The sequence below is a fragment of the Styela clava genome, chromosome 9, assembly GCF_964204865.1.
Source record: "Styela clava chromosome 9, kaStyClav1.hap1.2, whole genome shotgun sequence".
Classification (NCBI taxonomy): Eukaryota; Metazoa; Chordata; class Ascidiacea; order Stolidobranchia; family Styelidae; genus Styela; species Styela clava.
The window spans coordinates 22,283,138-22,427,316 of NC_135258.1; the positions used below are offsets into that span (position 1 = coordinate 22,283,138).

A 144,179-nucleotide genomic window follows, 5' to 3' on the forward strand; every position below is an offset into this window, starting at 1 on the left:
AAGCAAAACGGAAACGAATAACGCGACTTGCGACTGACAGGAGCGAGGTCTGGACGTTTTTGTTTTTTTTGCCGTCCAAAATGGCGGCGTAGACAAAGTCACGTGATTCGTGCAAGTCCTCTATTCACGATGAACCACACCGCCGTGCCATGTCCATCAGTTCGATTAGGTCACAATGCGTATGGCGGGAAATATGAAATGGCGCAAAAGAAAAGGGGACAAGCGCTGTTCCTCTTTCTGGTATTCACTGTCTTGAGGGTCAATTTAGGGTCTAGTGAAATAAACGCATAAACTCCTCATACTGTTACCTGTTTATATAACGCCAAACAAAATGTAGCATTCGATGATTTTAGCAAATCATTCAGTCTGTCAGTGGGAACAAATTTTGGTCAGTCAGTGTCAGTGGATGATGAATGCACATAGCGACTGTCAGGCTGTACAGACATACTGACTATATCGGGCAATATGTCAATAAACCTTGGTAAAAGAAATACAGAAAAATTTTACTATTGCTTTTTTTAGAAATTGAAATAATGGATGAACAATTATTAAAATTATTTGATACTGATAATTTTGAAGAATTGTCTCAAAAATTGAGAGAAATCACGATTGAGCAATTGAAAGAATTCCTGGATGATCACATACTACGTCATAAAAATGGAAGTGAAGAGTCTACAAAGATACTAAGAGCAATTTTTAAAGGTTTTTTTGATTTTATTGGAACTAAATCCCTAATTTTTTTTTGATATTGTTGCTTGATATTCATGTTCTGAGTCTTCAATTTTGCATCTGTATTTCAATTTCCCGAAAGCCCATTTTGTGCTAGTGTCATAGAAACTCGTCATACTGTCATAAAATTTTTTGTTTGAAATTCAGAAAACAGCCATATAATTGTTATATCTTGATTGCAATTCAGGGCTGTGGAGACTGTTTCTAACTATCGAGTTATTCAAAGTGACTATAAAATTTTTACTTGACCCTAGGTTTTTTGACTCCAGTACTAGATCCAAACTTTAAAAACCAAATTTTGATAACAAAAACTTAGGCATATGCGATTGCAAGCCCTAAATAATTGTCTGTTTAGAATGTTCAACTTGATGATTTTTGAGGTACTGTCGGAAATTTTGACCTCAATCAATTAAAAATATGAAAGCACGAGTCCCCCCCCCCCTAGATAATTCTGTAATTTAAAATTTAGAAGGTTGCTTCAACTTCTGACTCCATGAGCATTGAACTTCAGCGTCACAATGCACAGCTCTGTTTCATTCTCAACCAATATTGTTTCATAGGTTGTAACTCTGAGAAGAATCACCTATCACTTCATACTATTGCTGTCTTCACACATTGCCTAAAATTTTTATCGAGCCCAGATGTTTCACAGAATACAGGAACCGATATTCTTGGCATTATATTGTTTGAGGTCTGTCATTTATTAACTGTTTCTCTTGTAGTTTTGATGTATCCAAAGCTTTATAATATTGAATCATGTAGTTTCTATTTAGTTTAGTTTCACTTAGTCTATTACAATGTGAAATGTTTTAGTTTTCTGCTTCGGCCTATCAAAGGCATGAACACTTCAAATTTCTCATTATTGAAATAGACCAGTGTTTAATAGCTCAGCATAACTGCTATGGAATTTGAGCTTATTTTATAAAAGTAAAATTTTACTTTAGATTGATAAATTAACAACAGGAGGTTTGGTTGATGCAAGTAAGATGATTATTGAAATGATAAGAAATGGAAATACTGGTCATGGAAGAGCGATACAAGTATTACCCAAAGTAAGAGACATTTTTATTTGGATTTGTATATTATACTTTCAAGTACTAGTATATTGTTTGTATGTTCATTGAATAACAAACTGTATAAATGAAAGATTCGTGAAACCTGGCAGTCTGACACTCACACTATTCTGAGACATGTGCCTGATAAATATGAATAATTTAAATCATTATCAATATAAACAAAGCAATACAATAATCGCACACAATTCATTCAGACACATGTATACTTGCATTGCATACCAATCTTATTCTGCCTGAACTGTACACAGTAAATACATATATTGGGATAAGATTCAATTAAATATTTATTTCCTCCTGATATTGGAGTTAAAAGTATTTGTATAAATAGGAATTGTAATTGACAGAAGTTGAGAAGGATATTACCTTACTGTTAAAAGTCTGCAACAGAGACATCATATATTTGTAATTTCTCATTTCAAGAAGAGTATGCTATAAAATTTAGGTGCAAGTTTCATAAATTTTCTGAATTCTACCATTAATCTATTCTTCGTTCAGCTGCTCACTTGTATTGAACAAAAAAATGAAGTCTACATAGGGGCAGATCAAGGAAGCATGTCTGGGAGTGAATATAAGAAGCATCTCATTAACAACCTGTGTTCTGGAAAATGGTCGAGTAGAAGTATTATTCACTTGGCAAATATTTTCAAGTGAGTACATTTTGGTAACATGGAGTAAGTTGGATCAGGAGTGGACAAAATTTTTTTTGCTAGTGCTGCACTCATCTTTCTTACGGAGGGCCATATTATATAGTACTTAGTACTTAACTTCACAGCAATTCCATAAATTAGGTAGAAATTTGGCAAAAATTAAAACTTGGCTAATTGGGATATTAAACTGCAGAAAGTATAAGACTTATCTTGAAGTTTTCAAAATCGCATGAGAAGGTACACAGATAAAGACTCAAAATCATTGTTTCTTCATCAACGAAATAAATGATGATTTTCTATCTAATTTTCATTAGTTTTGTATCATAATCTCTCATGCTATTTATGTTACCTTAAAATGTATTTGGTCAATCAAAGTAGGTGTTAATGAATTCTACTTCTGATATTCTGGTCTCAATACAAATATTGCGCTATGCACTATTGGCAACACAGGGCTTAACAGAGCTGATGGGAATTTGCTGTGTGTCCCCACTAGCTAAACTTAAAAATCAGTATGTGAAATATCCTAAATTGGAGTGTTTTAGAGCAATGCATTAGATGGCAAAGTAAAAAACATCTAATGATACAAATTCATTTGACAAAGCAGAGTAATAGTGACTGATGAGACAGATTTAAAAATAACAATGGAGTTGGGAATTAAATCTAAATACAACTATTTCCCAGAACCGGGAGAGGGAGGGTGAGCACAAAATCTTTGGCATAGTGGTAGTGTGCCCACCCCCGGGTTAGATGCTTTTGAACAAAACAATGCACTGTAAATAAATGGTGCCATAAATTGTTTTTTGAATAAATAGTGACCTCGTGCAGATTTCACACTGAATTCCGAGTGAAAATATTCTTAAATATCCATTTGTATTGAATCTGAATTATTAAATTAAGACTTGTAGGCCATTAACAATCAATTACCGTAATCTTTTTAATGAGGTCAGTTATTATTTATATTAATGTTATTGTGGTTGATTTTGAAACCTATCAGCAGCTTCTAATTCATATTTCAGAGATGTTTCAATGTCAATCGATGAAATGAGATTTTTTCTTCAAAAGATGCTACGCCAACTGGAACGACTTGAAATACAAGAAATACCACCACTAGTCCATCAAATATTGCCTTTGAGTGGCAAAACGAATCATGACATTGTCCTCCAAGGAATATTTCATGTTTTTTTGAAATTAGATAAAAAATCTTTGGAAGAGCAACGAAAATCTACAGGTCTGTTCGTCAGCTGTTTTTCTTATTTCATTGGTCTATGTGTCTTGTTGTCAATGTGAATTGAAGAATAAATTTTCATATAAATATGAAGCATATATATGTACAGATCTAGCCATTGTGATGCGACATTGCATTAGGGCAGTGATTCTCAAACTACGGTTTGAGAGCCGCATGCGGCTCTCAACAACCTTTCCTGCGGCTCTTGGTAATGCCTTGGAAATTAATTCTTTTTCAAAGAAAATTTTCAATTGAAAACTAATCATTGACTTGAAATTAAAATGTGGAAGTGTATTAGTCAGTTGAATGGATTCCCCCGTGTTTATTTGCTTAGCGTTGACTAATCTATACAAGATGCAATAGTGACGCAACTGTAAGCATTTTCGCGGCCACTCCGACACTTTTCACTTGGAAAGATTTTAAACATGACTGTAATCATTATTGGCTTGTTTTCGGGGATTTTCAGTTTTTGTCGCATTTCTGAATATTATGTATAAATCAAATAACTCAATGATTTTATTAATTTGTAGAGCATTTTAATTTTGTTCCAGTAATCAAAAATAGTCCCGAAATATTTGGCGATCATCCTAAGCAGCTACTGCACATTGCATCCTCCACGATTACGACCCGCTTTGACAAATTATTAGAAATCAAAGCCAAATTAAATGGCTATCAGTCTAGGGTGGACAAAATCGAATTTTTTTTCGAATCGAATAATTTGATATTTATTAAAATGATAATTGAGTTTCTCGTGCTTTTCTATGGTGTTCGTGTTATTTTAGCATTAGATAGATAAACCTAGTGAACTTACGATTGTGTGAATCCTGAATGTTGATTTAAAATAGCGATTAAATAAATTGGCAATAAAGGCATTTCTAGGCCTTTGTGCCTAATAGAGGGTCAGACGCTAATTATACCTAATTCCTTCAAGTTTTAACATTTTTTTTTCATCAAAGCAACACCCCGATGGTTATTATATCTAAAATACTTACTGAGTAACGCTCAATATTCTTTACGGAATTTGCAAATTCAGCACTTCACCTAATGATTTTGATTATGTCATGCCTTGATGCTTAATTATTACTGCCCAAATGCTTCAAAATTTAACAATTGTAATCATTTTCAATGATAATAGACGCAACAAGTCATGAACGAAACAGTGTGCATTGTTACAACAAAATTCTCGATTGATGTTACGTTCTAACTTTTGGCTTAACGGCCATGCATGATCGAGTAAAATGTTTACATATTCGGAACATTACTTGGCTAAGGACGGAAGGAATCACTAAAGAGCTAATACAAAGTGCTTTAAAGGGAGTAGGACGTGGCATTTCTTATCTGGTTACAACGTAATGAATGTATTTCATACAAGTAACTCATACCAATATTTAGAAAAACTTTTGGTCATTTTTAAATCCATGCTATTTATATAACTAGAGTTTTTTAACGACCTAAAATCATTTTAAAATTTGATTTTAATCAACTTTATGTTCGGTAATGCAAGAAATGGCTAATGACATGTCACCAAGCATGCGGAGTTTAAAATCTGGGAAATTTATTTTAAATACCTAATCTGGTTTGACGTTTCTAAATTTACATAACGGTCGTTACGTTTTTTTGCAAAATATGGAATTGAAACATTACGTTAGGTGCAAAGATAAACATATAGCACCATAACGCAATAAAACGACTTTTCAAATTTGTCTTTTTTTCTGATAGCGAGCGCTGTTGACAAAGCTCGCACAATTCACGATTGAGTTGGAGACGCGCGAGTTCGGTGTCCAAGCAGAGCGGCGCCGGTCACGTGGTACCGGATATTCGAATACATATAAAAATGTCATTCAAATATTTTATAATACAAATATTTTGCCCAGCCTTAGTTGTTACGTGTGTTGTTGTTAAGACGACTAAGTATTTTAAATACGCGCTTAAGGTTTGTTGTTATTTTACCTTGCGTTGTTTGTGTGCGGCTCTTCATAACTTTGAAGTTTGAAATGCGGCTCTGGGACTAAAAAAGTTTGATAACCACTGCATTAGGGAGTGCCTGTCGATTGACATTGACTTATCCAAATTATCATTTAGCTAAAGTATTGATGCTTATCTTGTTTGTTAAAACTAAAGCAATTTTTTCCAGGTGATAGCTGGGATGAAATGTTTGAGATAGAAGAGAATGTGGAATATTCAGAAAACAATGGTCACGCAACAATCGAAACATCTGCAAGGAATCTTAAGATAGTGGAAGGCACAGTTATACTTCATTTAACAAACATGGCAAGATGGGATCAAACATTGGGAAAAGTTTTCATAAAAATGTTGAAGGTAACTGCTAGGGGTAGGGAAAATCGAATATTTTTAACGAATATCCAGAACGTCGATTGGTACTCCCTTTCGAAAGGTGAAAAATCGGCCATAAAGCGTTTTTTTACTGGTTAATTTCGTGATAATTGCTGATTGTTTTTGTCACCGCGATCGTTCCGGTGGCGATATATATACAAGTAACTTATACCAGCTTTGGAAAAAAAACTTGACTTGTCATTTACAAATCGATGCTACTTATATTACTCGAATTTTCTGACGACCTGAAATTGCCTTTTTAGCCATGTATCATGTATGGTCTATCGAAAAGGTCATTTCAACTTTTAATGTCTCATTATCAATTTTATGTTCCGGTCATGCATGAAATGACTCACAACGTGTCATCAGACATATGGAGTTCTGGAAAATTTATTGTAAACCCTCATCTGGTTCGAGGTTTCTGAATAACGGAACTTCATCGATAAGTTTTTTTTGCAAAATAGGGAATTGAAAAGATACGTTAGATACGTTAGGCGCAAAATTAAAGCAAATAACACCATACCGCAAAATCAACGATTGCTTAAATTTGTTGCTTTTGTCTGATAGCGAGCGCTGTCGGTGAATTCTCATGCAATTCACGATCACACGAGGTCCGTGTTCAAGCAAAGCGGCGCAGGTCACATGGTACCGGATATTCGAATAATAAAATGCCATTTTAATATTCGATTCGTTATTACTTATTAGAATATTTTACCCAGCCCTAGTAACTGCTTAGTGCTGAAGGATTTTTACATCTTCCAAGTGATGTTGATTATCAGTTATGCTCACATCGTGATTACCTTGCACAATATTATTATTAGATTTGCATATATATATACATTATCTTGTGTAGAATGTCTCTGCTTCAGTTTATCTGTTACTTTAATTGCTACTCATTCAATATTATTATTTTCTTTTTTTTGTATAAATTCAGATGGTGAAAGACTCATTAGCAGAAAAATCTTTATCAGTTTTTTTCCTGGCAGTTGCACTTAGCCTGTCCCAAATCAAGATTTTTAGAGAACAAATCTTAGAACAGCTCAAAGTCATTATTTTCAGGTTTGTTATTTATAACCATGGGTTTATGACAAACATTTTATTAAGCTAATAACTAACTAACTTTGAACATGCTTAGAATTTGCAATAGCTTCGATACAATGCATGTGAACTGCTTTCAAATATCTTTAAAAATGTGTTGGATAAATATTTACTTGGATATACATTTCATTTAGGCATATAACTAAATTTCTGTCATTTTATCTCAATCTTCCTCATGTCTCTTTCAGATGTTTTTCTCATGAGCACAGGCATGCTAATAGTAATTGGTTGAAACAGAGGTTGTTGAGCGTTCCAGATGTAAAAAAGTCACTCCAATCTGTGGTAAGTAGTGACTGACAATGTAGGAGATTTTGTTGCTGCTTAGATTTTGATCGTTTCCTAGAACTCTTATGTAGCTTTCACTGCTTGAATAGATAAAAAAAAATGAAGCTACTACTTGATTAAGTATAGTTTTTTAAAGGATACTGAGATTAAAACCACAGCAGCAATCAGGGGCGGACACCCGCCCCTGGCAGGGTCTTTGGAAGAGCAACGAAAATCTACAGGTCTGTTCGTCAGCTGTTTTTCTTATTTCATTGGTCTATGTGTCTTGTTGTCAATGTGAATTGAAGAATAAATTTTCATATAAATATGAAGCATATATATGTACAGATCTAGCCATTGTGATGCGACATTGCATTAGGGCAGTGATTCCCCTGGCAAGGCAGAAACAACATGTATTAAAATTTTTTGCGAAATTATTGGGGGGGGGGGGGGGCGAAGGGGGGCGGTCGCCCCCCCCCCCCAATAATTTCGCAAAAAATTTTAATACATGTTGTTTCTGCCTTACAAAATTATCATTTTCGAAAAGTGCGATAGTCAAGCGCAATTAAACGGTTATTTGTTACCGATATTATAACTGTTTTCTTACAATAATGTGGACCAGAGCGCTTTAGGAGCACCTCACATTTTCGTGAAACATGCGCGCCCGCACGGGTAATACTCAGTCTTCAAACACACCGCCGATCACGCGCCACGGTTTTGCACAACTAATTAATTTATTTTTGTACAATTTAATATGGTTTACTCATTGTCAAAATCTTTCAATAGTGTTATTGTTGGCACTTGCGAGAGAAGTGAAAGAGGCAAACTGTTTTTCATTACAACAGTTAATTATTACCGCTAAAAAATTTAACTAGATCTAAAGTTGTTATAAACAAATTTTCACCGCTGGACGTATCTTTTCACGGTATGATTTTCGTGCAAGGCCCAGCATAATTTGCGGGTAAAGATCAAAGAATTTACTATGTTGAAACGCCTATTCGAGTTTTCTGACCACAGAAACTATCTAAAAAAGATACCCCCCACCCCTTCTGAATTTTTTTGAAAACTGAAAAACTCGCCAATAACACGTGCAATTGCTTTTTGCTAAAATCGCCGATTGTTTTCATTATTGAGACCTATTATTTAGGTCGTAAACGCCTTTACGTTGGCGTTTATCCTCTTTAAATCACAAATTTTCCACAAATTGGTGACACGATGACTATGATAATTATTTTATTTTCGTACAAGCACGGACTTATGAACCCGGCGAGAATTCTAATAAGTATCCATAAGTTGAAAAGCGGAAATATAAAATACTAAAAATGAAACTGTAAACAATATAAGTTTTGTTGAGGCCCGCGACAGTCTAAAAACGCTTTTCTAGGCATCGAAAATCGCAAATTTCGTGTGTCTGCGGCACAAGTTATGTTTACTTGACCTTTAAAAACATTTCGTCACTAAAATCGAAACACGGTCAATTGTGAGCGGGATTTTCCTTTTTATCCATTACTTTCAAATTGGCGTCGAAAATTTTCGTGTTAACATTAAACAAAGCTGAGAACGCGACTTTTCCCCGGTTTGTGATGATATATAAGATAAATAGATAATTAAAGTATATTCGATCAGTCGTTGTATTTATTTATGTATTTTTATTATACTGCAATAACTTTTACTACGTGAGAATTGACAGAAAATTTACGGATTTTCGAAAGGTTTTATCTTTAAAAATAATCGGAGTGACAACATTGCGATTGAGGGGAGCCAGTGTTACAAGTACATCTCAAATTTATCGAATTCGCAAAATAGCAAAAATACGGATCAAAACAATATATAAACGGGCAGTTTACCACACATTTTTATGTCCTCGGATTGCCGTGATGTTTTAGAGTGGCTCTTGTTTTGTCGACTCAACCGCAGTTTAAATTAAAGACAATTAAATTAATAAATCAAGACATTTTGAATATGCCCGTATCGGTCTTATTTTCATTGTATGAAGTAAAATTGTACTATATGGGGTTTTATATCAGATATCGAGATTTTTGTAACGGCGATAACGAGTTCGGAAGATTGCAAAAATATGTATCAAAATAAAATACATCAGGCAGCTTATCTTATATTTTTATGTCCACATATCGCCGTGGTACTTTAGTTTAGTATTTTTTTTTATTTTGACGTAAGAAGTCGCAGCCGCAATTACGTTGCACACAATTAAATTAATATATAAGGACATTTTAGAATCTCGTGGCTGTCATGGATTGAATATTTTACGCGACAGAAAAATCATTATACGCTTGAATAGGCGGCTCTTTTAACGAGCGCGTAATCGCGGTGCTTGTTGCAGACGACAATGGGAAGTTCCGACTTTGACCCCCCCCACACCTTTTTTTTAAAATCCTGGCTGCGCGCCTGAACTTGTGCCTGTTCATTTTCGTATTAAATTATATATAAAAACCCTGCAAAGTCATTGCGTGAATCCTGAATGTTATTTCGAGTTCAAATGATGATTCAATAAATTGGCAATAATGACAATTCTACTAGTCAAATAATAATTCCTTGGTAAAATTTAGGAAAAAAATTCGCACAATAGCTTGTTACCTTGTTTAGCATTTCTAATTTTTTGAAACGGTGTCAGTGCGCTTTATGCAGAACTAGGAATTGAAACAATAACCCAATACGACTCCTCAAATTTGTTATTTTCTGTTTGTTAGCAAGAGCCGTGGGCTAATTCTCGCGGAATTCAAGAAATAGGTTCAGGGACGCGCAAGTTCCGTGTCTAAGCGAAGCATCCTAGGTACTCGATATATGAGTAGCAAAATGACATTCTAATACTTAGAGAATGACATCGACAGGTTATTGTTACGTGACGATACACGGCGCGGTGTTTTTTCGGTAGGCGATCCAAGTTCGCCCCCCCCAAAATTATAGTTCGCCCCCCCAAAATTATGGAAAGTGTCCGCCCCTGGCAGCAATATAAATCTGTCATAAAAGGTAAGCCAAAACTGAATATTGTATTGTGCTACCAGGGAAGGCATGGCGCAAAAATAATCACTAAGAGCAGTGCTTGGGGCTTGTCACATTTCAATGGTTAATTTTAGTCATTATTCTGATGTTGTTGAACAAGATAAAAACGGGGGTTAATCAACGAGCAAAGATAATGGCCAGTTGGCATGAAAGATTAAAATTAGTTGTAACAGACTTTTTTCAGTGTTTACTGTCTATGCTACTTTATTGGCAGTTGAAAATTTAGTCTTTAGATTTTCTGCTTTATTTATCTCGTTAATGAAATAACTCCCCCATCACTTCTCCCCATCTAGGCATCCCATTGCAGAACTATCAAATCTTTTGCCATCGAAGGTATAGAACATCGGTAATTAGTTTTTTTTATCCTAGTATGACCGCACTCTCAGACCCAAATGTACAAGTTATTATGTGATCATCATTAAAGCAGAAAATCTCATGCATCAAGACAAGTGTGGGACGAGCAGAAAACATGTTGAACAATTTTTAATTTCAAAGCAATCATTTTTGTACTCACTCGGCTTATGCAAGTCCTTGCAATAAACTCAAAATAATGTTTTAGAATCCTCATACTGTTTATCGTTGTTTTCACAGTTGGATTCATGTAAACACAGCTGGGAGCAGGTTGTAACAGGAATTGTTCGCTTAGGATTATGTCTTTTGGATGCTTATGGACCAAAATCAGGCAAGTTGAAAATCAGTGATTTGGTTTTATTAATTCATATTTCCTATTTTAATCCAATATGGGCAATATTCGATACTTTGGAACACAGCCTTGTATACTCTGGATTCTGGAATATCTTGCCTACCAAAAGTGGTTAAATCGGACATGAGTGATAAAGCCAACTCAAAATAATTTGATGAGCAATAGAATAATGAACATGTTACCTATTTTCAATGTGCATGCATAACCTGGGATGTAATAGTTATATGCAATATCTCGATATATATCAACCCCAACGTTATAGTAACATGAGTACATGACACTTACATTAGGCACTGGCCCCATGTTTTTTGTTGTGATTTTGTTGTGACTGTATTTGCTGTCAACACATTCCGACAACAAAATCGTAGCCTGGTTTGGCTGATATTTAATGGCGCTGTCACTTGACACTTTCGAATCGAATCTTTCCGAATCTGAAACTTTTCTTTTGTTTAGTTTTTTATTGAATGATCAGGTTTGCCCAAAGTTTCAACATGACAAGCCCAAATCTAAGGTAAAAAAAAATAGCCAATGGAATACTGACACACAAACATGCTAGTTAGCAAAGATGCCAAAGTATTTCACTAAATGGGTCACACTCACACATCCATCACACATAGCTAAAAAAATTAATCAATCTGTTATTTGGTTGTCATGGTTGGGATTAATTACTTCTTAACAATTTTTAATGATGATTGAAAAATTGGTTCTATGAAACTGATTGAAATTTTGAATTTAGGAGCATTTGGAAGAATTATTGAAGGTATACCGGCAAGAGAAGATACTCCTCAACAAAACTGTTGTGATCTTGGAGCTTATCTACTTGCAAATGTATTTAAATCTCATCCTGTTGTTCGTACTGAGATAATTGAACAATTACTCAATCGTGTTATTACAAAGATGTCGTCTCCAATCAATCATTATATCGGTATATATTTAATATTTTTATCATTTAATTGAAAACAGTTTCCAGACGATATTTGGGAGTGGTGGATGGATCACTAAATCCTATATACAAATATCATCAGAGATGTATACATGCAAACAGTTCTATGTAAAATTTGTCATTGTGTAGATAAATGAATTATTTTTTATTTTATTATGACTGTCAGTTGACAGTTGTATTGGGTTCAATTCAAAGGTGGTAATAGTAGGTAAGGAGGTTTGTTATAGAGTCCATTTGGCTATGCAGAATATTTGTTATTGTTTCTTGAGTATTTATCCTATCTGTATCAAATTTTATTGTATGCAGATTAAGACATGCTTCATGCCTCTGAATAAAGTTCGAACAAAAGCACTTTTCAAAAAAGTTAAACAAATTTTTTCTTTAGATGTATTGAAAGGCATCTGCAAGCATTATTCCAGCATAGTTTTAGAAAGCAAACAAAAGTTGAGAGAATTTTTCGAACGTATTAGCTTGTTGTCACCACAAAATGCAGCTTGTGTCTTACATTCAATATTGCCACTTATTCGAATCAATTCTCATCTCAAAGATTCATTGATTTTAGTGCTGAGGAAAGCATTATTCTCCTGGTAAATTCAATTCTAACTATTTTAAAAATTTTATCAAATCATTTAATTTATATTGTTTTGCGAATAATTGAAATTTTATATCAATGATATTCAATAAAAAAATTAGTCGAGTGGCATTAAACGAGGATCACCTCAATTCACAATTAAATGTTTTTGCTTGAATAATCAGTCAATATTAGTATTAATAACCTCAGTACTACCCAGTGGCAAATTGACCAGAAACTTCGTTAATCTGAGGAAAATAATATAAGAAATAAACTAACTCCTTCTTGATGGAATAAGAAGTATATTTTGTCATTGATTGCTAAATTACAATAGTAATTTGATATATAGCTTACCTATTACCTATATATTTATATAGCTTTTCTTTACCATAAGCCTATAAGACTTTTACCACTTCTTCGCAGCCAGATTAACGGCCGAATTATTGCATGTGATAGTTTCCTATTATTGTTGCAAGATTTTCGGGTTGAAGGATTTGTATCGTTGAGTCAAGCTTCAAGTCAATCATCACAGTCTATGTTTTCAATAAGTTCTGTGAGTATGTAGGATGATATTAAAAATTTTGTTTAAATTACTAATATTGCCTACAAGAGCTGATTCCTGTAAACTATGGCCACAGTTGATTACTAACAGACAAGTTATGTTATTGGTTAACATTTTTTGAAAAATCGTTTTTCTATATTTTTACAGCAAATTCATGTTGATGTTCACAACTCTTCAACGGATGTGCCAGTCAACCAAAGCTCCAACCACGAGTCTTTATGCTTGGAAGTTCTTTCAACATTGAGAAGATGTCTTACCCAGCAATCCCCAGTGCGAGCTACTTTATACAAAGGCTTATGGAATGTTATTTTATACAATCCACACCTTGCCAGACCGATATTGGAGAAGTTAATAACTCATTTTAAGTAAGATGGTTTGTATGGTTTTTGTTTCGTTTGAAAATTACAAATTTGTTTGCTTTTTGTTTTCAGTTTTTTATTGCACTGTTTGTATGTACTATACATCTCATGATATTCAACCAGTGGCATATATAAGGCTATGTATGGATGTTTTTTTTGTACAATTTGACAAATCTACTTCACAATCGCAAGGCTTCATCATGGATGTAGTTTTATTAGTTTTGGGCTATTTTAATTTATTTTAAGTCGGTCACATTTTGAACAACTCTCAATGGAGTTCTTTTCAAATTCTGGAATTTTCCATGCTTCTATGCTTCTCATATTTGCAAATAATTAGGTAGATTCTTTGGATTATACTAATATGGGGCTGGCATTTGAATATTCGAATAGAATAGTAAATTAATCAAATCGTACGGAATACAATTTTGAATTGACGCTATCTGGGTCCACCTAAATGTCTTCTGGGGCCACAAAAATACATTTCAATTGCTGCGGGCCATACATCATACACCAGGGGTCGCAACCTTTTGTCGCTCGCGGGCCAAAATAAGGGTTGCAAGTCATTGGTGGGTCGCACATATTTTTAGAAAGTTGAAAATCAAACGGATGATACTTTTTATAATTAAAAATGAAGCAGTGATACATCTCGAATAGAATATCGATTTATTTCCTCATTGCAATGCATCTTTGGCGCCATTGAACTCTTTGCACTTAGCCTCAACTTTTCTGCGTTTTGTTGCCATTTGTCTAATTAGGATTAAATTATAGGCTCATTAAATGAGTAATTGTGAATTTTATACTTGTTAGATTATAACATAATTTAGTCCACACATGTCTCACAATGAATTGTGTAACGTGAAAAATGTAATCGGCAAAACAGCTGTTTTGTTACTAAAGCGTCGCGGGCCGGATTATGTTACCCGTAGGGCCGTAGGTTGCCGACCCTTATCATACACAATGAGTTACAATTTAATTTTGTGGAATGTGAAGAATAATGAGTGGTTTCAAGGAGTAATACGATATAAACATGAAAGTTTTCTCTTCGTCATTCCAGACATACCAGAACCCTTGTTTTTGTAGCATCAAGCGTATAACATGCTTTGGTTGCAAGATTTTGGTGGTATATTGCGTCATAATGGTATGATACAAAAGAATGTTTGTTTTATCTGAGATACAATCAGATTTACTCTTAAATTCTATTGTAAAAGGCGGGCTAAAGTTTGGTGACAAATCTTCTAGCGTGCCGCACTAATTTTGCTGATGGGATATTTTTGATTAAATTCTGATATATTATGACTATTCTCTTCGTAATGAGTTATTGATGAAACATGTTTCATATTGTGTGTGAATGTGTCTGGACCATTACAATAAAAATGTCACATGCGAATATGTCATTGTATTAATTCAAATATCTCATTCGAAATTTGGTTAAATAAAGATATTCGATTCGGTTCTGAAATCATCAGCTATTCGAAAATGCCCAGCCCTATATTGAGGAAATTTTATAGGTGAAAAATATCTCTATTTTTAGAGGAATTAGATTACATAATTTTCTTTTCATTACAATTGATGTTTTGTTCCTATGTAGTCTATACCATGAAGAACATGCTGGAGTCATTCCTCCAATCAAACCCAAAATATGCATCACTGTTCAGAATGGTGAACCAACTTTACTTGAACCCTTATCCTTGCTGCTGTCATCAATGTTCTTGTGCATGAAGAAGGTAAAAGTAGTCACTAAATTTTGTACTGATTTTATAGCAAGGGTCTCAACCATACACCTCATTATGTATTCAGAAATTTGCAAATACCCATGAAACAAATGGCCTTATTTATGCATTTCGACAGTCTACTAATAGCTAGCAAAGGCACACTGAGAATGCTCAAATGATGATTTGTATAAACATCAATGTTGGTTCAGTTTCCAAATGAAATTATCCTATGTTTTATTTTGAGCTATAAAAGTATTTTAAAGTGGAAGATACTGGAATTACAGTTTTCAAGTATATACAATTAAAAACGACGTATCCAACTGAAGATTCCAGGCCCTCCCATCAATAGCAGTTCTGTACATCTAACAAATTGTTTAGCAGCTGACCAACAAAATTATAAATTCCAGTTCAATGATCTACGTTTTTGATATTCTACATTCAACTAAATATTCATTATCGTATATTGTCATGGCAAATTTTTCTAAAAAAAAATAATATTACTGTCAATAATGTAATGACTGGGCAGTGTGGGCATTGTGCTAAGCGTTAGAGAGATGCTTGTCACCGCACCTCTGATTACCCTGCGTGGGTTCGCAGATTCAAATCTCATGCGGGGATAGATATGTGCAAGAAGAGCTCCTCGTTGTCGTAGGGTGATTCACCTAACTTCTGTTTGGCTATGGCATCTGCTAACAAAGAACAAACAACGACTAACTATTCATGTACACGACATTGACTTGTAACCGAACGAGAGGCATTGTTTGCTATATGATTAAGCTGTCTTATCGGCTTTACTCTATGTAAACCCTATTCTAAATAATCTCAGGGCCAAGAACGTCAAGGCTTAGGAGGCGAATATGACAAAGATGAAATAATAGATCAAAATATTTTGATAACTGTTAATGAATTATTTGAATCAATCACAACAAGAATGGTCAAATCTGAGATGGAGGATTTTGAATTGGTAAACATTAACATTTTCTAATTTTGTTTTGAGAATAGACTGCTATCTAGTGGCAGTTTTGCAACCATTATGCTGCATGTTAGGCAGCACATAGTAGTGGACATGATTATTCAAAAATAAACTAAATAATTACATAAACGTAATATGATGGCATGCCTTTAACCATGTATAGTTAACATGGTATGTATAGTACAATTTCCCTGATAGTTCGAGAGACAATTTTCTATTTCACTGAATACCCTACCTCTTATTATATTCTTTCCACTCTAAGGTTGCCTTGACATACATCATGGCGTATCATTAAACACTACTGGAAATTCACTAAAGTAAATTTACCTAAGATTAAGAATTTTTGATTTTTTTTTAAATTTTGATATTCTTACACTTCTATATTTTAAGGATAAATCTGCCGATTTTTCCAATTCCACCAGTGTGGGAAAAAACAATTATATTCTGGGAAATTTAGTGATGGGATGTTATCAATCATTATTTGAATATTCTTTTCTGCAGGATGATTTAAAGTGAGGTTACTCTTAACTATATATTGTTGGTATTTTTCCATAAGTTAACAATTGATAGTTTTCATAAATTTGAGCATTTTAAATGTTATTATTGAATATAGAGTATCTTGGAGTAATGGAGTATTCATCACATGCTCATACCCATCAATGTTATTTACAATTTATCTGTTCGCTTGTACATATATTTTGGAATCATATTGTACTGCTATTATATGGGATGTTATTTATTGATTCAAGCTTCAGTTGCACTTACCATCAACCAACATTTAATGGCACGTAATGTATCACCATAATTGTATGTTTTCAGTAGTTTTTGGTGTTTCGGTTGTCATACATAACTTTGTTCAGAGGCGAGTCTTATTTAATTCTTTGTATAACATGCTTTGATGTACCGGTAAATACTTATGAAAATGTTGAAAAATCTTCAGAACAATGGATTTTAATAATTCGAATTCAAATTCCTGCTATTTTTGTCATTTTCATCAAGTTTTAATTTTTTACAGTGAAAAAAGTGCAAATACCATATTACAACTACATGTACGTTATAAGAAAATAAAAGATGTCATCAACAGTGGTCGTAAAGATTCAAATAAATCCTCTGCATCTAGCTTTTCAGCTAGTCCTGTATTTATTAAAAGTCTTATTGATGGTAATAGTTTTTGGTGTGTGACTGTTCAATTATCAAATTATGAATTCAATTATCTGATGATATAATTTTTGGTTATATTTTTAATCCATATCAATTTTTGTGTTGTTGTTTTTCATGCATTCACTCTTCATTTTACTCGGTTCCGATTTTAATATTGTTAAACAAATGGTGTAAATATTGTGTTATTTATTATGGACATTGCTATGTCATTAGAACAAGTATAATCTGTTGTTTTGCTGGGTTTCGTTTCTGAATTTAAAATTTTCAATACAGTAAAAATATATTTAAAACTTGTTATATTTTACATTATTTGATTAACTCCTCTGTTTTTTTTTTCAAAGTGTTTAATCTCCATTTCTGAACTTGATCGAGATATCATTGCAATTTCAGGTTTATTTTGTGATGAATCAACAGACCGAGAAGTAGGATTGAACATATTGAGAATGGATGATGATTTTGTCAAATATGCTGCGGAAACTGCAATATCAGCTGTTGTTGATGCCAAAGAACACGGTCTTGTAAAAGGAATTGGAGGTTTGTACAATACAACCTTAGTGAAACATGATCCAACTAGCTAATAATGAACTACCGGTATATTCTGAGCTGGGACTGCTGTGAGCTGCATTAAAACCAATAGACCAGGCAAAAGATCAGATCAAAAGTCTGATGCGATTAGTAGAAAATTCAACCCAGACAGAAAATATTTGAATGAAACCAACATATTGGATGCAATAAACAGTTTTTATAGCAGAAGACAACAAAGTCAATTCTGTTTTTAATAGATTGATAGTTGCATGGCTTGTTCACTGGTCCAATTATGTGAGCATTACATGCCAAGTCTAACCAAAAGTTAGCCAAGTGCAGTATTTGTAGACAATCGTAGCATCATTCTTATGTTCGATGTGATAGTAGTTGAATGGAGATACAAGCGAACATGAGTAGAATTGCAATCAAGTAGATAGAAATCTGTTGAATGGTAAACCACGTGCATATTCTTACTGTAACCAGATTTCTAACCAGAAGGTTTTCAGTTGCTACATGCTATTCTTCTTTTTTGTTTAAGAGATTTCCCATAAAAACCAATAGAAAGTTTTTGCCTATTTTGAAGGCAATGACAAGAATCTGCTTCTTGAGATGTGTATGACAGTCGGACGAGCATGTTTAAAAAAGTTCATGGAACTCAGAAACGATCCTACAGCATCTGCAATATGCCATTCTTGCCTTGATGCCTTTTTTCACTCACTACAATATATATATACCAGGTACCAAGTGATTGACATTTGAAGATTAGAAACTTTGTTAATGTTAATGTCCAGTAAACACAACACATTATTATAGGCATTAACCATTAGGCATTCACTATTATGTTCTTTCTGCTTTGACTTTTTGTAATCCAACATTTTTTTTCAATTCACCCCAATACTGATGTGATTTTATCAATAATTCAAATCCAACATAACAACAATAGCCTTGGTCTTGTATAGCGACCCTAAAAGTCAACCCTGATGTATATATGGCAGCCCAATATGACCTCTACGGATGACACCATTCAGGAGGCTGTTGGTATCATAGAGGCATCACCACTCCTAAGTGTTGCCTAAAATTTTCATTTTTAGAAAAAGAAAAAGGTTGGAAGAATTTTTGATGTCAGTATCCATGGATCGTGATGCTGAAGGAACAGCAGTTAGTGCCAATGCTCAAGTTAGATTAGTTCGAAGGTAATGTATTTTTCCGCTTCGTATATATGGTATTACTGAACTATATTATTGTTTTATTTTGGGTCGAACAAATGAAGTAGTCTGTAATTCTATGGATCTTTAAAGGAGAATCTCAATTATTATTTACTTTCATAAATGTTGGTCGTATACAGGAATGGCCATAACCGGAAACTGAACTATTCTGAGTACATCTTAAAAAATATTTTATATTATTCAGTTTATCATGCAGATATAAATAATAGACAAGATTTGTGAATTCTAGATTCTGTACAGGAATAAAAAAAAAATAACAGTATATATATAACGGTGACCGTACATTTGAACCCATGCGTATATCCACGGGTTCAATCTATATGCGGGTGCTAAAACCCATGGGTTAGGGTTAGTATGGGTTTAACTATCCGTGAAACAAAAAAAACTCCATAGGTGCAATAGCATACAGGTGCAATTGTCATGGGTTCAAATGTACGTGGGTTCAAATGTAATGGAACCATATATAACAGTACTTAGCGATTGTAGTATCTGGGGCAAACAAAGAACAAAATATTTTTCACAGTTTATACCATCACACATTATCACAGTTAAATGTGGACGGAGGCTGTGGTAATGTGTGAGGGTATAAACTGAATTTGTATACTATTCTTATGAACACTAAAAGCGATATTTAGTGGATGGGAATTCAATTTGGATATCTCTGTTTGTAGACATAATTTTTCACAGGTAGCATATGAATGGATCATTATATTTATCAAATGTCATATGACTCGAAACTAATTTTTATTTCATTTTTTTTTATTTAGATTTCAAAGAATTATAATTGCTTATCTCTCTGAAGATGTAGCTCTTTCTTCAGCTCATCGCAAAATTCTTCCTCTTCTTGCATCTGTCGTGGATTTTTTATCCTCTACATCTTTCTATGATTTCACAAATAATGTTGTCAAGGAAAATCCCATTCATTCCTCCACACCATATCCCAATGATATAACTCAAACTAATAAATGGATCGGAAAATTGTGTCAAGAACAGATTATAGGTAAGCAAGATGAGAATTGTAAATGTCTTTATTTGAATATGTAGCAATCCTGTAATTCTTTGATATTTGTAATCTTCCGTAAAAAGTAAGTTATATTAGAAATCAACTAAAACTACTTTTCATGTATCACTGTAAATATATTTTGTAACAGAGTAAGAGCATGTATACCGTTATCATATCATCATATCATTGAAGGTTACTTCATCAGATTCTTCTTTAGTTAATATTATCCATGAAAAAATTAAGAAGGTAAAAAGTTATTCTATATCAACTTTTTGCATGGGCTGCCTCGGACCACCATCAAGGCATCAATAATTATTTCAGTTTTCAAATTTGATTGAAGCTTTTTCCTTGTTACTTTGTCATACTTTGTTTTTAGATGATGCTGCTGTCACAAAGTCACTTATCAGCCTTCACTTGCATCTTTGCACAATATGTGGCCCATGTACCGGTGATGGTAGAGCAGTACAAGGTTCAGAGGGTGCAATCCATGACATTGCTGAAGATGTCCGTGTTGTTGCTGGTGATATCGAAAACACCGAAGAGGAAGTATGTTTACAAGTTTATTTCTGTATATACATTTGATAAAACTTGCATTTTCATTTATTATTAACATACATTTTTAGGATAGTACGATGGTTGAGGAGAGGAAGAGAGGATCTCATTACCAAATCATTGATGAGTGCAATGTCATCATCTTAGTGGTAATGTTGATTTATTAATCTGATTACGACTGTAATGTTTGTTTGCTTGATCCCAAATGTATGTTGCAAGTATAGGTATATTAATATAGTATGACAAGTTTGCAACAATCTCTTCAACTTGTTTAGTTTTTTTTTCCTATAATTTTCATTCTTATGTACTTAAAAAGAGATTTAATTTACAGAATTCGTTTGAATGTATAATGTATACACAATAACTGTATATGCTATTTTGCAACTTATAAAACCTAGAATCTCAATTATATTTGTGATTGTAGTTTATGTTTGATAGTGCCTGATAGAGAAGTTACACACAAAGCAAAGTGTTTTAGCTCTTAGGATGTCGTCTTGGGATAAACCAGCCAGACTTCCCTGCTATTGTATTTGTATGTATTATGATGTGAAAGAAGCTTTATTGTGTTATATTTAGCCAATTTTGGTGAGTCATATGGATTCCACTGTGGAAGAAACAGAATGGCTGTTGCAGAGGTTGAAAGGTCTAATTGCTGCTAATTTAACCGATGAAAAGTTTGAAGATTCTACCGTAGTTTCAGAAATTGTTACAGATTTTGATAAAAAACGAACAAACATTGAAAGTATGGCATTTTTGAAATGATGCTAAAATTTAATGTATAAAATTAGCCGCAGCTAGGTAATATTGAAATGGCGTCTTCAAGTTAAAAATATGTTATTTAAAAATAATAATTCAACTAAATTAATGAGAGATGAAATTTACTCCAGTATCTCCCATGATATTGTCTTTTATGGTTAGACATCCTCTGGGTTGTTTTTCAATCTTTTCTGTTTCTGCGCACTGAATGTCATACCATCAAAACCTAACTGTGGAATTTACCATTTGTATTGTTGATATCACCATTCATCGGTTATCCTTATTTTTACCAGGTAGCATTTGCTCCAGGCTTGGAATTATTTTAAATTCTTATCGCGAACTTATATTATCATCTCTACCACTTGGACAACCCGCTGAATGCACGTTTCATGGTCTATCCAAACTTTATAATCTATTGACTCATCTTGCCAAATATGTAAGTTCACTTTTTATATCATTCTCTTCACTTGTATTGCATAATGGCTGTGTAGCTGGGAAAATTCACACTCCACACTCCATTAAAAAAAAAGCCCCCAACTCTGGGGGCCCACTACGAGATTGAGATGAATATTTCCTCATGAAAAAGCCCCATTTTGACAACAGAAGTTGTTGTGTATGCTTGCTTTCTTCCTGTTTAGGAAGATCAGTCAATCTGATGCTCTTGAGTTTCTGTTGGTAATTTTTGTCCTTATTATCACTATTCCTGATCCAAAAATTGTAATTGTGTTCAACGCCCCCAACAGCCTTTGTTACAATAGCGAGAGAAGTTTTATAATACTTCAGTAGTAAATAAAAATTCCAAACTTTGACTCCACAGGGTTGTGGTATAATATCTGCCATGTCGGTCTCAATGAAAATCGGAATCAATCAGTACAATTTTCTTATTTGACTTCATAACATCTCTCATCCTGAACCGTTTGTTTAGTGTTTTCAAAAATTTTAACTTTTTCTCTTAGTAAGAATTCTGAAAAATATGGTAAAGTAGACTAACTATCTTTTATTTTTTGTTTCAGTACACTTGGTTATTATCACAAAATGTTATAAAATCTCTCCCACCTTGTTTCGAAAAACTAGTGAAACTGATTGGCACAGAAGTCACAAGATTTATATATCCTTTCATAAATTATATTGAAAGTATGCAAACAAATAGAACATCACAAGATGCTAAGAAAAGAAAGAGAAAGGATAACAATAAAGACTCGACAAGAACTGCAGCAAATAAGGTTCTTTTTGTTTACATAATGTATTGATGAGATTATTTTTATCTAAAGGTTAATGTTTCATTTGTTTTCAATTGGGTGACAAAAGTCTGTTTGGGCAAGAGGTGTAGGCCTACATATGGTTTGTTTCTGCTAAATTTTGTTGTTCTTATTCTTGACATATTTTAGTTAGTTGATTGTCCCCCGACCATTTAGCAAACTCAGACCTTACCACTGATGCCAGACCTTCTCATCCATGCATTTGAGCATATCTCTCTTGTATTACTACATTTTGTTTGTTATCAATATTATATTTCTCTGCTAGAAGTTAAATAACATTTTGCGACGTCACTATATGCATTATGGAATGATTGATTCAAAAGTAAATTGTATGTTATACAGATGAAAGTATTACGAGAAACAAGGTTCATTCCTTCACTCATTTATTCTGTTGAAAATTTGGAGCGTTTTCTGATATCTTTGGGAAAAAAATGCAAAATGGATTTGTTACGAGAACACAAACTTCCGACATCTCGCGATTTTCGTATCAAAAGTTCAGTTATCAAAGAAACTCTTGCAAGGAGAGAAGAGGAGGTAACTCAGGAAACGCAAGAGGTGAGACGTGAGAGGATGAATTTATGAAAATTACCCAATATGTTCAGCCACGGGGTGTTTTCAATATCTTATGCATGAACTGTTTGATCACAATAGGATTTGGAATCTACCAATCAAAAGAACATTACAAATGCCTATGTGAATTCTAACTTTTGTAGCCTAGTTAGCTTGTCATATGACTTGCAGTCGAATCTATTCTACTAACCACAGTTTCACTAGACTGCGAGATGGTTGTCGTAAGCGTATTAGTTACGTTGCCATAGGCTTACCAAAGTAAATCAAGGAGGCCAAGAATATGCTCAAAGTGTGCACTGCTTGTATTAATGGAATGGTGAGCAGGGGGCCCTCCTAAGTACTAAAAGCCTACGGAGGGGCCACGATCTATGAAAGGCTGGAAACCACTGCTCCATATTCTTTTCTGAACCTCTATTATGTTGTGGGTAATTTTGTTTTCAGGAAATATCTACAAATAGTTCAGATGAAGGAGATTCTGCCAGGAAAAAGCCAAGATCTGTTGACAAGTAATATACAATTGGCTTCAAGAAAAAGGCACACTTTATTTATGAAATCTGTTTTACTCATTTATATATATTGTACAAAATGTTGTTCTGTGGCAAATAAAATTCTTGTTTGTTCTTTCTGGGAGTGAGTTGACCTGGAGAATGGGGGGTATTGGTCACCTGTTTGTAAGTCGGACTAATCTCGATTGTTATGGAAACCAATCAGTATAATTGTGATGACAATGCATCTAATAACAACTTGGGTATGTTGCATGATACTTTAAATTAAGTACCAAGAAAATACATCTCATCTATGCAAATATCGGTTATGGTACAGTTTTTAGGGGTGCTTTAAATGATTATAATAGGGAGAAATTTGCAACAGAGGCTATGGTGAAATAGCAATTTGCAGAAGAGAATAGTGAATCTGAATAGTGCTTTGTAAGTCAGACTAATCTCGATTGTTATGGAAACCAATCAGTATAATTGTGATGACAATGCATCTAATAACAACTTGGGTATGTTGCATGATACTTTAAATTAAGTACCAAGAAAATACATCTCATCTATGCAAATATCGGTTATGGTACAGTTTTTAGGGGTGCTTTAAATGATTATAATAGGGAGAAATTTGCAACAGAGGCTATGGTGAAATAGCAATTTGCAGAAGTGAATAGTGAATCCGCACATCTGTGTTTTAGGCCAATATGGTCTTGTGCATACATCCCGTCTTCAGTATTTATAAGTACTTACTCTTTTATATTGCTTTTACGAGACGAATAAACATACATACATACAATTGCGGAGAAAAATTTGCTGACTAAATGAATTTCGCCATAACTGATCAGCCGAGACCCTTTTTGTAAGTATTGAACCAGCTGGAGTAAATAAGGCAATTGTTGATTTAAAGTAAAAGGTCAAGGAATAGAATGTTGAATGTTTTCAGCTCAATATGAATCGAATAAAGGTGAACTACAGCAGTGTGAACGCAGGCTGAATAAGGAGATACATGACATACAGGGGGATAACGGGATGCTATTTTCATATTCATCTTGGCTCGGCGGTGTGGCGCATCGTGTTAAGCATTAGGAATACGCTCACCTATAATTACCAGGTTCTAATCACATGCGGGGTGATTATGTGCGAGAGGATTGATGGACCTCTCGCCGCCGCAGGATGGTTAACGCAACTTCTGGTTATGGCTTCCTCCACCATCGAGTCCAACAAACAACTGGCTAATTAATCCCATACCCGACATCATGAACTGGTAACCGGACGAGAGGCCGCGGTTTGCCATATGATTAAGCCGTTTTATCGGCTTTCCTCTCCCCCAGGACAAATATGTAAATCCTATCCCATCTTGGAGATTTACGGATATCAATCATTTTCGTCCGATAAAAATAGAACCGAAATTACTGATATATTCAGCTCCAAATTAATTAATTCAACACCCAAGTGAATTTAATTGTTTTCATTACATGTTGAATAATTGATAGTTCTTATGGAAAAACTATTGATCAAATACCACAGTAAATTTTCCCGTCATGGAAAAATACGAGCATTTGAAAAAATGACTGGGTAACTAATCCGATAGCCTGTGGTTCATCATACGATTAATCCGTCTTATCATCAACTTTAATATATATATATATATAGTTTCCACATTTAGCTATTTTACCATGTATGTATGAGCCAGGGCGGAATTTAAAGGACGAAAGGCAACTAGCTATGTCGTTTGTGAGGCCCATGGAATATATGATAATGTCATAATAAGCATTTTTGCAGTTGCGTATAATGATGACGTCATAAATCTACTCCGCGTGTCCTTACCACAGTAGGGGAAAGGTGGCCACAGTGGAAAATAAGCTTTCACGCCCATACTATATATATCTGGAATCAGGTCCGCGGTTACCGGACAGCAAGCGTGCAGAGCGACGCAAGCAATGAGATAAAATTGATTTTAAGAGGTACAAACTAAAATTTTGCCATCTCTGTCTTTTTATTTTTTCTACCTTAGGCCTTCCAAGAGGACAAATCACTGTCTGGTATTTTTAGCTTCAGTCCACTATAAAATAATCATAACGTTGGCGAGTGGATGTGCCTTCCTAATCTCAACGTGGGACGGTCTGAAAATATTTTTTCCTATGGGGAACAATGGACCATGGCGAGAGAGTGGGACATGCTCCACTATAGGCACAATTTGACAGTGTTTGATCCATTAAGTGCTTAGAGGCCTATAGATGCGTGTTTTGTGTAACATTAAAGAGCTTTTGGCCCATAGCCCAATATGGAATATATATATTCTAGATTCAAAAATATTTGTCGGAGTAATTCAGATTCGAGAAAGTAAATATTTTGCATTTAGCCGGAATTATAAATTCTACTTGTTATTATAAGAATATTGGTTTTGTTTTAGTGGAGGCAGTGAACAATTAAGTGCTTGAAAAAAATCACACCATCGTTATTTGTTCATTTTGAACAGCACTCAAAACCCGCATTTGATGTATATGGCTTTTCTAACAAAGAACTGTCGTCATCGTTGAAAATGAAAGATTCAGAATTCATTTTTAACTGGTTGAAATTAGGCATAATCCAAAAGTAAAACAATGAATCTATTTCATTTATTTATTTCATCTTAAATATTCAACGGGTAAGTCTACAAGGCGGTATTTTCAGATACGAATGTCTCCAAAGTGGTTTTATGTTGCCAATGCAAAAAATTTGTTTAGGAAATTTTTTGAAAAAAGATCTGAAATACATTGGTTGAACATTGATTTCAAAAATATTAAATTTCCAAATTTGCTTTCCACAGTTCTTTGATGATGATGCTGATTCTTCGCGAATTTTCAAGGCATACTTCGTTGAATTTACTTCGCCATTGTACCACAGGGTGTGTCCAACAGTGGGACATTTGACTAACGTTTTTCAAACCTTTTTGGTAGTAGTGTGTGTTGCACTAAGGAATTTCTTAGTTGCTGAATAAAAACTACAGTTACCCCTCTATGCATTAGTCCCACAATGTCAAATGCTAGTGCAAATTATCTAGCTCAAAAAATGCAAAAGAAAAAAGCGGCGTTGAGCGGAGCAACCTCCAACTGAACTTCTTCAGAAGTCAATAAACACACAATAGATTGTAATGGCAAATGTCCGCATTGCAGAGTTGTATAGGCTAATTGAAAGGGTCCCAATACAGATATATTAAAATATAGAGTTGAAATCCAACTCAGTAATGTAACAGAGGGAACTCTCAACTCTTTTACGAAGACCGAAGGCATTGATCGATCGGTACACAGAGACACTATACATGAACGTTTGTTTATAATTCATCATCAATAGGCCAAAATGCCTTATTTTCATTGAATTAAACATTCTAATAATACAAAGGGGGTCAAAAACATTAAAACCTATAATACGTTAAATACCATTAAAATCCGTATTCCACCTTCGTTCCAACGCTAATCACCCAAGTACATTTGATAATAAGTTGAGAACGATTTTCAAATATAATATATGAACACAAAGACCAAAGCGAAGCAGTGGGGGAAGGTGGGGCCCCGTGGGACATGGGGCACAGTGGAAAAATTAGCTCTCGCAATCATACTATAACCGGAATCAGGTCTGCGGTTCGATGTTTGAATCCGCCGTTCGGTGTGTTACAACGTCCCCGCAAACGGAGAACGGACGTGTGAAGCGACGCAAGTTATGGGATGGAATTGGTTTTGGGGGGGGGGGGGTTGAAACTAAAATTTTACCATTTAAGTTTTTTCGTTTTTCTACTTTAGCCTTTCCAACATGACAAACCACCGTCTGGTATTTTTCAACTTTAGTCCACTGTAAAATATTTATGCCGTTGGCGTGCCTTCCTAATCTCGACGTGGGACAGTCTAAAAATATTTGTGTCCAATGGGGAACAATGGACCGGGGTTCAGTGGGACATGATCCACCGGGCACTATTCGACAGTATTTGGTCCACTAGCTGCTTAGAAGCCTAGAAATACGCTATGTTTTGTGTAATATCAGGGTACTTTTTGGCCCATGGCACAATATGGAATATATATATTCTAGATTCGAAAATATTTTTCAGATACAGATTAGAAAAAGTAAATTATTTGCCTTTGGCCGGGATTAGTAATTTTACTTGTTAATATATAAATGCTGGTTTCATTTTAAAAATCACACCATCGTTTTTTTTAATGTGCCGCAGGGCCTGTCCGAATGTGGCCCCTCTCTTTATTCGCCCCGCAAAATGAAATGAATGTGCAGAATATAGGGCTCAAAATATGCAAAAGAAAAAAAGTGTCCCAACCCTCCCCACTTTCCACTAGTTCACCTTACACTTTTTAAAAAGCTTCCGGCGTTTGGGTAGCAAGAGAAGAGAACGAGGGAAGTCGAAGAATCGCTACAGATCATTTGTATTAATTTTCAAGAAGTCATCAGACAAAACTTCGTGAAAGTGAGAGTGAAAAACGAATTAGAAAGTTTCAAAATAAATAAAGAGTAATAACCCTCTAGCTATTTTCCGCACGGCAACAAAAACAAGAAAAATACCAACAATAACAAGAGATTATGCTTAAATATATGGACACAAGTTTCAAAATGAAACCGGTAAATGAAATGGACTCAGACATTTGGTATTTTCGGCACCTACACTTGTGTTATTACTAAAATCTTTTAGGAATCGTTCCCATAGCGGACTGAAATTCCAGGGATTGACGAACCGTGTGTGATATATACGGAAAGGATAAAGAATTTTTCTATACTATTAAACTCAAAAACCCGACAACCACATGGAATCGATATAAACGATTGAAAATCAAAGAGAAATATAAATTCGACTCGGAAAGATAACATCGCCAATTGATAGTTTTTGCAATTCTTACAAAATAGATTTGACGCAAAGATTTGCTAGGGATATCAATTCACCAATGACAAACATACTGACTGTGACACGAAATATTTCCATATATATAGCCTATATAAAAAAAAAGATGAGAAATGTATGGTTACCACAGGCAGGAAACATTTGTTCACTTCAAGTGGGACTATTATACAATAAATATAACAAAAGAAATAGGAATAATGGAGAGCCTTGTGCAAAGAGTAGGATACTTTGTTCAGCACTGCTGTATGGCATTTATTTTTACCATGTGCGATCATTGTCAACTTGTCTCTTGTCAACAAATTGGTTTACTGTTTGCATGTTCTAGTCTAGTTTATATAATTCAGAAACATTATGCCGGGAAGAGTGAAAAAAGATCATTGCGTGAATGCACTTTATCGGAAATTGTTTCACGATCAATAGAAAGGTGTTGTGTCAGGTTCCATTACATTTGAACCCACGTACATTTGAACCCATGGCAATTGCACCTGTATGCTATTGCACCTAAGGAATTTTTTTTTGTTTTTCGGATAGTTGAACCCACACTAACCCTAACCCATGGGTTTTAGCACCCGCATATAGATTGAACCCGTGGATATACACATGGGTTCAAATGTACGTGGGTTCAAATGTACGGTCACCGTTGTGTCAACGATGATGTATAGTTTATTCGTCGCGGTTATATTGGGTGTCTATAAAGTCTCTTTCAAATTTAAAAAAAATTATTACAAAGTGAAATGATGAGATATCGCAACGAGGGTTGTTTTATGTTAATCGGTATTACATAAAGTTTTTGTTGCCACTAAAAATTATTGTTTCAGATAAACTTTTCTAATTAAAATGGCTCTTGTGTAATGATTGAATTAAATGAACCGAACCCCATAAATGACTCCTCAAGAAAATGCGCACTGTGTATCCTGGTTCATTGAGACATAATCATTCAGACCCAGCGAAACTGCAGACGTACGTATGAAAGAGATCACCATCACGTCCTTCAATTCGTATGTGGAACGAGAAATTTATGAGACAGCGACAGTGTTCGATACAAAGAGGCGACCAAGAACATCTGAAGAAAACATTGATCGTGTAAGGCAAGCCTTTCAACGTTCTGCTATGAAACTACCACGAACAATGAACAGTGCACACGATTTTAAGATTGTATCCTTACAAAGTGCAAATGTGGCACGCACTTAACCCAAACGACATGCCAAGACGAAAAGAATTTGCAGTGAACACGCTGCAACAAACTTCTGAGGATGTAGTATTCCCCAAGCGAGTCTGTTTCAGTAATGCGACAACTTTTTATGTCTCAGGAAAGTTCAACATACACAAGTAATAATTTGGGTGTTGGAAAACCACCATGCGAGTAGAGAACTTCAGCGAGATAGTCCAAAAAAGTCCAAAAACGAATGTTGTTTGGTGTGGAATCATGTGCAATCGAATCACTGGGTCATTCTTTTTAACGAGGCATTAATAACTGTAATCTGCAACCATTGATGAGGCCATGCTACAACGAACATGGCAGAAATTGAGTACCTTTCAGATGTGCGTCGTGCAACTAATGGTGCCCATAACAAAGCGTATTAGATAGGGTAATATTATTTTAAAATTGTGTCAAAAAAGACTTTATAAAATAGTGATTAACATAAAAACAATCCGCATCTCGTATATAATAACGTTTTAAATAATAAATTGTACCTCATGAATACCCGTATTTCATCTCTGCAAGTTCTTCATCAACTTTTATAAACCCTTCCGCATTAAAATGTTTGAGACGTAGAATTCCCTTAACGCATGAAATTTAATAGACTTCATAAATGTCTCTTTTAGGATAGGATTTACACATCCCGGGGAGGAGCAAGGTGATTAGACGGTTCAATCATATTGCGTACAACGGCATCTCGTCTGGTTACCTGTCCATCGGGTTTGAGATTAGTGTGCCAGTTATATTTTTTATTCAGATGCATGGACTTGATGGTGGAGGAAGCCATAACCGACCAGCCAGTGGCGTAGCATCCACCCCCGCGGTCGCGGGAGGGCGCACAGCGCAAAGGGGCCCAAGCGATTAAATTTAGAAATTTAAGCCGCAAAACCAAAAGCTGCATTGCAAAACCAGTAATGCACATCTTAACGTTGATGTTAGTTCTGCTCGAATCGTTTTGTTACGTAACAATGCCAGGGAGTCGTCGATTTTCGGCGTCTTGTGGTTTGATCGCACCGGCCAATTACGAGGGCTGTCAGAATGATGTCGAAAGCAAAACCTCTCAGTGGTGCGCAGAAACGCAGAAAAAGAGCAGAAGAGGAAGCACGTATGAAAAAAATTAAAGTGACCAAGATAAACGGCAAACTTTAGGTTACCAATATTTAATATACCAATACTTTTAATAGCGACATGTTATGCTTTTTGACAAAATAAAAAAAAGCGTTGTTTTAGCTTATGTCCGAGAGTTTTTAGGGTCATTTCCACGAAATATTTTTGCGGGGGGGCCCACGAGAGTCTTGCTACGCCACTGCGACCAGCGGTTACGTGAACCAACCTACAGCAGCGTAGTCCAGCAATTCCCCCGGGATTCGAACTTGAGGTTCGGTGACAAGAGTAGTTTACATCTACATCATATACAATAACGCCAAGCACAATGCGCCACGCCGCTGTGCCTGCATAAACACTGACCAAACGAATTTGGCTAACTCTTCCAATGCACTCCCGTTAAACTTTTTGTTGAGAATAGGTAGTTGTTATCCGAGGCGACGAAGCTCATGTATTTTGTCTCCTCTTCATAAGCCGTTCATTTGTTAGTCAAGATTGAAAATTACTCAGGTAATTAATTACTTTATGTAAGAGATAATCAGAATTTTCCTTGCCACGAGGTGGACGCTCGTTGCGCTTTGCGTATTAGGTAGGATGCTGTGCGATTAGGGCTGTCCAAGCGAACCAAATATTCGAAATCGAATCGCAAATTATTCGAATCGTTTTTCGGCTAATTTTCGAATTGGTAAAATTAGGTAAATAAAGCGGGAACCACCTTTGCAGGACGTTTTTCATCGGACAAGCGGCGGCGCTTCGAGTTTGAACCACTCTCGCTCCCGGGTTAATTGGTTTCCCGATATTTCTCTCGCCTTTATTTTGTGATAAACGTGTCATTCCTAATGCCCGCCCGGTGGCACGTGATTAGCCATTTCATGCATGGTCATCATAACTTAAAAGTTATAATCGGTAATGAGTTTTGAGAGAGAACAAGGAGAAAAGGGCAATTTAGAAACAATAGTTCTATAGATAGAATCAATTTAAAGCTGTTGAGTTAGTTATCATAAAAACATGGTACATGCAACTTAAAGCTGAAACAGGTGTTTTGGGATCCTTATGATGACAATACTGTATTATCCATCTATATACCAAGACAAATAATTGCACTCTTGAATTTTGGTGGCTGTCGTGCACTAACAATATTATAGTTATCAAATAATATTGTCATCAAACTAGCTTCGAATTTGTTAGATGCAATTTTGAATTTGAGCAACAGTTTTATCTATATTAATGGTTGTTATTATTTTGCTGAAAATTACACAAAAAACATGAGACTAGTGAATAGGATTAGAATAGCATCTACAGGCTTTACATGTCCTATTAAAACGGAATCCATTAGAATTGAGATTGCAATTTTTGAATTGTGCAATTTTCACACCTAACACTCAACAGTTTTCGAGTCCCAAATTTTGGAGTCCTCCTATTTTTTTGACCAGTTTACACAAGCGTGTGCTCTCCTTTCATAAATCTGAAAACATTGTATTGCAAAATACCAGCAGTATTAAGATGTAATTGCACATACGTTACCACAATATCGAAGGGCAGGCGTTTATTGTATAATAGAGACAGATTTAGGTTCGCGCAATAATATTCGATTATTCGGTTCGGTTCGGCAAAAATATTCGATTCGAATAAAAAAAAATCATTCGATTTTGGTTAAAAGCGGCATTACAAAATACTAAAAATAAAAGGAAAACACCATCAGTTTTGTTTTAGGATGGCCCGCGACAGATTAAGACGCTTTTTTGGACATTGCAAATTGCAAAGTTTCGTGTTCTACAACTACCGAGGAGACCTGATGGACTTTTTCCAGAATTATAATGATATATAAGGTGAAGTATATTGAATTAAATTTTATTGCGTTGGATTTTATCGCAGACAGGATTTCCTTATAGTGATATCCCCAAAATAATGAGTGGCAGCATTGCAGTAGACAGTAGAGGAACAAGAGTAAGTGTAGCAGAGCAGGAACAGCTCAGATTTGACTACATACGATTCAAAACAAGTTACAATCGGACAATTTACCACATTTTCATGTCCACGGATTGCTGTGGTATTTTGTAGTGATGGCAAAATGATGTATCAAAGTTAATAAAAACAAATATTATCGAGCAGTTTATCTTACATTATTATACACCTAGATTGTTTTTTTTAGATTTAGCTTTTCGAATAAAAAAATTTGGACCTTCGAGAGTATGTGCACCAAGATGGCGCACAACCTGAACATAGTATGTGTACCAGGTTAGGGTTCAGGTTGTGCGCTATCTTGGTGCACATACTTCGGGCGCGAAAAATTTGGATTGCGTATTCACTGGTCGCCAATGATTGATGCTTTTATTTGGACGGAGGTGGGTGCAATCGCGAGTTATGTTGGACACAATTAAATTGAAATAGGAAGACAGTTGTCATGTTTGGGTAGTGCGTCATTTTGAGCTATTTTAACGAACGTGCAAACGCGGAGAAGCCGATTTTCCTGTCCGTCTTATTGGAGGGCTATATGCAAAAAAACTTTTGTGTAGGCTTAAAAACGGGCATCTTTTTATTTGCTGGGTAGACTTATTCGCTGGGAAATACGGTATATAAATAATAACTCTCAGTGGATTTACAAGTTACAGTACAAAAACAAAAAAGGAATATCATAAAATCGACTTGAAGGTGTTACAGCCTAAACGCCACAACTCAGAAAGCAGCTGGAGCCATCATGATTTTGAACCGGCTCTCCAGCCCTGGGAGTAACTATTCAAATCAACCATATTTAAATTCCTGAACCTGCCAAATAATTGTTATCAATTAATTTCTAAATTCAAATGCATCAAACATACATCTGGCATTCCATGTGTTCACTATGGAACATGACCCAATTTAACATATATTCCATATTAGCAAACACTTTTCCGAATATGTTGAGAATATTGAATTATTCGATTTAGCTCAACCTGAATATGAATGAACTAAACTCGGCTATCAAGAAATTCCACTCCATGTTATTCAAGTCATATTTTTGTTGCAGTATGTCAATAAAAAGCAAACTAAAAATAAACTATAGGTTGCGGTACACAAATGGCAAATTCAATGCCAAAAAAATTTAGGTATTTAAACAATGCAGGTTACATCTTGGCACTATGCTAATAAGGAATGTTAGAAAAAAACACCAGATGGCAATCACATAATGGTGATGCTTCATAACACACATGTAGCTTCCTATTGCAAACATATTCCGTCTGGCACATAAGGAAGTTGGAAATTAATACTTTCAAAGTCAGAGTCATAATGTCAAAATTCAAAAGTGGCAAAATTTTTAGTTTGGAGCCTAATTTCTCTGCCTCCACAGCCCTAGAAAATACATTAGTGTTGAAACAGTGTTGCAAGCATAAAAGCAGTACAAATACAAGACATAAAATGGTGAAACTATAAAATCAAGAAAAGGCCATTTTCACCCAAGTCTTCAACATGATTAGATAGTGATATTAGTATCATTATCTTCAAACACTTCATCGATGGCAGAAGAAGACGATGTCGTTTTACCTTTGGTTGGACATAATAAAGTATTTGATATGGTTACATCAGCAACCACTTTACGTAGGATGTCCCGCTTCTCCCTGTGAAATCTTAGATCAACACCAACTTCTCGGCAATGACGAATAGACTCTTCTGCAGCACTGAGCTCAGCTTTTACAACACCAGGCAATTTCAACTCCCTCGATTTCCAATCACGCACCATACCATCACGCAATCGATCATCCATGCTGGAGCCTGCATAACGAGCTATTACCTCTTCCCTGCTGCACTGCCTTCTCTTCATCTCTTTCAAGTTTCCATTCCAATGAAGAAGTTGAAATATAATCATCATTTCCTGAAACATCAGGAGACTTTTACCATTACTGGTGAGAAGCATGGATTTAAAAGCATCTAAACATGATTGAAACTTTTTGCCAGATTCAGATTTTCCTGATGCTACACTTGTGAGAATCTTTTCAATCAAATCAGAGTTTATTTGTCGAGAAGGATGCTCATTAAAGACTGAATTCATTAACGCAACTTTGGCAGCTTTTTGTCTAGCAGATTTTTCATTTTGAGAAATTGTTGATGATCCATAGCAACTTCCACCAGGCAAAGTTACATAGCACACAAATCGATTTGTTCCATTCATAATCTCGGTCTCCATCTCATATGATATCTGAGCACTTGTGCTTTTACTCATATTTTTAGACCATTTCATGTCCCAGAACTCTTGTAATGCTTCTGATGCCACCACAGTGCCATTGGCAGAATGTTTAGCAAAGCTTTTTAATACTGCATTGACCGTCTCTGCTAAAACCACACTAGCAGGAGTCTGTGGTCGCCTGTTATCTAAAGACATGTTATCTGAGAAAACAAGAAACAACATTGAGGGTCGAAATATTAAATTTGACATTTCGAATATGAAATGTTATTATAAATAGGCTTAATTTGCATTACAGCTCATTCATAAAACACATCTAATAATAGATCAAGAATGGTATTATTGGCTAATAATTCCACAACCAACATCAACCAGTCATCTTACAATTTGCAAGAGATATGGATAATCACAAATGATGATGTTGTTGTTTGACTTGCTAAATAAATGACAATCACACTTTTATACCTGTAAATACTGAAATATGAAAATAGGCGAGTTATCCGCCTCCTTGTAAGAGTTATCTCATTAATAATAAAACTTAGAAATGAAATAATTATTTTTTAAAAAGGAAATTTTTTCTCCATCGGCACAAATTTGGAAGCTTTATTGGGACATTAGTTCTATTTTTCCCATTCAGATGTTCCGGCAGGTTGGGTACCGGTAGCTCATAGAAATTCATCTTTACCAAATGGATTTTTCCAACCACAGGCTGACAGGATGGCCTAAATTATGACTTACAAATACATGTCAATTTATAAGACATTTCATGCATTTGGACATAGGCCTACTGGTAGTTAAGGTTGTTGGTTTTGCGCTGAATAAATCTAAGAAAAAAAATACCTGTACAGGTACGGTACCAACCAAAATCACAACTGACACCGACATACTGCTGTACTGCAGTGCCGTACGTACGGTACCGGTATTGCAGTATTGGAAGGCAGAATGAGCGTGAGGCAAAAAGTCAACAACAGTCTGACACTGACAGTACAGCAGTAGGCTACTCTCCCTGTTTTCGCTGCTTCAAGACAGGCTGACAGCAAGAGCTAACGTTAGTTCTGTAGTTTTGATTGATTCTGGTAGTTTGAATTTCACAAAATTATTTTGCAGCATAGAATACATTACCAGAATACCAGTACGTAAGGACCGTATCCTAGGCCTAGTACGGTAGTCTAGTTCCTGAATCGACTTTACCGGTACTCTGTGGAAATTGATGGTCAACGCCAACGATCTGACGGTAGAACACCATACTGCCATGCCCATACCTGCATACGGTACCTACCTGACGACCATAGGTACCGTACCGGTACCGGGACCGTACCTTACAGCCTTACCCACGGACGTTCACGAGTTCTGAAGTTGCCTGCCCTCCACGAAGGAGCAGTTATCAACCCTATATAGCCTACACTGGAATATTTTACTTTGAAAAAATATCCCCTTGTTCATTTCTACCAAAACCTGAAAACCGAAATATCCAAACAAAGCGAATAACGGAATGCAGTTCACAGCGCACGGAAAAACATCACCTACTACGTCAGAGCAGCAAAAGAAAAAGTGTAAACATTGCCCGGACGTCATCTGTGGTGTGCGGAGACAAAAATTATTTACCCTCGTTCAAAACAAACTCTTCTCAAACATTTCGGCCTACGACAGGGGTGGGCGAGGTTTTTTTACCATAAGAGCGGCATGCAGCAAGTCAGATAATATGTGGGAGCCTCATAAATTTTAAAATTATTATTATCAGAGTTCATTGAAAAATATTTGGCATGGTAAATGTTACGTTGGTACTAATTTGGGAGATGTGCCTCGGTGTAGTGCGACACGAAACTGGCGACTGGGCTATTACTCGCTTCGTGTTGCTGGGATCCAAGACTGCGATAGCATCAGCAATATTTTTTTCAAATCACAGTCAGAATATGGGTTTTTATCACGGGCAGTATTCCATGATATAACAAAACTAACTTAAGTAGTCGCATTGGATTCCTTGCCAAAAGATATCATAAATTTCTTACATGCGGGTATAATTATATGCGGAAGGATAGCTGGATTCCTTGCTGCCATAAGGTGGTTCACATAACCGCTGGTTGGTTGCGGCTTCTTCCACCATCAAGTCCATGTATCTGAAAACAAATAACTGGCTAACTAATCCCATACTCGATATTTTTGCGGCCCGTCTCATAAAGTTTGTAAGCAGACTTTTAAAATGTTTACTATGTTATATATATAGGCTTAAGTATGCTTCGTGTTTTTGGTGTGATTATTGCTGCCATCTGTCTACATCCAAATGCCGGTTTTTATTATTACGTCGCCTATGTGTCAAGTCTTGCGCATTGGTGGACATCGACGCTAGTTTTTATTTTATTTTAGCAGAACTGTGCGTTCTGTTCGACGAACTCGAAAGATAGGCTATTGTGCGATCATTGGGGACGAACGCCGAGCGCAAATATAGGAATGAATTTGACGCCTACATTTGCAAATTAATTTCATTCTGATTGCTTTCTTTCGTCAGATTTGATCGGTATTATTACTAACTCAAAATAAAAAGTCAACAATATCTTTGGTAATGGCTCCGGGACTCGTTGTTCTTTTGTGTTTGTATTTTTGTTATTTTTGCGTTAAATACGATTTCGGAAATGTCGTCACTGTGTATCCGTCCATGATAAAATTGGCTCAATGGCATTGCTACATATTAAAATTAGTTTATTTATTCATCCAAAAATTTTTGCAATGTTACTTCATTAAATAGGTAAGTTGTGTTGATGTTTCAAATTTATGAAACGACCCACTAAAACTTAATATTCTCGCGACATCGGCGCTCAATAGGATCGTTTAAACATTGAGACAGTATCATAGTCCCTGAAAATGAATGAATAAAAACACTATAACGCAAATGTAACACACAATTTTGAAGTCTTTGTTTGTGAGTAAAAACTGTATGTAGATTCTCGCGTGGTCGCCAGAAAGCCGCAAGTTTGTTGTGTAATGATTGATTTTTTGATTCGGCGGCCAGCGAGTGTCATGCCCAAGCCCCGTGTTACCATATATTCGAAGAGTAAACTGCTATTCTAATATTTTGCCAGCCATACTCAGTAACCAGTAAATTATTATTACATTCATTGATTTTATGTACATTATGTCGAAATCAGGACTTAGCTGGTCTTAAAGTTTGAAACGTTTGCGGCCCGCAACGAATTTGGTCATGTGAACTGGCTCGCGAGACGAAAAAGGTCGGGCAGGCCTGGTTTACGACCTATGCTTTTTATTTTATTTTGCACACCCCAAGTCGATATCAGAAAAAAAGACTCGAGTAGACAATTTGCTGCATATTTGTGCGATCAAGTCAAGCTCCCAGATACTTGGATATTACTTATTACACGTGAAGTTGCCAGATGAATGAGAAAGCACACTGATCAAAGCACAGTTTTAACCAAAGATCGGGCCCTTCGACCAGATCAAAATATCGTGATGGTTCTAAGCTAAGGTTCTACCGGATAAGACGAGTCTATACGAAACCACAGAAATAAACACAGATCCATCAGTCTTCGACCAAACACCGAGCTCAGTCCTCTTCTCAGAGACTTAAATTCTAAGACGCTGTACACGTAAAAGCAGATGCACGATAATTCTGAACAATAGGAATAATAAAGTGTAAGCTATGTATAACTACGTTGAATTTTGATGGGAAACGTGTAATACTATTTAACAACGTTTGATTATAGCAAGGTATTGTGTGTGTGTATTTAAGTTGATATTCGTTCATTAATGCGTTTGATGATCACTCTGAATTACTTTATAATTGTCAGGTCCCTTTCCTATGTCACTAAGCATCATTTATTTATACGTCTATCATTTGGTAACTGTGCTCTACGATTGAATGGCAGGTAGACCCCACATATTTCCATATTTACACTTGCTTGCTTTTTGTGCTGCATTGAGGTTGCTTGTTCAAAAACCACCTTTTATCGAGTTTCATTACTTCCGTTAAAATATATACTATAAATGGGTTTTATTCCCTTCTTATATTTTGTATTATTCGGAATAACTGTGTTGCAGCATTTGCTGGTAACAAACAAATTGCAAATTATATACTGAAGTTTTAGCAGTCATGTAACATTTATGATTTGGGAAAATAAAAGTTTCGCTGTTGAGATATTACATGGCTTCACCTTGACATGACTAAAAATTAGGCAGGCCTTAGATCTAAATTGTATGATTTGAATAAATCTTGAATAAACCATAAAACGAGAATATCGGTCAGAGACCGAAGACTTATCGATCATAAGTTAAGGGATACCCCCAAAACAGCCCTCTTACTCCATAGTGACACCTTGTGTCCCATCACTAATTAATTGATAACTCGCTAATTATACGACATAATTCGTCCAGAATTAATAGGCTTCTGGTACGAGATATGATGAATGCACATGCAAAATCTGCAGCAGATCCAATCTCGCTCTCGTGAGATATCGCGTGCATCTAATAGACAGACAGACAGACAGACAAATATCTATCAACATACTTACCGATTAAAATCGATAAGTAACAATTCAGGTACAATTACATAATCAAACTGCAGTTGCCGGTAAATGAGTGAATTCAATTCATTATTGGACAATTGACGTGTTTAGCACTGCTCACAGTAATAGAACTAGAGTCTTTTATATGTTTATAGTACAGAAAGATTTTCATCATCTGGTGTGACAGGATATGGTTTTGATTTATTCTGGGAAAGTGTGAAGATAAAGATTCATGCGTCCAGTCTCAACGTGAATCGAAATACCAATTGATTCGAGTCACAACTGTAGCTTAAAATGCTATCGGTGCACACTGCACAGTAGTCTTCATTATCAAAAATCTAGTGATTTCGCTGACCACTAGATCACGGAACTGCCACATCGTGCGTCATTTATTATTTTGATGATTTCGTCACACAAAACTTCGAATTGAAAACGAATTTAATGAAATCCCCAAAACATTTTTCGAATAATTAGTCTAGTTCTAGCGCCAACAACAATCTTTAGCCAAAAATCAATTGGTCCAATACTTAAAGAGTAAAACGATTTTTCCAAAACAAAAATGCAATACCAAGGGGAATACTAAAAAGAGCAACAACAACCTCTAACGAAACAATTCACAGATACTTTTCTTGTCCAATTAGTCAATTTCAGTGGTCATTATTAATTGCAGACCAAATTATGATTATTTTACATAATTAGTTGGAGATAGTTAGCAAACCTACAAGCATTGATAGTCGAAGTTAACATGATAATTGAAGACGAAAAATAGGCGAACATTTTGAATTCTGGGTCGTCTGACCAACTCGTAAATTTTATTAAACACCTATGTCTCTAACTAAGGGAAAATTTGAATATGCTTTTAAATTTTTTTACCGTTCTTCTGTATGCAAAGAATGCCAGATAGAGGTCATAAGGAGAGCGAAGAGTTTGATGCTGGAAAATCGTGCGAGGAGATGATCACAGCTATGGAGATTCAGAAAAAAAATCAGAATTTGCGCCAAAGCGGCAGGTTGCAATCGATTGTGATTGACAAATCCGATGTCAATGCTGGACGAGAAAATATATCGATTTGTCTTCGGACGGTGGGTCATGATGAGGAGAAGTCACTAGAACGTTTTTAGGAGCTTGTGCGTCTGTAGGAAGGTGCGGATGCATCAACAGTTGTAGATAAGACTTTGCCAAATATTGCCGACTACCTACTTAATTTAGTTATGGTACATTACATAAAAACGATTTCTACCGCCAAGTAGGCCTACGTAATCGATAAGACACTTCAAACAATATTTCCAGTGGCGAACAAAAAAGAAAGTTCTTTGCGAGCCTTTTATGGCTGCTTCCACTCAAACAAGAATTCCTTTGCGCCTTGCGAATACGAAGGCGTCAACACCACGAACAACTGAAAGCCTCTCACAGACACCAGTTTTCCGCAAAACATCTGTTAAAAATTACTGAAGTATACTATCTATGCCAGGGGTCGGGAACCCATGGCTCGCGAGCCATATATGGCTCTTTTGGTGACGGCATATGGCTCCCAGAAAAATCTATTATTCTAAGATTAAGCTTACTATTGTTACTAGACTTCAAACTATTTTATGGCCAAATTTGGCAAAAAGTTTCCCTATACGTTTGACAACGCGGGCCCAGCGCATGTCTACGTTATTTAAGAGAATTGCCAGACAGGCATTGTGACAAAACATGGGGATTCTGGAACATATATTGTGACATCACAAAGCGATAGAGTTTTAAAATACTACGGAGATGTCTAGTCTAAACGAAAAAGGGTGATGAGTATCGTAGATTTCAACTTGGGCTGCATGTGAGCAACCGTTCAAGGCCCGCAGCGACAACATGCAGCATCAGAAGTCACGTTAAATGTATATTGACATTGTATGTGTTGATTTTTGAGTAAAAATTTCAGGCCTGATTAAGTGAAGAAATGCTATATGGCTCGCACGGTAATGCAATTGAAAATATGTATATTTTAGGGCTCTCTTGACCAAAAAGGTTCCCGACCCCTGATCTATGCTGACGTTTTTACGCAGACAATGTGGGCGTATCTGATGAAACACAATGGTATTTCGTTAGTTTAGCAACCAATCTTGAGTTTCAGTGTGGCCGTGTATTCGGTTTAAATCAGCGTTTTATTGTTCAATATTGGTTCTGGTATTCGCGAGTTAGCAGAAAGAGATAACAGTATTTTTTCAAAGTTATACCCTGGGGTCAACACTAAGATCATTAATTGCAATTAAAAGATAATTTTGGGATGCAGGGTAAGTTAGGACTATAAAATAAGCAAATTAGCATAGTAGTCTAACTGCTGGTTGAATAGTCATACGTCATAGTAATAATCAATAGTCGTACAAGCTGAAATAAAGTTACTTTGGAGTATACTTCGCCCAATTGAATTATCTGGAGACTCAGAACATAGGGTACGTATATACTTTATATCTTGTATGATTTCAATCTGTATATAATTTTATGCCAATATGGTATGTGCTGATTATGTTCATTGTTTTGGCACATAACCTTCCTGCTTTAATTTCATGTATCATCTTGTTGTCGTTTTTCAAAAAATTGGACAGTTTCTAAGTTGGATTTCATCGTGGCACCAAGCTGAGGGATGGACAAGAAGCCGGGGCATTTTGTCCTAAATGTCCTAAACATTTTAGTTTAGGACAGGACTTGATTATTAGGCGCGTCGTCCAAGGTCTTCGATAAAAGCGATAAAAAGCCTTCTTCATCAGCTTCCCGAAGGTTACAAAATAGCTTAAAAAAAAGATAAACTCACATTTTTTATCATTCTTTACTTCTCTGTATATCTTGTTGATCTTCTCTTTCTCCGTCATAAGGGATTTGGGTAACTTTTTCAAAATCCGCATTTGTCGGAAATGCGGGAAGATGAGCTGTCTATTCAGTGCATCGCTTGTTATCTAGATTCTGAAATAAAAACAGATTATATGTTTTGTCCCACACATTATGACGTCATATAGATAGAACATATTTACAAACTGATAAAGGATAAAATAAAGAAAAAAAGGTAATTAGAGAGACAGCGATACTTGCGTTTGATAAATGCCTGTACAAATTAGAAGTTTTCACGCTCGTAGAATATCTGCTGCAAAACCAAATAGCTTATGATAATTCACCTCGAAAAACTTTGTGTTAGCCAGCTTCGGGCGAGTTTGTATGAAGAAAACAACGAGAAGGGTCTATTTAATAAGGGGGCCATTAGGTGATCTAGCAAATCCTTCAAGTCGATAATTATTATCAAAGAAGTATATTTAAAGAAATTTGCTAAATATCTCAGATAATAGGACGTATTGACGACGTTCTAATACTTTTAAACAAATGCAAAATTCTACAGCTTACTTCTTTACATGTATATGTCAATTATAAATTGGGACAGCGTAAAGTGACACAAAAGATAATTCGAGAATATAATCTAATCTCTGTGAATTATAAATGATGATGCAATTATTAATGGTGAATTATATAAGATGCATTCAATAAGCAAACCATGCAAAAGATATTTTAATAAAAAGATAAGATTGTTAATCTTCTGTGACGGATGCTAACCTATTATCAAATGAAAAAAAGCTTTTATAACCTCATAGCCCATAAGTTATGGATAACCTACATCAATTGACCGAAGTTAATTAATTAATCAGTGTTTGAAAATATCCTAATTTTTAGTTCTTGAGTCTGTAGGACTGATCGAAAAAACGTAGAGTGTACAAAATTCTTGTAGTCTATCGCGAAGTGACTGGAATAACAGGTATTGAAACTCATCATAACTTCAAAATAACATGGTTTGTGTTGCAAAAATCTCAAGTTATAGGCTGCCCTATACTTGATCCTATAACTGTCGAAGATATTGTAAAAAGCAGAACAGAAGTTCCGTAATGTGTACTTAAAAATGATTGAATGAAAATATTTATATGAAATACGATAAATAAATGATTTTGTTTATTGTTTCAGCCGATAACCCTCCCGATTCCCATTCAAGTAACATCTTGTTGACTGTTTTTCAAGAAATTACACCGATTCTGGGTTTAATGCGATCGGGACAGCAACTCATGTTACGAAATTCTGGGAATAAATCGTTTTGATTTGGGACATGACTTATTTCCTGGGGCGCGTTTTTAAAGGTCTACAACCACTGATTTGCGATTGAGCTGATCAGCTATTACATTCGGCAGTAACAGTCACTGACTCTGAAGACTTGTATGCTCCCTTAGACATGGATTCTCCCAATCTGATTAACGCCACTCGTTTAATACTACTCCTATCTCTACTTAGTGACGCATTTTAATAGAATTGAATTAAAAAAAATACGTTTGACTAATATTGGGATGTTATTCCCAGTGCAATAGTCCACCACAGAGACTATTCTTGTAAGATCGTTTGGAATTATTCTGATTTTAGCGTAGAATTGCAATCCAATAAGAAAGTTTATCATACATTTAATGTAAGTTGGCGAGAATCATTTCGTATTTGGTAGTGGAATGGTGCAGTTCAAATAGGATTTCTATGAATGGTTAGCAGTTAGTTAGCCATTGTCAAGTGGTATTTTGGTATGTATTAAACTTTCATATATATAACAATATGCTAAATTTATATCTTAATAAAGTTGTTTAGCGATGTTCATAATTCACTTATATATATTGGGTTAGCGGTGATCTGAAATATTAAGTACTGAGTTTTCTTATTGTTTTCGGCAAAAAAAAAAATCTTAATAAATCTGTTCATTATGTTCTATGACGTTATAAGCTTGTGCACATTACTCGCTGTTTACAAACTCGAAGTACGTTGAGGAACGGATAGGTTTTGGGGGTGAGAAAAATACTTTCAAGTTTGTGATAGAAGCCTGGATTACTGCTTTCGTCAGCGTTTGTTGTAGGCTGGCCTCGTAGCCTTTGGTTCGAACAAAAACAACTTCCCAGGAATAAATGAATTCTGCACAGTGACGCGATTGAGTAGATAACACCAAATAACCGTAATGTGTTTGAAATAAAATCGAAATATTTTAAATATGCACTAGTTTAAACGAATTGATGACTTCGCATATTATAAGAAAGTCAATGGTAAAATTTTTTGCAATAAACTAGAAATGAAAATTTCTGATTTTAAAATAGTCTGAAAAAAAACATATCTAAGATATTGCACTTGAAGGATATATATGCTAACCTACAGATATGTATTCAAGAATTGAGCGATTCTAAAACAAACGAAACATTACTATTGTTGTGTGAAAGCGATAAATTTCTCCCTTATCAGCGTACAGGAAGTTGCGGCCTAAATGAAAAAGCTGAACTCACATCTTTTATTATAAGTTTGTTCTCTGTATATCTTATTGGTTCTCCTCTCCTCCTTGTAGTAGTTTAGGTTTGTAGACTCCACACTTGTGAGGTAATGCGATAGACTAGCGGTCGCTAGTTTGGATATTGCTTGTTATCTAGATGGAAAATAACAAAATTTATTCGTTCTGTCTTGTTCATTATGTCGTCATAATGAACCAATGTTGTAGCAATTTCAGATGATTGAATACGATAATAAATGAAAGGGAAGTTTAGTCGATTTTGCAAAACATTCAAATACATTTTTACGAAGACAAATTTCCACAGCTCACTCCACCACATCGGGGCTGCCAATGTTGGTGTATCATAGCTAGAAATAGATATTTTGTTCACAGTTCAGATGTAAAATTTGGAGTCTAGAATCTAGATCTGACAAGGGCAAATTACGGCCCGCGGGCCAAATCCGGCCCGGCTGATGCTGCCACAACCAAACTAAAACCAAATTTTAATGCTTATCTAAAAAATTGCCCAAGGAATTTGTTGAGATTGCGATTAAATTTAGTTTTGACACGAGACTTATTGTTTTCCACTTTTAATTTTGTAAATTTGTAATTATTTTTCATAAAATGTAACCTTTTACGTCAAACTTACATGATTCGCCAGTCTAAATGACCAAAATTTTTGGCCCGTTGTCCGAAACCTTGCCCACCCCTGATCCAGATGATAGCTATAAGGGATAGATTTTTTCAACGTTCTAGATATTATCCAGTGGCAAACAATAGGTACAATAGTTAAACGTTAGAATTAGATGTAAGGTTGATAAAACTTAAATCATATACCAACCCACAAAAACGTGCTTAAAACAAAAATGATCCAAAAGCGTGTTTAGGTTATCAAAAGTATGCTATCTGATATAAAATCCAAGGGAATTTTATCACAAACTGAAGAGAGCAATATAAAGCATTGGTGCCAAAGTTTTCTTATCTTCAGTATATCTTCATAACAGGACGATTCAGAGACTACCTGGAAATTTGGAAGTTTTAAAAAGCGTATCATTGTTTTCTGTCAGTAACATACGACATACGCTTATGTATGAAAAGTGTTCCCTCCAAGAAAATGTTACATTGAGCAAATGTTTGTTTTACTGAGCCTTTATATTTTACAGAGTCCTATCACAATGAACAGCAAACTACACGTGAGACATGGTACTGACATTCTAGCCAGTGGTTCTCAAGCTAGCCCTTGAGAGAATATCAAGAGTGTTTTATAATTGTTGTTGTCGCTAGAAGGCTATTAGTTTTACTTATTTAAAAAAAATATGTGTGCACTATAGAATTCGTTTTTTACTTCAAATTTCTGTGTGATGACGAAAAAACTGTTTTGATATCATATTCATGAATTTATCCTTGGCTAGGAGATAGATTCCTAATTTGTACATTAACGACTAAAATGACATACCGTCCGGAGTCAAATTCAATAATCGAAAAAAGTTTCTAAAACAACAAGTTGTCTCATTTTATAATATGTGTGTGTGTCACTACTTAAGCTTCATACAAAACAAAACTAGGCAATTTGTCAGCCTTAATGTTTGCACCTAGGTCCTAGGGGATCGGTTGACGTCGCTGGCAGATTTATAAAAATGTTACACCTTGTCAGAGTCAATTTATTTTTTCAATCAGTAATGAAATTTTTTCAATGCAATGTACTCAATCAAAAATTTTTGGTATATCGTCAGTATCTTTGTTACATCTACGTCATCAGTAATCGTCTTTGTCCGTATGTACGTCATAATATTCGTCAATATCTTCGTTACATCTACGCCATCATATTCGTCAGTATCTTCGTTGCATCTACGGCATCAGTGATCGTCATCGTATTTGTCAGTATCTTCGTTACATCTCAGTCATTATGTTCGTCGTCAATCGTCATCAGTAATTGTCATCATATTCGTCAGCATATTCGCCATCATATTCGTCACTATCTTCGTCTTCACATTCGTTTTTTTGGTATATCGTCAGTATCTTCGTTCCATCTACGTCATCAGTAATCGCCATCGTCTTTGTCCGTATGTACGTCATAATATTCGTCAGTATCTTCATTGCATCTACGAGATCAGTAATCGTCATCGTATTTGTCAGTATCTTCGTCAAAATATTCGTCAGTATCTTCGTTACACCTACGTCATCACTAATCGTCCTCGTATTTGTCAGTATCTACGTCATATTATTCGTCAGTATCTTCGTTACATCTACGTCATCATATTCGTCAGTATCTTCGTTACAATTACGTCATCAGTAATCGTCCTCTTATTTGTCAGTATCTACGTCATAATATTCGTCAGTATTTTCGTTACATCTACGTCATCAGTAGTCGTCATCGTGTTTGTCAGTGTCTGCGTCATAATATTCGTCAGTAACTTCGTTACATCTCAGACATTATGTTTGTCGTCATCAGTAATCGCCATCATATTCGTCAGTATCTTCGTCATCATATTCGTCGGAATCTTCGTCATCATATTCGTTAGTATATTCGTCACCATATTCGTCTGAATCTTCGTCATAATATTTGTCAGTATCTTCGTCATCATATACGTCAGTATCGTCGTCATCATATTCGCCAGTATCTTCGTCATCATATACGTCACAGTATCTTCGTCATCATATTCGTCAGTATCTTCGTCATCAGTAATCGTTAAACTTGGAAATGAGAATTGTAAATGAGCAATTCCCCAATGTCCTCCGCGAACTCGTATACTTTTTCCGGCTGTTATTGTAGTAAAATATTTTCCATTATGTGACTTTTCTCCTACGTAGTCCACTTCTATTTCTTTTATATGTCCCCGCCTTTGCAGCTCCTATGTAACGAAAATAAAATTCAAAGTTCATAATATTTTTTTTTTTTTAAATAAAACTATAAGAGCAAACTATGCTGGCGTTGCAGGTATAGGAAATCACAAAATTACTCAAAGGGACTAGGATAGTAATGTCAATGATTCATAAATGATTCAGTTGTTGACGACTAAGCCGTATAACAGCGTTTTTATTGTCTTCGTTTAATAAACAGTGACACGAGCGATTCAGTAAAATAAATCTGGCATCATAAAGTAGAAATAGAGAAAGCTATTCTCGTGTTCGGATACCAATTGTACTACAAAGATTGGAAAGTCTGGAGGACCATAATTTATTCACGATGCATAAACGATGACACCCGGTATGTTAGTCGTTGATAACACCACACCACACACAATATCGGATAACTCACAAATTTACTTACTTTCATAACGTACAGTCTCCTGTTGTTTCGACACCAAAATTTACCAGCAAAACTGTAAACCTTCATTCTAGGAAAATCATGAACTCACGATACTCTTTTGACAACGTCATTAATCGCTTCTTCGATGCCTATGCCATTTTTGAAGTTCGAACTTATTGAATCTTGAGTGAACCGCAGGTTATCAGGACTGAAGCTAAATATCATTTTTGAAAAATCGGTTTAACAAATATAAAGGTATATAAATGAAAAGCAATTCGCCTCCGCGCATGAGCAAAATGAAACCTAAGTTTTACCCTCTGTCTTATTATAAAGACTCACTTTTTTTTTATTTCACCTTAAGGGAAACATGGTAATTCCCCATAATCTGCCCGTGTTCTCAACCATAAAATTAGTTACCTAGCTTCATCCGCACGGAACGAACTATACCAGAACCATGTTCCAGAACATCCTGCCGTTAAATTTATGTTTCATTTTAGTAAGTGAATAACGAGCTGAATCAAAGTACAAAAGATTGAATTTGCAATATACTGTACCAAATACATGAAACTTTTGTCTCGAAAACACCCCTTGACCTTGACCGCCACACCCTCCTCCGGTATCGTCATCGTAGCGAATAAATAAAATGAACAGCGACGGCAAATAAAAGAGAGTGTACATAATGACGATATTTATGTTTGATGATCCGAAGATTTGGATTTAAGAATTTTTATCACGACATTTCCAAGACACTGAATAGGAGTTCGCTTCATATAATTCTATCATTTATTATAAAGAATTTCAATTAAGAAATTTTATCTGAAAAAAAAATTCTAGTGTCAATAGAAACTTTGTAAAATACTATTTAACATAAAACAACCCTCATTGCGATATCCATCATTTCACTTTGTAAGAATTTTTTGAAATTGTGGAGAGACTTTAGGGCAGGGCTACTCAACTAGTTTTATTGGAGATCCGCATACAAAACTTCAAAAAAATTTGGGTTCGGTCTTTTCAGATTTTGGCATCCTTAAACATGCACTTCCTCGGCCGACTAATGATTATTAGCTAATCAGGATTGTTTATTATGGCGTTATAGTTCTTTTCATATATATTTAAATCCATAAAAGTTATTTTAGGGAAGGAAACTTAAAAAGTGGGGCTAATGATCCAAAATAAAGAATAAGGCGCGGTCCGAAACGAATACCCGGAAGGTCCGGATTCGGACCGCGGTCCGCCAGTTGAGTAGCCCTGCTTTAGGGCACCCTTGTATCTAGCGTTTAATCTGTACGAAATCGACTTTCGACGCTTTGCCTTGAAAAGACGGATACCTCTATTTTTAAAATTTACTGAAGAAATATTTGAAGAAGTGAAACAAAATATAAGCATACTCAATAATATCACATGGAACTGAATCATACCTCAAGTAGTGGTTCCCAACCGTGGGCCCGCGGCCCTCCAAGGGGGTCACAGAACAGTTGGAGTGGACCACCATCCTAGGTGCAAAACAGATTTTACTTTCATCGCTAGATCAAGTTTTTTCACAGAGTATTTTCCTTTTGTTGAGCGTGAATTTGAAAATAATGGGATTTGGAATCTACGAATCAAAGTAACACTATGAATACCACTGGAATGATAAATAGGGGGCCATGAGTGCTGAAAACCTCCGCGAGGGGGCCACTGGATATAAACGGTTGGGGACCACTGTCTTAAAATGTCAATCTAAGAATTACAGGTAGGTAGGTAATTATGTCAATGTTACGTCATAAAAAACCTTACTGAGATAATTATAAAAAGATATTAATTAAACTTCGTCCTACGACAAAGACCTATTCCAATTTGGGACTCCTTTATCAAAAAAAGTTGATATTTTTTGCATTACATCGGCATTTTTTGCATTAGTTTTTTAAGGAGTGCAAACAAAAATACTGTTTTGATATCATATTCATGAATTCATCTCACAAAAACAAAAAAATGTGAGCATAACGCCACTGCATTTAAAATCAATATTCCCTCCGTCCCCACTTACTTATATCAATTGCGTTTTCTACACTTGTTCAAATCAAGACGAAAGCAAGGAACAATCTTGATGTGCATGATCACATGGTATACATCGGTAAGGTATTTGTATTGCGTACGCGAGGAGTGACAGCTAATTTAAATGTTATAAAATATGATTCGGAGCCACGCCTTCAAACATAATGATGCAAATGCGCGAGAATGAGATTATACTTCGCAAATGATCTGGTATTACTGTTCAATGGCACCTTAGAGGAACCTCGCACACCACTAGCCCTAGAAGCATTATTGGCAGGGCATAAAGTCATGTACAAAACATTATTAATCTTGTAAAGTCAAAAATTGGAACAGTACAGGAATAGATGTTTTAGAAAGACGCAGCCCTGCCTTGGCTTGCAATCGATCATTATCGACAAATCCAAAGTCAATGCTGGACGAGAAACGCTAGCGATTTGTCTTTAAACAGTGGTCATGATGGGAAGTCGCTGGAACGTTTTTACGAGCTTGTGCGTCTCAAGGATGGTGCGTACGCAACTACAATTGCAGATAAGACTTTGCCAACTCTTGCATCCATTGCCAAAACCTCGGGGGTTGCCATAAGCGATGACGGAGCATCCGCGATGAGCGGATATTATAGCGAAGCCGCAGTGCAAGTACAGGAAAAGCACCCTTCGTTGTTCTATGCATATTGTATCGTCTACGACTCTACGGACTTAATTTAGTTATGATACATTGCATCAAAACGGTTTCTACCGCCAAGTACGTGATTGATAAGACGCTTCAAACAATCTTTTAGTGGCAAGCAACAGAGAGATCTTATAGAAAGTGCAAAAAATTATCCTGGTAAGCCACTTATGGCTGCTTCTACTTTAACGGAAATTCACTGGTCTTGCAAATAGGAAAGCGTCAACCCCACGAAATACCTGAGGGGTGTGTTCCGCGAAACATAGGGTGATAATAACGACATATATATGTTATCTATGATGACGTTAGACGTAATTACGCAGACAATGTGGGCGTATCTAACGAATCTTCGAGAAAGCGCAAGGAAGAAAGTATTTTTCTAATCCTTCTATGGCTGCATCTACCTTAACGGAAATTCACTGGTCTTGCAAATAGAAAGGCGTCAACACCACGGAACACCTGAAGGAGGAACACCAGTGTTCCGCAGAACATCGGTTGACAATCACTGATAATACTGATAATTGATAATCACTGACGTATGTTACTGTGATGACGTTTGACGTTTTTACGCAGACAATATGAGCGTATCTAACAGTTCTTCGAGAAAGCGCAAGAAAGTAAGTATCCTCTTGAGACTCATATGGCTGCATCTAACTCAACGAAAATTCACTGGTTTTGCAAATGGGAAGGCGTCCACACCACGGAACACCTGCATGCCTTTCATGAAACACCAGTGTCCCGCGGAACATCGCTTGACAATCACTGACATATGTTATCTATGATGACGGTTAACGTTTTGACGCAGACAATGTGGGCTTATGTGACGGATCAAAGTGGTATTTCGATAGTTTAGCAGTCAATCTTGATAATTGACAAATTAGAAACGTGCTGATTAGACGACTTGGTTCAGTCTGGCTTAGTATTTGATGCAAATAAGTGTTTCGTATTCAATAATAGTTGTAGTATTCGTGAGTTAGCAGAAATAAATAAGTATATGAATGAAAGTTATAACTTGAGGTCAACAATAATGTTCCCAATTGCAATTAAAAAATAATTTTAGGCTGCAGGTTAAGACTGTATAATAAGCAAATTAGCATAGTAGGCTAACTGCTGGTTCAATAATTTAGTCATACAAGCTGAATTATAGTTACTTTGAAGTATATTTCGAATGATTGTATTAGCTGTAGAATCAGAAAATCGAGTATGTGTATAATTTATATCTTGTTTGCCCCCCCCCCCCCCCTCCCCCATACACACACACCTTCCATCCCCCACACCCTAACCCTAACTTTGTTTTGTTATTCCTGTACAAAAAGTTAAGTCGCCGCTATCATAACAGTCGCTGTTTAATATAATACAATTCTAATACTAACATACTAACATAAATTCTAACGACATTCTAATACTTTACAGGAAATGCAAAATTGCACAGTTCAAATAATTTATATCAAATTTAAATTAAGACAGCGTAAATTGACACAAAAAGATAATTCAAAAATATATAGTCTAATCTCTGTGAAGTAAAAAAAACTGATGCAATTAATAGCCAAACCATGCAAACGATATTTGAATAGCAAAATAAGTTTGATAACCTTCTGTACTGTGTGCTAACTCCATAACAAATATTAAAAAAGAGCTTTTATAAGACTATGGCCCATAATTCATGAATAATCTACATCAATTAGTGTGAGTTAACTGATCAGTGTTTGAAAATATCGTAATTTTTAGTTCTTGAGTCTGTAGGACTTACCAAAACACGAAGAGCGTACAAAGTTGTCGTAGTAAATCGAGAAGTGACTTGAATTACAATTTTCGAAACTCACCATAACTTCGAAATGACATGATTTGTGTTACAAACTTATCAAATTATAGGCTGCTCTATACTTGATCCTATGACTATCGGAGACATTGTGAAAAACAAAACCGAAATTCCGTAATGTGTACTTAAAAATGATTGAATGGAAATATGTAAATGAAAAATGATATATAAATGATTAAGTTTATTGTTTCAGGAGATAACTCTACCGATTCCTATTTAAGTATCATCATGTTGAATGTTCATCAAGAAATTACACCGATTCTAATTTTAATGCCATTTGGGACAGAAACTCATGGTACGAAATTTTGGGAATAAATCTTTTAGGTTTCGGACATAACTTATTTCTTGGACGTGTTTTCAAAGGTCTACAACCACTGATTTGCGATTGAGTTGATCAGCCATTACATTAGGCAACAACAGTTACTGACTGACTCTGATGATTTGACTGCTCTCTTCGACATGGATTCTATGAATCTGACTAACGCCACTCGTTCAATAATACTGTTATCCCTGCTTAGTGACGCATTTTAGTGGAATTTAATTAAATAATTACTTTGACCAATATTGGGATGTTGTTCTAGGTGCAATAGTCCATCACTGGGACCTTGCAAGGTTGCCTGGAATGATATTGATTTTAATGTAGAAACGCAATCCAATATGAAAGTTTACCATACATTTGCTGTGAGTTGGCTAGAATAACTTCGTATTGGGTAGTGGAATGGCCCAGCTCAAATAGGATTTCTATGAATCGTTAGCAGTTAACCATTGTCAAATGTTTTTTTTAGTAATCTATTGAACTTTTATATAATAAAATGCTATAGGCTGGCCTCGTAGCCTTTGGTTCGAAAAAAAAAAACTTCCCAGGACTAAATTATCTCTGCACAGTAGCGCGATTGAATAGATACTACCATATAACCGTAATATGTTTGGAATCAATCAAAATAATTTAAATATGCACTAGTTTAAATGAATATTAATAACTTCGTACATAAGTTCGTCGCTAAGTCGTAACATAATATACGATAAAGGAAATCAATGGTGACAAAATTTGCAATAAAATACGAATAAAAATTCCTGATTTCAAAATAGTCTGAAATAAAACATATCTAAGATATTGCACTTGAACGATATATATGCTAATCTACAGATATGAGTTTGTATTCAAGTATTGAGTGATTCTAAAACAAACGAAACATTATTATCGTTGTGTGATCGCTACTTTGTATATCGCTGTTTATCTTGAATAAAAATAAAATTTATTCGTTCTGACTTGTTCACTATGTCGTCATACAGAACCAATAGTGTAGCAAATTCAGGTGATTGAAAACGATAATAAATGAGAGGGAAGATTAGTCGATTTCACAAACCATTCAAATATAGTTTTTCAAAGTCTAATATTCACAGCTTACTACCCTACATTGGGGCTGTCGCTGGAGGTGTATTATAGCTAGATCTAGATATTTTGTTCACAATCTAGTAAAATTTGGAATCTAAAATCTAGATCTCACATGGCAAATTACGGCTCGCGCGTCATAGCAACATACGACATACATTCTGTCAGCTGTCATACAACACCACTAACCAAAGAAGCATTATTGGCAGGACAAAAAGTGAGTTACGAAGCATTCATCTTGTAAAGTAAAAAATTGGAAAAATACGGGAATAGATTATATAGTCAGGCTAAAAACGAAGCCATGCTTTATACTCAAAAATTTCTTCGACTATCTTCGACTTGATACGTATCCGAGAATCTAGCTAAACGGTGGCTCTTTCGTGTGTATCGCTAGTTATTTGGAATGGAATAAAACACAGATTATATGCTTTATTTCACTCCAATGCCAATGTATTGGCAGTTGCAGTTGAATATATAAAATAAAATAAAAAATAAAAAAAAGAAAGGGAATATAATTGTACTCGCAGATAGTATATTCTACCCTTACCAAAATTTCAGTATATATACGGGAAAATTGGAGTCTGCATTTGCATTTGGCGGATTGTTTTCGTGATCGAAGCCTGTGGAAACTAACCGTGGACTGGAGAAGCACGATAGCAGTGCAGATCATATGCTGTTGGCTACCTCTAGAGCAGTGTTTCCCAACGTCACACGTCGATAGATACCTGAGTGGTGTTTCTCGTGAGTTCGAACAACGAGGAATAAATTTTCTTTCTGGTAAGTGCTAGGTGTGAAAATGGACAATACAAAATACTAAAAATAAAACCGAGAACACCGTAAGCTTTGTTTTATGATGGTCCGCCACCGATTGAAAACGCTTTTTCAGACATTGCAAATCGCAAAAATTTCGGGTGCTACCATAGTATACGTACCCGGGCATTTTCCCTTAGGATTCTTTGCTTTATTGCCTCCACGTTGGTACGCACACGACTGAAGCGCCGTAAGTGTTCTACGAACAGCTCAGATTTGTCGATTTCACGAAAATATCAATCAAAACAAAATATAATCGGGTACTTTACCACGCATTTTTGTGTCCACGGTTTATCATGATATTTTCTGAGTAGTATTGCTTTTATTTCGTCAACACAACCGCAGATTAAAATGATCACAATTAAAATAACAATAATAAAGCAAGGCGATGAATATGTATTTTTTATTAACTAATATACTTTAAATATATTTTTAATAAGTACTAAATCAAGTTGTATATTCTGGAAATTTATAGCGGGTGGTAAGATTTTTCTAACGGCGATAACAAATTCGCAAGATCGCAAAAAATATGTATCAAAACTGAATATAATTGGGCAAAATACTCTCACACTATTATGTTCGCAGATTGCCGTGGTAGAATCAGAAATTTTCACGCTCGCAAAATATCTGCAGCAAGACCAAATAGCTTATAATATTTTACCACAAAAAACTTTGCGTTCGCCTGCTTCAGGCGAGTTTGTATGAAGAATATAAAAAAAGTATCTGTTTGAAGAAGGAGCCATTAGGTGATCAAGCAAATATTTCTGGTCGATCATCCTTACCACAGAAGTCTAATTGAAGAAATTTGCCGAATATTTAAGATAAAAGAATGTACTAAGGACATTCTAATACTTATGTGGAAATACAAATTCCACAGCTCAATCAATATCAATTATAAATTGAGACAACGTAAAGTGACACCAAAAGATAATTCAAGAATATAATCTAATCTCTGAAGTATAAAAAACTTATGCAATTAATAAGCAAACCATATTTAAATAACAAGATAAGTTTGATAACCTTCTGTGTACTGTGTGCTAACCTTATAACGAATATAGAAAAAAGGCTTTTATAAGCCTATGGCCCATAATTCATGAATAATCTACATCAATTGGCGGAGTTAACCGATCAGTGTTCGAAAACATCGTAATTTTTAGTTCTCGAGTCTGCAGGACTTACCAAAACACGAAGAGCGTACATAGTTCTCGTGGTAAATCGAGAAGTGACTTGAATAACAATTTTTGAAACTCACCATAACTTCGAAATGACATGATTTGTGTTACAAAATTCTCAAATTATAGGCTGCTCTATACTTGATCCTATGACTATCGAGGACATTGTGAAAAACAAAACCGAAGTTCCGTAATGTGTACTTAAAAGTGATTGAATTGAAATATATACATGAAAAATGATACCTAAAAGATTAGGTTTATTGTTTCAGGAGATGACCCTCCCAATTCTTATTCAAGTATCATCGTGTGGACTGTTCATCACGAAATTACACCGATTCTAATTTAAATGCCACTGGGACAGCAATTCATGGTACGGAATTCTGGAAATAAATCGTTTAAGCGTGGGACATGACTTATATCTTGGGCGTGTTTTCAAAGATCAACAACCACTGATTTGCGTTTGAGTTGATCAGCCATTACATTAGGCAGCAACAGTCACTGAGTGACTCTGATGATTTGACTGCTCTCTTCGACATGGATTCTCTGAATCTGACTAACGCCACTCGTTCGATAATACTGTTATCCCTGCTTAGTGACGCATTTTAGTGGAATTGAATTAGAAAAATACGTTTGACTAATAGTGGGATGTTGTTCCAGGTGCAATAGTCTATCACTGAGACCTTGCAAGGTTGCTTGGAATGATTTTGATTGTAATGTAGAAACGCAATCCAATACGAAAGTTTACCATACATTTGCTGTGAGTTGGCGAGAATGAATTAATAACTTCGTACATAAGTTCGTCGCTAAGTCGTAACATAATATATGATAAAGAAAATCAATGGTGACAAAATTTGCAATAAAATACGAAGGAAAATTCCTGATTTCAAAATAGTCTGAAATAAAACATATCTAAGATATTGCACTTGAAGGATATATATGCTAACCTACAGATATGAGTTTGTATTCAAGTATTGAGTGATGCTAAAACAAACGAAACATTACTATCGTTGTGTGGAAGCAATAAATTACTCCCTTATCAGCGTACAGGAGGTTACGGCCTGAATAAAATAGCTAAACTCACGTCTTTTATTGTAAGTTTGTTCTCTGTATAGTGTATATCTTGTTGGCCTGCTTCTCCTCTTTGTAGGAATTTAGGTTCTTAGACTTCACACTTGTGAGGTAATGCGAAGACGAGCGGTCACTAGTTTGGATATCGCTGTTTATCTAGAATGAAAATAAAATTTATTCGTTCTGACTTGTTCATTATGTCGTCATACAGAACCAATAGTGTAGCAAATTCAGGTGATTAAAAACGATAATAAATGAGAGGGAAGTTTAGTCGATTTTACTAACCATTCAATCATATTTTTTCAAAGTCAAATTTTCACATCTTACTACCCTACATTGGTGCTGTCGCTGGAGGTGTATTATAGCTAGATCTAGATATTTTGTTCACAATCTAGTAAAATTTGGAATCTAAAATCTAGATCTCACATGGCAAATTACGGCCCGCGCGCCATAGCAACATACGACATACATTCTGTCAGCTGTCATACAACACCACTAACCTAAGAAGCATTATTGGCAGGACAAAAAGTAAGTTACGAAGCATTCATCTTGTAAAGTCAAAAATTAGAAAAATACGGGAATAGATTATATAGTCAGGCTAAAAACGGAGCCATGCCTTACACTCAAAAATTGGTACAGCTTTCGTTGTCTTCATACGTATCCGAGAATCTAGCTAAACGGTGGCTCTTTCGTGTGTATCGCTAGTTATTTGGAATGGAATAAAACACAGATTATTTTCAATTTTATGATTATTCTGTGTTTTATTTCACTCCAATGCCATATATTAGCAGTTACAGTTGGATATATAAAATAAAAAAAACCAAAGAGAGAGAGAGGGAATATAATTGTACTCGCAGATAATATATTCTACCCTTACCAAAATGTCAGTATATATACAGGAAAATTGGAGTCTGCATTTGCATTTGGTGGATTGTTTTCGTGATCGAAGCCTGTGGAAACTAACCGTGGACTGGAGAAGCACGATAGCAGTGCAGATCATATGCTTTTGGTTACCTCTAGAGCAGTGTTTCCCAGCCCGACTCCGCGGTCTCAAATGAGTCCGCGGAGCCTTGAATGAGTCCGCAACGAGCCAGAAATTTACTGCGGGTCGCAAACGTTTTTGTGAAACTTAACTATCAGCCAAGTTACGATTTACGTTAGAATTTACCTAAAACATAAAAAGTTTATTGCCCTAACATTAATCAGTTAATAATTACTGGTTACTGAGACTGAGTATATATTCAAATATTCGCGCAGGACACTAATCAAACGATTGGATTTCACAACTCACTTGCGGATTTTCGACGAAAACACGAGTCGGCACACGCGTCGATAGATACCTAAGTGGTGTTTCTCGTGAGTTCGAACAACGAGGAATAAATTTTCTTTCTGGTAAGTGGTAGGTGTCAACCCCAATTTTCCAAATTTAAAACCGAGAACACCGTAAGCTTTGTTTTATGATGGTCCGCCACTGATTGAAAACGCTTTTCCAGACATTGCTAATCGCGAAAATTTCGGGTGCTACCATAGTATACGTACCCGGGCATTTTCCCTTAGGATTCTTTGCTTTATTGCCTCTACGTTGGTACGTACACGACTGAAGCGCCGTAAGTGTTCTATGAACAGCTCAGATTTGTCGATTTCACGAAAATATCAATCAAAACAAAATATAATCGGGTACTTTACCGCGCATTTTTGTATCCACGGATTATTATGATACTTTCTGAGTAGTATTGTTTTTATTTCGTCAACACAACCGCAGATTAAAATGATCACAATTAAATAAATAATAATATAGCAAGGCGATGAATATGTATTTTTTATTCACTGATATACTTTAAATATATTTTTAATAAGTACTAAATCAAGTTGTACTTTCTGGAAATTTATAGCGGATGGTAAGATTTTTCTAACGGCGATAACAAATTCGCAAGATCGCAAAAAATATGTATCGAAACTGAATATAATCGGGCAAAATATTCTCACACTATTATGTTCGCAGATTGCCGTGGTAGAATCAGAAATTTTCACGCTCGCAAAATATCTGCAGCAAGACCAATTAGCTTATAATATTTTACCACGAAAAACTTTGCGTTCGCCTGCTTCAGGCGAGTTTGTATGAAGAATATAGAAAAAGTATCTGTTTGAAGCAGAAGCCATCAGGTGATCTAGCAAATAGTTCTAGTCGATCATCTTTACCACAGAATTCTAATTGAAGACATTTGCCGAATATTTAAGATAATAGAATGTACTAGGGACATTCTAATACTTAATTGGAAATACAAAATTCCACAGCTCAATCAATATCAATTATAAATTGAGACAACGTAAAGTGACACAAAAAGATAATTCAAGAATATAATCTAATCTCTGAAGTATAAAAAACTGATGCAATTAATAAGCAAACCATATTTAAATAACAAGATAAGTTTGATAACCTTCTGTGTACTGCGTGCTAACCTTATAACGAATATTAAAAAAAGCTTTTATAAGCCTATGGCCCATAATTCATGAATAATCTACATCAATTGGCGGGAGTTAACTGATCAGTGTTCGAAAACATCGTAATTTTTAGTTCTTGAGTCTGTAGGACTTACCAAAACACGAAAAGCGTTCAAAGTTCTCGTAGTAAATTGAGAAGTGACTTGAATACCAATTTTTGAAACTCACCATAACTTCGAAATGACATGATTTGTGTTACAAAATTCTCAAATTATAGGCTGCCCTATACTTGATCCTATGACTATCGAAGATATTGTGAAAAACAGAACCGCAGTTCCGTAATGTGTACTTAAAAATGAATGATGGAAATATATAAATGAAAAATGATATATAAATGATTAAGTTTATTGTTTCAGGAGATAACTCTACCGATTCCTATTCAAGTATCATCTTGTTGACTGTTTATCAACAAATTATACCGATTCTAATTTTAATGCCATTGGGACAGAAGCTCATGGTACGAAATTCTGGGAATAAATCGTTTTGATTTGGAACATAACTTATTTCTTGAACGTGTTTTCAGAGGTCTACAACCACTGATTTGCGATTGAGTTGATCAGCCATTACATTAGCCAACAACAGTCACTGACTCTGATAATTTGACTGCTCTCTTCGACATGGATTCTATCAATCTGACTTACGCCACTCGTTCCATAATACTGTTATCCCTGCTTAGTGACGCATTTTAGTGAAATTGAATTTAAAAAATACGTTTGACTAATAATACTGGGATGTTGTTCGAGGTGCAATAGTCTATCCCTGAGACCTTGCAAGGTTGCCTGGAATGATATTGATTTTAATGTAGAAACGCAATCCAATACGAAAGTTTACCATACATTTACTGCAGTAGGTTGGCGAGAATAATTTCGTATTGGGTAGTGGAATGGCGCAGCTCAAATAGTATTTATATGAATGGTTAGCAGTTAGCCATTGCCAAATATTTTTTTGGTAATGTATTGAGCTTTTATATAATAAAATGCTATATTGAATTCTTATCTTAATAAAATTGTTCTACGATGTTCATAATATACTCAGATTTATTATATTTTTGGCAACAAAATCCTATTAACTTTTTTTATTATTTTATATTTTGTTATAAGTTCGGCACATTATACGCTGTTTACAAACTCGAAGTACTTTGAGCAACGGATAGGTTTTAGGAGAGAAATATACTTTCAAGTTTGCGATAGAAGCCTGGACTACTGTTTTTGTTAGCGTTTGATGTAGGCTGCCCTCGGTTGCCCATTGGTTCGAACAAAAACAACTTCCCATGATTAAATTATTTCTGCACAGATTAACGCAATTGAGTAGATACTACCATATAACCGTAATGTGTTTAAAATGAATAAAAATAATTCAAATATGCACTTATTTAAACGAATTAATTTCTTCGTACATAAGTTTGTCATTCGTCGCTAAGTTGTAACATAATATAAAATAATGGAAATCAATGGTGAAAAAACTTGCAATAAAATAAGAATGAAAATTTCTGATTTCAAAATAGTCTGGAACAAAACAATTATATCTAAGATATTGCACTTGAACGATATATATGCTAACCTACATATATGAGTTTGTATTGAAGTGTTGAGTGATTCTAAAACAAAAGCTAAACTCACATCTTTTATTGTAAGTTTGTTCTCTGTATATCTTGCCTTCTTCTCCTCCTTGTAGGAATTTGAGTTTTTAGACTCCACACTTGGGAGGCAATGAGGTAAACGAACGGTCGTTAGTTTGGATATCGCTTGTTATCTAGAATAAAAATAAAAAATTTATTCGCTTTGTCTTGTTTATTATGTCGTCATAGAGAACCAATGTTGTAGCAATTTCATATGATTGAAACTATAATAGATTAGATGGAAATATTGTCGCTTTTACTAAACATTCAAATACATTTTTATTAAGGCAAATTTCCACAGCTTACTACCTTACAGTGGGCTGCCACTGTAGGTGTATTATAGCTAGATCTATCTAGTTCAGTGTTTCCCAACCCGAGTCCGCGGTCTCAAATGAGTCCGCGGAGCGTTTGAATGAGTCCGCAGCGAGCCAGAAATTCACTGTGGACTGCAAACATTTTTGCGAAACTTAATTATCAGCCAAGTTACGATTAAATTTAGAATTGACATAAAACATGAAATGCAAGTTTATTCACATAACAATATTCGAGACAATAATTACTGGTTAATGAGTAGGACTGACTGGACATATATTCGAATACTCAACTATCAGAATAGCAATTTACTATTCGAAAATTTGGTAACAGGTGGACGCGTCGCCTGATCAAACGATTGGATTTCAAAACTCACTTGCGGATTTCCACACGAGTCTGCACACGCTTTGATAGATACCTTAGTGGTGTTTCTCGCGAGTTCGAACAACGAGGAATAAATTTTTTTTCTGGTAGGTTTCAATGGCAGCAATTCAAATTTTCTAAATTGAAAAGCGGCAATACAAAATACTAAAAATAAAACAGAGAACACCATCACCACCAAGTTTAGTTTTATTATGGTCCGCGACCGATGAAAAACGCGTTTTTAGACATCGCAAATCGCAAAATTTTGGGTGCTACCCAGTGGTGGGATTCAAATTTATTGTCAGGTGGTTTCATTACAAAAGTCATATTTTTCGTTCGGTTCTGTTACATGTTTTTTTTTCTGGTAAGGCTAACCGGTTCGCTGATCTCATAAAATTCCGTGAGACGGTTCTATAGAACCGGTGCGAATCGGCTGAATCCCACCACTGGTGCTACCGTAGTATACGTATCAGAGCATTTTCTTTTAGGATTCCTTGCTTTACCTCCTCCACATTGGTACGTACAGTACTGGAGCGCCATAAGTGTTGTACGAACAGCTCAGATTTGTCGAATTCACAAAAATACAAATCAAAACAAAATATAATCGGGCACTACCACGCGTTGCTTTTATTTCGTCAACACAACTGCAGATTAAAATCATCACAATTAAATTAATAGTGAAGCAAGGCGATCAATTTGTGTTTTTAATTTACTAATATATATACTTTGAATATATTTTTAATGAGTGCTAAATCAAGTTGTACTTTCTGGAACTTTATAGCAGATAGTAGGATTTTTCTATCGGCGATAATAAATTCGCAAGATTGCAAAAAATATGTATCAAAACTAAATATAATCGGGCAATATTATTCTCACATTTTTATGTTCGCAGATTGCCGTGGCATTTTGAAAAGGTAATTCTTTCATCCTGTCGTAAGTTGATGCAATCGTGAGTTACCATGAACACAATTAAATTAAAATAGAAAGATATTTTAAATTGTCGTCGTTGTCATGGATTGAATATTGTGCGACGGAAACGGCCATTATACACTAAAAATGTCGGCTCATTTAACGAACACGTAATTGCTTTAATTGCTCCTTCACACAGAGTACGGTTGCAATAAACGCACCTTGAGTCCGCAAAGGTTTTCGCTGGTGAGAAAATAGTCCGCGACCAAAAAAGGTTGGGAAACGCTGATTTAGTTATTCTATTCACAGTCTAGATGCAAAATTTGGAATCTGGAATCTAGATCTGACATTGGCAAATTACGGTTCGCGGGCTAAATCTGTCCCGCCTGATGCTGCCACAACCAAAAAAAAATTTTGATGTTTTATCTAATAAATAGCTCAAGAAAATTTTTGAGAATGGGACTAAATTCAGTTTTGACACGACGTTTATTGTTCTCTGCTTTTGATTTTGTAAACCATTAAATATTCATCATAAAATGTAACTTCTTACGTTACACTTGTATGGTCCGCCAGTCTGAATGGGCAAAATTTTTGGCCCCTTGTCCAAATTCTTGCCACCACCAGGGGTGATGATAGCTATAAGTTTTATATTTTTTCAACGTTCTAGAATCTCTAGATATTATCCAGTGGCAAACAATAAGTACGATAGTTGAACATTAGAATTAGATGTAAGCTTGATAAAACTTAAATCATATGTCAAACGCATAAAACAAACATGACCTCAAAGCATATTTAGCATGAATATGCTTTGGGATCATGTTATGATATCCAAGCGATTTTTATCAAAAACTGAAGAGAGCATTATAAAGCATTGGTGCCAAAGTTTTCCTTTGTTTTCTGTCAGCAACATACGACATACATTCTGTCAGCTGTCATACAACTCTAACTAACCCAAGAAGAATTATTGGCAGGACAAAAATTCAACTTCAAAACATTAATGAAGTCAACATTTGGAATAATACTGGAATGGATGTTTTGTATCTCTAGGTATTTAAAATAAAAAAAAACACAGATTATATGTTTTTTCAATCATCATGGCGCCATATAGAACCAAGCAATGTATTGGTAGTTGCAGTTGGATATAGGCAATAGGAACACTAAATAGAGAGAGAAAGAATATAATTGTACTCGCAGATAGTACGCCTTTATGTTTGCCAAAGTTTCAGTACTTCTACTGAAAAATCGGAGTCTGCATTTGCCTCTGGCGGATGGTCTTTGTGGCCGAAGGCTATGGAAACTAACCATGGACCGAGAAGCAGGATAGCAGAGTGGATCCTAGGCCATGGCTACTCAACTATTTTCGTCGAAGATCCGCATACAAAACTTCAAAAATATTTTGGTCCGGTCTTCCCAGAAATTATATTTCGCATTCTTACACACGCACTTCCTCGGCCGACTAATGATTATTAGCTAATCAAGATTGTTTATTATGGCGTTATAGTTCTTTTCATATATATTTAAATCTATAAAAATGATTTTATAGAAGGAAACTTCAAAAGTGCGGCTAATGATCCAAAATAAAGAATTAGGCGCGGTCCGAATCGAATACCCGAAAGGTCCGGATTCGGACCGCGGTCCGCCAGTTGAGTAGCCCTGTCCTAGGCTGTTGTCTATGCCATGATAAAACTATGAAGACCACAGGAAGAGGAAGGTTACAAGCATAATATGCTATGCTATGTAAGTTTCCGTCGTCTTCCTAAACAAAGAATATTCAAAAATGCTTCTAGAATTTCAGCGATTATGTTGTATACATGAAGTGGCGTATAGGGGCCATGATGACATCGAAGATTCCGATAAAGCTGAAAAATTGTGCGAGGAGGGGTCTGAGCTATAGCTGAATAAGTTCAGGAAACAAATTAGAATTTGCGTTAAAGTGTCAGGTTATAATCGATCACGATCGATAAATCCAAAGTCACTGATGGACGAGTAAAGCTAGCGATTTGTCTTCGGACGGTGGGTCACGGTGGGAAGTCGCTACATGGAACGTTTCTACGAGCTGGTGCGCCTCAAGAGAAGTGCGGATGCATCTACAATTGCAGATGAGACTTTGCAAACTATTTCATCCATCGCCGAAATCTCGGCGGTTTCCATAGGCGCTGACACGCTGACGGAGCACCGGTAATGAACGGATATTAACGCGGACCCGCAAACAAATACAGGGAAAGCATCCTCCCTTGTTGCACGCAACTTTGTGCCGGCCACGGACTTATTTTAGTTATGGTACATTACATCAAAACGGTCACTGCCGGCCAGTACGTAATCGATAAGACGATTCAAACAAATTTTTAGTGGAAACAACGGAGATATCTTTTATATATTGCGCAAAACGAAAGTACCCTGGTGGGCCTCTCATGACTACATATATGCTTTAACGGCAATTAACGGTCATGCAAATAGGAAAGCCTTAACCCCACGAAATACACGAACGCATGGCACGGAACATCAGTGTTACGCGAAATATCTGTTGATAATCACTGACATATGTTATTTGCGATGACGTTTGACGTTTTCACGCAGACAATGTGGGCGTATCTAGCGGATCTTGGAGAAGCGCAAGAAAGAAAGTATTCTTGTGAGACTCTCATGGTTGCATCTACCTGAACGTAAATTTACTGGTCTGGCAAATAGAAAGGCATCAAGACCAAGAAATACCTGAATGCCTATCACGGAACACCAGTGCTCCGCGGAACATCGCTTAACAATCGCTGACATACATTATTTATGGAGATATTTGTCGTGTTAGGCAGCCAATGTGGTCGTATCTGACGGAACAAGGGGTATGTCCATAGTTTTGCAAGCAATCTCGATAATTGCTAAATTGGAAGCGCGCTGATCAGACGACTTGGTTCAGTCTGGCTTAGTATTTGTTGTAAATCAGTGTTTTTGTGTCCAATGATTGTAGTATTCGTGAGTTAGCAGAAAGAAATAACAGTATGTATTAAAAATATAACTTGAGGTCAACATAAACGTGCGAATAAAAAACAAGTTTTTGCTGCAGGTTGAGACTGTATAATAAGCAAATTAGCATAGTAGGATAACACTGCAGGTTTGCTAATTTAGTCATACAAGCTAAATTAAAGTTACTTTGGAGTATACTTCGCTAATTGTAGTGCGTGAAGACTCAGAACATATACGGTATCTATATACTTTATATATTGTATGATTTTAATCTGTATATGATTATATGCCAATATGTTGCTTATTATGTTTATTGTTTTAGCAGATAACTCTCTAGATTCAATTTGGTGTATCATTTTGTTGTCGTATTTTCAAAAAATTGCAACGGTTCTATGTTGAATTCAGTGGCGGCGCGTCAATAGGGCCAACCGGGGCAATGCCCCGGTTGTTTTTTCGGTATAATAAAAAATATTCGAAAAATATGTATCTGATTACTCTAAAGCAGAAAATTGAATATAAACACTTTGTATGGTTGAATTTACAACTTTTTGGTAAAATACAATACCGTTTGTGACTGATGGAGGCGTGTCATATTTCGCAAGTGCCTGATTTTTCATTTTTCTCGGTGACAGTTGCCATATTTTTTCGCAATTATTTTCCTAAATTATTTGCGTCAGCACTAACTATTCTTTGCTTTCTAACGCAAATTCACTGTTCCACAACAATTTGAGCGTTTTTAATATTGCAATGAGCAATACCATTTGACAACATATGGTCAACCATCGTACTTTCTGGATTTATTTGAAATTGAATATGAATAATAAAATCTGGCAACCTCAAGCACAAAATACTAAAACCAGGCACTTGTGAAATTTCAGGCACTTCGTAAAAACCTATTTCTCGATGTTTTTACTTACTTTGAAGCAGAAAACTAAAATATACACTCTTTTGTATGATTGAAATGACGTCTTTTTGGTAAAAAACAAGAACGATTGGGACTGGTCATGAGGGGTCAAATTTCGCAAGTGCCTGATTTTTCATTTTTTCCGATAACAGTTGCCATATATTTTCGCAACAATTTTTCTAGATTATTTGCGTCAGCACTTACTATTCTTTGCTTTCTAACGCAAATTCATTGTTCCACAACAATTTGAGCGTTTTTAATATTGCAATGAGCAATACCATTTGACAACATACGGTCAACCATCGCACTTTCTGGATTTATTTGAAATTGAATATGAATAATAAAATCTGGCAACCTCAAGCACAAAATACTAAAACCAGGCACTTGTGAAATTTCAGGCACTTCGTAAAAACCTATTTCTCGGTGTTTTTATACACTTTGAAGCAGAAAACTAAAATATACACTCTTTTTTATGATTGAAATGACGTCTTTTTGGTAAAAAACAAAAACGATTGGGACTGGTGATGAGGGGTCAAATTTCGCAAGTGCCTGATTTTTCATTTTTTTCGATAACAGTTGCCATATATTTTCTCAACAATTTTTCTAAATTATTTGAGTTAGAACTTACTAATCATTGCTTTTTAAAATAAATTCCTAGTTCTACAACAATTTCAGCGTTTTTACAATGAGCAATATTATTTGACAACATATAGATAAACATCGTACTTTTTGGATTTATTTGAAATTGAATAGGAATGATAGAATCTGGCAACAGCAAGCACAAAATACTAAAACCAGGCACTTGTGAAATTTCAGGCACTTTGTAAAAACCTATTTCTCGATGTTTATACTTACTTTAAAGCAGAAAACTAAAATATACACTCTTTTGTATGATTGAAATGACGTCTTTTTTGGTAAAAAAAAAAAAAACGATTGGGACTTGTGATGAGGGGTCAAATTTCGCAAGTGCCTGATTTTTCATTTTTTTCGATTACAGTTGCCATATATTTTTGCAATATATTTCATAAAATCATTTTCGTCAGAACTTAGTACTTACAATACTTTGCTTTCTCGGTAAAATGTTTTTTTAGACAATCCGATGTATATTGAGTGCTATTCCTATCGCTAATTTCAATTCGACGTCTGCCCGAAGGTGGTGCAAGTATTTATATTTGAAGTGAGTACATACCTCTTCAAAACGCCCAGATGGAAGATTGAACAAGTCGGAGTCAACAAAAATTCAATCACATTTGGAACGTTGTCGCACTGCATCGTCGCCACTCATATACTCTGACATTCCGATGCATGAATTTTGCTTTCTGGAAAATAATAATTGGAGTGTCTGTTAAAGTGCGAAATGTATACGGGAGCACGTACAATATCAATGCTTCGTTTGCAAGCGTTGGTATCATGATACATGTGAGAAAGTATCGAAAGCGAATATGTGGAAGTGTAAAATTTGTATTCGGTAAGTCGGTGTTGCAAATGTGGGTATTTTCAGGGCGCTCCCGTAGTAGCCTATGTGCTCCAAGATGGCGCACAACCTATTACCTCTATCTTGGTACACATACTATGTTCGGGTTGTGTGCGAACTTTGAGCACATACTACGGGAGCACCATTTTCTGCACAACCTATTCTGATGCTCATTCGCGACATGAAGAAACTATACGCCCGACATATAAAAGTAGCAAAATATACACAAAACCTTTTCATGTTTAATTTCAGAACTGACATTTAAAATTTTCAATTCTTAGATCTGTGGTTTTACCTAATTGCAAGATACGTAAATCATATCATGTCAAAATAGAACAAATAGTAAGGATTTTCATTGGATACTCAATATTTCTAATAATTTTCAAACTGAAAGCTTCGATTAGTGTTCACTCATACACTTCCTTTGTGAAGTTGTGTTTTTAATGTTTTATCTCCTTAATAAATTTAAATTCAAATTTATATCCCCAATTACTGATGAAGAAAGATCTATAATCGAGAGTTTAATACGGCTTCTGTGACATTAAAAACAATTACTGTTTTACGTTTTTATATATTTGTAACTTTTTGAATAACGCAAAAAAATTCGTTGACTGACTACTGGCGTGTTGAATATTGAAGGATTTTTATTGTAACATTCGTTTAACGATGCTTTTAAGCCTAACTTTGGGCATATCAGCTACCTGATGTCATTCGCCGAGCGAATTTTGTTTAGGTGACATTGCCATCTCGTATTTACCATCCTGTAGCCATTCTTCTTATTTAGGAACTACGTGTTTTACAGTTAGCTGTTACAGCATGAAATAAATGTACAAATAATTCTACGTAAACTATCCATGAAATCCATTCCATAAACTATCCATGAAAAGATATTACAGTCAGATCTTCAGGTTGTAAAGAATAATATACAACAGCAAGTGATTGAATATCTTTATTGTAGCCGTGGTTGAACACCGCTGGTTGTCAATATAGATTTTGCACAGGCTTTTATACATTTTGTGAACGGTAAATTATGTTCTATTAGGGGATAATGTGACTTGGATAGGTATTATAAAAAATTCTATACGACATAAGTCAATTGTTTCTGTTATGTAGTTTATATGAAGTCATAGGCCAAATTACATTATTAAAATCGTCGTCCGATAACAATTAAAACTGGAATTTCGAACTAATATTGCCAGAAGACAAATTAGGTTCTTTATAACAATGCGATTGTTGCTACCTGGGTAATATATTACGTCGAAATGTTTATAACAAATTAGAAGAAGTTTTGAACCAATTTCCAGGGTTCCGAACATTACTATAAAGATGTCGTCTGAAAAACTAATATTCTTTACAGATCTGTCAAATTTGAACCCGTATTTAAATAATACATATGTCATACTTTTGAATTAATAAAAATAAACAACACAATGTAATTCAAACTTTACAATATTCAAATAGTTTTGCAAAAGCGTGATTGGTTTAATTAAATACCGATTTCCGGATGTAGATACTGATGTTAAAAGTTTAATTCCATTTATGCTAAGTGGAGCTCTCATACAAACATTGACTTTTATAAAATAATGCAATAGGGAAACAACATATAAAAAAAAGACAAATTACAGAGATATGGCAACTACCATTGACAAAACCAAAAAATCAGGCACTTGCTAAATTTGCCACATTCCTACCAGTGACAGTTCTTCTTGTTTTGAACAATAAAAATACCAAATTCAGTCATACAAAATATGTATATTTGGATTTTCGGCTTTAAAGTAATCAAAAACATCGGGAAATGGTTTTTTACAAAGTGCCTGAAATTTCACAAGTGCCTGATTTTAGTATTTTGTGCTTGCGGTTGCCAGATTTTATCATTCCTATTCAATTTCGAATAAATCCAAAAAGTACGATGGTTATCTATATGTTGTCAAATGATATTGCTCATTGCATTATTAAAAACGCTGAAATTGTTGTAGAACTAGGAATTTCCTTTAAAAAGCAGTGATTAGTAAGTTCTGACGAAAAAGATTTTATGAAAAGTATTGCAAAAATATATGGCAACTGTAATCGAAAAAAATGAAAAATCAGGCACTTGCGAAATTTGACCCCTCATCACAAGTCCCAATCGTTTTTCTTTTTTACCAAAAAAGACGTCATTTCAATCATACAAAAGAGAGTATATTTTAGTTTTCTGCTTCAAAGTAAGTAAAAACATCGAGAAATAGGTTTTTACGAAGTGCCTGAAATTTCACAAGTGCCTGGTTTTAGTATTTTGTGCTTGAGGTTGCCAGATTTTATTATTCATATTCAATTTCAAATAAATCCAGAAAGTACGATGGTTGACCATATGTTGTCAAATGGTATTGCTCATTGCAATATCAAAAACGCTCAAATTGTTGTGGAACAATGAATTTGCGTTAGAAAGCAAAGAATAGCAAGTGCTGACGCAAATAATTCAAGAAAATAATTGCGAAAAAATTTGGCAACTGTCACCGAGAAAAATGAAAAATCAGGCACTTGCGAAATATGACACATCTCCATCAGTCACAAACGGTATTGTATTTTACCAAAATGTTGCAAATTCAACCATACAAAGTGTATATATTTAATTTTCTGTTTTAGAGTAATCAGATACATTGTAAAATAGGTTTTGACCAAGTGCCTGAAATTTCACAAGTGCCTGATTTCTATATTTTGTAATCAATGTTGCCACATTTTACTATTGAAAAATTATTTATACCCTAATAAATTGGAAATAATATTGTTTTATTGCAATATAGGGATGCAAAAATTATTTAAAGTCTAATTATCTTGTCAGGTAAATTGGAAATCCCAATGACGACGGTAAAAATAAAAAATGTCAGAGTGCCTGAAATGGTGCCTGAAAAAGTGCCTGAATTCGCAAGTGCCTGGTTTTAGGGAGACCCGGCTATCACATTAAACAACAATGGGAAAGGTACATTGGAATCAGTCAAGCTTCAAATGCTAATGGCATTAATGAAAAGAATTTGCGAAATGAAGACTGAAGTTTCCATCTGAGACATTGGAAGACGCTAAAACCTTATAGACTTGATAGTGTGGAAAGCCTTCTCACAATGCAGTAATAATGGGACATATATTTATAATATCATTATACAAGCTTTAAGTTGAACTATATGTTTAATTAAATATATATCTATCTTTGCTAATAAATGCTGAAAACCATTTATTTCAATCTGCTGAGTGATTAGGGCCAGAAATTTCCTGTAGGGGCCATCACCAGGGCTGGATTTACCAATAGGCTAGGCAGGCTGAAACCTAGAGCCTCGAAGTTTGTATTTCTTTTGAAAACTTGACATATTTAAACCCTACGAAATGTATATATATCTATCAAGCTTTTCAGAGTGGAAAATTCTGTACACAACTGGTTTCAACCACAGCATCATAACAAGGGAAAATATTATTAGGCGCATTCTGCTTGAAGTTTCTATGTTAAAGTATGGCTGTAGCGGTTGTTGGATCAAAGAAATTGAAAGCAAAACTGCCTCAAGTAAATTATCATTCTTTTAATTAAAAATTCACACCCATGAATGAGGAGATTAGGAGAACGAAAAATTTAATGCACTCATATTTTTAAATTTTAAGCAATGACATGTAGTGCTGTTTAGAGAGAAATTCTGAGCTCAAAAATATGAAGGGGCCTCTCATGGTCTAAATCCAGCCCTGAACATCACCAATTTTGGGATAGGTACATGGTGTCAACAAGACACAACATATGAACTCAGTTAGGCCATTGGATTTTGAAAACTGTACCAGAAATGTACATAGTTGCATGGAATTCATGAAATATATAACATCCAATAAAAACCAAAATAGGTCTTTCGTTTAACGCCAGTTGTGGTCCCGGTACCGGTATTCCAGTATTCTGTTATCACAAGCAGTTTCCACAGAGCACGGCGCGTTGGCAGAATCTCATGGTCTAGTGAGAATGACATCATCGGAAACGCCGCGATCATTAAAATTTTAATAAACGATTATCAAATATCTTGACCATGTTTATCATGATAAAAATATCAAAAATAAGGTAAAAAATATTCTATCCTCAAAACTACACACGTATACGATGAAACATATCTAGAAAATCCCAAAAAATGCAAATTTCTGCTCTGGTGATCACATTTCCCATAAGATCTGATGTTAAAAAAAAATTTTTACATCACTTTTATTTTCGCGCGTAGGATGGGTTTTAAATGACTAAGGTCTAATATGTCGTATAATTAGCGAGTTATTAATCGGAATTAATTAGTGATGGGACACAAAGTGTCACTAGGGAGTAAGAGCGCTGTTTTGGGGATCCCCTAACTTTCGCTCGATAAGTCTTCGGTCTCTGACCGATATTCTCGTTATGATGTCATAAAGAATAAATTCACAAGCAGGTGAAGATAGATAAAAACTAAAAAAAAATTAAACAGAGAGATAGCGACAGCAGGATTACTCGTTTGATAAATGACCGTATAATCAGAATTTTCACGCTCGCAAAATATCTGCAGCAAGACCTTAGCTTATGATAATTTACCGCGAAAAACTTTTGTGTTCGCTTGCTTCAAAAGAGTTTGTATAAACAATATCCAGAAAGTATCTATTTAAAGAGAGGGTCATTAGGTGAGCTAGCAAATAGTTCAAGTTGATAATTCGTACGAAAGAAGTCTAAGCAAAGAAATTTGCTGAATATTTATTATAATGGGATGTATTAACAACATTCTAGTACTTTATAACAAATGCAAAATATCAAAATCAATTATAAATTGAGACAGCGTAAATTGACACAAGAAGGTATTCAAGAATATAATTTACATAACAAGATGAGTTTGATGACCTTCTGTGTACTGTGTGCTAACCTTACGAATAATAAAAAAAGCTTTTATAAGCCTATGGCCCATAATTCATGAATAATCTACATCAATTGACCGGAGTTAACTGATCAGTGTTTGAAAATATCCTAATTTTTAGTTCTTGAGTCTGTAGGACTTACCAAAACACGAAGAGCGTACAAAGTTCTTGTAGTAAATCGAGAAGTGACTTGAATACCAATTTTTGAAACTCACCATAACTTCGAAATGACATGATTTGTGTTACAAAATTCTTAAATTATAGGCTGCCCTATACTTGATCCTATGACTATCGAAGACATTGTGAAAATCAGAACCGAAGTTCCGTAATGTGTACTTAAAAATGATTGAACGGAAATATACGAATGAAAAATGATATATAAATGATTAAGTTTATTGTTTCAGGAGATAACCCTCTCGATTCCTCCTATTCAAGTATCATCGTGTTGACTGTTTATCAAGAAATTATACCGATTCTAATTTTAATGCTATTGGGACAGAAACTCATGGTAGAAAATTCTGGGAATAAATCGTTTTGATTTGGGACATGACTTATTTCGTGGACGTGTTTTCAAAGGTCTACAACCACTGATTTGCGATTGAGTTGATCAGCCATTACATGAGGCAACAACAGTCAACAACAAAAAATACGTTTAATTAACTAATAGTGGGATGTTGTTCCAGGTGCAATAGTCTATCACTAAGACCTTGCAAGGTTGCTTGGAATGATTTTGATTTTATTCTAGAAACGCAATCCAATATGAAACTTTATCATACATTTGCTGTGAGTTGGTGAGAATAATTTAGTATTGGGTAGTGGAATGGCCCAGCTCAATAGGATTTCTATGAATGGTTATAGCAGTTAGCCATTGTCAAATATTTTTTTGGTAATGTATCGAACTTTTATATAATATAATACTATATTGAATTCTTATCTTAATACAATTGTTCTACGATGTTCATAATATACTTATATTGGGTTAGCTGTGATCTGAAATATTATTTATTGAGTTTTCTTATCATTTTTGGCAAACATTTTTTTTTTATCAAATCTATTCATTTATTTCTATTTTGTTATAGGGTTGGCACATTATTTGCTGTCTACAAACTTGAAGTACGTTGAGAAAAGGATAGGTTTTGGGAAAGAAATATATTTTCAAGTTTGCGATAGAAGCCTCGACTACTGTATTTGTTAGCGCTTAATGTAGGCTGGCCTCGTAGCCTTTGGTTCGAACGAAAACAACTTCCCAGGATTAAATTATCTCTGCACAGTAACGCGATTGAGTGGATACTACCATATAACCGTAAGGTGTTTGGAATAAATCAAAATAATTCAAATATGCACTAGTTTAAACGAATTAATAACTTCGTACATAAGTTCGTCGCTAAGTCGTAACATAATATAAATATATGATAACGGAAATCAATGGTGACAATTTGTAATAAAATACGAATAAAAATTCCTGATTTCAAAATAGTCTGAAATAAAACATAAATAAGATATTGCACTTGAAGGATATATATACTAACCTACAGATATGACCTTGTGATCAAGTATTGAGTGATTCTAAAACAAACGAAACTTTACTATCGTTGTGTGGAAGCATTAAATTTCTCCCTCATCAGCGTACAGGAAGTTACGGTCTAAATAAAAAAGGTAAACTCACATCTTTTCTTGTAAGTTTGTTCTCTGCATAGTGTATATCTTGCTGGCCTCCTTCTCCTCCTTGTAGGAATTTAGGTTATTGGACTTCACACTTGTGACGTGATGCGGTAAACGAGCGGTCGCTAGTTCGGATATTGCTTGTTATCTTGAATGAAAATAACAAAATTTATTCGTTCTGTTTTGTTCATTATGTCGCCATGCAGAACCAATAGTATAGCAAATTCAGTTGATTGAAAACGATGATAAATGAGAGGGAAGATTAGTCGGTTTCACTAACCATTCAAACATATTTTTTCAAAGTCAAATTTCATTGTCAAAATTCCATCGCCGAAACCCCGGCGGTTGCCATAGGCGCTGACGGAGCACCGGTAATGAACGGATATTAACGCGGACCCGCAATGCAAATACAGGAAAAGCATCCTCTCGGGTTGCACGCAACTTTGTGACGCCCATGGACTTATTTTAGTTATGGTACATTACATCAAAACGGTCACTGCCGGCCAGTACGTAATCGCTAAGACGCTTCAAACAAATTTTTAGTGGAAACCACGGAGATATCTTTTATATATTGCGCAAAACGAAAGTACCCTGGTGGGCCTCTCATGACTACATATATGCTTTAACGGCAATTAACGGTCATGCAAATAGGAAAGCGTTAACCCCACGAAATACACGAACGCATGGCGCGGAACATCAGTGTTACACAAAATATCGGTTGATAATCACTGACATATTATGTTATTTGCGATGACGTTTGACGTTTGCACGCAGACAATGTGGGCGTATCTAGCGAATCTTGGAGAAGCGCAAGAAAGAAAGTATTCTTGTGAGACTCTCATGGTTGCATCTAACTGAACGGAAATTTACTGGTCTGGCAGATAGAAAGGCATCAAGACCAAGAAACACCTGAATGCCTATCACAGAACACCAGTGCTCCGCGGAACATCGCTTAACAATCGCTGACATATATTATTTATGAAGATATTTGACGTGTTAGGCAGCCAATGTGGTCGTATCTGACGGAACAAAGTGGTATGTCCATAGTTTTGCAATCAATCTCGATAATCGCTAAATTGGAAGCGCGCTGATCAGACGACTTGCTTCAAACTGGCTTAGTATTTGTTGTAAATCAGTGTTTTTGTGTCCAATGATTGTAGTATTCGTGAGTTAGCACAAAGAAATAACAGTATGTATTAAAAATATAACTTGAGGTCAACATAAACGTTCTCAATTGCGAATGAAAAACAAGTTTTGGCTGCAGGTTGAGACTGTATAAAAAGCAAATTAGCATAGTAGGCTAACACTGCAGGTTTGCTAATTTAGTCATACAAGCTGAATTAAAGTTACTTTGGAGTATACTTCGCTAATTGTAGTGCGTGAAGACTCAGAACATATACGGTATCTATATACTGTATATATTGTATGATTTTAATCTGTATATGATTTTATGCCAATATGTTGCTTATTATGTTTATTGTTTTAGCAGATAACTCTCCAGATTCAATTTGGTGTATCATCTTGTTGTCCTATTTTCAAAAAATTGCAACGGTTCTATGTTGAATTGTATTGGGACATCCAAGCTGAGACACAGACAAGAAGCCGGGCCATTTTGCTTGTAATTAATAATAATAAATCGTTTAGTTTAGTAGCCCTTGCATATTCAACGCGTTGTCAAATATCCCCGATAAACCGATAAAAAACTTTCTTTATCGGCTTCCCGAAAGTTAGTTAGAGATAGCGATAGTAGGATTACTCGTTTGATAAATGACCGTATAATCAGACTTTTCACGCTCGCAAAATATCTGCAGCAAGACCAAATAGCTTATGATAATTTACCTCGAAAAACTTTTGTATTCGCTTGCTTCAAGAGAGTTTGTATAAACAATATCACAAAAAGTATCTGTTTGAAGAGAGGGTCATTAGGTGAGCTAGCAAATAGTTCAAGTCGATAATTCATACGAAAGAAGTCTAAGCAAAGAAATTTGCTGAATATTTATTATAATGGGGTGTATTAACAACGTTCTAGTACTTTATAACAAATGCAAGATATCAATATCAATTATAAATTGAGACAGCGTAAATTGACACAAGAAGGTTTTCAAGAATATAATTTAAATATTTAAATAACAAGATAAGTTTGACGACCTTCTGTGTACTGTGTGCTAACCTTATAACGAATATTAAAAAAGCTTTTATAAGCCTATGGCCCATAATTCATGAATAATCTACATCAATTGACCGGAGTTAACTGATCAGTGTTTGAAAATATCCTAATTTTTAGTTCTTGACGAAGAGCGTACACAGTTCTTGTAGTAAATCGAGAAGTGACTTGAATACCAATTTTTGAAACTCACCATAACTTCGAAATGACATGATTTGTGTTACAAAATTCTCAAATTATAGGCTATATTTGATCCTATGACTATCGAGGACATTGTGAAAATCAGAACCTAAGTTCCGTAATATGTACTTAAACATGATTGAACGGAAATATATAAATAAAAAATGATATATAAATGATTAAGTTTATTGTTTCGGGAGATAATCCTCTCGATTCCTATTCAAGTATCATCGTGTTGACTGTTTATCAAGAAATTATACCGATTCTAATTTTAATGCTATTGGGACAGAAACTCATGGTACTAAATTCTGGGAATAAATCGTTTTGATTTGGGACATGACTTATTTCGTGGACGTGTTTTCAAAGGTCTACAACCACTGATTTGCGATTGAGTTGATCAGCCATTACATTAGGCAACAACAGTCACTGACTCTGATGATTTGACTGCTTTCTTCGACATGGATTCTATGAATCTGACTAACGCCACTCGTTCCCTAATACTGTTAATCATTTTAGTGAAATTGAATGAAAACAAAATACGTTTGACCAATAGTGTGATGTTGTTCCAGGTGCAATAGTCTATCACTAAGACCTGGAATAATTTTGATTTTAATCCAGAAACGTAATCCAATATGAAACTTTATCATACATTTGCTGTGAGTTGGTGAGAATAATTTCGTATTGGGTAGTGGAATGGCCCAGCTCAAATAGGATTTCTATGAATGGCTATAGCATTTAGCCATTGTCAAATATTTTTTTTTGTAATGTATCTAACTTTTATATAATATAATGCTATATTGAATTCTTATCTTAATACATTTGTTCTACGATGTTCATAGTATACTTATATTGGGTTAGTCGTGATCTGAAATAATAAAGAATATGTTTTCTTATCATTTTTGGAAAAAAAAATCTTATTCAATCTGTTCATTTTTTTCTATTTTCTTATAAGCTTGGCACATTATTTGCTGTCTACAAACTCGAAGTACGTTGAGTAACGGATAGGTTTTGGGAGAGAAATATATTTTCAAGTTTGCGATAGAAGCCTCGACTACTGTTTTTGTTAGCGTTTAATGTAGGCTGGCCTCGTAGCCTTTGGTTCGAATCGAACAAAAACAACTTCCCAGGACTAAATTATTTTCGCACAGTAACGCGATTGAGTGGATACTACCATGTAACCGCAATGTGTTTGGAATCAATCAAAATAATTCAAATATGCACTCGTTTAAACGAAATAATAACTCCGTACATAAGTTCGTCGCTAAGTCGTAACATAATATATAATAAAGGAAATCAATGGTGACAAGATTTGCAATAAATACGAATAAAAATTCCTGATTTCAAAATAGTCTGAAATAAAACATATCTAAGATATTGCACTTGAAGGATATATATGCTAACCTGCAGATATGAGTTTGTATTCAAGTATTGAGTGATTCTAAAACAAACGAAACATTACTATCGTTGTGTGAAAGCAATAAATTTCTCCCTTATCAGCGTACAGGGAGTTACGGCCTAAATAAAAAAGCTAAACTCACATCTTTTATTGTAAGTTTGTTCTCTGTAGTGTAATATCTTCTTGGATATTCCGCGACGAGCGGTCGCTAGTTTGGATATCGCTGTTTATCTTGAATGAAAATAAAATTTATTCGTTCCGACTTGTTCATTATGTCGTCATACAGAACCGATAGTGTAGCGAATTCAGGTGATTGAAAACGATAATAAATGAGAGGGAAGTTAGTCGATTTTACTAACCATTCAAATATATTTTTTCAAAGTCTAATATTCACAGCTTACTACCCTACATTGGTGCTGTCGCTGGAGGTGTATTGTAGCTAGATCTAGATATTTTGTTCACAATCTAGTAAAATTTGGAATCTAAAATCTAGATCTCACATGGTGAATTACGGCCCGCGCGCCATAGCAACATACGACATACATTCTGTCAGCTGTCATACAACACCACTAACCAAAGAAGCATTATTGGCAGGACAAAAAGTGAGTTACGAAGCATTCATCTTGTAAAGTCAAAAATTGGGAAAATATAGTCAGGCTAAAACGGAGCCAAGCCTCATACTTAAAAAATGGTACAGCTTTCTTCGACTTCATATACGTATCCGAGAATCTAGCTAAACGGTGGCTCTTTCGTGTGTATCGCTAGGTATTTGGAATGGAACAAAACACAGATTATATGTTTTATTCCACTCCAATGCCGTTATATTAGCAGTTGCAGTTTGATATATTAAATATAAAAAAAACTAAACAGAGAGAAAGGGAATATAATTGTACTCGCAGCTAGTATATTCTACCCTTACCAAAATGTCAGTACTTCTACGGGAAAATCGGAGCCTGCATTTGCATTTGGCGGATTGTTTTCGTGATCGAAGCCTGTGGAAACTAACCGTGGACTGGGGAAGCACGATAGCAGTGCAGATCATATGCTGTTGGCTACCTCTAGATAAAACTATGAAGACTATAGGAAGTGGAAGTTAAAGGCGTATAAAACATGCTGAACAATTTTCCGTTGTCTCCCTAAACAGAGAATATTCAAAAATGCTTCTAAAATTTCACCGATTATTTTGTACGCATACAATGGCGTATAGGTCAGGGGTCATGATGAGATCGAAGAGTCCGATAATGCCGAAAAATCACGCAAGGAAAGAGTCTGAGCTATGGCTGAAGAAGTTCAGGAACAGATTGGAATTTGCGTCCAGTGTCAGGTTGCAATCGATCACGATCGACAAATCCTAGTCAATGCTGGGCGATTTGTCTTCGGACGGTGGATCATGATGGGAAGTCGCTGGAACATTTCAACGAGCTCGTGCGCCTCAAGGAGAGTGGGGATGCATCTACAATTGCAGCTATTGCATCCATCGTCGAAACCACGGCGATTGCCATATGCGCTGACTGAGCATCCGTGATGAGCGGAAATTATCGCGCACCTGCGGTGCAAATACAGCAGCGTTTCTCAAACTGTATGCCGGGGCACACTAGTGTGGCGCAAGATATTATCAGTTCTGCCGCGGATCTTTTTCAAATTTTAGAAAAAGAGCTATTGGTTATACACCAAAGCATGCATACAACGGGCAATCCTGTAAAACTTGAGTATTAGACTGGTGATATTACTGCATTTGCATATGATTGAATAAGGGCGATTGTCACGTCGTAATTGCACTGTTATGTCATAATGTATTTGTAAACAAGCTGTCCAACTTTCACCATGTTGACGTGCGCAATAATTTAGGCTAACAGAAAAACAAGTTTGGACGAGTTTTGGTTATCTGCTTATAACTCAATCATAACTCTATACAATCATATATCTCTATAACTCAATTCCATCATCGGTGCAAAATCCATCAAAAATTATCTTGTCATTTGCATCTCCATGGCTCTGTGCACAGTGACATGGGCACTCTGCTGTGACTTTAATTAAAAGCGAAAATAGACAGCGGCAGAACCTCGTTTCAATTGTTTCTCAAAACAGGCAGGAATTAACGGTCTTGCAAATAGAAAGGTGCCAGGACCAAGAAACACCTGAATGCCCCTCGCGAAACACCAGTGTTCCGCGGAACATCGCTTGATAATGGCTGAGGTATGTTATCGATGAAGACGTTTGACGTATTACGCAGCCAATGTGGGCGTATCTGACGGAACAAAGTGGTATTTTGATAGTTTAGCAATCAATCTCGATAATTGCAAAATTGAAAGCGCGCGGATCAGACTATTTGGTTCAGTCTGGCTTAGTATTCGGTGTAAGTCAGTGTTTTGGTGTTCATTATTGGTTGTAGTATTCTTGAGTGAGAGGAAAGTATACAATATGTATGTATAATGTTATAACTTATTCTCAATTGCGAATAAAACACAATTCTCGACTGCAGGTTGGGACTGTATAATAAGCAAATTAGCATAGTAGGCTAACACTGCAGATTTGCTACTTTAGTCATACAAGCTGAATTAAAGTTACTTTGAAGTATACTTCGCATGGCTGTATTGCGTGAAGATTCAGAACATACGGTATGTATATACTTATATTATGTATGATTACAATCTGTATATACTTTTATGTCAATATGTTATGTGCTGATTATGTTTATTGTTTTAGCAGATAACCTTCCCAATGAACCAGTTCTAAGGCGAATTCTATGTCACAACAAGCTGAGGCACAAACAAGAAGCCGGGTCATTTTGTTTGTGATTAACAATAATAAATCGTTTAGTTTTTATTATTCCTTGCATATTAGGCGGGTTGTCAAAAGTCTCCGATGAAACGGATGAAAAGCTTTCTTTATCAGCTTCCCGAAAGGTTCAAAGAAGACTAATTAGAAAGCTGAACTCGCATATTTTATTATCCTTTTCCTCTCTGTTTATATTGTTGATCTTCTCTATCATAAGAGTTTTATATCTTGTTCAGACTCCACATTCGTCGAAAAATAGGGTAGATGGAGCTGTCCTTTCAGTGTATCGCTTGTTTTCTAGATTCTGGAATAAAAAGAACACATGTTATATTATGTTTTGTCTCACTCATTATGATGTCATAAAGCATATATTCACAAGAAGATGAAGAATTAAAAATAATCTAAGCAGAGAGATATCGATGGTACGATTACTCGCGTTATATATGTGCCTGTAGAATCGGAAATTTTCACGCTCGCAAAATATCTGCAGCAAGACCAAATAGCTAGTGATAATTTACCACGAAAATCTCAATGTTCGCCAGCTTGTGGCGAGTTTGTATAAAGAATATAACAAAAAGTATCTATTTGAAGAAGGTGCCATTAGGTGATCTAACAAGTTGTTCAAGTCGATCATCCTTACCACAGAAGTCTAATTGAAGACATTTGCTGAATATTTAAGATAATAGGATGCATTAAAGACATTTTAATACTTTATTGGAAATGCAAAACTTCACAGTTCGATATCAATTAAAAATTGAAACAACGTAAATTGACACAAAAAGATAATTCAAGAATATAATCTAATCTCTGTGAGGCATAGAAACTGATGCAATTAAAAACCAAATCATATTTATTTACCAAGATAAGTTTAACAAAATAATAAGATATAATGAGATATAATAAAATGCTATATTGAATTCTTATCTTAATAAAGTTGTTCTACGATGTTCATAATATACTTATACTGGGTTAGCGGTGATCTGAAATATTATTTATTGAGTTTTCTTATTATTTTTGGCAAACATTTTTTTTTATCAAATCTATTCATTATTTTCTATTTTGTTATAGGCTTGGCACATTATTTGCTGTCTACAAACTCGAAGTACGTTGAGGAACGGATAGGTTTTGGGAGAGAAATATATTTTCAAGTTTGCGATAGAAGCCTCGACTACTGTTTTTGTTAGAGTTTAATGTAGGCTGGCCGCGTAGCCTTTGGTTCGAACAAAAACAACTTCCCAGGATTAAATTATTTTCGCACAGTAACGCGATTGAGTATATACTATCATATAACCGTAATGTGTTTGGAATAAATCACAATAATTCAAATATGCACTAGTTTAAACGAATTAATAACTTCGTACATAAGTTCGTCGCTAAGTCGTAAAATAATATAAATATATGATAAAGAAAATCAATGGTGACAATTTGCAATAAAATACGAATGAAAATTCCTGATTTCAAAATAGTCTGAAACAAAATATATCTAAGATATTGCACTTGAAAGATATATATACTAACCTACAGATATGACCTTGTGATCGAGTATTGAGTGATTCTAAAACAAACGAAACTTTACTATCGTTGTGTGGAAGCATTAAATTTCTCCCTCATCAGCGTACAGGAAGTTACGGTCTAAATAAAAAAGCTAAACTCACATCTTTTCTTGTAAGTTTGTTCTCCGCATAGTGTATATCTTGCTGGCCTCCTTCTCCTCCTTGTAGGAATTTAGGTTATTGGACTTCACACTTGTGACGTGATGCGGTAAACGAGCGGTCGCTAGTTTGGATATTGCTTGTTATCTTGAATGAAAATACCAAAATTTATTCGTTCTGATTTGTTCATTATGTCGCCATACAGAACCAATAGTATAGCGAATTGATTGAAAACGATGATAAATGAGAGGGAAGATTAGTCGATTTTATTAACCATTCAAATATATTTTTTCAAAGTCAAATTTCATTGTCAAAATTCCATCGCCGAAACCCCGGCGGTTGCCATAGGCGCTGACGGAGCACCGGTAATGAACGGATATTAACGCGGACCCGCAATGCAAATACAGGGAAAGCATCCTCTCGTGTTGCACGCAACTTTGTGATGCCCACGGACTTATTTTAGTTATGGTACATTACATCAAAACGGTCACTGCCGGCCAGTACGTAATCGCTAAGACGATTCAAAAAATTTTTTAGTGGAAACCACGGAGATATCTTTTATATATTGCGCAAAACGAAAGTACCCTGGTGGGCCTCTCATGACTACATATATGCTTTAACGGCAATTAACGGTCATGTAAATAGGAAAGCGTTACCTCCACGAAATATACGAACGCATTGCGCGGAACATCAGTGTTACGCGAAATATCGGTTGATAATCACTGACATAATATGTTATTTGCGATGACGTTTGACGTTTTCACGCAAACAATGTGGGCGTATCTAGCAAATCTTGGAGAAGCGCAAGAAGGAAAGTATTCTTGTGAGACTCTCGTGGTTGCATCTACCTGAACGGAAATTTACTGGTCTGGCAAATAGAAAGGCATAAAGACCAAGAAACACCTGAATGCCTATCACGGAACACCAGTGCTCCGCGGAACATCGCTTAACAATCGCTGACATATATTATTTATGAAGATATTTGACGTGTTAGGCAGCCAATGTGGTCGTATCTGACGGAACAAAGTGGTATGTCCATAGTTTTGCAATCAATCTCGATAATTGCTAAATTGGAAGCGCGCTGATCAGGCGACTTGGTTCAGTCTGGCTTAGTATTTGTTGTAAATCAGTGTTTTTGTGTTCAATGATTGTAGTATTCGTGAGTTAGCAGAAAGAAATAACAGTATGTATTAAAAATCTAACTTGAGGTCAACATAAACGTTCTCAATTGCGAATGAAAAACAAGTTTTGGCTGCAGGTTGAGACTGTATAATAAGCAAATTAGCATAGTAGGCTAACACTGCAGGTTTGCCAATTTAGTCATACAAACTGAATTAAAGTTACTTTGGAATATACTTCGCTGAAGACTCAGAACATATGCGGTATCTATATACTGTATATATTGTATGATTTCAATCTGTAAATGATTTTATGCCAATATGTTGCTTATTATGTTTATTGTTTTAGCAGATAACTCTTCAGATTCAATTTGATGTATCATCTTGTTGTCGTATTTTCAAAAAATTGCAACGGTCCTATGTTGAATTGTATTGGGACATCCAAGCTGAGACACGGACGAGAAGCCGGGCCATTTTGCTTGTAATTAATAATAATAAATCGTTTAGTTTAGTAGCCCTTGCATATTGAACGCGTTGTCAAATGTCTCCGATAAACCGATAAAAAACTTTCTTTATCGGCTTCCTGAAATTTACAAAATAGACTAATTAGAATGCTGAACTCACATCTTTTTTTATACTTTTTCTCTCTGTTTATCTTGTTGATCTTCTTCGTCATATGAGATTTGGTGTCTTTTTCAGACTCCGCATTTGTCGGAAATGCGGGTAGGTGAGCTGTGCTTTCAGTGTTTCGCTTGTTTTTAGATTCTAGAATAAAAAAAAAGGTTATATTATGTTTGTTCCACTCATTACTTATCGATTTTCATCGGTAAGTATGTTGATAGGTATTTGTCTGTCTGTCTGTTAGATGCACGCGATATCTCACGAAAGCGGGATTATAATACGCGACATTTTAATACTTTATTGGAAATGCAAAACTTCACAGTTCGATATCAATTAAAAATTGAAACAACGTAAATTGACACAAAAAGATAATTCAAGAATATAATCTAATCTCTGTGAGGCATAGAAACTGATGCAATTAAAAACCAAATCATATTTATTTACCAAGATAAGTTTAACAAAATAATAAGATATAATGAGATATAATAAAATGCTATATTGAATTCTTATCTTAATAAAGTTGTTCTACGATGTTCATAATATACTTATACAGGGTTGGCGGTGATCTGAAATATTATTTATTGAGTTTTCTTATCATTTTTGGCAAACATTTTTTTTTTATCAAATCTATTCATTATTTTCTATTTTGTTATAGGCTTGGCACATTATTTGCTGTCTACAAACTCGAAGTACGTTGAGGAACGGATAGGTTTTGGGAGAGAAATATATTTTCAAGTTTGCGATAGAAGCCTCGACTACTGTTTTTGTTAGAGTTTAATGTAGGCTGGCCGCGTAGCCTTTGGTTCGAACAAAAACAACTTCCCAGGATTAAATTATTTTCGCACAGTAACGCGATTGAGTATATACTATCATATAACCGTAATGTGTTTGAAATAAATCACAATAATTCAAATATGCACTAGTTTAAACGAATTAATAACTTCGTACATAAGTTCGTCGCTAAGTCGTAACATAATATAAATATATGATAAAGAAAATCAATGGTGACAATTTGCAATAAAATACGAATGAAAATTCCTGATTTCAAAATAGTCTGAAACAAAATATATCTAAGATATTGCACTTGAAAGATATATATACTAACCTACAGATATGACCTTGTGATCGAGTATTGAGTGATTCTAAAACAAACGAAACTTTACTATCGTTGTGTGGAAGCATTAAATTTCTCCCTCATCAGCGTACAGGAAGTTACGGTCTAAATAAAAAAGCTAAACTCACATCTTTTCTTGTAAGTTTGTTCTCTGCATAGTGTATATCTTGCTGGCCTCCTTCTCCTCCTCGTAGGAATTTAGGTTATTGGACTTCACACTTGTGACGTGATGCGGTAAACGAGCGGTCGCTAGTTTGGATATTGCTTGTTATCTTGAATGAAAATACCAAAATTTATTCGTTCTGATTTGTTCATTATGTCGCCATACAGAACCAATAGTATAGCAAATTGATTGAAAACGATGATAAATGAGAGGGAAGATTAGTCGATTTTATTAACCATTCAAATATATTTTTTCAAAGTCAAATTTCATTGTCAAAATTCCATCGCCGAAACCCCGGCGGTTGCCATAGGCGCTGACGGAGCACCGGTATTGAACTTATATTAACGCGGACCCGCAATGCAAATACAGGGAAAGCATCCTCTCGTGTTGCATGCAACTTTGTGATGCCCACGGACTTATTTTAGTTATGGTACATTACATCAAAACGGTCACTGCCGGCCAGTACGTAATCGCTAAGACGATTCAAAAATTTTTTTAGTGGAAACCACGGAGATATCTTTTATATATTGCGCAACACGAAAGTACCCTGGTGGGCCTCTCATGACTACATATATGCTTTAACGGCAATTAACGGTCATGTAAATAGGAAAGCGTTAACCCCACGAAATATACGAACGCATTGCGCGGAACATCAGTGTTACGCGAAATATCGGTTGATAATCACTGACATAATATGTTATTTGCGATGACGTTTGACGTTTTCACGCAGACAATGTGGGCGTATCTAGCAAATCTTGGAGAAGCGCAAGAAGGAAAGTATTCTTGTGAGACTCTCGTGGTTGCATCTACCTGAACGGAAATTTACTGGTCTGGCAAATAGAAAGGCATAAAGACCAAGAAACACCTGAATGCCTATCACGGAACACCAGTGCTCCGCGGAACATCGCTTAACAATCGCTGACATATATTATTTATGAAGATATTTGACGTGTTAGGCAGCCAATGTGGTCGTATCTGACGGAACAAAGTGGTATGTCCATAGTTTTGCAATCAATCTCGATAATTGCTAAATTGGAAGCGCGCTGAACAGGCGACTTGGTTCAGTCTGGCTTAGTATTTGTTGTAAATCAGTGTTTTTGTGTTCAATGATTGTAGTATTCGTGAGTTAGCAGAAAGAAATAACAGTATGTATTAAAAATCTAACTTGAGGTCAACATAAACGTTCTCAATTGCGAATGAAAAACAAGTTTTGGCTGCAGGTTGAGACTGTATAATAAGCAAATTAGCATAGTAGGCTAACACTGCAGGTTTGCCAATTTAGTCATACAAACTGAATTAAAGTTACTTTGGAATATACTTCGCTGAAGACTCAGAACATATGCGGTATCTATATACTGTATATATTGTATGATTTCAATCTGTAAATGATTTTATGCCAATATGTTGCTTATTATGTTTATTGTTTTAGCAGATAACTCTTCAGATTCAATTTGGTGTATCATCTTGTTGTCGTATTTTCAAAAAATTGCAACGGTCCTATGTTGAATTGTATTGGGACATCCAAGCTGAGACACAGACAAGAAGCCGGGCCATTTTGCTTGTAATTAATAATAATAAATCGTTTAGTTTAGTAACCCTTGCATATTGAACGCGTTGTCAAATGTCTCCGATAAACCGATAAAAAACTTTCTTTATCGGCTTCCCGAAATTTACAAAATAGACTAATTAGAATGCTGAACTCACATCTTTTATTATACTTTTTCTCTCTGTTTATCTTGTTGATCTTATTCGTCATAAGAGATTTGGTGTCTTTTTCAGACTCCACATTTGTCGGAAATGCGGGTAGGTGAGCTGTGCTTTCAGTGTTTCGCTTGTTTTTAGATTCTAGAATAAAAAAAAAAAGGTTATATTATGTTTGTTCCACTCATTACTTATCGATTTTCATCGGTAAGTATGTTGATAGGTATTTGTCTGTCTGTCTGTTAGATGCACGCGATATCTCACGAAAGCGGGATTAAATCTGCTCCAGATTTTGCATGTGCATTCATCATATCTCGGACCTGGAGCCTATTGATTTTGGGCGAATTGTGTCGTATAATTAGCGAGTTATTAATCAGAATTAATTATTGATGGGACACAAGGAGTCACTATGGAGTAAGAGCGCTGTTTCGGGGGATCCCCTAAGTTTCGATCGATAAGTCTTCGATCTCTGACCCATATTCTCGTTATGATGTCATAAAGAATAAATTCACAAGCAGGTGAAGATAGATAAAAAATAAAAAAAGTTGAAACAGAGAGATAGCGATAGTAGGATTACTTGTTTGATAAATGACCGTATAATCAGAATTTTCACGCTTGCAAAATATCTGCAGCAAGACCAAATAGCTTATGATAATTTACCTCGAAAAACTTTTGTGTTCGCTTGCTTCAAGAAAGTTTGTATAAACAATATCACAAAAAGTATCTATTTGAAGAGAGAGTCATTAGGTGAGCTAGCAAATAGTTCAAGTCGATAATTCGTACGAAAGAAGTCTAAGCAAAGAAATTTGCTGAATATTTATTATAATGGGATGTATTAACAACGTTCTAGTACTTTATAACAAATGCAAAATATCAATATCAATTACAAATTGAGACAGCGTAAATTGACACAAGAAGGTCTTCAAGAATATAATTTAAATATTTAAATAACAAGATAAGTTTGATGACCTTCTGTGTACTGTGTGCTAACCTTATAACGAATATTAAAAAAGCTTTTATAAGCCTATGGCCCATAATTCATGAATAATCTACATCTATTGACCGGAGTTAACTAATCAGTGTTTGAAAATATCCTAATTTTTAGTTCTTGAGTCTGTAGGACTTACCAAAACACAAAGAGCGTACAAAGTTCTTGTAGTAAATCAAGAAATGACTTGAATACCAATTTTTGAAACTCACCATAACTTCGAAATGTCAGGATTTGTGTTACAAAATTCTCAAATTATAGGCTGCCCTATACTTGATCTTATGACTGTTGAAGACATGGGGAAAAAAACAGAACCGCAATTTCGTAATGTGTACTTAAAAATGATTGAATGGAAATATGTAAATGAAAAATGATATATAAATGATTAAGTTTATTGTTTCAGGAGATAACTCTCCCGATTCCTATTCAAGTATCATCTTGTTGATTGTTTATCAACAAATTACACCGATTCTAATTTTAATGCCATTGAGACAGAATCTCAAGGTACGAGATTATGGGAATAAATCATTTAGGTTTGGCACATAATTTATTTCTTGGGCTTGTTTTCTAGGGTCTACAACCACTGATTTGGGTTTGAGTTGATCAGCCATTATATTAGGCAGCAACAGTCACTGACTGACTCTGATGATTTGACTGCTCTCTTCGACATGGATTCTCTGAATCTGACTAACGCCACTCGTTTAATAATACTGTTATCCCTTCTAGTGACGCATTTTTAATGGAATTGAATTTAAAAAAAATACCTTTGACTAATAATACTGGGATGTTGTTCGAGGTGCAATAGTCTATCACTGAGACCTTGCAAGGTTGCCTGGACGATATTGATTTTAATGTAGAAACGCAATCCAATACGAAAGTTTACCATACATTTACTGTGAGTTGGCGAGAATAACTTCGTATTGGGTAGTGGAATGGCCCAACTCAAATAGGATTTCTATGAATGGTTATAGCAGCTAGCCATTGTCAAATATTTTTTTGGGAATGTATCGAACTTTTATACAATATAATGCTATATTGAATTCTTATCTTAATACCATTGTTCTACGATGTTCATAGTATACTTATATTGGGTTAGTCGTGATCTGAAATAATAAATAATATGTTTTCTTATCATGTTGGGAAAAAAATATCTTATTAAATCTGTTCATTTTTTTTCTTTCTATTTTGTTATATGCTTGGCACAATATTTGCTGTCTACAAACTCGAAGTACGTTGAGTAACGGATAGGTTTTGGGAGAGAAATATATTTTCAAGTTTGCGATAGAAGCCTCGACTACTGTTTTTGTTAGCGTTTAATGTAGGCTGGCCTCGTAGCCTTTGGTTCGAACAAAAACAACTTCCCAGGATTAAATTATCTCTGCACAGTAGCGCGATTGAGTGGATACTACCATATAACCGTAATGTAATTGGAATCAATCAAAATAATTCAAATATGCACTAGTTTAAACGGAATAATAATTTCGTACATAAGTTCGTCACTAAGTCGTAACATAATATATAATAAAGGAAATCAATGGTGACAAGATTTGCAATAAATACGAATAAAAATTCCTGATTTCAAAATAGCCTCAAATAAAACATATCTAAGATATTGCACTTGAAGGATATATATGCTAACCTGCAGATATGAGTTTGTATTCAAGTATTGAGTGATTCTAAAACAAACGAAACATTCCTATCGTTGTGTGAAAGCAATAAATTTCTCCCTTATCAGCGTACAGGAAGTTACGGCCTAAATAAAAAAGCTAAACTCATATTTTTTCTTGTAAGTTTGTTCTCTGTAGTGTATATCTTCTTGGACTTCTTCTCCTCCTTGTAGGAATCCAGGTTCTTGGACTTCACACTTGTGAGGTAATGCGTAGACGAGCGGTCGCTAGTTTGGATATCACTGTTTATCTTGAATGAAAATAAAATTTATTCGTTCCGACTTGTTCATTATGTCGTCATACAGAACCGATAGTGTAGCGAATTCAGGTGATTGAAAACGATAATAAATGAGAGGGAAGATTAGTCGATTTTACTAACCATTCAAATATATTTTTTCAAAGTCTAATATTCACAGCTTACTACCCTACATTGGGGCTGTCGCTGGAGGTGTATTGTAGCTAGATCTAGATATTTTGTTCACAATCTAGTAAAATTTGGAATCTAAAATCTAGATCTCACATGGCAAATTACGGCCCGCGCGCCATAGCAGCATACGACATACATTCTGTCAGCTGTCATATAACACCACTAACCAAAGAAGCGTTATTGGCAGAACAAAAAGTGAGTTACGAAGCATTCATCTTGTAAAGTCAAAAATTGGGAAAATACGTGAATAGATTATATAGTCAGGCTAAAACGGAGCCAAGCCTCATACTTAAAAAATGGTACAGCTTTCTTCGACTTCATATACGTATCCGAGAATCTAGCTAAACGGTGGCTCTTTCGTGTGTATCGCTAGGTATTTTGAATGGAATAAAACACAGATTATATGTTTTATTTCACTCCAATGCCAATATATTAGCAGTTGCAGTTTGATATATAAAATAAAAAAACCTAAACAGAGAGAAAGGGAATATGATTGTACTCGCAGATAGTATATTCTACCCTTACCAAAATGTCAGTACTTCTACGGAAAAATCGGAGTCTGCATTTGCATTTGGCGGATTGTCTTCGTGATCGAAGCCTGTGGAAACTAACCGTGGACTGGGGAAGCACGATAGCAGTGCAGATCATATGCTGTTGGCTACCTCTAGATAAAACTATGGAGACTATTGGAAGTGGAAGTTAAGAGCGTATAAAACATGCTGAACAATTTTCCGTGGTCTCCCTAAACAGAGAATATTCAAAAATGCTTCTAAAATTTCACCGATTATTTTGTACGCATACAATGGCGTATAGGTCAGGGGCCATGATGAGATCGAGGAGTCCGATAATGCTGAAAAATCGCGCAAGGAAAGAGTCTGAGCTATGGCTGAAGAAGTTCAGGAACAGATTGGAATTTGCGACCAATGTCAGGTTGCAATCAATCACGATCGACAAATCCTAGTCAATGCTGGGCGATTTGTCTTCGGACGGTGGATCATGATGGGAAGTCGTGGAACATTTCAACGAGCTTGTGCGCCTCAAGGAGAGTGGGGATGCATCTACAATTGCAGCTATTGCATCCATCGTCGAAACCACGGCGATTGCCATAGGCGCTGACTGAGCATCCGTGATGAGCGGAAATTATCGCGCACCTGCGGTGCAAATACAGCAGCGTTTCTCAAACTGTATGCCGGGGCACACTAGTGTGGCGCAAGATATTATCAGTTCTGCCGCGGATCTTTTCCCAATTTTAGAAAAAGAGCTATTGGTTATACACCAAGGCATGCATACAACGGGCAATTCTGTAAAACTTGAGTATTAGAATGGTAATATTACTGCATTTGCATACGATTGAATAAGGGCAATTGTCACGTTGTAATTGTCACTGTTTTGTCATAATGTATTTGTAAACAAGCTGTCCAACTTCCACCATGTTGACGTGCGCAGTAATTTAGGCTAACAGAAAAACAAGTTTGGACGAGTTTTGGCTATCTGCTTATAACTCAATCATAACTCTATACAATCATATATCTCTATAACTCAATTCCATCATCGGTGCAAAATCCATCAAAAATTATCTTGTCATTTGCATCACCATGGCTCTGTGCACAGTGACATGGGCACTCTGCTGTGACTTTAATTAAAAGCAAAAATAGACAGCGGCAGAACCTCGTTTCAATTGTTTCTCAAAACAGGCAGGAATTAACGGTCTTGCAAATAGAAAGGTGCCAAGACCAAGAAACACCTGAATGCCCCTCACGAAACACCAGTGTTCCGCGGAACATCGCTTGACAATGGCTGAGGTATGTTATCGATGAAGACGTTTGACGTATTACGCAGCCAACGTGGGCGTATCTGACGGAACAAAGTGGTATTTTGATAGTTTAGCAATCAATCTCGATAATTGCAAAATTGAAAGCGCGCGGATCAGACTATTTGGTTCAGTCTGGCTTAGTATTTGGTGTGTGTCAGTGTTTTGGTGTTCAGTATTGGTTGTAGTATTCTTGAGTGAGAGGAAAATATACAATATGTATGTATAAAAGTTATAACTTATTCTAAATTGCGAATAAAACACAATTCTCGACTCGACTCTCGACAGGTTGGGACTGTATAATAAGCAAATTAGCATAGTAGGCTAACACTGCAGATTTGCTACTTTAGTCATACAAGCTGAATTAAAGTTACTTTGGAGTATACTTCGCATGGCTGTATTGCGTGAAGAATCAGAACATAGGGTATGTATATACTTATATTATGTATGATTTCAACCTGTATATACTTTTATGCCAATATGTTATGTGCTGATTATGTTTATTGTTTTAGCAGATAACCTTCCCAATGAACAAGTTCTAAGGCGAATTCTATGTCACATCAAGCTGAGGCACAGACAAGAAGCCGGGTCATTTTGTTTGTGATTAACAATAATAAATCGTTTAGTTTATCATTCCTTGCATATTAGGCGGGTTGTCAAAAGTCTCCGATAAACCGATGAAACGGATGAAAAGCTTTCTTTATCAGCTTCCCGAAAGGTTCAAAGAAGACTAATTAGAAAGCTGAACTCACATATCTTATTATCCTTTTCCTCTCTGTTTATCTTGTTGATCTTCTCTATGATAAGAGTTTTATATCTTGTTCAGACCTCACATTCGTCGAAATAGGGTGGATGGAGCTGTCCTTTCAGTGTATCGATTGTTTTCTAGATTCTGGAATGTTATATTATGTTTTGTCTCACTCATTATGATGTCATAAAGCATATATTCACAAGAAGATGAAGAATTAAAAATAATCTAAGCAGAGAGATATCGATGGTACGATTACTCGCGTTATATATGTGCCTGTAGAATCGGAAATTTTCACGCTCGCAAAATATCTGCAGCAAGACCAAATAGCTAGTGGTAATTTACCACGAAAATCTCAATGTTCGCCAGCTTGTGGCGAGTTTGTATAAAGAATATAACAAAAAGTATCTATTTGAAGAAGGGGCCATTAGGTGATCTAACAAGTTGTTCAAGTCGATCATCCTTACCACAGAAGTCTAATTGAAGACATTTGCTGAATATTTAAGATAATAGAATGCATTAAGGACATTCTAATACTTTATTGGAAATGCAAAACTCCACAGTTCAATATCAATTAAAAATTGAGACAACGTAAATTGACACAAAAAGATAATTCAAGAATATAATCTAATCTCTGTGAGGCATAGAAACTGATGCAATTAAAAAACAAATCATATTTAATTACAAAGATAAGTTTAACCTTCTGTGTACTGTGTGATTACCTTATAACTAGGGCTGGGCATTTTCGAATACCTTGTGATTTCAGAATCGAATCGAATAATATTTTTCGAATCGAATCGAATCTCGAATACTTGAAAATATATAATTGTAAGCGATTTTATTATAGTAATTGGTCCTCTCAACAAATGAATTACCGAAGACATAGAATAAATCACCCAGATAGATTACTGAGCGCTCACACAGAATAACAAACACGTTTTATCAATAACTCACTACAGAAAATAGTCATATGTTAGAATTTCGTTGAAAAGATATGACTCCAATGAAAATAAAATTGGGGAATTCACCTCGACCATTAGCGGAAAGATAAAAACAAGATGGCGGCTATTCGAAATTTAGCTCTGAATCGATTCGAATAATTTACTATTCGATTCGATTCGAATATTCGATTCGAAATGCCCAGCCCTACTTATAACAAATAATTAAAAAAACTTTTATCAAAACTGTTTATCAACAAATTACACCGATTCTAATTTTAATGCCATTGGGACAGAATCTCAAGGTACGAGATTATGGGATTAATGGAATTGAATTTAAAAAAATACCTTTGACTAATAATACTGGGATGTTGTTCGAGGTGCAATAGTCTATCACTGAGACCTTGCAAGGTTGCCTGGAATGATATTGATTTTAATGTAGAAACGCAATCCAATACGAAAGTTTACCATACATTTACTGTGAGTTGGCGAGAATAACTTCGTATTGGGTAGTGGAATGGCCCAGCTCAAATAGGATTTCTATGAATTGTCAAATGTTTTTTTAGAAATCTTTTGAACTTTTATATAATAAAATGCTATATTGAATTCTTATCTCAATAAAGTTGTTCTACGATGTTCATAATATACTTATATTGGGTTAGCGGTGATCTGAAATATTATTTATTGAGTTTTCTTATCATTTTTGGCAAACATTTTTTTTTATCAAATCTATTCATTTATTTCTATTTTGTTATAGGCTTGGCTCAATATTTGCTGTCTACAAACTCGAAGTACGTTGAGGAACGGATAGGTTTTGGTAGAGAAATATATTTTCAAGTTTGCGATAGAAGCCTCGACTACTGTTTTTGTTAGAGTTTAATGTAGGCTGGCCTCGTAGCCCTTGGTTCGAACAAAAACAACTTCCCAGGATTAAATTATTTTCGCACAGTAACGCATTTGAGTGGATACTACCATATAACCGTAATGTGTTTTAAGTTCAGTCTGAAATAAAACATATCTAAGATATTGCACTTGAAGGATATATATGCTAACCTGCAGATATGAGTTTGTATTCAAGTATTGAGCGATTCTAAAACAAACGAAACATTACTATCGTTGTGTGAAAGCAATAAATTTCTCCCTTATCAGCGTACAGTAAGTTACGGCCTAAATAAAAAAGCTAAACTCACATCTTTTATTGTAAGTTTGTTCTCCGTAGTGTATATCTTCTTGGACTTCTTCTCCTCCTTGTAGGAATCCATGTTTTTGGACTTCACACTTGTGAGGTAATGCGTAGACGAGCGGTCGCTAGTTTGGATTAGAGATGTACCGATGTATCGGTAATATCGGCCATTTTTTCGGTATCGGCTATGTATCGGTATCGGTTAGATTAAGGCCGATATTTCCGATATATTTATCTTTTTGATATGGCCCAGAATGTTTTAAAAGATTAGTTGGAATACTACTTTTTAATTTATTTTTTGTCTGGATAAATCGTGAGCTATGAGCCATACATGTCCCCACCTCCGCGAGAGCATAGGATTGTTTTTAGCGCTATTTATCAGCCAAACTAGCCCAACTAATTTGGCTATTTTCGTTGTCAAATTTTTATATTGACATTTTTAATATTACATAGTAATAACGAAGAAATATATCAACACAGCATATAACAAAACCAACTGGGAGCCCATTTTTAAATCATACAGTGGAATTGGGGTTCTTATTAACGGCACATAGACTTTTGGCACGGGTATAAATTCTGACTGTTTGTCGTACGAGTACGAGTGTCATTTAGTCTGTCGACATTGATAAACTAAATTCCGACACAATAATTCCTCTACGCAGGTATTATTTTTAATTTTGTTTAACTACACAATTTCTTTATAGATATATAGACATGACCGCCTAGTCCTAGACTGTCTCAAAATATATGATAGCAATTGTAAAATATTATAAAATAGTGAAGTAAAAAAACATCCTCGACGGTTATAAGTAGGCCTTCTTTTTGTCGGTGCTGATTGATATTCTTTCAGGTTGGCTTTGACTTATTGCGTCGACGATTACGATTAGCCACGAAATGAAATATTTGTAAAATGCTTTTAATTTGAACGTAGGACGGCGGCGCAAGAATATGTGGGTGCTATTCGTTATTCTTTTAAACACGAATAACGATATTCGAAGGTCGCGATATTAACATTAAATTCAAATTGGACATCCCGGCTTATGAGTTTTCTAATTGAACACCGAGATTATTAGCGTTACTGTATAATTTATCTTAATCAATTAAAGTAAACACCAAACATATTATGTGATATATCTTTTTTTCGATCTGAAATGATGTGTACTGAGAACAACGCTCAAAGACCATTGTTTTAACCCGTCTGCCGTACACAACACCCTTAATTAAGTAATAATTACATAGTATCGGTATCGGAATATCGATAATATCGCCTTTCTGTAGTATCGGCGTATCGGTATCGGCGTTTTTAGCTGGTATCGGATCGGTATCGGTATCGGCGACAAAAGTGGTATCGGTACATCTCTAGTTTGGATATCGCTGTTTATCTTGAATGAAACTAAAATTTATTCGTTCCGACTTCTTCATTATGTCGTCATACAGAACCGATAGTGTAGCGAATTCAGGTGATTGAAAACGATAATAAATGAGAGGGAAGTTAGTCGATTTTACTAACCATTCAAATATATTTTTTCAAAGTCTAATATTCACAACTTACTACCCTACATTGGGGCTGTCGCTGGAGGTGTATTGTAGCTAGATCTAGATATTTTGTTCACAATCTAGTAAAATTTGGAATCTAAAATCTAGATCTCACATGGCAAATTACGGCCCGCGCGCCATAGCAACATACGACATACATTCTGTCAGCTGTCATACAACACCACTAACCAAAGAAGCGTTATTGGCAGGACAAAAAGTGAGTTACGAAGCATTCATCTTGTAAAGTCAAAAATTGGGAAAATACGTGAATAGATTATATAGTCAGGCTAAAACGGAGCCAAGCCTCATACTTAAAAATGGTACAGCTTTCTTCGACTTCATATACGTATCCGAGAATCTAGCTAAACGGTGGCTCTTTCGTGTGTATCGCTAGGTATTTGGAATGGAATAAAACACAGATTATATGTTTTATTTCACTCCAATGCCAATATATTAGCAGTTGCATATATAAAATTTAAAAAAACTAAACAGAGAGAAAGGGAATATAATTGTACTCGCAGATAGTATATTCTACCCTTACAAAAATGTCAGTACTTCTACGGAAAAACCGGAGCCTGCATTTGCATTTGGCGGATTGTTTTCGTGATCGAAGCCTGTGGAAACTAACCGTGGACTGGGGAAGCACGATAGCAGTGCAGATCATATGCTGTTGGCTACCTCTAGATAAAACTATGGAGACTATAGGAAGTGGAAGTTAAAGGCGTATAAAACATGCTGAACAATTTTCCGTTGTCTCCCTAAACATAGAATATTCAAAAATGCTTCTAAAATTTCACCGATTATTTTGTACGCATACAATGGCGTATAGGTCAGGGGTCATGATGAGATCGAAGAGTCCGATAATGCCGAAAAATCGCGCAAGGAAAGAGTCTAGCTATGGCTGAAGAAGTTCAGGAACAGATTGGAATTTGCGTCCAGTGTCAGGTTGCAATCGATCACGATCGTCAAATCCTAGTCAATGCTGGGCGATTTGTCTTCGGACGGTGGATCATGATGGGAAGTCGCTGGAACATTTCAACGAGCTCGTGCGCCTCAAGGAGAGTGGGGATGCATCTACAATTGCAGCTATTGCATCCATCGTCGAAACCACGGCGATTGCCATATGCGCTGACTGAGCATCCGTGATGAGCGGAAATTATCGCGCACCTGCGGTGCAAATACAGCAGCGTTTCTCAAACTGTATGCCGGGGCACACTAGTGTGGCGCAAGATATTATCAGTTCTGCCGCGGATCTTTTTCAAATTTTAGAAAAAGAGCTATTGGTTATACACCAAGGCATGCATACAACGGGCAATCCTGTAAAACCTGAGTATTAGACTGGTAATATTACTGCATTTGCATACGATTGAATAAGGGCGATTGTCACGTCGTAATTGCACTGTTATGTCATAATGTATTTGTAAACAAGCTGTCCAACTTCCACCATGTTGGCGTGCGCAATAATTTAGGCTAACAGAAAAACAAGTTTGGACGAGTTTTGGCTATCTGCTTATAACTCAATCATAACTCTATACAATCATATATCTCTATAACTCAATTCCATCATCGGTGCAAAATCCATCAAAAATTATCTTGTCATTTGCATCTCCATGGCTCTGTGCACAGTGACATGGGCACTCTGCTGTGACTTTAATTAAAAGCGAAAATAGACAGCGGCAGAACCTCGTTTCAATTGTTTCTCAAAACAGGCAGGAATTAACGGTCTTGCAAATAGAAAGGTGCCAGGACCAAGAAACACCTGAATGCCCCTCGCGAAACACCAGTGTTCCGCGGAACATCGCTTGATAATGGCTGAGGTATGTTATCGATGAAGACGTTTGACGTATTACGCAGCCAATGTGGGCGTATCTGACGGAACAAAGTGGTATTTTGATAGTTTAGCAATCAATCTCGATAATTGCAAAATTGAAAGCGCGCGGATCAGACTATTTGGTTCAGTCTGGCTTAGTATTCGGTGTAAGTCAGTGTTTTGGTGTTCATTATTGGTTGTAGTATTCTTGAGTGAGAGGAAAGTATACAATATGTATGTATAATGTTATAACTTATTCTCAATTGCGAATAAAACACAATTCTCGACTGCAGGTTGGGACTGTATAATAAGCAAATTAGCATAGTAGGCTAACACTGCAGATTTGCTACTTTAGTCATACAAGCTGAATTAAAGTTACTTTGAAGTATACTTCGCATGGCTGTATTGCGTGAAGATTCAGAACATACGGTATGTAATATGTATATACTTATATTATGTATGATTACAATCTGTATATACTTTTATGTCAATATGTTATGTGCTGATTATGTTTATTGTTTTAGCAGATAACCTTCCCAATGAACCAGTTCTAAGGCGAATTCTATGTCACATCAAGCTGAGGCACAAACAAGAAGCCGGGTCATTTTGTTTGTGATTAACAATAATAAATCGTTTAGTTTATTATTCCTTGCATATTAGGCGGGTTGTCAAAAGTCTCCGATGAAACGGATGAAAAGCTTTCTTTATCAGCTTCCCGAAAGGTTTAAAGAAGACTAATTAGAAAGCTGAACTCACATACTTTATTATCCTTTTCCTCTCTGTTTATATTGTTGATCTTCTCTATCATAAGAGTTTTATATCTTGTTCAGACTCCACAGTCGTCGAAAAATAGGGTAGATGGAGCTGTCCTTTCAGTGTATCGCTTGTTTTCTAGATTCTGGAATAAAAAGAACACATGTTATATTATGTTTTGTCTCACTCATTATGATGTCATAAAGCAGATATTCACAAGAAGATGAAGAATTAAAAATAATCTAAGCAGAGAGATATCGATGGTACGATTACTCGCGTTATATATGTGCCTGTAGAATCGGAAATTTTCACGCTCGCAAAATATCTGCAGCAAGACCAAATAGCTAGTGATAATTTACCACGAAAATCTCAATGTTCGCCAGCTTGTGGCGAGTTTGTATAAAGAATATAACAAAAAGTATCTATTTGAAGAAGGTGCCATTAGGTGATCTAACAAGTTGTTCAAGTCGATCATCCTTACCACAGAAGTCTAATTGAAGACATTTGCTGAATATTTAAGATAATAGGATGCATTAAAGACATTTTAATACTTTATTGGAAATGCAAAACTTCACAGTTCGATATCAATTAAAAATTGAAACAACGTAAATTGACACAAAAAGATAATTCAAGAAAATAATCTAATCTCTGTGAGGCATAGAAACTGATGCAATTAAAAACCAAATCATATTTATTTACCAAGATAAGTTTAACAAAATAATAAGATATAATGAGATATAATAAAATGCTATATTGAATTCTTATCTTAATAAAGTTGTTCTACGATGTTCATAATATACTTATACTGGGTTAGCGGTGATCTGAAATATTATTTATTGAGTTTTCTTATTATTTTTGGCAAACATTTTTTTTTTATCAAATCTATTCATTATTTTCTATTTTGTTATAGGCTTGGCACATTATTTGCTGTCTACAAACTCGAAGTACGTTGAGGAACGGATAGGTTTTGGAAGAGAAATATATTTTCAAGTTTGCGATAGAAGCCTCGACTACTGTTTTACTGAGTTTAATGTAGGCTGGCCTCGTAGCCTTTGGTTCGAACAAAAACAACTTCCCAGGATTAAATTATTTTCGCACAGTAACGCGATTGAGTATATACTATCATATAACCGTAATGTGTTTGGAATAAATCACAATAATTCAAATATGCACTAGTTTAAACGAATTAATAACTTCGTACATAAGTTCGTCGCTAAGTCGTAACATAATATAAATATATGATAAAGAAAATCAATGGTGACAATTTGCAATAAAATACGAATGAAAATTCCTGATTTCAAAATAGTCTGAAACAAAATATATCTAAGATATTGTACTTGAAAGATATCTATACTAACCTACAGATATGACCTTGTGATCGAGTAATGAGTGATTCTTAAACAAACGAAACTTTACTATCGTTGTGTGGAAGCATTAAATTTCTCCCTCATCAGCGTACAGGAAGTTACGGTCTAAATAAAAAAGCTAAACTCACATCTTTTCTTGTAAGTTTGTTCTCTGCATAGTGTATATCTTGCTGGCCTCCTTCTCCTCCTTGTAGGAATTTAGGTTATTGGACTTCACACTTGTGACGTGATGCGGTAAACGAGCGGTCGCTAGTTTGGATATTGCTTGTTATCTTGAATGAAAATAACAAAATTTATTCGTTCTGATTTGTTCATTATGTCGCCATACAGAACCAATAGTATAGCAAATTGATTGAAAACGATGATAAATGAGAGGGAAGATTAGTCGATTTTATTAACCATTCAAATATATTTTTTCAAAGTCAAATTTCATTGTCAAAATTCCATCGCCGAAACCCCGGCGGTTGCCATAGGCGCTGACGGAGCACCGGTAATGAACGGATATTAACGCGGACCCGCAATGCAAATACAGGGAAAGCATCCTCTCGTGTTGCACGCAACTTTGTGATGCCCACGGACTTATTTTAGTTATGGTACTTTACATCAAAACGGTCACTGCCGGCCAGTACGTAATCGCTAAGACGATTCAAAAAATTTTTTAGTGGAAACCACGGAGATATCTTTTATATATTGCGCAAAACGAAAGTACCCTGGTGGGCCTCTCATGACTACATATATGCTTTAACGGCAATTACCGGTCATGTAAATAGAAAAGCGTTAACCCCACGAAATATACGAACGCATTGCGCGGAACATCAGTGTTACGCGAAATATCGGTTGATAATCACTGACATAATATGTTATTTGCGATGACGTTTGACGTTTTCACGCAGACAATGTGGGCGTATCTAGCAAATCTTGGAGAAGCGCAAGAAGGAAAGTATTCTTGTGAGACTCTCGTGGTTGCATCTACCTGAACGGAAATTTACTGGTCTGGCAAATAGAAAGGCATAAAGACCAAGAAACACCTGAATGCCTATCACGGAACACCAGTGCTCCGCGGAACATCGCTTAACAATCGCTGACATATATTATTTATGAAGATATTTGACGTGTTAGGCAGCCAATGTGGTCGTATCTGACGGAACAAAGTGGTTTGTCCATAGTTTTGCAATCAATCTCGATGATTTCTTTAACACTGCAGGTTTGCCAATTTAGTCATACAAACTGAATTAAAGTTACTTTGGAATATACTTCGCTGAAGACTCAGAACATATGCGGTATCTATATACTGTATATATTGTATGATTTCAATCTGTAAATGATTTTATGCCAATATGTTGCTTATTATGTTTATTGTTTTAGCAGATAACTCTTCAGATTCAATTTGATGTATCATCTTGTTGTCGTATTTTCAAAAAATTGCAACGGTCCTATGTTGAATTGTATTGGGACATCCAAGCTGAGACACAGACAAGAAGCCGGGCCATTTTGCTTGTAATTAATAATAATAAATCGTTTAGTTTAGTAGCCCTTGCATATTGAACGCGTTGTCAAATGTCTCCGATAAACCGATAAAAAACTTTCTTTATCGGCTTCCCGAAATTTACAAAATAGACTAATTAGAATGCTGAACTCACATCTTTTATTATAATTTTTCTCTCTGTTTATCTTGTTGATCTTCTTCGTCATAAGAGATTTGGTGTCTTTTTCAGACTCCACATTTGTCGGAAATGCGGGTAGGTGAGCTGTGCTTTCAGTGTTTCGCTTTTTTTAGATTCTAGAATAAAAAAAAAGGTTATATTATGTTTGTTCCACTCATTACTTATCGATTTTCATCGGTAAGTATGTTGATAGGTATTTGTCTGTCTGTCTGTTAGATGCACGCGATATCTCACGAAAGCGGGATTAAATCTGCTCCAGATTCTGCATGTGCATTCATCATATCTCGGACCTGGAGCCTATTGATTTTGGGCGAATTGTGTCGTATAATTAGCGAGTTATTAATCAGAATTAATTATTGATGGGACACAAGGAGTCACTATGGAGTAAGAGCGCTGTTTCGGGGGATCCCCTAAGTTTCGATCGATAAGTCTTCGATCTCTGACCCATATTCTCGTTATGATGTCATAAAGAATAAATTCACAAGCAGGTGAAGATAGATAAAAAATAAAAAAAGTTGAAACAGAGAGATAGCGATAGTAGGATTACTTGTTTGATAAATGACCGTATAATCAGAATTTTCACGCTTGCAAAATATCTGCAGCAAGACCAAATAGCTTATGATAATTTACCTCGAAAAACTTTTGTGTTCGCTTGCTTCAAGAGAGTTTGTATAAACAATATCACAAAAAGTATCTATTTGAAGAGAGAGTCATTAGGTGAGCTAGCAAATAGTTCAAGTCGATAATTCGTACGAAAGAAGTCTAAGCAAAGAAATTTGCTGAATATTTATTATAATGGGATGTATTAACAACGTTCTAGTACTTTATAACAAATGCAAAATATCAATATCAATTACAAATTGAGACAGCGTAAATTGACACAAGAAGGTATTCAAGAATATAATTTAAATATTTAATTAACAAGATAAGTTTGATGACCTTCTGTGTACTGTGTGCTAACCTTATAACGAATATTAAAAAAGCTTTTATAAGCCTATGGCCCATAATTCATGAATAATCTACATCTATTGACCGGAGTTAACTGATCAGTGTTTGAAAATATCCTAATTTTTAGTTCTTGAGTCTGTAGGACTTACCAAAACACAAAGAGCGTACAAAGTTCTTGTAGTAAATCAAGAAATGACTTGAATACCAATTTTTGAAACTCACCATAACTTCGAAATGTCAGGATTTGTGTTACAAAATTCTCAAATTATAGGCTGCCCTATACTTGATCTTATGACTGTTGAAGACATGGGGAAAAAAACAGAACCGCAATTTCGTAATGTGTACTTAAAAATGATTGAATGGAAATATGTAAATGAAAAATGATATATAAATGATTAAGTTTATTGTTTCAGGAGATAACTCTCCCGATTCCTATTCAAGTATCATCTTGTTGATTGTTTATCAACAAATTACACCGATTCTAATTTTAATGCCATTGAGACAGAATCTCAAGGTACGAGATTATGGGAATAAATCATTTGGGTTTGGCACATAATTTATTTCTTGGGCTTGTTTTCTAGGGTCTACAACCACTGATTTGAGTTGATCAGCCATTATATTAGGCAGCAACAGTCACTGACTGACTCTGATGATTTGACTGCTCTCTTCGACATGGATTCTCTGAATCTGACTAACGCCACTCGTTCAATAATACTGTTATCCCTTCTAGTGACGCATTTTTAATGGAATTGAATTTTAAAAAAATACCTTTGACTAATAATACTGGGATGTTGTTCGAGGTGCAATAGTCTATCACTGAGACCTTGCAAGGTTGCCTGGAATGATATTGATTTTAATGTAGAAACGCAATCCAATACGAAAGTTTACCATACATTTACTGTGAGTTGGCGAGAATAACTTCGTATTGGGTAGTGGAATGGCCCAGCTCAAATAGGATTTCTATGAATGGTTATAGCAGCTAGCCATTGTCAAATATTTTTTTGGGAATGTATCGAACTTTTATACAATATAATGCTATATTGAATTCTTATCTTAATACCATTGTTCTACGATGTTCATAGTATACTTATATTGGGTTAGTCGTGATCTGAAATAATAAATAATATGTTTTCTTATCATGTTGGGAAAAAAATATCTTATTAAATCTGTTCATTTTTTTTTCTATTTTGTTATATGCTGGCACAATATTTGCTGTCTACAAACTCGAAGTACGTTGAGTAACGGATAGGTTTTGGGAGAGAAATATATTTTCAAGTTTGCGATAGAAGCCTCGACTACTGTTTTTGTTAGCGTTTAATGTAGGCTGGCCTCGTAGCCTTTGGTTCGAACAAAAACAACTTCCCAGGATTAAATTATCTCTGCACAGTAGCGCGATTGAGTGGATACTACCATATAACCGTAATGTAATTGGAATCAATCAAAATAATTCAAATATGCACTAGTTTAAATTAAACGGAATAAGAACTTCGTACATAAGTTCGTCACTAAGTCGTAACATAATATATAATAAAGGAAATCAATGGTGACAAGATTTGCAATAAATACGAATAAAAATTCCTGATTTCAAAATAGTCTCAAATAAAACATATCTAAGATATTGCACTTGAAGGATATATATGCTAACCTGCAGATATGAGTTTGTATTCAAGTATTGAGTGATTCTAAAACAAACGAAACATTCCTATCGTTGTGTGAAAGCAATAAATTTCTCCCTTATCAGCGTACAGGAAGTTACGGCCTAAATAAAAAAGCTAAACTCACATTTTTTCTTGTAAGTTTGTTCTCTGTAGTGTATATCTTCTTGGACTTCTTCTCCTCCTCGTAGGAATCCAGGTTCTTGGACTTCACACTTGTGAGGTAATGCGTGGACGAGCGGTCGCTAGTTTGGATATCGCTTATTATCTTGAATGAAAATAAAATTTATTCGTTCCGACTTGTTCATTATGTCGTCATACAGAACCGATAGTGTAGCGAATTCAGGTGATTGAAAACGATAATAAATGAGAAGGAAGATTAGTCGATTTTACTAACCATTCAAATATATTTTTTCAAAGTCTAATATTCACAGCTTACTACCCTACATTGGGGCTGTCGCTGGAGGTGTATTGTAGCTAGATCTAGATATTTTGTTCACAATCTAGTAAAATTTGGAATCTAAAATCTAGATCTCACATGGCAAATTACGGCCCGCGCGCCATAGCAGCATACGACATACATTCTGTCAGCTGTCATATAACACCACTAACCAAAGAAGCGTTATTGGCAGAACAAAAAGTGAGTTACGAAGCATTCATCTTGTAAAGTCAAAAATTGGAAAAATATGTGAATAGATTATATAGTCAGGCTAAAACGGAGCCAAGCCTCATACTTAAAAAATGGTACAGCTTTCTTCGACTTCATATACGTATCCGAGAATCTAGCTAAACGGTGGCTCTTTCGTGTGTATCGCTAGGTATTTTGAATGGAATAAAACACAGATTATATGTTTTATTTCACTCCAATGCCAATATATTAGCAGTTGCAGTTTGATATATAAAATAAAAAAACCTAAACAGAGAGAAAGGGAATATAATTGTACTCGCAGATAGTATATTCTACCCTTACCAAAATGTCAGTACTTCTACGGAAAAATCGGAGTCTGCATTTGCATTTGGCGGATTGTCTTCGTGATCGAAGCCTGTGGAAACTAACCGTGGACTGGGGAAGCACGATAGCAGTGCAGATCATATGCTGTTGGCTACCTCTAGATAAAACTATGGAGACTATTGGAAGTGGAAGTTAAGAGCGTATAAAACATGCTGAACAATTTTCCGTTGTCTCCCTAAACAGAGAATATTCAAAAATGCTTCTAAAATTTCACCGATTATTTTGTACGCATACAATGGCGTATAGGTCAGGGGCCATGATGAGATCGAAGAGTCCGATAATGCTGAAAAATCGCGCAAGGCTGAAGAAGTTCAGGAACAGATTGGAATTTGCGTCCAGTGTCAGGTTGCAATTGATCACGATCGACAAATTCTAGTCAATGCTGGGCGATTTGTCTTCGGACGGTGGATCATGATGGGAAGTCGCTGGAACATTTCAACGAGCTCGTGCGCCTCAAGGAGGGTGGGGATGCATCTACAATTGCAGCTATTGCATCCATCGTCGAAACCACGGCGATTGCCATAGGCGCTGACTGAGCATCCGTGATGAGCGGAAATTATCGCGCACCTGCGGTGCAAATACAGCAGCGTTTCTCAAACTGTATGCCGGGGCACACTAGTGTGGCGCAAGATATTAACAGTTCTGCCGCGGATCTTTTTCAAATTTCAGAAAAAGAGCTATTGGTTATACACCAAGGCATGTAAAACTTGAGTATTAGACTGGTAATATTACTGCATTTGCATACGATTGAATAAGGGCGATTGTCACGTCGTAATTGCACTGTTTTGTCATAATGTATTTGTAAACAAGCTGTCCAACTTCCACCATGTTGACGTGCGCAATAAGTTAGGCTAACAGAAAATCAAGTTTGGACGAGTTTTGGCTATCTGCTTATAACTCAATCATAACTACATACAATCATATATCTCTATTCTCTATAACTCAATTCCATCATCGGTGCAAAATCCATCAAAAATTATCTTGTCATTTGCATCTCCATGGCTCTGTGCACAGTGACATGGGCACTCTGTTGTGACTTCAATTAAAAGCAAAAATAGACAGCGGCAGAACCTCGTTTCAATTGTTTCTCAAAACAGGCGGGAATTAACGGTCTTGCAAATAGAAAAGTGCCAGGACCAAGAAACACCTGAATGCCTCTTACGAAACACCAGTGTTCCGCGGAACATCGCTTGACAATGGCTGAGGTATGTTATCGATGAAGACGTTTGACGTATTACGCAGCCAATGTGGGCGTATCTGACGGAACAAAGTGGTATTTTGATAGTTTAGCAATCAATCTCGATAATTGCAAAATTGAAAGCGCGCGGATCAGACTATTTGGTTCAGTCTGGCTTAGTATTTGGTGGAAGTCGGTGTTTTGGTGTTCATTATTGGTTGTAGTATTCTTGAGTGAGAGTAAAGTATACAATATGTATGTATAAAAGTTATAACTTATTCTCAATTGCGAATAAAACACAATTTTCGACTGCAGGTTGGGACTGTATAATGAGCAAATTAGCATAGTGGGCTAACACTGCAGATTTGCTACTTTAGTCATACAAGCTGAATTAAAGTTACTTTGGAGTATACTTCGCATGGCTGTATTGCGTGAAGAATCAGAACATACGGTATGCATATACTTATATTATGTATGATTTCAATCTGTATATACTTTTATGTCAATATGTTATGTGCTGATTATGTTTATTGTTTTAGCAGATAACCTTCCCAATGAACCAGTTCTAAGGCGAATTCTATGTCACATCAAGCTGAGGCACAGACAAGAAGCCGGGTCTTTTTGTTTGTGATTAACAATAATAAATCGTTTAGTTTATTATTCCTTGCATATTAGGCGGGTTGTCAAAAGTCTCCGATAAACCGATGAAACGGATGAAAAGCTTTCTTTATCAGCTTCCCGAAAGGTTCAAAGAAGACTTATTAGAAAGCTGAACTCAAATATTTTATTATCCTTTTCCTCTCTGTTTATTTTGTTGATCTTCTCTATCATAAGAGTTTTATATCTTGTTCAGACTAGGGTTGCCATACCGTCCGGAAAATTCCGGACATGTCCGGAATTTAGGGTTAAATTTTGCGTCCGGGAGGAATTTTGAAAAATGCTCAAATGTCCGGAATTTTACTGCATCTGCAATCGTAATGTGCACACTGCTAATACAGAACATTGTATGAGAGATGCTTGGAATACCTGTGCAAATGGATGAAACCAATGGAAGAGTTTACTTGTTTCAAATGCATAACCTTGAACGAGATACCAAGTTGGAAGGATGTAAAGCAGGGGTTGGCATCCTACGGCCCACGGGCCGGATCCGGTCCGCGAAGCAATATAATCCGGCCCGCGACGCTTCACTGGATTATAGTAACAAAACAGCTGTTTTAACGATTATATTCTTTACGTAACAGAATTAATTTTGCGACACGCGTAGGCTAAATTTTGTTATAACCTAACAAGTATATAATTCACAATTGCGCGTTTAATTTAATATAATTTACCCTAATAATTTAAATATAATTACACAAATGGCAACAAAACGCAGAAAAGTTGATGCTTAGCGCAAATGGTTTAATGGTGCAGAAAATATTCAAATGGTCAGTCTTCGTGCGCTGCTCTAAATTTAACTTCCGATTTGTGTGAAAAAGTGTGATTCATCGTCTATCCGTTCGGTTTTCAACATTCTAAAAATATGAGGCCCGCCAATGACTTGCAACCTTTGGTTTTGGCCCGCGAGCGACAAAAAGTTGCCGACCCCTGATGTAAAGCCTTGCCTGGAACATCTGATTAGTAAACAGGTTGATGTGGACGATGATAAATGCTTTGACCAATTCTGTAACTTGAAGCAGTTTGTGGAAAGTTACCTACAAGACGAAGAATTCATTAAACTGCCAATGCATAAGAAATGGTGCAAATATTTCGATCAGTCTACGAACATCACATGTCACTCCGAAATTTTAAGGGTTGAACTGTTTTTCTTTGCTGTTACATCCCACAATGTCAATGTAGAGAGAGTCTTTTCACTGATGCAAAGTCAGTGGACTAAAGAGAGAAACAAGTTGCGACTATAAAAGGCATGTTGACTCTCCAATATAATTTCAAAGATATGCACTGTAGTGAATTGTTTTCATTTTTGAAATCAAACAAGAAGAGAATTAGATCTTCAGAAAAATATGCATGGTCAGAAGAGTAAATTTGTAGTGATTGTCTTTAATTTGTTTTAAGCATGTAATTAATTGCTGTTCTTTCGTTTCGGCACAATCTAATTCTCATTCTTATTTTTCACTCTGAAGTTGAGATTTTTTCAGTCGACGGCCCGTAGCTATATTTAGAGTGTGCTTACCTGCCTGGTGTGAGATTCTGCTTGTGACTGAAGACAATACTTTTCATTTCGGTAGCTGGCGCTTTAGCATGAGTATCGTACAACGTTAGCATGAGTATCGTACAACGTTTGCAGCCTTAGCATTTCGGTAGCGCATATATATGGTCTCATGAAAATAGGGACCTCCAGAAAGAAGTATGCGCACCAAGATGGCGCACAACCTGAACGTAGTTTTTGCTTACCGGTTAGGACTAAGGTTGTGCGACATAGTCATGCACTGTCCGGAATTTTGCTTTTTCAAATATGGTAACCCTAGTTCAGACTCCACATTCGTCGAAATAGGGTAGATGGAGCTGTCCTTTCAGTGTATCGCTTGTTTTCTAGATTCTGGAATAAAAAGAACACATGTTATATTATGTTTTGTCTCACTCATTATGATGTCATAAAGCATATATTCACAAGAAGATGAAGAATTAAAAATAATCTAAGCAGAGAGATATCGATGGTACGATTACTCGCGTTATATATGTGCCTGCAGAATCGGAAATTTTCACGCTCGCAAAATATCTGCAGCAAGACCAAATAGCTAGTGATGATTTACCACGAAAATCTCAATGTTCGCCAGCTTGTGGCGAGTTTGTATAAAGAATATAACAAAAAGTATCTATTTGAAGAAGGGGCCATTAGGTGATCTAACAAGTTGTTCAAGTCGATCATCCTTACCACAGAAGTCTAATTGAAGACATTTGCTGAATATTTAAGATAATAGAATGCATTAAGGACATTCTAATACTTTATTGGAAATGCAAAACTCCACAGTTCAATATCAATTAAAAATTGAGACAACGTAAATTGACACAAAAAGATAATTCAAGAATATAATATAATCTCTGTGAGGCATAGAAACTGATGCAATATGAAAGCAAATCATATTTATTTACCAAGATAAATTTAACCTTCTGTGTACTGTGTGATACCCTTATTGAAAGTCACCATAACTTCGAAATGACATGATTTGTGTTACAAACTTATTAAATTATAGGTTGCCCTATACTTGATCCTATGACTGTTGAAGACATTGGGAAAAAACAGAACCGCAGTTTCGTGATGTGTACTTAAATATGATTGAATGAAAAATGATATATAAATGATTAAGTTTATAGTTTCAGGAGATAACTCTCCCGATTCCTATTCAAGTATCATCTTGTTGACTGTTTATCAACAAATTACACCGATTCTAATTTTAATGCCATTGGGACAGAATCTCAAGGTACGAGATTATGGGAATAAATCGTTTAGGTTTGGCACATAATTTATTTCTTGGGCTTGTTTTCTAAGGTCTACAACCACTGATTTGGGTTTGAGTTGATCAGCCATTACATTAGGCAGCAACAGTCACTGAGTGATTCTGATGATTTGACTGCTCTCTTCGACATGGATTCTCTGAATCTGACTAACGCCACTCGTTCAATAATACTGTTATCCCTGCTTAGTGACGCATTTTTAATGGAATTGAATTTAAAAAAATACCTTTGACTAATAATACTGGGATGTTGTTCGAGGTGCAATAGTCTATCACTGAGACCTTGCAAGGTTGCCTGGAATGATATTGATTTTAATGTAGAAACGCAATCCAATACGAAAGTTTACCATACATTTACTGTGAGTTGGCGAGAATAACTTCGTATTGGGTAGTGGAATGGCCCAGCTCAAATAGGATTTCTATGAATTGTCAAATGTTTTTTTAGAAATCTTTTGAACTTTTATATAATAAAATGCTATATTGAATCCTTATCTTAATAAAGTTGTTCTACGATGTTCATAATATACTTATATTGGGTTAGCGGTGATCTGAAATATTATTTATTGAGTTTTCTTATCATTTTTGGCAAACATTTTTTTTTTTTATCAAATCTATTCATTATTTTCTATTTTGTTATAGGCTTGACGTTTTCACGCAGACAATGTGGGCGTATCAAGCGAATCTTGGAGAAGCGCAAGAAGGAAAGTATTCTTGTGAGACTCTCATGGTTGCATCTACCTGAACGGAAATTTACTGGTCTGGCAAATAGAAAGGCATCAAGACCAAGAAACACCTGAATGCCCATCACGGAACACCAGTGCTCTGCGGAACATCGCTTAACAATCGCTGACATATATTATTTATGAAGATATTTGACGTGTTAGGCAGCCAATGTGGTCGTATCTGACGGAACAAAGTGGTATGTCCATAGTTTTGCAATCAATCTCGATAATTGCTAAATTGGAAGCGCGCTGATCAGACGACTTGGTTCAGTCTGGCTTAGTATTTGTTGTAAATCAGTGTTTTTGTGTCCAATGATCGTAGTATTCGTGAGTTAGCAGAAAGAAATAACAGTATGTATTAAAAATATAACTTGAGGTCAACATAAACGTTCTCAATTGCGAATGAAAAACAAGTTTTGGCTGCAGGTTGAGACTGTATAACAAGCAAATTAGCATAGTAGGCTAACACTGCAGGTTTGCTAATTCAGTCATACAAGCTGAATTAAAGTTACTTTGGAGTATACTTCGCTAATTGTAGTGCGTGAAGACTCAGAACATATACGGTATCTATATACTTTATACATTGTATGATTCTAATCTGTATATGATTTTATGCCAATATGTTGCTTATTATGTTTATTGTTTTAGCAGATAACTCTCCAGATTCAATTTGGTGTATCATCTTGTTGTCCTATTTTCAAAAAATTGCAACGGTTCTATGTTGAATTGTATTGGGACATCCGAGCTGAGACACAGACAAGAAGCCGGGCCATTTTGCTTGTAATTAATAATAAAAAAATGTTTAGTTTAGTAGCCCTTGCATATTGAACGCGTTGACAAATGTCTCCGATAAACCGATAAAAAACTTTCTTTATCGGCTTCCCGAAAGTTACTAAATAGACTAATTAGAATGCTGAACTCACATCTTTTATTATACTTTTTCTCTCTGTTTATCTTGTTGATCTTCTTCATCATAAGAGATTTGGTGTCTTTTTCAGACTCCACATTTGTCGGAAATGCGAGTAGGTGAGCTGCGCTTTCAGTGTATCACTTGTTTTTAGATTCTAGAATAAAAAAAAGGTTATATTATGTTTGTTCCACTCATTACTTATCGATTTTAATCGGTAAGTATGTTGATAGGTATTTGTCTGTCTGTTAGATGCACGCGATATCTCACGAAAGCGAGAATAAATCTGCTCCAGATTTTGCATGTGCATTCATCATATCTCGGACCAGAAGCCTATTGATTTTGGGCGAATTATGTCGTATAATTAGCGAGTTATTAATCAGAATTAATTAGTGATGGGACACAAGGTGTCACTATGGAGTAAGAGCGCTGCTTTGGGGGATCCCCTAACTTTCGATCGATAACTCTTCGGTCTCTGACCGATATTCTCGTTATGATGTCATAAAGAATAAATTCACAAACAGGTGAAGATAGATAAAAAATTAAAAAAAAATTGAAACAGAGAGATAGCGATAGTAGGATTACTCGTTTGATAAATGACCGCATAATCAGAATTTTCACGCTCGCAAAATATCTGCAGCAAGACCAAATAGCTTATGATAATTTACCTCGAAAAACTTTTGTGTTCGCTTTCTTCAAGAGAAGCTAGCAAATAGTTCAAGTCGATAATTCGTACGTAAGAAGTCTAAGCAAAGAAATTTGCTGAATATTTATTATAATGGGATGTATTAACAACGTTCTAGTACTTTATAACAAATGCAAAATATCAATTATAAATTGAGACAGCGTAAATTGACACAAGAAGGTATTCAAGAATATAATTTAAATATTTAAATAACAAGATAAGTTTGATGACCTTCTGTGTACTGTGTGCTAACTTTATAACGAATATTAAAAAAGCTTTTATAAGCCTATAGCCCATAATTCATGAATAATCTACATCAATTGGCGGGAGTTAACTGATCAGTGTTTGAAAATATCCTAATTTTTAGTTCTTGAGTCTGTAGGACTTACCAAAACACGAAGAGCGTACAAAGTTCTTGTAGAAAATCGAGAAGTGACTTGAATACCAATTTTTGAAACTCACCAAAACTTCGAAATGACATGATTTGTGTTACAAAATTCTCAAATTATAGGCTGCCCCATACTTGATCCTATGACTATCGAAGATATTGTGAAAATCAGAACCGAAGTTCCGTAATGTGTACTTAAAAATGATTGAACGGAAATATATAAAAGAAAAAGGATATATAAATGATTAAGTTTATTGTTTCAGGAGATAACCCTCTCGATTCCTATTCAAGTATCATCGTGTTGACTGTTTATCAAGAAATTATACCGATTTTAATTTTAATGCTATTGGGACAGAAACTCATGGTACGAAATTCTGGGAATAAATCGTTTTGATTTGGGACATGACTTATTTCGTGGACGTGTTTTCAAAGGTCTACAACCACTGATTTGCGATTGAGTTGATCAGCCATTACATTAGGCAACAACAGTCACTGACTCTGATGATTTGACTGCTTTCTTCGACATGGATTCTATGAATCTGACTAACGCCACTCGTTCCCTAATACTGTTAATCATTTTAGTGAAATTGAATGAAAACAAAATACGTTGGACTAATAGTGTGATGTTGTTCCAGGTGCAATAGTCTATTACTAAGACCTGGAATAATTTTGATTTTAATCCAGAAACGTAATCCAATATGAAACTTTATCATACATTTGCTGTGAGTTGGTGAGAATAATTTCGTATTGGGTAGTGGAATGGCCCAGCTCAAATAGGATTTCTATGAATGGCTATAGCATTTAGCCATTGTCAAATATTTTTTTTGTAATGTATCTAACTTTTATATAATATAATGCTATATTGAATTCTTATCTTAATACAATTGTTCTACGATGTTCATAGTATACTTATATTGGGTTAGTCGTGATCTGAAATAATAAAGAATATGTTTTCTTATCATTTTTGGAAAAAAAAATCTTATTAAATCTGTTCATTTTTTTTTCTATTTTCTTATAAGCTTGGCACATTATTTGCTGTCTACAAACTCGAAGTACGTTGAGTAACGGATAGGTTTTGGGAGAGAAATATATTTTCAAGTTTGCGATAGAAGCCTCGACTACTGTTTTTGTTAGCGTTTAATGTAGGCTGGCCTCGTAGCCTTTGGTTCGAACAAAAACAACTTCCCAGGATTAAATTATTTTCGCACAGTAACGCGATTGAGTGGATACTACCATGTAACCGTAATGTGTTTGGAATCAATCAAAATAATTCAAATATGCACTCGTTTAAACGAAATAATAACTCCGTACATAAGTTCGTCGTCAAGTCGTAACATAATATATAATAAAGGAAATCAATGGTGACAAGATTTGCAATAAATACGAATAAAAATTCCTGATTTCAAAATAGTCTGAAATAAAACATATCTAAGATATTGCACTTGAAGGATATATATGCTAACCTGCAGATATGAGTTTGTATTCAAGTATTGAGTGATTCTAAAACAAACGAAACATTACTATCGTTGTGTGAAAGCAATAAATTTCTCCCTTATCAGCAGGTTAGTTACGGCCTAAATAAAAAAGCTAAACTCACATCTTTTATTGTAAGTTTGTTCTCTGTAGTGTAATATCTTCTTGGATATTCGGCGACGAGCGGTCGCTAGTTTGGATATCGCTGTTTATCTTGAATGAAAATAAAATTATAAAATTATTCGTTCCGACTTGTTCATTATGTCGTCATACAGAACCGATAGTGTAGCGAATTCAGGTGATTGAAAACGATAATAAATGAGAGGGAAGATTAGTCGATTTTACTAACCATTCAAATATATTTTTTCAAAGTCTAATATTCACAGCTTACTACCCTACATTGGTGCTGTCGCTGGAGGTGTATTGTAGCTAGATCTAGATATTTTGTTCACAATCTAGTAAAATTTGGAATCTAAAATCTAGATCTCACATGGCAAATTACGGCCCGCGCGCCATAGCAACATACGACATACATTCTGTCAGCTGTCATACAACACCACTAACCAAAGAAGCATTAATGGCAGGACAAAAAGTGAGTTACGAAGCATTCATCTTGTAAAGTCAAAAATTGGGAAAATATAGTCAGGCTAAAACGGAGCCAAGCCTCATACTTAAAAAATGGTACAGCTTTCTTCGACTTCATATACGTATCCGAGAATCTAGCTAAACGGTGGCTCTTTCGTGTGTATCGCTAGGTATTTGGAATGGAATAAAACACAGATTATATGTTTTATTTCACTCCAATGCCGTTATATTAGCAGTTGCAGTTTGATATATAAAATATAAAAAAAACTAAACAGAGAGAAAAGGAATATAATTGTACTCGCAGATAGTATATTCTACCCTTACCAAAATTTCAGTACTTCTACGGGAAAATCGGAGTCTGCATTTGCATTTGGCGGATTGTTTTCGTGATCGAAGCCTGTGGAAACTAACCGTGGACTGGGGAAGCACGATAGCAGTGCAGATCATATGCTGTTGGCTACCTCTAGATAAAACTATGGAGACTATAGGAAGTAGAAGTTAAAGGCGTATAAAACATGGTGAACAATTTTCCGTTGTCTCCCTAAACAGAGAATATTCAAAAATGCTTCTAAAATTTCACCGATTATTTTGTACGCATACAATGGCGAATAGGTCAGGGGTCATGATGAGATCGAAGAGTCCGATAATGCCGAAAAATCGCGCAAGGAAAGAGTCTGAGCTATGGCTGAAGAAGTTCAGGAACAGATTGGAATTTGCGTCCAGTGTCAGGTTGCAATCGATCACGATCGACAAATCCTAGTCAATGCTGGGCGATTTGTCTTCGGACGGTGGATCATGATGGGAAGTCGCTGGAACATTTCAACGAGCTCGTGCGCCTCAAGGAGGGTGGGGATGCATCTACAATTGCAGCTATTGCATCCATCGTCGAAACCACGGCGATTGCCATATGCGCTGACTGAGCATCCGTGATGAGCGGAAATTATCGCGCACCTGCGGTGCAAATACAGCAGCGTTTCTCAAACTGTATGCCGGGGCACACTAGTGTGGCGCAAGATATTATCAGTTCTGCCGCGGATCTTTTTCAAATTTTAGAAAAAGAGCTATTTGGTTATACACCAAAGCATGCATACAACGGGCAATCCTGTAAAACTTGAGTATTAGACTGGTAATATTACTGCATTTGCATATGATTGAATAAGGGAGATTGTCACGTCGTAATTGCACTGTTATGTCATAATGTATTTGTAAACAAGCTGTCCGACTTCCACCATGTTGACGTGCGCAATAATTTAGGCTAACAGAAAAACAAGTTTGGACGAGTTTTGGCTATCTGCTTATAACTCAATCATAACTCTATACAATCATATATCTCTATAACTCAATTCCATCATCGGTGCAAAATCCATCAAAAATTATCTTGTCATTTGCATCTCCATGGCTCTGTGCACAGTGACATGGGCACTCTGCTGTGACTTCAATTAAAAGCGAAAATAGACAGCGGCAGAACCTCGTTTCAATTGTTTCTCAAAACAGGCAGGAATTAACGGTCTGGCAAATAGAAAGGTGCCAGGACCAAGAAACACCTGAATGCCCCTCGCGAAACACCAGTGTTCCGCGGAACATCGCTTGATAATGGCTGAGGTATGTTATCGATGAAGACGTTTGACGTATTACGCAGCCAATGTGGGCGTATCTGACGGAACAAAGTGGTATTTTGATAGTTTAGCAATCAATCTCGATAATTGCAAAATTGAAAGCGCGCGGATCAGACTATTTGGTTCAGTCTGGCTTAGTATTCGGTGTAAGTCAGTGTTTTGGTGTTCATTATTGGTTGTAGTATTCTTGAGTGAGAGGAAAGTATACAATATGTATGTATAATGTTTTAACTTATTCTCAATTGCGAATAAAACACAATTCTCGACTGCAAGTTGGGACTGTATAATAAGCAAATTAGCATAGTAGGCTAACACTGCAGATTTGCTACTTTAGTCATACAAGCTGAATTAAAGTAACTTTGAAGTATACTTCGCATGGCTGTATTGCGTGAAGATTCAGAACATACGGTATGTATATACTTATATTATGTATGATTACAATCTGTATATACTTTTATGTCAATATGTTATGTGCTGATTATGTTTATTGTTTTAGCAGATAACCTTCCCAATGAACCAGTTCTAAGGCGAATTCTATGTCACATCAAGCTGAGGCACAAACAAGAAGCCGGGTCATTTTGTTTGTGATTAACAATAATAAATCGTTTAGTTTATTATTCCTTGCATATTAGGCGGGTTGTCAAAAGTCTCCGATGAAACGGATGAAAAGCTTTCTTTATCAGCTTCCCGAAAGGTTCAAAGAAGACTAATTAGAAAGCTGAACTCACATATTTTATTATCCTTTTCCTCTCTGTTTATATTGTTGATCTTCTCTATCATAAGAGTTTTATATCTTGTTCAGACTCCACATTCGTCGAAAAATAGGGTAGATGGAGCTGTCCTTTCAGTGTATCGCTTGTTTTCTAGATTCTGGAATAAAAAGAACACATGTTATATTATGTTTTGTCTCACTCATTATGATGTCATAAAGCATATATTCACAAGAAGATGAAGAATTAAAAATAATCTAAGCAGAGAGATATCGATGGTACGATTACTCGCGTTATATATGTGCCTGTAGAATCGGAAATTTTCACGCTCGCAAAATATCTGCAGCAAGACCAAATAGCTAGTGATAATTTACCACGAAAATCTCAATGTTCGCCAGCTTGTGGCGAGTTTGTATAAAGAATATAACAAAAAGTATCTATTTGAAGAAGGTGCCATTAGGTGATCTAACAAGTTGTTCAAGTCGATCATCCTTACCACAGAAGTCTAATTGAAGACATTTGCTGAATATTTAAGATAATAGGATGCATTAAAGACATTTTAATACTTTATTGGAAATGCAAAACTCCACAGTTCGATATCAATTAAAAATTGAAACAACGTAAATTGACACAAAAAGATAATTCAAGAATATAATCTAATCTCTGTGAGGCATAGAAACTGATGCAATTAAAAACCAAATCATATTTATTTACCAAGATAAGTTTAACAAAATAATAAGATATAATGAGATATAATAAAATGCTATATTGAATTCTTATCTTAATAAAGTTGTTCTACGATGTTCATAATATACTTATACTGGGTTAGCGGTGATCTGAAATATTATTTATTGAGTTTTCTTATCATTTTTGGCAAACATTTTTTTTTTATCAAATCTATTCATTATTTTCTATTTTGTTATAGGCTTGGCACATTATTTGCTGTCTACAAACTCGAAGTACGTTGAGGAACGGATAGGTTTTGGGAGAGAAATATATTTTCAAGTTTGCGATAGAAGCCTCGACTACTGTTTTTGTTAGAGTTTAATGTAGGCTGGCCGCGTAGCCTTTGGTTCGAACAAAAACAACTTCCCAGGATTAAATTATTTTCGCACAGTAACGCGATTGAGTGGATACTACCATATAACCGTAATGTGTTTGGAATAAATCACAATAATTCAAATATGCACTAGTTTAAACGAATTAATAACTTCGTACATAAGTTCGTCGCTAAGTCGTAACATAATATAAATATATGATAAAGAAAATCAATGGTGACAATTTGCAATAAAATACGAATGAAAATTCCTGATTTCAAAATAGTCTGAAACAAAATATATCTAAGATATTGCACTTGAAAGATATATATACTAACCTACAGATATGACCTTGTGATCGAGTATTGAGTGATTCTAAAACAAACGAAACTTTACTATCGTTGTGTGGAAGCATTAAATTTCTCCCTCATCAGCGTACAGGAAGTTACGGTCTAAATAAAAAAGCTAAACTCACATCTTTTCTTGTAAGTTTGTTCTCTGCATAGTGTATATCTTGCTGGCCTCCTTCTCCTCCTTGTAGGAATTTAGGTTATTGGACTTCACACTTGTGACGTGATGCGGTAAACGAGCGGTCGCTAGTTTGGATATTGCTTGTTATCTTGAATGAAAATAACAAAATTTATTCGTTCTGTTTTGTTCATTATGTCGCCATACAGAACGAATAGTATAGCAAATTGATTGAAAACGATGATAAATGAGAGAGGAAAATTAGTCGATTTTACTAACCATTCAAATATATTTTTTCAAAGTCAAATTTCATTGTCAAAATTCCATCGCCGAAACCCCGGCGGTTGCCATAGGCGCTGACGGAGCACCGGTAATGAACGAATATTAACGCGGACCCGCAATGCAAATACAGGGAAAGCATCCTCTCGTGTTGCACGCAACTTTGTGATGCCCACGGACTTATTTTAGTTATGGTACATTACATCAAAACGGTTACTGCCGCCAGTACGTAATCGCTAAGACGATTCAAAAAATTTTTTTAGTGGAAACCACGGAGATATCTTTTATATATTGCGCAAAACGAAAGTACCCTGGTGGGCCTCTCATGACTACATATATGCTTTAACGGCAATTAACGGTCATGTAAATAGGAAAGCGTTACCTCCACGAAATATACGAACGCATTGCGCGGAACATCAGTGTTACGCGAAATATCGGTTGATAATCACGGACATAATATGTTATTTGCGATGACGTTTGACGTTTTCACGCAGACAATGTGGGCGTATCTAGCAAATCTTGGAGAAGCGCAAGAAGGAAAGTATTCTTGTGAGACTCTCGTGGTTGCATCTACCTGAACGGAAATTTACTGGTCTAGCAAATAGAAAGGCATCAAGACCAAGAAACACCTGAATGCCTATCACGGAACACCAGTGCTCCGCGGAACATCGCTTAACAATCGCTGACATATATTATTTATGAAGATATTTGACGTGTTAGGCAGCCAATGTGGTCGTATCTGACGGAACAAAGTGGTATGTCCATAGTTTTGCAATCAATCTCGATAATTGCTAAATTGGAAGCGCGCTGATCAGACGACTTGGTTCAGTCTGGCTTAGTATTTGTTGTAAATCAGTGTTTTTGTGTTCAATGATTGTAGTATTCGTGAGTTAGCAGAAAGAAATAACAGTATGTATCAAAAATCTAACTTGAGGTCAACATAACCGTTCTCAATTGCGAATGAAAAACAAGTTTTGACTGCAGGTTGAGACTGTACAATAAGCAAATTAGCATAGTAGGCTAACACTGCAGGTTTGCCAATTTAGTCATACAAGCTGAATTAAAGTTACTTTGGAATATACTTCGCTGAAGACTCAGAACATATGCGGTATCTATATACTGTATATATTGTATGATTTCAATCTGTAAAAGATTTTATGCCAATATGTTGCTTATTATGTTTATTGTTTTAGCAGATAACTCTCCAGATTCAATTTGATGTATCATCTTGTCGTATTTTCAAAAAATTGCAACGGTCCTATGTTGAATTGTATTGGGACATCCGAGCTGAGACACAGACAAGAAGTCGGGCCATTTTGCTTGTAATTAATAATAATAAATCGTTTAGTTTAGTAGCCCTTGCATATTGAACGCGTTGTCAAATGTCTCCGATAAACCGATAAACTTTCTTTATCGGCTTCCCGAAATTTACAAAATAGACTAATTAGAATGCTGAACTCACATCTTTTATTATACTTTTTCTCTCTGTTTATCATGTTGATCTTCTTCGTCATTTTGAGATTTGGTGTTTTTTTCAGACTCCACATTTGTCGGAAATGCGGGTAGGTGAGCTGTGCTTTCAGTGTATCGCTTGTTTTTAGATTCTAGAATAAAAAAAAAAGGTTATATTATGTTTGTTCCACTCATTACTTATCGATTTTCATCGGTAAGTATGTTGATAGGTATTTGTCTGTCTGTCTGTCTGTCTGTCTGTCTGTTAGATGCACGCGATATCTCACGAAAGCGGGATTAAATCTGCTCCAGATTTTGCATGTGCATTCATCATATCTCGGACCTGGAGCCTGTTGATTTTGGGCGAATTGTGTCGTATAATTAGCGAGTTATTAATCAGAATTAATTATTGATGGGACACAAGGAGTCACTATGGAGTAAGAGCGCTGTTTCGGGGGATCCCCTAACTTTCGATCGATAAGTCTTCGATCTCTGACCCATATTCTCGTTATGATGTCATAAAGAATAAATTTACAAGCAGGTGAAGATAGATAAAAAATAAAAAAAGTTGAAACAGAGAGATAGCGATAGTAGGATTACTTGTTTGATAAATGACCGTATAATCAGAATTTTCACGCTTGCAAAATATCTGCAGCAAGACCAAATAGCTTATGATAATTTACCTCGAAAAACTTTTGTGTTCGCTTGCTTCAAGAGAGTTTGTATAAACAATATCACAAAAAGTATCTATTTGAAGAGAGAGTCATTAGGTGTGCTAGCAAATAGTTCAAGTCCATATTTCGTACGAAAGAAGTCTAAGCAAAGAAATTTGCTGAATATTTATTATAATGGGATGTATTAACAACGTTCTAGTACTTTATAACAAATGCAAAATATCAATATCAATTACAAATTGAGACAGCGTAAATTGACACAAGAAGGTATTCAAGATTAATTTAAATATTTAAATAACAAGATAAGTTTGATGACCTTCTGTGTACTGTGTGCTAACCTTATAACGAATATTAAAAAAGCTTTTATAAGCCTATGGCCCATAATTCATGAATAATCTACATCAATTGACCGGAGTTAACTAATCAGTGTTTGAAAATATCCTAATTTTTAGTTCTTGAGTCTGTAGGACTTACCAAAACACAAAGAGCGTACAAAGTTCTTGTAGTAAGTCAAGAAATGACTTGAATACCAATTTTTGAAACTCACCATAACTTCGAAATGTCAGGATTTGTGTTACAAAATTCTCAAATTATAGGCTGCCCTATACTTGATCTTATGACTGTTGAAGACATGGGGGAAAAAACAGAACCGCAGTTTCGTAATGTGTACTTAAAAATGATTGAATGGAAATATGTAAATGAAAAATGATATATAAATGATTAAGTTTATTGTTTCAGGAGATAACTCTCCCGATTCCTATTCAAGTATCATCTTGTTGATTGTTTATCAACAAATTACACCGATTCTAATTTTAATGCCATTGAGACAGAACCTCAAGGTACGAGAATATGGGAATAAATCATTTAGGTTTGGCACATAATTTATTTCTTGGGCTTGTTTTTTAAGGTCTACAACCACTGATTTGGGTTTGAGTTGATCAGCCATTACATTAGGCAGCAACAGTCACTGACTGACTCTGATGATTTAACTGCTCTCTTCGACATGGATTCTCTGAATCTGACTAACGCCACTCGTTCAATAATACTGTTATCCCTTCTAGTGACGCATTTTTAATGGAATTGAATTTAAAAAAAATACCTTTGACTAATAATACTGGGATGTTGTTCGAGGTGCAATAGTTCATCACTGAGACCTTGCAAGGTTGCCTGGAATGATATTGATTTTATTGTAGAAACGCAATCCAATACGAAAGTTTACCGTACATTTACTGTGAGTTGGCGAGAATAACTTTGTATTGGGTAGTGGAATGGCGCAGCTCAAATAGGATTTCTATGAATGGTTATAGCAGCTAGCCATTGTCAAATATTTTTTTGGGAATGTATCGAACTTTTATATAATATAATGCTATATTGAATTCTTATCTTAATACCATTGTTCTACGATGTTCATAGTATACTTATATTGGGTTAGTCGTGATCTGAAATAATAAATAATATGTTTTCTTATCATGTTGGAAAAAAAATATCTTATTAAATCTGTTCTTTTTTTTTTCTATTTTGTTATATGCTTGGCACAATATTTGCTGTCTACAAACTCGAAGTACGTTGAGTAACGGATAGGTTTTGGGAGAGAAATATATTTTCAAGTTTGCGATAGAAGCCTCGACTACTGTTTTTGTTAGCGTTTAATGTAGGCTGGCCTCGTAGCCTTTGGTTCGAACAAAAACAACTTCCCAGGACTAAATTATTTTCGCACAGTAACGCGATTGAGTGGATACTACCATGTAACCGCAATGTGTTTGGAATCAATCAAAATAATTCAAATATGCACTCGTTTAAACGAAATAATAACTCCGTACATAAGTTCGTCGCTAAGTCGTAACATAATATATAATAAAGGAAATCAATGGTGACAAGATTTGCAATAAATACGAATAAAAATAAATTACTCCCTTATCAGCGTACAGGAAGTTACGGCCTAAATAAAAAAGCTAAACTCACATTTTTTCTTGTAAGTTTGTTCTCTGTAGTGTATATCTTCTTGGACTTCTTCTCCTCCTTGTAGGAATCCAGGTTCTTGGACTTCACACTTGTGAGGTAATGCGTAGACGAGCGGTCGCTAGTTTGGATATCGCTTATTATCTTGAATGAAAATAAAATTTATTCGTTCCGACTTCTTCATTATGTCGTCATACAGAACCGATAGTGTAGCGAATTCAGGTGATTGAAAACGATAATAAATGAGAGGGAAGATCAGTCGATTTTACTAACCATTCAAATATATTTTTTCAAAGTCTAATATTCACAGCTTACTACCCTACATTGGGGCTGTCACTGGAGGTGTATTGTAGCTAGATCTAGATATTTTGTTCACAATCTAGTAAAATTTGGAATCTAAAATCTAGATCTCACATGGCAAATTACGGCCCGCGCGCCATAGCAGCATACGACATACATTCTGTCAGCTGTCATATAACACCACTAACCAAAGAAGCGTTATTGGCAGGACAAAAAGTGAGTTACGAAGCATTCATCTTGTAAAGTCAAAAATTGGGAAAATACGTGAATAGATTATATAGTCAGGCTAAAACGGAGCCAAGCCTCATACTTAAAAAATGGTACAGCTTTCTTCGACTTCATATACGTATCCGAGAATCTAGCTAAACGGTGGCTCTTTCGTGTGTATCGCTAGGTATTTTGAATGGAATAAAACACAGATTATATGTTTTATTTCACTCCAATGCCAATATATTAGCAGTTGCAGTTTGATATATAAAATAAAAAAACCTAAACAGAGAGAAAGGGAATATAATTGTACTCGCAGATAGTATATTCTACCCTTACCAAAATTTCAGTACTTCTACGGAAAAATCGGAGTCTGCATTTGCATTTGGCGGATTGTCTTCGTGATCGAAGCCTGTGGAAACTAACCGTGGACTGGGGAAGCACGATAGCAGTGCAGATCATATGCTGTTGGCTACCTCTAGATAAAACTATGAAGTCTATTGGAAGTGGAAGTTAATAGCGTAGAAAACATGCTGAACAATTTTCCGTTGTCTCCCTAAACAGAGAATATTCAAAAATGCTTCTAAAATTTCACCGATTATTTTGTACGCATACAATGGCGTATAGGTCAGGGGCCATGATGAGATCGAAGAGTCCGATAATGCTGAAAAATCGCGCAAGGAAAGAGTCTGAGCTATGGCTGAAGAAGTTCAGGAACAGATTGGAATTTGCGACCAGTGTCAGGTTGCAATCGATCACGATCGACAAATCCTAGTCAATGCTGGGCGATTTGTCTTCGGACGGTGGATCATGATGGGAAGTCGCTGGAACATTTCAACGAGCTTGTGCGCCTCAAGGAGAGTGGGGATGCATCTACAATTGCAGCTATTGCATCCATCGTCGAAACCACGGCGATTGCCATAGGCGCTGACTGAGCATCCGTGATGAGCGGAAATTATCGCGCACCCGCGGTGCAAATACAGCAGCGTTTCTCAAACTGTATGCCGGGGCACACTAGTGTGGCGCAAGATATTATCAGTTCTGCCGCGGATCTTTTCCCAATTTTAGAAAAAGAGCTATTGGTTATACACCAAGGCATGCATACAACGGGCAATCCTGTAAAACTTGAGTATTAGACTGGTAATATTACTGCATTTGCATACGATTGAATAAGGGCAATTGTCACGTTGTAATTGCACTGTTTTGTCATAATGTATTTGTAAACAAGCTGTCCAACTTCCACCATGTTGACGTGCGCAATAATTTAGGCTAACAGAAAAACAAGTTTGGACGAGTTTTGGCTAGCTGCTTATAACTCAATCATAACTCTATACAATCATATATCTCTATAACTCAATTCCATCATCGGTGCAAAATCCATCAAAAATTATCTTGTCATTTGCATCTCCATGGCTCTGTGCACAGTGACAAGGGCACTCTGCTGTGACTTCAATTAAAAGCAAAAATAGACAGCGGCAGAACCTCGTTTCAATTGTTTCTCAAAACAGGCAGGAATTAACGGTCTTGCAAATAGAAAGGTGCTAAGACCAAGAAACACCTGAATGCCCCTCACGAAACACCAGTGTTCCGCGGAACATCGCTTGACAATGGCTGAGGTATGTTATCGATGAAGACGTTTGACGTATTACGCAGCCAACGTGGGCGTATCTGACGGAACAAAGTGGTATTTTGATAGTTTAGCAATCAATCTCGATAATTGCAAAATTGAAAGCGCGCGGATCAGACTATTTGGTTCAGTCTGGCTTAGTATTTGGTGTAAGTCAGTGTTTTGGTGTTCAGTATTGGTTGTAGTATTCTTGAGTGAGAGGAAAGTATACAATATGTATGTATAAAAGGTATAACTTATTCTAAATTGCGAATAAAACACAATTCTCGACTCGACTCTCGACAGGTTGGGACTGTATAATAAGCAAATTAGCATAGTGGGCTAACACTGCAGATTTGCTACTTTAGTCATACAAGCTGAATTAAAGTTACTTTGGAGTATACTTCGCTAATTGTAGTGCGTGAAGACTCAGAACATATACGGTATCTATATACTTTATACATTGTATGATTTTAATCTGTATATGATTATATGCCAATATGTTGCTTATTATGTTTATTGTTTTAGCAGATAACTCTCCAGATTCAATTTGGTGTATCATCTTGTTGTCGTATTTTCAAAAAATTGCAATGGTTCTATGTTGAATTGTATTGGGACATCCGAGCTGAGACACAGACAAGAAGCCGGGCCATTTTGCTTGTAATTAATAATAATAAATCGTTTAGTTTAGTAGCCCTTGCATATTGAACGCGTTGTCAAATGTCTCCGATAAATCGATAAAAAATTTCTTTATCGGCTTCCCGAAAGTTACAAAATAGACTAATTAGAATGCTGAACTCACATCTTTTATTATACTTTTTCTCTCTGTTTATCTTGTTGATCTTCTTCGTCATAAGAAATTTGGTGTCTTTTTCAGACTCCACATTTGTCGGAAATGCGGGTAGGTGAGCTGTGCTTTCAGTGTATCCCTTGTTTTTAGATTCTAGAATAAAATAAAGGTTATATTATGTTTGTTCCACTCATTACTTATCGATTTTAATCGGTAAGTATGTTGATAGGTATTTGTCTGTCTGTCTGTCTGTCTGTCTGTTAGATGCACGCGATATCTCACGAAAGTGAGATTAAATCTGCTCCAGATTTTGCATGTGCATTCATCATATCTCTAACCAGAAGCCTATTGATTTTGGGCGAATTATGTCGTATAATTAGCGAGGGATTAATCAGAATTAATTAGTGATGGGACACAAGGTGTCACTATGGAGTAAGAGCGCTGTTTTGGGGATCCCCTAACTTTCGATCGATAACTCTTCGGTCTCTGACCGATATTCTCGTTATGATGTCATAAAGAATAAATTCACAACCAGGTGAAGATAGGTAAAAAATGAAAAAAATTGAAACAGAGAGATAGCGATAGTAGGATTACTCGTTTGATAAATGACCGTACAATCAGAATTTTCACGCTCGCAAAATATCTGCAGCAAGACCAAATAGCTTATGATAATTTACCTCGAAAAACTTTTGTGTTCGCTTGCTTCAAGAGAGTTTGTATAAACAATATCACAAAAAGTATCTATTTGAAGAGAGAGTCATTAGGTGAGCTAGCAAATAGTTCAAGTCGATATTTCGTACGAAAGAAGTCTAAGCAAAGAAATTTGCTGAATATTTATTATAATGGGATGTATTAACAACGTTCTAGTACTTTATAACAAATGCAAAATATCAATATCAATTATAAATTGAGACAGCGTAAATTGACACAAGAATATAATTTAAATAAGGTATTCAAGAATATAATTTAAATATTTAAATAACAAGATAAGTTTGATGACCTTCTCTGTACTGTGTGCTAACCTTATAACGAATATTAAAAAAGCTTTTATAAGCCTATGGCCCATAATTTATGAATAATCTACATCAATTGACCGGAGTTAACTGATCAGTGTTTGAAAATATCCTAATTTTTAGTTCTTGAGTCTGTAGGACTTACCAAAACAAGAAGAGCGTACAAAGTTCTTGTAGTAAATCGAGAAGTGACTTGAATACCAATTTTTGAAACTCACCATAACTTCGAAATGACATGATTTGTGCAACAAAACTCTCAAATTATAGGCTGCCCTATACTTGATCCTATGACTATCGAAGACATTGTGAAAATCAGAATCGAAGTTCCGTAATGAGTACTTAAAAATGATTGAACGGGAATATATAAATGAAAATTGATATATAAATGATTAAGTTTATTGTTTCAGGAGATAACCCTCTCGATTCCTATTCAAGTATCATCGTGTTGACTGTTTATCAAGAAATTATACCAATTCTAATTTTAATGCTATTGGGACAGAAACTCATGGTACAAAATTCTGGGAATAAATCGTTTTGATTTGGGACATGACTTATTTCGTGGACGTGTTTTCAAAGGTCTACAACCACTGATTTGCGATTGAGTTGATCAGCCATTACATTAGGCAACAACAGTCACTGACTCTGATGATTTGACTGCTCTCTTCGACATGGATTCTATGAATCTGACTAACGCCACTCGTTTCATAATACTGTTATTCCTTTTAGTGAAATTGAATAAAAAAAAATACGTTTGACTAATAGTGGGATGTTGTTCCAGGTGCAATAGTCTATCACTAAGACCTTGCAAGGTTGCTTGGAATGACTTTGATTTTAATCTAGAAACGCAATTCAATATGAAACTTTATCATACATTTGTTGTAAATTGGTGAGAATAATTTCGTATTGGGTAGTGGAATGGCCCAGCTCAATAGGATTTATGAATGGTTATAGCAGTTAGCCATTGTGAAATATTTTTTTGGTAATGTATCGAACTTTTATATAATATAATGCTATATTGAATTCTTATCTTAATACAATTGTTCTACGATGTTCATAGTATACTTATATTGGGTTAGTCGTGATCTGAAATAATAAATAATATGTTTTCTCATCATTTTTGGAGAAAAAAAAATCTTATTAAAAATCCGTTCATTTTTTTTCTGTTTTGTTATAAGCTTAGCACATTATTTGCTGTCTACAAACTCGAAGTACGTTGAGAAACGGATAGGTTTTGGGAGAGAAATATATTTTCAAGTTTGCGATAGAAGCCTCGACTACTGTTTTTGTTAGCGTTCAATGTAGGCTGGCCTCGTAGCCTTTGGTTCGAACGAAAACAACTTCCCAGGATTAAATTATCTCTGCACAGTAATGCGATTGAGTGGATAGTACCATATAACCGTAAGGTGTTTGGAATAAATCAAAATAATTCAAATATGCACTAGTTTAAACGAATTAATAATTTCGTCGCTAAGTCGTAACATAATATAATTATATGATAAAGGAAATCAATGGTGACAATTTGCAATAAAATACGAATAAAAATTCCTGATTTCAAAATAGTCTGAAATAAAACATATCTAAGATATTGCACTTGAAGGATATATATGCTAACCTGCAGATATGAGTTTGTATTCAAGTATTGAGCGATTCTAAAACAAACGAAACATTACTATCGTTGTGTGAAAGCAATAAATTTCTCCCTTATCGGCGTACAGGAAGTTACGGCCTAAATAAAAAAGCTAAACTCACATCTTTTATTGTAAGTTTGTTCTCTGTAGTGTATATCTTCTTGGACTTCTTCTCCTCCATGTAGGAATCCATGTTTTTGGACTTCACACTTGTGAGGTAATGCGTAGACGAGCGGTCGCTAGTTTGGATATCACTGTTTATCTTGAATGAAACTTAAATTCATTCGTTCCGACTTGTTCATTATGTCGTCATACAGAACCGATAGTGTAGCGAATTCAGGTGATTGAAAACGATAATAAATGAGAGGGAAGTTAGTCGATTTTACTAACCATTCAAATATATTTTTTCAAAGTCTAATATTCACAGCTTACTACCCTACATTGGGGCTGTCGCTGGAGGTGTATTATAGCTAGATCTAGATATTTTGTTCACAATCTAGTAAAATTTGGAATCTAAAATCTAGATCTCACATGGCAAATTACGGCCCGCGCGCCATAGCAACATACGACATACATTCTGTCAGCTGTCATACAACACCACTAACCAAAGAAGCGTTATTGGCAGGACAAAAAGTGAGTTACGAAGCATTCATCTTGTAAAGTCAAAAATTGGGAAAATACGTGAATAGATTATATAGTCAGGCTAAAACGGAGCCAAGCCTCATACTTAAAAATGGTACAGCTTTCTTCGACTTCATATACGTATCCGAGAATCTAGCTAAACGGTGGCTCTTTCGTGTGTATCGCTAGGTATTTGGAATGGAATAAAACACAGATTATATGTTTTATTTCACTCCAAGGCCAATATATTAGCAGTTGCATATATAAAATTTAAAAAAACTAAACAGAGAGAAAGGGAATATAATTGTACTCGCAGATAGTATATTCTACCCTTACCAAAATGTCAGTACTTCTACGGAAAAACCGGAGTCTGCATTTGCATTTGGCGGATTGTCTTCGTGATCGAAGCCTGTGGAAACTAACCGTGGACTGGAGAAGCACGATAGCAGTGCAGATCATATGCTGTTGGCTACCTCTAGATAAAACTATGGAGACTATAGGAAGTGGAAGTTAAAGGCGTATAAAAGATGCTGAACAATTTTCCGTTGTCTCCCTAAACAGAGAATATTCAAAAATGCTTCTAAAATTTCACCGATTATTTTGTACGCATACAATGGCGTATAGGTCAGGGGCCATGATGAGATCGAAGAGTCCGATAATGCTGAAAAATCGCGCAAGGCTGAAGAAGTTCAGGAACAGATTGGAATTTGCGTCCAGTGTCAGGTTGCAATCGATCACGATCGACAAATCCTAGTCAATGCTGGGCGATTTGTCTTCGGACGGTGGATCATGATGGGAAATCGCTGGAACATTTCAACGAGCTCGTGCGCCTCAAGGAGGGTGGGGATGCATCTACAATTGCAGCTATTGCATCCATCGTCGAAACCACGGCGATTGCCATAGGCGCTGACTGAGCATCCGTGATGAGCGGAAATTATCGCGCACCTGCGGTGCAAATACAGCAGCGTTTCTCAAACTGTATGCCGGGGCACACTAGTGTGGCGCAAGATATTAACAGTTCTGCCGCGGATCTTTTTCAAATTTTAGAAAAAGAGCTATTGGTTATACACCAAGGCATGCATACAACGGGCAATCCTGTAAAACTTGAGTATTAGACTGGTAATATTACTGCATTTGCATACGATTGAATAGGGGCGATTGTCACGTCGTAATTGCACTGTTTTGTCATAATGTATTTGTAAACAAGCTGTCCAACTTCCACCATGTTGACGTGCGCAATAAGTTAGGCTAACAGAAAATCAAGTTTGGACGAGTTTTGGCTATCTGCTTATAACTCAATCATAACTACATACAATCATATATCTCTATTCTCTATAACTCAATTCCATCATCGGTGCAAAATCCATCAAAAATTATCTTGTCATTTGCATCTCCATGGCTCTGTGCACAGTGACATGGGCACTCTGCTGTGACTTTAATTAAAAGCAAAAATAGACAGCGGCAGAACCTCGTTTCAATTGTTTCTCAAAACAGGCAGGAATTAACGGTCTTGCAAATAGAAAGATGCCAAGACCAAGAAACACCTGGATGCCCCTCACGAAACACCAGTGTTCCGCGAAACATCGCTTGACAATGACTGAGGTATGTTATCGATGAAGACGTTTGACGTATTACGCAGCCAATGTGGGCGTATCTGACGGAACAAAGTGGTATTTTGATAGTTTAGCAATCAATCTCGATAATTGCAAAATTGAAAGCGCGCGGATCAGACTATTTGGTTCAGTCTGGCTTAGTATTTGGTGTAAGTCAGTGTTTTGGTGTTCAGTATTGGTTGTAGTATTCTTGAGTGAGAGGAAAGTATACAATATGTATGTATAAAAGTTATAACTTATTCTCAATTGCGAATAAAACACAATTCTCGACTGCAGGTTGGGACTGTATAATAAGCAAATTAGCATAGTAGGCTAACACTGCAGATTTGCTACTTTAGTCATACAAGCTGAATTAAAGTTACTTTGGAGTATACTTCGCATGGCTGTATTGCGTGAAGGATCAGAACATACGGTATGTATATACTTATATTATGTATGATTTCAACCTGTATATACTTTTATGTCAATATGTTATGTGCTGATTATGTTTATTGTTTTAGCAGATAACCTTCCCAATGAACCAGTTCTAAGGCGAATTCTATGTCACATCAAGCTGAGGCACAGACAAGAAGCCGGGTCATTTTGTTTGTGATTATTAATAATATATCGTTTAGTTTATTATTCCTTGACTATTAGGCGGGTTGTCAAAAGTCTCCGATAAACCGATGAAACGGATGAAAAGCTTTCTTTATCAGCTTCCCGAAAGGTTCAAAGAAGACTAATTAGAAAGCTGAACTCACATATTTTATTATCCTTTTCCTCTCTGTTTATCTTGTGATCTTCTCTATCATAAGAGTTTTATATCTTGTTCAGACTCCACATTCGTCGAAATAGGGTGGATGGAGCTGTCCTTTCAGTGTATCGCTTGTTTTTTAGATTCTGGAATAAATAGAACACATGTTATATTATGTTTGGTCTCACTCATTATGATGTCATAAAGCATATATTCACAAGAAGATGAAGAATTAAAAATATTGTAAGCAGAGAGATATCGATGGTACGATTACTCGCGTTGTATATGTGCCTGTAGAATCGGAAATTTTCACGCTCGCAAAATATCTGCAGCAAGACCAAATAGCTAGTGATAATTTACCACGAAAATCCCAATGTTCGCCAGCTTGTGGCGAGTTTGTATAAAGAATATAACAAAAAGTATCTATTTGAAGAAGGGGCCATTAGGTGATCTAACAAGGTGGTAAAGTCGATCATCCTTACCACAGAAGTCTAATTGAAGACATTTGCTGAATATTTAGGATAATAGAATGCATTAAGGACATTCTAATACTTTATTGGAAATGCAAAACTCCACAGTTCAATATCAATTAAAAGTTGAGACAACGTAAATTGACACAAAAAGATATTTCAAGAATATAATCTAATCTCTGTGAGGCATAGAAATTGATGCAATTAAAAAGCAAATCATATTTATTTACCAAGATAAGTTTAACCTTCTGTGTACTGTGTGATAACCTTAAAACAAATATTTAAAAAAAACTTTTATAAGCCTATGGCCCATAATTCATGAATAATCTACATCTATTGGCGGGAGTCAACTGATCAGTGTTTGAAAATATCCTAATTTTTAGTTCTTGAGTCTGTAGGACTTACCAAAACACGAAGATCGTACAGAGTTCTTGTAGTAAATCGAGAAGTGACTCGAATACCAATTATTGAAACTCACCATAACTTCGAAATGACATGATTTGTGTTACAAACTTATTAAATTATAGGCTGCCCTATACTTGATCTTATGACTGTTGAAGACATTGGGAAAAAACAGAACCGCAGTTTCGTAATGTGTACTTAAAAATGATTGAATGGAAATATGTAAATGAAAAATGATATAAAGGATTAAGTTTATTGTTTCAGGAGATAACTCTCCCGATTCCTATTCAAGTATCATCTTGTTGACTGTTTATCAACAAATTACACCGATTCTAATTTTAATGCCATTGGGACAGAATCTCAAGGTACGAGATTATGGGAATAAATCGTTTAGGTTTGGCACATAATTTATTTCTTGGGCTTGTTTTCTAAGGTCTACAACCACTGATTTGGGTTTGAGTTGATCAGCCACTACATTAGGCAGCAACAGTCACTGACTGACTCTGATGATTTGACTGCTCTCTTCGACATGGATTCTCTGAATCTCACTAACGCCACTCGTTCAATAATACTGTTATCCCTGCTTAGTGAAGCATTTTTAATGGAATTGAATTTAAAAAAAATACCTTTGACTAATAATACGGGGATGTTGTTCGAGGTGCAATAGTCTATCACTGAGACCTTGCAAGGTTGCCTGGAATGATATTGATTTTAATGTAGAAACGCAATCCAATACGAAAGTTTACCATACATTTACTGTGAGTTGGCGAGAATAACTTCGTATTGGGTAGTGGAATGGCACAGCTCAAATAGGATTTCTATGAATTGTCAAATGTTTTTTTAGAAATCTTTTGAACTTTTATATAATAAAATGCTATATTGAATTCTTATCTTAATGAAGTTGTTCTACGATGTTCATAATATACTTATATTGGGTTAGCGGTGATCTGAAATATTATTTATTGAGTTTTCTTATCATTTTTGGCAAAATTTTTTTTTTATCAAATCTATTCATTTTTTTTCTATTTTATTATAGGCTTGGCACATTATTTGCTGTCTACAAACTCGAAGTACGTTGAGGAACGGATAGGTTTTGGGAGAGAAATATATTTTCAAGTTTGCGATAGAAGCCTCGACTACTGTTTTTGTTAAATTGTAATGTAGGCTGCATGGCCTCGTAGCCTTTGGTTCGAACAAAAACAACTTCCCAGGATTAAATTATTTTCGCACAATAACGCGATTGAGTATAGACTACCATATAACCGTAATGTGTTTGGAATAAATCAAAATAGCACTAGTTTAAACGAATTAATAACTTCGTCGCTAAGTCGTAACATAATATAAATATATGATAAAGGAAATCAATGGATGGTGACAATTTGCAATAAAATACGAATAAAAATTCCTGATTTCAAAATAGTCTGAAATAAAACATATCTAAGATATTGCACTTGAAGGATATATATGCTAACCTGCAGATATGAGTTTGTATTCAAGTATTGAGCGATTCTAAAACAAACGAAACATTACTATCGTTGTGTGAAAGCAATAAATTTCTCCCTTATCAGCGTACAGGAAGTTACAGCCTAAATAAAAAAGCTAAACTCACATCTTTTATTGTAAGTTTGTTCTCTGTAGTGTAATATCTTCTTGGATATTCAGCGACGAGCGGTCGCTAGGTTGGATATCGCTGTTTATCTTGAATGAAAATAAAATTTATTCGTTCCGACTTGTTCATTATGTCGTCATACAGAACCGATAGTGTAGCGAATTCAGGTGATTGAAAACGATAATAAATGAGAGGGAAGATTAGTCGATTTTACTAACCATTCAAATATATTTTTTCAAAGTTTAATATTCACAGCTTACTACCCTACATTGGGGCTGTCGCTGGAGGTGTATTATAGCTAGATCTAGATATTTTGTTCACAATCTAGTAAAATTTGGAATCTAAAATCTAGATCTCACATGGCAAATTACGGCCCGCGCGCCATAGCAACATACGACATACATTCTGTCAGCTGTCATACAACACCACTAACCAAAGAAGCATTATTGGCAGGACAAAAAGTGAGTTACGAAGCATTCATCTTGTAAAGTCAAAAATTGGGAAAATACGTGAATAGATTATATAGTCAGGCAAAAACGGAGCCAAGCCTCATACTTGAAAAAATGGTACAGCTTGCTTCGACTTCATATACGTATCCGAGAATCTAGCTAAACGGTGGCTCTTTCGTGTGTATCGCTAGGTATTTGGAATGGAATAAAACACAGATTATATGTTTTATTTCACTCCAATGCCAATATATTAGCAGTTGCAGTTGGATATATAAAATAAAATAAAACTAAACAGAGAGAAAGGGAATATAATTGTACTCGCAGATAGTATATTCTACCCTTACCAAAATTTCAGTACTTCTACGGAAAAATCGGAGTCTGCATTTGCATTTGGCGGATTGTCTTCGTGATCGAAGCCTGTGGAAACTAACCGTGGACTGAAGAAGCAGATCATATGCTGTTGGCTACCTCTAGATAAAACTATGGAGACTATAGGAAGTGAAAGTTAAAGGCGTATAGAACATGCTAAACAATTTTCCGTTGTCGCCCTAAACAGAGAATATTCAAAAATGCTTCTAAAATTTCACCGAATATTTTGTACGCATACAATGGCGTATAGGTCAGGGGCCATGATGAGATCGAAGAGTCCGATAATGCTGAAAAATCGCGCAAGGAAAGAGTCTGAGCTATGGCTGAAGAAGTTCAGGAACAGATTGGAATTTGCGTCCGGTGTCAGATTGCAATCGATCACGATCGACAAATCCTAGTCAATGCTGGGCGATTTGTCTTCGGACGGTGGATCATGATGGGAAGTCGCTGGAACATTTCAATGAGCTCGTGCGCCTCAAGGAGAGTGGGGATGCATCTACAATTGCAGCTATTGCATCCATTGTCGAAACCACGGCGATTGCCATAGGCGCTGACTGAGCATCCGTGATGAGCGGAAATTATCGCGCACCTGCGGTGCAAATACAGCAGCGTTTCTCAAACTGTATGCCGGGGCACACTGGTGTGGCGCAAGATATTATCAGTTCTGCCGCGGATCTTTTTCAAATTTTAGAAAAAGAGCTATTGGTTATACACCAAGGCATGCATACAACGGGCAATCCTGTAAAACTTGAGTATTAGACTGGTAATATTACTGCATTTGCATATGGTTGAATAAGGGCGATTGTCACGTCGTAATTGCACTGTTATGTCATAATGTATTTTTAAACAAGCTGTCCAACTTCCACCGTGTTGACGTGCGCAAAAATTTAGGCTAGCAGAAAAAAAGTTTGGACGAGTTTTGGCTATCTGCTTATAACTCAATCATATATCTCTATAACTCAATTCCATCATCGGTGCAAAATCCATCAAAAATTATCTTGTCATTTGCATCTCCATGGCTCTGTGCACAGTGACATGGGCACTCTGCTGTGACTTTAATCAAAAGCAAAAATAGACAGCGGCAGAACCTCGTTTCAATTGTTTCTCAAAACAGGCAGGAATTAACGGTCTTGCAAATAGAAAGGTGCCAAGACCAAGAAACACCTGAATGCCCCTCACGAAACACCAGTGTTCCGCGGAACATCGCTTGACAATGGCTGAGGTATGTTATCGATGAAGACGTTTGACGTATTACGCAGCCAATATGGGCGTATCTGACGGAACAAAGTGGTATTTTGATAGGGTGACCATACGTCCTCCTTTTGGAGGATTTGTCCTACTTTTTCGTTAAAAAATTTATGTCCTCCGAGGACGCTCTGAAACGTCAAAATGTCCTCCTTTTTCAAGGGATTAAATATTTAAAATTCTGTTATGATATAATCTACCGTTTTCTATGTGTTAAGAAAATTTTAAACCAAGTAGAGACTTGTAATTATCATTAGACATACGATAAGCAATAAATTGCGTTGTGATAGCATATCATACGGGGTTACTCTACTAGGAGTCTAGATTAAATGCATACGCTAATTGTTATACATACTCGTTTATGACGTAAAAAGTGGATTGTTCTGCAATTATGTTTTACGTCATTTCACCTTATATTTTGCAATAGTAAAATTTTGATTTCGGCAATGAATTACATCAGTAACTTCAGTAAATTTTGCAAAACAGAAAAGCCTTTTTTACCCAGGAACCAAAGCAAGAGTATCCATGATTTAGAAAAGGTCGAACTGATAGCGAAATGGAGTGCATTACTTGCGGCTACGCTACGGTACTTGCTACTGGCGAATGAAGACAAGCTCAGCTTATAGTTGCACGTTGAACATTTGCAGTCGTTTCTTGCTGTGTTTAATGAACAAATAAAGGATAGTGATCATTCATGGGCTTTCATTATTAAAATCAAAGCTTGTCTTAATGCTGTTAAATTTACGATTGAAGAAAGAAACAAATATTCATACAATCCCAAATCTGAATTGCGTAGGCCTCAAGCCATTTTTACGATATAGATTGCAAAAAATTACGCGGCAGTGTTGACAAAGATTAAAGGAAAAGCCAAATACTCATGATCTAAGGACAAATAAATTGATTCTTCTGTAGATGTTTTTTCATTTTCGTCACTTCTATATTTAATCCTAGAGTATTTAGTAGATGTATAATCTTAGGCACAGGTGAAATAAGGTTCTACTAATGTTAAGGTATCGATGGTTCTACCAAACGATGTGTCCTCCTTTTAGGATTTAGAAATATGGTCACCCTAATTTTGATAGTTTAGCAGTCAATCTCGATAATTGCAAAATTGAAAGCGCGCGGATCAGACTATTTGGTTCAGTCTGGCTTAGTATTTGGTGTAAGTCAGTGTTTTGGTGTTCAGTATTGGTTGTAGTATTCTTGAGTGAGAGGAAAGTATACAATATGTATGTATAATGTTATAACTTATTCTCAATTGCGAATAAAACACAATTCTCGACTGCAGGTTGTGACTGTATAATAAGAAAATTAGCATAGTAGGCTAACACTGCAGATTTGCTAATTTAGTCATACAAGCTGAATTAAAGTTACTTTGGAGTATACTTCGCATGGCTGTATTGCGTGAAGAATCAGAACATACGGTATGTCTATACTTATATTATGTATGATTTCAACCGGTATATACTTTTATGCCAATATGTTATCTGCTGATTATGTTTATTGTTTTAGCAGATAACCTTCGCAATGAACCAGTTCTAAGGCGAATTCTATGTCACATCAAGCTGAGGCACAGACAAGAAGCCGGGTCATTTTGTTTGTGATTAACAATAATAAATCGTTTAGTTTATTATTCCTTGCATATTAGGCGGGTTGTCAAAAGTCTCCGATAAACGGATGAAAAGCTTTCTTTATCAACTTCCCGAAAGGTTCAAAGAAAACTAATTAGAAAGCTGAACTCACATATTTTATTATCCTTTTCCTCTCTGTTTATATTGTTGATCTTCTCTATCATAAGAGTTTTATATCTTGTTCAGACTCCACATTCGTCGAAATAGGGTGGATGGAGCTGTCCTTTCAGTGTATCGCTTGTTTTCTAGATTCTGGAATAAAAAGAACACATGTTATATTATGTTTTGTCTCACTCATTATGATGTCATAAAGCATATATTCACAAGAAGATGAAGAATTGAAAATAATGTAAGCAGAGAGATATCGATGGTACGATTACTCGCGTAGGAAATTTTCACGCTCGCAAAATATCTGCAGCAAGACCAAATAGCTAGTGATAATTTACCACGAAAATCTCAATGTTCGCCAGCTTGTGGCGAGTTTGTATAAAGAATATAACAAAAAGTATCTATTTGAAGAAGGGGCCATCAGGAGATCTAACAAGTTGTTCAAGTCGATCATCCTTACCACAGACGTCTAAATGAAGACATTTTCTGAATATTTAAGATAATAGAATGCATTAAGGACATTCTAATACTTTATTGGAAATGCAAAACTCCACAGTTCAATATCAATTAAAAATTGAGACAACGTAAATTGACACAAAAAGATAATTCAAGAATATAATCTAATCTCTGTGAGGCATAGAAACTGATGCAATCAAAAAGCAAATCATATTTATTTACCAAGATAAGTTTAACCTTCTGTGTACTGTGTGATAACCTTATAACAAATATTTAAAAAAAAAACTTTTATAAGCCTATGGCCCATAATTCATGAATAATCTACATCAATTGGCGGGAGTCAACTAATCAGTGTTTAAAAATATCCTAATTTTACGTTCTTGAATCTGTAGGACTTACCAAAACACGAAGATCGTACAGAGTTCTTGTAGTAAATCGAGAAGTGACTCGAATACCAATTATTGAAACTCACCATAACTTCGAAATGACATGATTTGTGTTACAAACTTATTAAATTATAGGTTGCCCTGTACTTGATCCTATGACTGTTGAAGACATTGGGAAAAAACAGAACCGCAGTTTCGTAATGTGTACTTAAAAATGATTGAATGGAAATATGTAAATGAAAAATGATATAAAGGATTAAGTTTATTGTTTCAGGAGATAACTCTCCCGATTCCTATTCAAGTATCATCATGTTGACTGTTTATCAATTCTAATTTTAATGCCATTGGGACAGAATCTCAAGGTACGAGATTATGGGAATAAATCGTTTAGGTTTGGCACATAATTTATTTCTTGGGCTTGTTTTCTAAGGTCTACAACCACTGATTTGGGTTTGAGTTGATCAGCCATTACATTAGGCAGCAACAGTCACTGACTGACTCTGATGATTTGACTGCTCTCTTCGACATGGATTCTCTGAATCTGACTAACGCCACTCGTTCAATAATACTGTTATCCCTTTTAGTGAAATTGAATAAAAAAAAAATACGTTTGACTAATAGTGGGATGTTGTTCCAGGTGCAATAGTCTATCACTAAAACCTTGCAAGGTTGCTTAAAATGATTTTGATTTTAATCTAGAAACGCAATCCAATATGAAACTTTATCATAAATTTGCTGTGAATTGGTGAGAATAATTTCGTATTACGTAGTGAAATGGCCCAGCTCAATAGGATTTCTATGAATGGTTATAGCAGTTAGCAATTGTAAAATATTTTTTTGGTAATGTATCAAACTTTTATATAATATAATGCTATATTGAATTCTTATCTTAATACAATTGTTCTACGATGTTCATAATATACTTATATTGGGTTAGTCGTGATCTGAAATAATAAATAATAGGTTTTCTTATCATTTTTGGAGAAAAAATTTTTTTATTAAAAATCTGTTCATTTTTTTCTGTTTTGTTATAAGCTTAGCACATTATTTGCTGTCTACAAACTCGAAGTACGTTGAGAAACGGATAGGTTTTGGGAGAGAAATATATTTTCAAGTTTGCGATAGAAGCCTCGACTACTGTTTTTGTTAGCGTTCAATGTAGGCTGGCCTCGTAGCCTTTGGTTCGAACGAAAACAACTTCCCAGGATTAAATTATCTCTGCACAGTAACGCGATTGAGTGAATACTACCATATAACCGTGAGGTGTTTGGAATAAATCAAAATAATTCAAATATGCACTAGTTTAAACGAATTAATAACTTCGCCGCTAAGTCGTAACATAATATAAATATATGATAAAGGAAATCAATGGTGACAATTTGCAATAAAATACGAATAAAAATTCCTGATTTCAAAATAGTCTGAAATAAAACATATCTAAGATATTGCACTTGAAGGATATATATGCTAACCTGCAGATATGAGTTTGTATTCAAGTATTGAGCGATTCTAAAACAAACGAAACATTACTATCGTTGTGTGAGAGCAATAAATTTCTCCCTTATCAGCGTACAGGAAGTTACGGCCTAAATAAAAAAGCTAACTCACATCTTTTATTGTATGTTTGTTCTCTGTAGTGTATATCTTCTTGGACTTCTTCTCTTCCTTGTAAGAATCCAGGTTCTTGGACTTCACACTTGTGAGGTAATGCGTAGACGAGCGGTCGCTAGTTTGGATATCGTTGTTTATCTTGAATGAAAATAAAATTTATTCGTTCCGACTTGTTCATTATGTCGTCATACAAAACCGATAGTGTAGCGAATTCAGGTGATTGAAAACGATAATAAATGAGAGGGAAGATTAGTCGATTTTACTAACCATTCAAATATATTTTTTCAAAGTCTAATATTCACAGCTTACTACCCTACATTGGGGCTGTCGCTGGAGGTGTATTATAGCTAGATCTAGATATTTTGTTCACAATCTAGTAAAATTTGGAATCTAAAATCTAGATCTCACATGGCAAATTACGGCCCGCGCGCCATAGCAACATACGACATACATTCTGTCAGCTGTCATACAACACCACTAACCAAAGAAGCATTATTGGCAGGACAAAAAGTGAGTTACGAAGCATTCATCTTGTAAAGTCAAAAATTGGGAAAATACGTGAATAGATTATATAGTCAGGCTAAAACGGAGCCAAGCCTAATACTTAAAAAATGGTACAGCTTTCTTCGACTTCATATACGTATCCGAGAATCTAGCTAAACGGTGGCTCTTCGTTTGTATCGCTAGGTATTTGGAATGGAATAAAACACAGATTATATGTTTTATTTCACTCCAATGCCAATATATTAGCAGTTGCAGTTGGATATATAAAATTAAAAAAAACTAAACAGAGAGAAAGGGAATATAATTGTACTCGCAGATAGTATATTCTACCCTTACTAAAATTTCAGTACTTCTACGGAAAAATCGGAGTCTGCATTTGCATTTGGCGGATTGTCTTCGTGATCGAAGCCTGTGGAAACTAACCGTGGACTGGAGAAGCACGATAGCAGTGCAGATCATATGCTGTTGGCTACCTCTAGATTAAACTATGGAGACTATGGGAAGTGGAAGTTAAAGGCGTATAAAACATGCTGAACAACTTTCCGTTGTCTCCCTAAACAGAGAATATTCAAAAATCCTTCTAAAATTTCACCGATTATTTTGTACGCATACAATGGCGTATAGGTCAGGGGCCATGATGAGATCGAAGAGTCCGATAATGCTGAAAAATCGCGCAAGGCTGCAGAAGTTCAGGAACAGATTGGAATTTGCGTCCAGTGTCAGGTTGCAATCGATCACGATCGACAAATCCTAGTCAAAGCTGGGCGATTTGTCTTCGGACGGTGGATCATGATGGGAAGTCGCTGGAACATTTCAACGAGCTCGTGCGCCTCAAGGAGAGTGGGGATGCATCTACAATTGCAGCTATTGCATTCATCGTCGAAACCACGGCGATTGCCATAGGCGCTGACTGAGCATTCGTGATGAGCGGAAATTATCGCGCAACTGCGGTGCAAATACAGCAGCGTTTCTCAAACTGTATGCCGGGGCACACTAGTGTGGCGCAAGATATTATCAGTTCTGCCGCGGATCTTTTCCCAATTTTAGAAAAAGAGCTATTGGTTATACACCAAGACATGCATACAACGGGCAATCCTGTAAAACTTGAGTATTAGACTGGTAATATTACTGCATTTGCATATGATTGGAGAAGGGCGATTGTCACGTCGTAATTGCACTGTTATGTCATAATATATTTGTAAACAAGCAGTCCAACTTCCACCGTGTTGACGTGCGCAATAATTTAGGCTAGCAGAAAAAAAAGTTTGGACGAGTTTTGGCTATCTGCTTATAACTCAATCATAACTCTATACAATCATATATCTCTATAACTCAATTCCATCATCGGTGCAAAATCTATCAAAAATTATCTTGTCATTTGCATCTCCATGGCTCTGTGCACAGTGACATGGGCACTCTGCTGTGACTTTAATTAAAAGCAAAAATAGACAGCGGCAGAACCTCGTTTCAATTGTTTCTCAAAACAGGCAGGAATTAACGGTCTTGCAAATAGAAAGGTATTACGCAGCCAATGTGGGCGTATCTGAGGGAACAAAGCGGTATTTTGATAGTTTAGCAATCAATCTCGATAATTGCAAAATTGAAAGCGCGCGGATCAGACTATTTGGTTCAGTATGGCTTAGTATTTGGTGTAAGTCAGTGTTTTGGTGTTCAGTATTGGTTGTAGTATTCTTGAGTGAGAGGAAAGTATACAATATGTATGTATAAAAGTTATAACTTATTCTCAATTGCGAATAAAACACAATTCTCGACTGCAGGTTGGGACTGTATAATAAGAAAATTAGCATGGTAGGCTAACACTGCAGATTTGCTACTTTAGTCATACAAGCTGAATTAAAGTTACTTTGGAGTATACTTCGCATGGCTGTATTGCGTGAAGAATCAGAACATACGGTATGTATATACTTACATTATGTATGGTTTCAATCTGTATATACTTTTATGCCAATATATTATGTGCTGATTATGTTTATTGTTTTAGCAGATAACCTTCTCAATGAACCAGTTCTAAGGCGAATTCTATGTCACATCAAGCTGAGGCACACACAAGAAGCCGGGTCATTTTGTTTGTGATTAACAATAATAAATCGTTTAGTTTATTATTCCTTGCATATTAGGCGGGTTGTCAAAAGTCTCCGATAAACCGATGAAACGGATGAAAAGCTTTCTTTATCAGCTTCCCGAAAGGTTCAAAGAAGACTAATTAGAAAGCTGAACTCACATATTTTATTACCCTTTTCCTCTCTGTTTATATTGTTGATCTTCTCTATCATAAGAGTTTTATATCTTGTTCAGACTCCACATTTGTCGAAATAGGGTGGATGGAGCTGTCCTTTCAGTGTATCGCTTGTTTTCTAGATTCTGGAATAAAAAGAACACATGTTAAATTATGTTTTGTCTCCCTCATTATGATGTCACAAAGCTTATATTCACAAGAAGATGAAGAATTAAAAATAATGTAAGCAGAGAGATATCGATGGTACGATTACTCGCGTTATATATCGTCACGCTAATAACCGAATTGCGTAAGTCATTTTTGGCGATTTTGAGTTTTTTATAAAATAGGTATTTATGTAATGCTGCGCACCTGTCTGTTAACTCAGATTTTATTTTAGGAATTCCGAAACCCATAAAAATGGAGATTTAGTATGACATGCACATTTGTGCAATTGTTTCGTCATAATGAATTATCCTTGTTACCGCAGTACTATTGTGACGTCACAAAGGCAAA

The 144,179-nt window shown here is 35.5% G+C and overlaps 3 protein-coding genes across 12 annotated transcripts; 1 reads left to right on the top strand and 2 right to left on the bottom strand.

Moving 5' to 3' along the window:
* The first annotated feature begins 499 nt into the window (after positions 1 to 499).
* LOC120339473 (Fanconi anemia group I protein-like) lies at positions 500 to 23,890 on the top strand. Of its 5 annotated transcripts, none has more exons than XM_039407608.2 (28): positions 500 to 702; positions 1,290 to 1,420; positions 1,674 to 1,781; positions 2,301 to 2,452; positions 3,469 to 3,680; positions 5,812 to 5,996; positions 6,946 to 7,070; positions 7,298 to 7,391; positions 10,986 to 11,076; positions 11,834 to 12,022; positions 12,426 to 12,627; positions 13,035 to 13,164; positions 13,321 to 13,538; positions 15,121 to 15,256; positions 16,071 to 16,208; positions 16,608 to 16,729; positions 17,233 to 17,378; positions 17,769 to 17,912; positions 18,487 to 18,640; positions 18,995 to 19,096; positions 19,897 to 20,129; positions 20,509 to 20,678; positions 20,756 to 20,833; positions 21,261 to 21,327; positions 21,734 to 21,876; positions 22,454 to 22,663; positions 23,042 to 23,254; positions 23,711 to 23,890. In XM_039407608.2, the coding sequence occupies exons 1-28, from the start codon at positions 534 to 536 to the stop codon at positions 23,777 to 23,779; spliced, it is 4,131 nt and encodes a 1,376-aa protein (XP_039263542.2). In that variant the 5' UTR covers positions 500 to 533; the 3' UTR covers positions 23,780 to 23,890. The 5 variants fall into 5 exon arrangements, 4 of the variants coding, with proteins under 4 accessions (XP_039263542.2, XP_039263541.2, XP_039263543.2 ...); XM_039407607.2 differs by having other exon boundaries at positions 11,837 to 12,022; positions 21,261 to 21,426; XM_039407606.2 differs by having other exon boundaries at positions 501 to 702; positions 21,261 to 21,426.
* A 10,032-nt stretch (positions 23,891 to 33,922) lies between these two features.
* Positions 33,923 to 35,324, bottom strand: LOC120339630 (LIX1-like protein). The gene has a single exon (XM_039407796.2). The coding sequence runs from the start codon at positions 35,296 to 35,298 to the stop codon at positions 34,393 to 34,395; it is 906 nt and encodes a 301-aa protein (XP_039263730.2). The 5' UTR covers positions 35,299 to 35,324; the 3' UTR covers positions 33,923 to 34,392.
* A 763-nt stretch (positions 35,325 to 36,087) lies between these two features.
* LOC120339716 (uncharacterized) lies at positions 36,088 to 87,660 on the bottom strand. Of its 6 annotated transcripts, XR_013477926.1 has the most exons (7): positions 68,867 to 68,988; positions 67,881 to 68,010; positions 61,247 to 61,379; positions 57,139 to 57,281; positions 44,933 to 45,069; positions 42,403 to 42,551; positions 36,088 to 38,722 (listed from the first exon to the last, which is right to left on the bottom strand). XR_013477926.1 is itself a non-coding variant. In XM_078116461.1 (6 exons), the coding sequence occupies exons 5-6, from the start codon at positions 48,248 to 48,250 to the stop codon at positions 47,340 to 47,342; spliced, it is 492 nt and encodes a 163-aa protein (XP_077972587.1). In that variant the 5' UTR covers positions 48,251 to 48,377; positions 57,139 to 57,281; positions 61,247 to 61,379; positions 67,881 to 68,010; positions 68,867 to 68,988; the 3' UTR covers positions 45,091 to 47,339. The 6 variants fall into 6 exon arrangements, 5 of the variants coding, with proteins under 5 accessions (XP_077972587.1, XP_077972588.1, XP_077972591.1 ...); XM_078116461.1 differs by lacking the exons at positions 36,088 to 38,722; positions 42,403 to 42,551; positions 44,933 to 45,069 and adding exons at positions 45,091 to 47,765; positions 48,185 to 48,377; XM_078116462.1 differs by lacking the exons at positions 36,088 to 38,722; positions 42,403 to 42,551; positions 44,933 to 45,069; ... (2 more) ...; positions 67,881 to 68,010; positions 68,867 to 68,988 and adding exons at positions 45,091 to 47,765; positions 48,185 to 48,580; positions 48,690 to 49,757; positions 50,190 to 50,988.
* Between the last annotated feature and the right edge of the window lie 56,519 nt (positions 87,661 to 144,179).

Excerpts from the sequence above, each read along its gene's own strand:
- LOC120339716 (XM_078116465.1), bottom strand. The coding sequence starts at position 48,250 with ATGAAGGTTTACAGTTTTGCTGGTAAATTTTGGTGTCGAAACAACAGG. Across the intron at positions 47,766-48,184 it reads GGAGACTGTACGTTATGAAA|GAGCTGCAAAGGCGGGGACA; the intron begins GTAAGTAAATTT and ends TTCGTTACATAG.
- LOC120339473 (XM_039407606.2), top strand. The coding sequence starts at position 534 with ATGGATGAACAATTATTAAAATTATTTGATACTGATAATTTTGAAGAA. Across the intron at positions 20,130-20,508 it reads GTGTCAAGAACAGATTATAG|ATGATGCTGCTGTCACAAAG; the intron begins GTAAGCAAGATG and ends CTTTGTTTTTAG. Across the intron at positions 20,834-21,260 it reads GCAATGTCATCATCTTAGTG|CCAATTTTGGTGAGTCATAT; the intron begins GTAATGTTGATT and ends TGTTATATTTAG.
- LOC120339630 (XM_039407796.2), bottom strand. The coding sequence starts at position 35,298 with ATGTCTTTAGATAACAGGCGACCACAGACTCCTGCTAGTGTGGTTTTA.